This window comes from Musa acuminata, chromosome BXJ2-3, assembly GCF_036884655.1.
Source record: "Musa acuminata AAA Group cultivar baxijiao chromosome BXJ2-3, Cavendish_Baxijiao_AAA, whole genome shotgun sequence".
NCBI classification, from domain to species: Eukaryota; Viridiplantae; Streptophyta; class Magnoliopsida; order Zingiberales; family Musaceae; genus Musa; species Musa acuminata.
The window spans coordinates 38,294,574-38,399,234 of NC_088340.1; the positions used below are offsets into that span (position 1 = coordinate 38,294,574).

The 104,661-nt window shown below is 39.4% G+C and overlaps 14 protein-coding genes across 23 annotated transcripts; 8 read left to right on the forward strand and 6 right to left on the reverse strand.

Annotated features, from left to right (window-relative positions):
* The first annotated feature begins 595 nt into the window (after positions 1-595).
* On the forward strand, positions 596-5,200 carry LOC103979052 (uncharacterized). Its single transcript, XM_009395070.3, has 4 exons — positions 596-1,042; positions 3,541-3,682; positions 4,623-4,716; positions 4,787-5,200. The coding sequence occupies exons 1-4, from the start codon at positions 636-638 to the stop codon at positions 5,083-5,085; spliced, it is 942 nt and encodes a 313-aa protein (XP_009393345.2). The 5' UTR covers positions 596-635; the 3' UTR covers positions 5,086-5,200.
* A 135-nt stretch (positions 5,201-5,335) lies between these two features.
* On the forward strand, positions 5,336-29,228 carry LOC135585835 (calcium/calmodulin-regulated receptor-like kinase 1). Of its 3 annotated transcripts, none has more exons than XM_065100565.1 (9): positions 5,336-5,720; positions 16,826-16,887; positions 17,685-18,036; positions 18,395-18,548; positions 18,651-18,777; positions 26,755-26,840; positions 26,941-27,012; positions 28,009-28,212; positions 28,653-29,228. In XM_065100565.1, the coding sequence occupies exons 3-9, from the start codon at positions 17,741-17,743 to the stop codon at positions 28,986-28,988; spliced, it is 1,275 nt and encodes a 424-aa protein (XP_064956637.1). In that variant the 5' UTR covers positions 5,336-5,720; positions 16,826-16,887; positions 17,685-17,740; the 3' UTR covers positions 28,989-29,228. The 3 variants fall into 3 exon arrangements, with proteins under 3 accessions (XP_064956637.1, XP_064956638.1, XP_064956636.1); XM_065100566.1 differs by lacking the exon at positions 16,826-16,887 and having other exon boundaries at positions 17,685-17,857; positions 17,948-18,036; XM_065100564.1 differs by lacking the exon at positions 16,826-16,887.
* Positions 29,229-29,850: 622 nt separating this feature from the next.
* Positions 29,851-40,852, forward strand: LOC103979051 (formin-like protein 3). Its single transcript, XM_065100572.1, has 7 exons — positions 29,851-30,583; positions 33,013-33,631; positions 33,713-34,385; positions 34,468-34,670; positions 35,092-35,331; positions 38,586-39,450; positions 40,408-40,852. Exons 1-6 carry the CDS (start codon positions 30,428-30,430, stop codon positions 39,431-39,433), a joined length of 2,739 nt encoding a protein of 912 aa, XP_064956644.1. The 5' UTR covers positions 29,851-30,427; the 3' UTR covers positions 39,434-39,450; positions 40,408-40,852.
* A 2,001-nt stretch (positions 40,853-42,853) lies between these two features.
* LOC135608103 (probable histone H2A.2) lies at positions 42,854-43,993 on the reverse strand. Its single transcript, XM_065100574.1, has 2 exons — positions 43,717-43,993; positions 42,854-43,381 (listed from the first exon to the last, which is right to left on the reverse strand). The coding sequence occupies exons 1-2, from the start codon at positions 43,903-43,905 to the stop codon at positions 43,163-43,165; spliced, it is 408 nt and encodes a 135-aa protein (XP_064956646.1). The 5' UTR covers positions 43,906-43,993; the 3' UTR covers positions 42,854-43,162.
* Positions 43,994-45,230: 1,237 nt separating this feature from the next.
* On the reverse strand, positions 45,231-49,046 carry LOC135608104 (pentatricopeptide repeat-containing protein At5g50390, chloroplastic-like). Of its 3 annotated transcripts, none has more exons than XM_065100576.1 (3): positions 46,235-49,046; positions 46,028-46,162; positions 45,231-45,888 (listed from the first exon to the last, which is right to left on the reverse strand). In XM_065100576.1, the coding sequence occupies exon 1, from the start codon at positions 48,905-48,907 to the stop codon at positions 46,772-46,774; it is 2,136 nt and encodes a 711-aa protein (XP_064956648.1). In that variant the 5' UTR covers positions 48,908-49,046; the 3' UTR covers positions 45,231-45,888; positions 46,028-46,162; positions 46,235-46,771. The 3 variants fall into 3 exon arrangements, with proteins under 3 accessions (XP_064956648.1, XP_064956649.1, XP_064956647.1); XM_065100577.1 differs by having other exon boundaries at positions 45,231-45,684; positions 45,762-45,888; positions 46,028-49,046; XM_065100575.1 differs by having other exon boundaries at positions 46,028-49,046.
* Positions 49,047-50,657: 1,611 nt separating this feature from the next.
* On the forward strand, positions 50,658-57,309 carry LOC103979048 (kinesin-like protein KIN-14N). Of its 3 annotated transcripts, none has more exons than XM_018822967.2 (17): positions 50,658-50,830; positions 50,897-51,160; positions 51,261-51,405; positions 51,599-51,708; positions 51,786-51,905; positions 51,981-52,184; positions 53,833-54,042; positions 54,119-54,193; positions 54,366-54,512; positions 54,580-54,721; positions 54,835-54,947; positions 55,259-55,420; positions 55,494-55,702; positions 56,248-56,329; positions 56,405-56,509; positions 56,589-56,693; positions 56,788-57,309. In XM_018822967.2, the coding sequence occupies exons 1-17, from the start codon at positions 50,768-50,770 to the stop codon at positions 56,968-56,970; spliced, it is 2,439 nt and encodes an 812-aa protein (XP_018678512.2). In that variant the 5' UTR covers positions 50,658-50,767; the 3' UTR covers positions 56,971-57,309. The 3 variants fall into 3 exon arrangements, with proteins under 3 accessions (XP_018678512.2, XP_018678513.2, XP_009393338.2); XM_018822968.2 differs by having other exon boundaries at positions 50,659-50,830; positions 54,838-54,947; XM_009395063.3 differs by having other exon boundaries at positions 50,659-50,827.
* Positions 57,310-58,108: 799 nt separating this feature from the next.
* On the forward strand, positions 58,109-63,267 carry LOC135608105 (transcription factor ILR3-like). The gene is made up of 5 exons (XM_065100578.1): positions 58,109-58,358; positions 61,716-61,778; positions 61,886-61,963; positions 62,046-62,208; positions 62,786-63,267. The coding sequence occupies exons 1-5, from the start codon at positions 58,240-58,242 to the stop codon at positions 63,053-63,055; spliced, it is 693 nt and encodes a 230-aa protein (XP_064956650.1). The 5' UTR covers positions 58,109-58,239; the 3' UTR covers positions 63,056-63,267.
* A 279-nt stretch (positions 63,268-63,546) lies between these two features.
* LOC135606569 (uclacyanin-3-like) lies at positions 63,547-64,707 on the reverse strand. The gene is made up of 2 exons (XM_065097604.1): positions 64,516-64,707; positions 63,547-64,316 (listed from the first exon to the last, which is right to left on the reverse strand). Exons 1-2 carry the CDS (start codon positions 64,673-64,675, stop codon positions 63,904-63,906), a joined length of 573 nt encoding a protein of 190 aa, XP_064953676.1. The 5' UTR covers positions 64,676-64,707; the 3' UTR covers positions 63,547-63,903.
* Positions 64,708-65,575: 868 nt separating this feature from the next.
* On the forward strand, positions 65,576-73,984 carry LOC135608106 (phosphatidate cytidylyltransferase 1-like). Of its 2 annotated transcripts, none has more exons than XM_065100584.1 (7): positions 65,576-65,686; positions 68,831-68,971; positions 69,496-69,749; positions 70,107-70,258; positions 70,491-70,632; positions 72,584-72,740; positions 73,533-73,984. In XM_065100584.1, exons 2-7 carry the CDS (start codon positions 68,885-68,887, stop codon positions 73,563-73,565), a joined length of 825 nt encoding a protein of 274 aa, XP_064956656.1. In that variant the 5' UTR covers positions 65,576-65,686; positions 68,831-68,884; the 3' UTR covers positions 73,566-73,984. The 2 variants fall into 2 exon arrangements, with proteins under 2 accessions (XP_064956656.1, XP_064956655.1); XM_065100583.1 differs by having other exon boundaries at positions 73,546-73,983.
* A 5,036-nt stretch (positions 73,985-79,020) lies between these two features.
* On the reverse strand, positions 79,021-79,611 carry LOC135607599 (blue copper protein-like). Its single transcript, XM_065099551.1, has 2 exons — positions 79,444-79,611; positions 79,021-79,247 (listed from the first exon to the last, which is right to left on the reverse strand). Exons 1-2 carry the CDS (start codon positions 79,601-79,603, stop codon positions 79,021-79,023), a joined length of 387 nt encoding a protein of 128 aa, XP_064955623.1. The 5' UTR covers positions 79,604-79,611.
* An 826-nt stretch (positions 79,612-80,437) lies between these two features.
* Positions 80,438-91,359, forward strand: LOC103974626 (phosphatidate cytidylyltransferase 1-like). 3 transcript variants are annotated; one of them, XM_065100581.1, is made up of 13 exons: positions 80,466-80,591; positions 83,317-83,426; positions 83,737-83,877; positions 84,402-84,655; positions 85,014-85,165; positions 85,398-85,539; positions 87,485-87,641; positions 89,197-89,244; positions 89,369-89,443; positions 89,760-89,888; positions 89,967-90,023; positions 90,794-90,877; positions 90,954-91,359. In XM_065100581.1, the coding sequence occupies exons 3-13, from the start codon at positions 83,791-83,793 to the stop codon at positions 91,041-91,043; spliced, it is 1,275 nt and encodes a 424-aa protein (XP_064956653.1). In that variant the 5' UTR covers positions 80,466-80,591; positions 83,317-83,426; positions 83,737-83,790; the 3' UTR covers positions 91,044-91,359. The 3 variants fall into 3 exon arrangements, with proteins under 3 accessions (XP_064956652.1, XP_064956654.1, XP_064956653.1); XM_065100580.1 differs by lacking the exon at positions 83,317-83,426 and having other exon boundaries at positions 80,438-80,591; XM_065100582.1 differs by lacking the exon at positions 83,317-83,426 and having other exon boundaries at positions 80,438-80,591; positions 83,763-83,877.
* An 852-nt stretch (positions 91,360-92,211) lies between these two features.
* On the reverse strand, positions 92,212-93,826 carry LOC135608107 (polyubiquitin 11). The gene is made up of 2 exons (XM_065100585.1): positions 93,668-93,826; positions 92,212-93,120 (listed from the first exon to the last, which is right to left on the reverse strand). Exon 2 carries the CDS (start codon positions 93,118-93,120, stop codon positions 92,431-92,433), a length of 690 nt encoding a protein of 229 aa, XP_064956657.1. The 5' UTR covers positions 93,668-93,826; the 3' UTR covers positions 92,212-92,430.
* Positions 93,827-94,691: 865 nt separating this feature from the next.
* LOC135606570 (early nodulin-like protein 18) lies at positions 94,692-95,709 on the forward strand. The gene is made up of 2 exons (XM_065097605.1): positions 94,692-94,948; positions 95,042-95,709. Exons 1-2 carry the CDS (start codon positions 94,777-94,779, stop codon positions 95,473-95,475), a joined length of 606 nt encoding a protein of 201 aa, XP_064953677.1. The 5' UTR covers positions 94,692-94,776; the 3' UTR covers positions 95,476-95,709.
* Positions 95,710-96,676: 967 nt separating this feature from the next.
* Positions 96,677-97,568, reverse strand: LOC135606571 (uncharacterized). The gene is made up of 3 exons (XM_065097606.1): positions 97,191-97,568; positions 97,059-97,112; positions 96,677-96,972 (listed from the first exon to the last, which is right to left on the reverse strand). The coding sequence occupies exons 1-3, from the start codon at positions 97,425-97,427 to the stop codon at positions 96,823-96,825; spliced, it is 441 nt and encodes a 146-aa protein (XP_064953678.1). The 5' UTR covers positions 97,428-97,568; the 3' UTR covers positions 96,677-96,822.
* Positions 97,569-104,661: the final 7,093 nt, after the last annotated feature.

Genomic DNA, 104,661 nt, shown 5'->3' on the forward strand with positions numbered 1-104,661 from the left:
AGATTTGCATATAAAGTTAAAAAAATATTTTAATAAAATTAAAAATTAAAAGAGAGGATAGCTTCGTTGAAGCCACTATTTCACTTTCATAAATATAAAAAAATTAATATAATTTTTAAAAATATAACGATATAAATATTAAAAATAAATAATTATAAAAATAATATGTATTTAGTCTAATATCACCTTAAGTGAGAAAGAAATACTAAGATGACGTCGTTGCGTCAACACGAAGCAATATCGTGGCTTCTTTATTCGATTCCTCGAATCCAGTCTGAGATCGCATCCTACCCGCTCGACTTACCCTCTTTTCGCTTTCTTCTCCCAACGCAAGCCTTTCTAGGTAGGCCCCACACATCCCGGTGGTGACACGAACAGAAGGAGCCATCGGCGGGTAGTCTGTCGGTAACGCCAAACATTACTCTCCGTTTTTTCCCGACAACTTTATAGGATCCCGCTTCGCTTTCGTGTCCCGTCGCGAATCGGATCGCAACCATTTCACCTTCTCGATGAGCGCCACGCCACTTGTCGTCCGCTTGGTCGTATGGTAAGTCGTTGCCTGATGCGCTCCTCTGCTCGGCTTTAACCTCTGGGGATCACGCGGGTGAGAGACGCAGAGCGGCTGAGTGAACGAGATGAGTGGAGGAGCCATGAAAACCGCCGCGAAAGCCGCGACCCTCTGCGGCTACCGATTGGTCAGCCCGCTCGCCGGCCGTGCGTCGGCAATCGCGCGGTGGCCTTTCAAACCGGTCAACGTGACCGTCTCCGCAGCGGCACCGGCCGCCGAGGGAGGGCCGTCGATCTCCGTCTCCACGTCCGATAACGGTCTCCAAGATGCGGTTCCTGTCTCGGCGGTCCAGAGGCCGCCGTTGGAGACCCATGACCGGGAGACCAAAGACGAGAACTTCGATGGGTGGGCAGAGTACGAGCAGGGGATCACCTTAGATCCGGTGCAACCCGCCTCAAGGCTCGTGTTCGGGTCCATTCCGACACTGGAGGAGGCCAAGGAGGCCACTTCCGATCTGATAGATGCCTTTGACAAGTAAGCTTCGTCTTTGAACTCTCCTTTTCTTAAACGTTTGATGGAGTTTCTCTCTTTATCTAATAATCGGGAATACTTCCCCCAAATTCCGTGTTCTATGAGCGGAAATTTTGTGAAGGGCACAAGTTTAGTAGGATTGACATTAGTGGCTCAAGCTATTCATTTCCGTCGTCTTTAGTTATATTGTACGCGATATAAGAAAGTTACTTTTGCCTGTGCATCCAAATGAGGATTTTCTGGGGAAAAAGGTAAACATATTTGAGTTCTTGATTTCATTTTGAAGATTTTATTGGTCAATTTTAGTGATCGGAATCTTTTAGGTAAGATCACTACAGTTAAATCTCCAATTTGTGATATCTTATGATTAATAAAAATACCAAGCAAGTTTGATCTCAGTATTGAAATCATTCACATACTGGACATGAACTTACTGTAAATGATTACAAGCTTTAATGTGTTGGCTAATGCAAGATTGGCTAGGATATTGGGGATAATGGTGTAACATACTGGCTTTGCAGTGTTGGTGTTCGAGAGGAATATAGACAACTTGTTTAGAGTTTCTCCAGTAACAAATTTAAGGGCCAAAGATAATTTTTTTATTTATAAAGAAATTGAATTATGGTTTTTCTCCTCATATCGATTATTTAAAAAAATGACAAGAGCAGAAGCCAAACATAGAGAGGGCCAATGGACATCATTAAGTCTGATGGTAACATCAAATCAAATATTTTTTTTCGAATAACACATGATACATCATAAATTTGGACTGAGAATTTCACATAATGTAGAGAAATCATAATAACCCCTTAAACTACTTAGGGTTTGCATAAGATAAGTTACCAACCATATTAGGTTACTTAATTATGAAAATATTTTCTAAATTTATCTATATCATGGTTATTTGGAGCTTAAACCTTGATCCTCGATCAGATTTCTATCTTTGATTGGGATATCTCTTTGAACTATTTTTCACTCCTTTAATTCAGATTTTGACCTCATTTTGAAGAATATCTTCTTGTGTGTCTTGATCACATTATTTATCATGTGAATTGAATATATTTATCTTTTTATTCCTGTAAACTAATGAAATGTTGAAAATACTTAATACCACAAGCAATTCTTTAGTACCATTTATCTTAAGAGGTAAGTAAACAAACATGGGTATACCCATGGGAGTAATAGTACGACAAATACATTGATTCAAATAAATACTCCCTCTTAAAATAAGGAGTCCTCTATAGGGATAGCATCAACTGAGTGGACTGAGTGGAATATATCAAGATACATGTCTGGTCGATACCTGTTGTAATCAGATCTTGAGTTCATTTTGGACTCTTTAACTGAGGAGAGAAGGATGTTATGATAAACATAAATAACTATAACCAGCTAGATTTCTATAAGCAATGCCAATAAATAAATCCCTTGACAAACTCATTTAAGCTATAAATAGCAAATGTGATCAAAGCTGAAACATAATGTCCTTATCTCGGCTTCTAACCCAATTATGATGCCAAAATACATAAACAAAACAATAGAAGTCTAACAAATGTTTCTATTGAAATAATAGGAAAATAAAGTTTGACTAATTCTAGTACAACCAAGACAGTAAGCTAAATTAGTTTCAACTTTGCTCCAACATAGCATTAATTAACAAATATTGACAGGATTTAGTGCACAAGAAAATTTGATTTTGTTTTTAGATGTCATGAGGTGAAGGAAAAAAAACGAAAAGGACCTGGTTAGAAACAGTATGCAGGCACTTGATTACCCTTACCTATGTGTTTAAATTATGGGACATGGCCATGTACCTTGCCCTAATAGACTGTTAATAGGAGCTATGTTGCAGTGAATGTTTTTTTATTTTATTTTATTTTATTATAGGTTAATGTTCTATCAAGGTAGAATGACAAATAATGATTCTAGACAAGTGTTAGGTGTGAATAAGAGGTAGGATTCTTTGAAAGGAATCTAAGGAATTTAAAATCCAGCAAAGTCCTATGTTTTTTACCTTGGTGCATAAAACATCTCTTAGGATTCACATGTTCTCTTTCACTCTTTGAAATAATGTTGATGTCATAATCGGGAACATAGTTATACACAGAAGAGTAGGTTGAGCTGCATTCTAAATTTGTGTACATGTAATTACATGATGGATGAGATTCAAGGGCGCTGAACTGTTTCCTCCACCATTTGAGATTTATATAAGATATTGTATTGTACTTTCATCAAAGTTTTCTGATTCTTATGCAACAAAAAAAAGGAAAGAAAAAACACAAAGTTGACTTCATGGTACAAACTCATGCTTCATCTACGAAACAATTTCAACTTTTCTTTGTCGTCTGTGATGGTGGTCTGGGAGGGAGAGGCATAGTTTCTAATAGCACAACATGGTATTGAGTCTATTGACTAAAAGCAATTGTTAAGAGAAGCATACAAGTGGGTTGCCACTGCACATGTTGAAACTTAACACAGTGCACTAATTAGTGCCTTTGTTGCAGGGTGTATCCTCCAAGCCACAATGTTCCTGCCATAGAAGTTGCTCATAGGTCTGCCCACCATGAAGCTTCATCAATCATTCCATCAATGCCTAGGCATGTGGTTGAAACATTTTCACTGCTGCAACGAAGCCCTGAAGTTCAGGTTCAAAATAATACAGAAGTCTTGGGATCTCAAGATACACTTCTGCATGAATTTGGGCATGGATTTTGTTGTTCTTGAGCATACTTATGATTGCTAAAATTTTCTATTGCACATGATATTAGCGTTTCACACTAGCATAACCCTATGTCTCATATTCATGGTTAAGCATTTTTGTAGTGGTTTGTAATATTTTATACAAGATCTTGGTTGTGATGGACAATATACTGACTAGAAGGATTCAGGTGATGATTGCTAATCGTTCATTTTTTTTATTTTATGTACATATAGTTGCAGTTTTCCTTACAATTTTTATATTATTTTCTTCTTTCCTCTAATTACCAAATTATGTAGTTCACCTCCTCTTGTACATGATTGTCTTCCTGTCCAAACTTGCTATCGTATTTAAGGATCATTCAGAGTAATGCTTGTGTCTTGCCAGCAACTTATGTTTGTTAAGTTACTTTCGGCATTAACGGTCATCCACTTAAAATACTGCAGATTACATGGAAAGTCAAATGGTGGTACTGTTTGATGAGATCATGCTCTTCAGCATGAAATAACGGCACAAAGGACTCAATTATTGTCAGTAGCTATATGACTTGTCTAGTATCCACTTAGAATGTAATAATGACCCAAAGGACTCAACCACTGTCATTAGCAGAATTGTAACTTGTCTAGTATTTGCTTGTAGATCTGTAATATTGTTATACTGTTGAAAGTTTGGTGAAATTTGGTGACTCATTTACATAAATATGACAGCAGCCAGAATTTCCGTCATCTGCTCAGATGATATTTCTTTAGTAGAGAATCACTAGGATTTGAACACATTGTGGTACTTGGCTGATTCTTCTTCTTTTGTTTTTTATATCTTGGTTTAAACATAAAACATCTATGTAGATTCCCTGGGAATTGCAGTCTATTTCTGTGATTCTATGTGCAGACTGTGGTTGCTTCAATCGCTTCGGATGAGAATGTCTGGAACGCTGTGATGAAGAACGAAAAAGTGATGGAATTCTACAAAACTCACCTGTCAGGTAAGCATCTATTCACCTCTACAAACATCTGAGTTGTTACGAATGAGACTGATCTCAGTTTCTTCTGCAGTTGTTCATCCTGAACCAAATGTCACCACAGAGGTGCCTGTTGCTGAAAACGATCATGGATCTTCTTGTGCCAAAGCAAATAAAAGCTCAGCATTCTCAGACTTTCTGCATAATGTGAAGAATAAAGTGGTAGAAATCGCATGCAACATATCCAGCCTCCTTCAAGAACATTTCGGGAATTCATCAGGGACTTCCAGCCCAAAGACTACTGATGGACCATTTGCCCAGTTTCCTATGGGAGCATCCTTAATGACTCTGGCAATTACCGTAATCATGGTTGTATTGTTCAAAAGAGTATAGATTGAGATGCTGTCAGGACTAAATGCTTGTACTTTTGTGTGTTGGGATGCACTGAAAACTCTTCTGTTATCCATGTATCCATGTATCCATGTATGACTATTAATCTTCTTTCTTCTGTTTGTGTAGTTATTTGCCAGTAATATGTACATGTAGAGATGTTTACTGTCATTATTTGGGCGTTCATGTCTTTTGGAGTCTGACCACTCTGCTCGGGCTGGTTTGATCAGCATGGAAAAGTATCTGGCTGATTTCATCCGGGGAAGTTTACGGGGTGATGTGGTCCACCTGCGTGGCATTTTCCTTTCGCAGGAGTTTGAACGGGGTTGGTTTTGTAAATTGCTCTCGCTATATGGAGGGAGGGGATTGCGACTCCTCCAACCACGAGCGATGGCGGCGGTGCGAATGGGAATCCGGCGCATCTTCTCCATCTCCGCCTCCTGCTGCGGCCCCTCCATCGGCGGAGCCCTCCACCAATCTCTTCGTCTCAGGCGAGCCCCTGGTTCTTCCTTTCCTCTCCGCTTTCGCCTCTTTTCTGTCTTCTCTTCTCCTCTCTTTCTTGTTGTGTGTGTCTAGGGCGTCATCCGCGGTTGCTGATCATATTAACTGGAGAAAGGCACTACCTTTGATACCTATCGGTACTCAAGTTTCTTACAGTATTCAATGTCTTTCTTGTTGTGTGCTTGCTTGGTTATTCATTTGCTTTTCTTGAAAAAACCAGTCAAAGATTCTTCTTCACTTGTTTGCCGATTTTTCTGTGTGACGTTGATCTATGAAATATGCTTATCCCGAAGAGTCTGCTGATTCCAGGTGGAATTTATAACATGAAGGGTAGATTGTGGTTTCTTGATGTTATCCTTGTTGAGTCCGTTTGAAAGAACGAAATATTGTAGGACTGTTATGAAACCCTAAGTTTGCTTTAAGAAAATTGATAAAGTATGAGATTGTATAAGCCTAATCTTGCTTTTGAGAAAATAACAGTTAGCATTGATCCACATTCTTATGGTAATTCATCACGTATAGAAGATAATTATTGACTACATGAATGGTTGATGAGTTGCATAATGTCAATGTTATGCCCTGACATGACTTAACTCTAAATCGAAAAAAATGATATTGTGTAAACGTCACCTTAAAATTCCATAACTACAGAGTTAATTTTTTGTTTTCATGTTTCATTGTATTTTCTCAATCACTTATATACTCATGGGCGATTTTTCGGTAAAAGCTTTTAAGTTTTGGGTTTTTCTCGGATAGCATCCCCATTTCTATATTTCCCAATGAGATCTCATTCCCTTTCTAAAAACTAAAAAGATCAAAATACCCTTAAAATAATATTTTCCTATCAAAATCTAGTTTGAGCTAAACAGTAGTATTACAGTGTCGTTGAGAGCTGTCATGTTCTTGGTTGCTTTTGGTCTACAATATTTCTGAATAGAGTTATAATATTTTTATTTATAATGATTTTGATTTGAGTTATAGTTTTTTTTATTAATAACTCCACTGAAAAATAATATCTTATTGATTTTTATTATCATTTATTTATAATATATTATTATAAATACTATAAGGTTTTTTAAAATGTTTAGACTTAAATTTGAGACAAAGTGGAAAAGAATTAGAGCTTTTGGCATGACTTATTTTCAAATATGCCAAGACTTTCATAATTTTCACCCAAAATTATTTAAATTATTGTAATTATAATTCTAAAAATAAAAAGATCAAAATACCCTTAAAATAATATTTTCTTATCAAAATCTAGTTTGAGCTAAACAGATCTAGTATTACAGTGTCATGTAGAATTGTAATGTTTCTGGTTGCTTTTTGTCTACAATATTTCTGAATAGCGTTATTATATTTTTATTTATAATGATTTTGAATTGAGTTATAGTGTTTTTGATTAATAACTCCACTGAAAAATAATATCTCATTAATTTTTATTATCATTTCTTTATAATAAATTATTATAAATACTATAAGGTTTTTTAAAATGTTTAGACTTAAATTTAAGACAAAGTGGAAAAGAATTAGAGCTTTTGGCATGACTTATTTTCAAATATGCCAAGACTTTCATGATTTTCACCCAAAATTATTTAAATAATTATAATTATAATTTTATGATACCTCCAAACCTATTGTAAAGTTGATATTTAATGTTAGTGAAAATTTTAATTAATTGAAGCCAAGTTATAATGTTCTTTATTAGAGTTATAATGTCTTGATTCAGTGACAAAACCACTGTTTGTCTATTCAAAATACTCTAACTAAGATTTTTTTTATTAACGTCTTTTTGATAAATAAAATGTTAAAATATTTTTTAAAAATTCATGTTATGTAACAAAAATAAAGATTTGCTATCTTTTATTTTGAAATATGTCAAAATATTCTTAATTTTTATTCAAACTTATTTAAGAATTCTCAAATAAAATATAAAATGAAATCATAATACGTATAATAAGGTTAATAATTAATGCTTATGGCAATTTGAATTAATTAAGACTTAGTTACAATATTTTTAAATAAGATTACAATGTTTTTAAGTCAATAACCAAAAAAACTGTGACCCAATACAAAAATACTATAACTAGATTGGCTAAACCAAAAAAACTGTAATCCTATTCAAAAACATTGTAATGGGTTTGGTTCAGCGTTGAACTAGTTTATTTGGCTCGTTTAACATCAAACTAAGTCTAACTAGTTTGGTTTAACATCGAACCTTTTTAACTGGTTCAGTTTAACATCGAACTAGTTTAACTGGTTAGGTCTACTTGGGTTTTAGCGAAAACAAAAATTAAAGTTGTAAGCTGAGGTCATCTTTGTCATTTTAAACAGTAGAAGCTCCTTAGGCATTTTTGAAATGAGGGGTGTTATACGAGAAAATCCCAAAACTTGTGGCTTTTCTGAGAAATTACCCTATACTCATTACAAAATAAATTAATTCATTCATTTATGAGTAAAACAAAAATTCCTTGAAACATATTAACTATTAGTGCAAGATCATCATTCCCAACTTGATAACCTGGTTTCCTTTGTCTGAAAAAAATAATAAAATATGTAGCATTCATGTTGAATAGGGGTGTGATCCTCTTTATTATTTTCCTAATTTGAAAAGTTAAATGTGACATACATCTCATCCTTCATTTATTTATTTCTTAATATTTTATACCTTGATATATATCTCATCAATTATTATTTATTTTTATTTCACCTTATTATAACCTATATTTTTGGCCAATTAGAACTTGACATAGAGCTCGTCACGTTAGCATGAGTCAGAGGGGAAATATTCTTCAAAATATTATTGTTTCTAGGAATACTTTCTTTAACACTCTATAAATGTCTCTCACGTATTGTTCGGATTTAGAACTCCTTGCTTGACTCTTAGCTGAGACTTCTCATTGACCTAAGCATTGGAGTGATCGGAATCCCCCTTGGCTCTTCCTACATGAGCAACTCACCTTGAGGAATTCTATCTTGCATAATTGATTGAACCCGTGGATATTTGGTTCTTGTGACACTAACCTTCTGGAATTGGGCCAAGTCAATTTAGTTTCATAACGTGGATCGGTGACTAATTTTGACATTAACTGTTTGGCACAATCACATAAAATCTAGAATTAAGAAACCCTTTAAGAACTCGCAGGTGAGGAAACTCCTCATCCGGCCTTATGGACGATGATTAACCCTGGATCGGGCTCAATTCCTCGGGCCATGGGGACACTAGGACTGACTCTTGCTCCACCTTATTATCACCAAATCTTTAGTGATCCCTCAGTACCCTCGGCCTTAAGAAATCCAACTCAAGTCATCGTACCTGCTAAGCCCTTCTTCGAATTCACCTTGTAAGTCTAGGCCCTTACGAGAGAGATGTGGATAGTCATTCCATTCCTTCTGTAGTTAGCATAATTGGTGATTACACAAAACCTTATGCCTCATCAACCACAATCTAGGATTCCTTTGCGGCTCACATGCCCACCAAGACACTAAGGCTCAATCAACCAATATGGGTTATGTTGTCCAGGCTTAATTGTAAGAAATACTTCGCTCAAAGACTTGAGGTGCGAAATCCTATATGGAGAGGAAGTGGCATCAATTGACTATTATGGTATCCAATTTTTCGATGCTATACTTGGAGATATTCGACAAAAGCACCTACAACAACATTTAAGGTGGCCATGACCGTATATGCGCCTTGCACTAATATGTGGGTGGGTTGTTGCCCATCACCCTATAGGAAATACGAGAAAATAGTAATCATTGTAAAAAAGAAAAAGCATGATGGTCGTCCTCGTGATCCTCTGAGGGAAGGATGAGTTGTTGCCAAACTATATCTCAAGATTCAAAAGACAAATTAAGTAGTTGATGCTCACCCCTCAGTGCTTATCTATGCCCTTATATACATCCTATAATAATCTTTGGTCCACTTGTCGATGACCAAGAAATCCCCGAAAACATTCACTTAATTACTTCAAAAGGTGAATCAACACAGTTGTTGAATCTCTAGGGGAGAAGGATGACATCAGGAAATGGCCTAGAAGTGGATGACCTTCTTGACCTCAATGTCCATTATCCAATAAGCGAGAAGCCAAATCTGTCTTGCGGAGGTCATTGAATTATAAGCGAGTTGTGGCTCAACTCTAAGGTCCCAAAGTTTAAAGATTGGAGTTCTGGTTTTGTGGAAGGCTCAACTCTAAGGCTTCACTCGAGCTATGGCCAAGTTGTACCCATACTTGTATGAACTAACATTCATATGTTGAATCCTAATGACTCCTTGTAATGTGCAATCTCCTCGGCGAATCATGTCGGGTGAAGAACCATCTCGGCTTGAAGCTACTCGATCTGTCGTCAATGATCTTGCTCATCTCACCAACTTCACCCTGGAGATCCTTAGCGTGACTCTTTAAGTCAACATTTTCACCATGAAGCCTTTGATTCTCCACTCGAGTTTCATAGAGTTGTATGTGCAATTGATGTTTGGATTCCTTATGAGCTCTCTCCGTCTCGGGAATGGTTGCTTTGGCCTCTGTCAAATACTTCTCCATTTTTGCTAATTGGCCTTGAAGGTGAGTCAACTCTTTGGGCTCGATAGTGTGTCCTCTCCATATAACTTGTTTTTAAGATCGTCAATCTCCTTATTCATGTTAGTTATGAGGATCCCAGAGAACATGATCTATCAATGACATGACCGAATGGATGTGCTCTGTAATAGAGCAACAAGTTAAGATACATATTATCAACATTGAGACATTAATTAAGGATTACCTTCACCATGTCCTTTACAACATATGTGACCATTGCCTCAATGGGAGCGAAGTAAAGTTCCTTTGCCAACTCAGGATCAAGCTACCTCAAAGGTAATTAATCCCTTGATGGGCGTCCCTACAAGGTTGTGCATCTTTGGGTAGTACCCACCTAGCTTCAAGCTGATCGGAGGACTCAAGAGAGTTCATGATCCAATTCATTGCAAACCCAGTGCCATTATAATCGTAGGGTTCACTTAGGCGAGGCCCTTTTGATTGCCAAGGATGCTAGTTCTCGATCGCTTTGCCATTGGAGCCATGGTCTGTGGCTTGTGAGGAAGCCGAACACAAGAGAGGGGTGCCCTTGGAGCCCAATGCACCCCCAGTCATATGGGTCTTCTCAGTTTCAGCCCCTCGAGAGCGATCATTGTGGAAATGACTCAACACTTGAGTTGGATTAATTAAATCCTTCCTGGACTCAAACTCTCGTTCCTTGGCTCAATCGACAAGACTTCCCCAATGTGTCATGGAGATTGTTGAAATTCATGTTTGTGAAGAGGAAAATGTTATTAGAGACAATAGAAATTTAGAAACACAAAATCCTACAAGGTGATACTTGCCATGAGGAGCAAGACTAAGCATGATTTTGATAAGTCGGTTCACTTGTTTTCTCTCATCCATCCTGATGATGGCTAAAGACATGGGAAAGACACTCGCAAGTCAATTCACTTGCTTACTTTCGAATTATGCGAGATAATGCTGGGTTACCAATGCAATGTGCGGACCACTTGATGCTAGTGCATCCTTAACATTAAAACCCTCAATAGGTTGTGAGGGTAATGGTCAACATATCTCCTCGTAATCAACACGCTCGATATCTCCTCTATGGGGAAAGCCTCTCTCGCTCTCAACATGCATTGATCGGGCAAAGCATGCAATGGGACAAAGCATGTGAGATGCTCGATGTGGCTTTCCATCATCAATGTTCAACGCATGTGCCTTAAGCAAAAGTTCTAAAGGTACCTATAACTGATGTTTAATGCAGGATATTGGCATGTTCCTGAGGCATACATTGCACTTCGGCATGAGTAAGCATTCTAAAAGCTCAATGGGGGCAAATGATATGACCAATATTTCAGATTAACTAAAACTCGACATGTAAAGCCCAACTAGACAAACTCACCATGTATGGTCTGTGATCTGAAATAGGAGTCTCTTGGTGCTGAAAGGAATATTCCCTTCAACACTATAAATAGGAGTCTCTTGGGTATGGTTCGATATCTGAAATTGTCTCTTAACTCTCTCCTCAAACTTCTCATTGACTTGAACATGAGAGTGACCATGTCTAGAATACCCTTGGTGCTTGTTTGACATTTACGATGTGAAGGACTCACCTTAAAGGATTTGTCCCGAAGAATTGACTTAACCTCTTGGAAATAAATTCTCATGACATAATGACTTTCAGTAACTAGGTCAAGTCAACTTGGCTCTATGACAATCAATTCGATGATAACAATCCTAATAATAAATATTTTATTTAATTCTTATTTAAAGATAAAACTAATATGAAATAAATTTTCTCACAATAATGATACTCCCTCTTATCTCCTATATAAACTCGGGTAGACACCACTACTCTCCTATAAATCTATCTGAAGTCATGAATTTTCATGAATTGTTAATGAACTACAAGAAATAAAATTGAACAATAATTTTAATACTTGAAATAAAGATATGAAGAAATCTACTATCTCCTATGATGACCTTCGCCTACTCCCTCGTAGTCTAATCCTCCCAAACGAATGACAAGATGAAAATGGAGAGGGTGCTTGCTTGGGTTTATATAGAAAATGAGGGAGAATCTTAACTATTATATGAATTGAATAAATTTATTCTTTATTAATATATTTAAGTATAGGAAATAAATAATAATTGATGAGATGTGTTTCATATAACGGTATAAAAAATTTAAAAATAGATAATGATAGGTGAGATGTTTACCGTATCTGCCTTTTCCAATTAGGAAAATATAAAGAGGATTATAGTCAAGGTTGGCACTGATGACACCATGGCATCTTAAAATACTTACTGAATATACAATTGAGGGTGGGCATTGGTACAATGATAAGGTTGTTTCTTTGCAACCCGGGAGACCAGGGTTTGAGTCATAAAAATAGTCTCTTTAAATATTTAAAGGTAAGACTGCTTACATTGACCTCCTTAGATCCCATATTGGTAGGAACCTCGTGCATTGGATATGCCTTTTTTTATGTTTAAGTACCTTAAAAATGATGAACTGTAATACAAAAATAAGAAATGCTTCTTCGATTTAGACAAACAATAGAGTATAATTTTAACATTTTTGGGCGTGAATTTGCTACATAACATAACATTGTCGTTGGACACCTTTGATCAAAGAATTTGATAGTTACGAATACACACCATTTAGTTTGACATACAAAGATGTCATACAAACTATAATGCATGCATATAAACTAAATCTTGTTGCAAAATCAGATTTCACTTCAAAAAATTAGGATGCAATTGCTTGTGTTTGTTTTTAAATAAAGTGTGAGAGATCCTTTTTAAAATGAAAAAGGAAGACTTCGAGAAAATTTTTTAGCCTATATATTGAAACATATAGATAATGATAACATAATAATTTCAATGTATTTATTCACTTGCAAGTTCATACTCACCATTGCCAACGAGCTTTCCCACTCAATGTTCAATTTCAAGAGCAGGAAATCCCTCAGTGTTCAATGAGCTTGCCCATTCTTGCTTGACCATTCATGATCTCTCTTGTATCATTAATGGTAACACTTCTAGACCTTTCCACAGTTTTAGAGGAATTAGGGAAGGAGATCCTATCTCCCCTATATATTTGTCGTTGTCCAATAAACTTTCTCATGCTTGTTGATCTCCTATGTTTCTAGCTAGAAAATTACTCCCTTCGCACTAAAATCTCACATCTAATGTTTGAAGATGATGTCCTCATTGCCATCAGGGGTAACGAAAAACTTAGATTCTTTCGGGAAACTTACCTGCAACAAGAAGAAAAAACTGCTCAACTGGGATACCATTACTTCTCCTAAGGATCGGGGTGGTTTAGGCATAAGAGACCTCTCCACTGTGTGGAAAAGAATTGGGCCTATATAATTCTTACATATGCATACCAAAACTCTTACTGCTAAATATGGCAACCCCCCAACCCTTGGCAACCTACAAACAGAAAAGGTCTCTAGACATGGGAATCAGTTGTGCAAAATGCTGCATGATTTCAGTTGTGCAACATGATCTTCCATGGTTGGTCTTCTATGGGGAATCAGATAGGAGTGCGGCTCCATCGTTTGCGTATGAGTCTGTAGGATGTTGATGTGGATGTCTAAGTTACAAGTTGTATAAAACTTAATAGTCATTAAGATAAGTAATATGATGATTTAGCAATGTGCAAAGTAGAAATCCAGATACATTCATGACAACCCAATGCAGACGCAATTGGAAAGAACTTCATGTAATGAGCTTGATACAGTGCATGAATTTTATAGAATGTTCATGGTTGACATAAATACGTACCAAGGGAAATATTATTGGGGTTAGTGCATATTTTTGCTAGTCTCCTTGGTGGTCAGGAAACCCAAATGTGGAAATACTTTATGTGAGGAAAGAAACATCATGTATGTATGAGGAAACCCAGAGAAGAATAATTAATGTATAGCGTCTACATGGTGCCTTGGTAGTCAAAGGAAACAGATGTAGCAATGCTAGAGAGCATGACATGTAAAGGTTTTAGATTGAATGTTCTGCATGGGGGTCAATAAGGAGTAGTGTTTTGCACGGAGTAGTTGTGATGGTGGTCATTGACTTCTTGTGGAAAATTGAGTTGAAGCCAGGACTCAGAGAGGGGTGAAATGTGGCTCTGCTGAAGAGAGCTATTTTCCCTCAAAAATATAACATATTTTTTTATTCCGTTTCATGTTATGATCCCTTGTGTAATCATCGAGAATTTTAAATATTTTTTCTTTTGAAATATAAAATTATATGATTAGAGTTCTACTTGGATATGTTATTTTGTTTTTTTTTTCAAGTTGAAATCTAATTCCTAATTCATATGGGTAAATTGGTAATAAAATAACATAAAATAAAATTAATTATTAAATCTAAAAATCAATTATTGCTTTCCTTAGTGGGAAACTCTCCCTCTTCTCCTATTTAATAACGGGTAGATAATGCAATTGTTGACGGTCAACAAGGGGGATCGTGAGGGAGGAAGATTTAAGGGGTAGCTTCTTCAACTATCATTTGTCAATTATTTACATTTTCAGGATTTTAATAAATAATGTTGCTTGTTATGATTTTAAAGATTAAAAGTATGATATTGATTAAAAATTCCAATATTAAAATCCAATGATCTTTGCGATTAATTTTTTGTTATTTATGCATATTTTTAATATTTCATCTAGGTTGTTCATGTTATTTTTTAGATATTCATTCTTTAAATTTCAGAATTATGATATTATAAAATTTGAATTTTATTCTATGTTTAAATAAATTAGTAGATAAGAATCTAATTATTGATAACATGATTTTTATATTAAAACTTGTATTATCTACTAAATTTTTAAATCAATTGGTTTTAATTTTTCTATTCAAAGAAAGATAGAATTGATATTGGCATTCGGGTCTAACCATGATCGAATTTGACCTAAGCCTAGACCCATCGATCGGATCAAATCAGCCCATCTAGTCGATCGAACCAATCGTTGATGGAATGGGCCACACCCTACGGCCCGGCGACCCTTGCATAGTGAAATTAACAGGGCTCACCTAGGCGGTCAAGCAAGGCAAGTTTCAAGCACCTCATGACAATCCAAGTGAGGAGCTGTGCTTGGGCGCTTAAGTGTGTGCTTAGGTTTAGACGTTGGGCGCTCTAGGCACTCGCTTGGTCAGCCCAAGCACATTAAATCAAATCCCCTTAGTTTGATCTAATTTAATTGAGTCATCTGGTTTGGCTTAGTCAATTGTTTAGAGATTAAAACCCCCTCACCCTCTCAATTTCATCTAATCTGACTGAGCCATATGGTTTGGCTCAATCAATTGATAAAATATTAAAATCTCTCCAACCTGCGGCCCTCCTCCATTGATCCCTGTCACACTCACCTGACAGCCTTTTCTTTGACACCCAACATTTGTGATAGCACCCTTCCCCAATGTTGTGATAGCATCTTCCTTTGCTCCTCTCTACCTTTGGACTACACTGCCTTTGGAGTCAATCGGATTCTATTACTCTTCTCTGCCACTGCACCTCTCCTCTTGTCTCCTTTGCACTTTGCCGGTATACCTCGCTCTTGATTTTGATCTTGCCATTAATTCTTGTAAATAATAGTTGGGTCTTATTGATAATATTTAACTCCTGTTAATAACATATTATGAATTGTTAATAAGACCTCACATTTTATTTTAATAATTGCTTTTAACCCTAATGATTGTTTTGGAACCTTGGCACCTTTTAGCATCTAGGTTCTTTGACAACGCTTATAGTGGCGGCAATTGGCATGGCTCGACGGGTTGTCTCAATGTGGTCTATGGCTCAGCACAGCATCACCCAGCACCTATGTGATTTGCATCCTGGTTTGAGCCTAGTAGAAAGCCTCTTTGCAGAGAGGCTTGATCCATGGCCCCTTGTGGCTCGGTCGTTGGCATTGCACATTGGTTGAATCGGATCGGTTTGTCGGTTCAAGCTGGTCCAGGTTGATTCTGTCTGAGTCGATTCTGATTGGTTCAAGCTTGTTTAGCCTAAACTGAACCAATTCGTATTCAATTATTGCGGTTTAGGGTGATCCAAGTCAGCTTTATGTGAATTTAAAGTTGATTCAAGTGGGTTCTAGCGAAAACTATTCAAGTCAATTGGACCAATTCATCTAGACTTCAAGTCAATTAAGGGTTTTACTGGGATTGACACTTCATGATTTCGATGTTTAATGAATTCAAAAGATATATATGATGCATTTGTTGTGGATTTCAATTGAATTACTAGAATTTGAATTTGAAATTAGACTAATGCACGCCATGAGATGATACATGAGGACTATGTTTCCCTAATAAATTACTAATAGGATGATTCCCTTCGGAGTTTAGTGGGATGCTGGAAGTGGCAGCTAGATGATTGTTTCATCCACTGTTGACAAGAATGTGCCTCCACTTTAGTGGGTGAGAGGCATTGCTCCATCCATTATTAGGAGTGCATTATGGGTTCTCTCAATCCACTCTGTATAAAGTAAGAACACTTTATTCTCTATTGAGAGAGTGCACTATCAAGTGTCCAACCTATGCCACCATATGAGACGTGACTGGTGATGATCATGATATTGATATGCAACATGATTTGATTGACATTTGCTTTATGATTCAATTTATTTTGATATTTCTCATATGTCTAGAGAGGATGTTTATGAGGTTCCTTTCCAACGTGTTTGTTGATATATTGTGTTTTTATTTTTCAGTTTAACCTTGTAACAACATTATCTCTGATTCCTGCATAGAGAAGTCCTTCATTTACAGCTAGGTAACATTGCAATGAGTCTTAGCATTTTATGACTTTTAGCACAAGCTAATAGAGCTTGTTTTGCTACTTTTCAGAGAGCTGTTTATTTTGAAAAATAAAATTGAAATTTCTGTTTGAATAGATTAGTTTACTTTTATACTGCTTTGGAATGATGTATGTGGAAAGTTGATCAAGTTTTGCATTGTGAAAACCAAAAAGGGCATGATGTGACACCTTGTCTGATTATTCTTGTCATGCTTTTGTGCTTGCAATCTCAGTTTTATAGGCCAATTTTGTTTCAGTTTGATTTACACATAATTTGTGTTCTTCATGCAAGGGGGGAAAGGTTTGTTGTTTGGGTATGAATTGAAATTACACCATCCTTGCTCTTTCGTCAAAAGTGCAAACCTTTCTTCTTCTTTTTTATCTATGTCAATGTTGACTGGAGATAAAAAAAAGCAGGAGTTTTTCCCCCTCTATTGCATATAGAATGCTGATAGAAATAACTGACTTGAGATGACGCCAACTGTGGTTATTTTTCTGATCATCCACTTGACCTTAATAACTGGTGCTTCTTGTCTTAAATTACGTGATGTTGACCATGGAGCACTTGTGATTCGATCTAGATATCTCTGTGGCCACATTGATGTGCAAACATGTGGTTTTTCCCCAAGAAGTGCTTGTCTTAATTACTAGTGCTTCTTGGCCATATTGTCTTAAAACATTGTTCATTCATTCTGGGCAGACAAAGAGGAATTAGCTTGTGTTTTGCTCTTCTAATTGAATGGATTAGGATTAAACCAAGACTTTTGTTTCAGGATATTGCCTCAAGTGGATTGTGTCCAGCTGCTAGAACTGAAGGTGTATTGGCGAGATGAAAGGTGTTCTATCAGCGGAGCTGATTCTAGAGCTGACAATGGGGGTAGTGATTTGCATGCTTCTAGTTACAGGTGCTAAGCTCTGGATCTTGTCCCATAAGAAGCGCACTCAGGTAAGCCTCTCAAGGAGGGCATCAACTATTCCCATAAGTGCCAATGGTGTTGATGCTTTTTCCGTAGTCTCAGACTCTACCATGGAACAGGAGTCCCCCAGGCATTCTGATTCTGAAGCAGGTGGCCCCTTATGGATGAAAGGAACTAAGAGGAAAAAACTTCCAAAATACTCTTTCAAGTATGGGTGAAAACAAAAATCTGCTCAATTTTTAACTTAGTTAATGTACAAATATGCATGTTATCATCTTCTATACTTCATTAAGTATTTTCAATGATGAGTATGATATGGCACAAGAAATTGCACCACCACATAGTGGTTTGTTACTAAAGCCTCTTAAATTAAATTCCAATTACAGTTGTGGTCTCTACCTAAAGATTTTACAAAAATGGAATTCACTCATAAGCCAGAAAGCAATCTTTTTTATGCTTCTGTTTTCTAATTTCCTTGTGTTATTTTTAATATGGGAGCGCCCAGTATAACTTGGATCCATGTTTCTCTTTTGCCTGATAATGTAGCTTGTTATTCTTATTTACAGGGATCTGAAAAGGGCAACTCGTAATTTTGAAACATTGATTGGTCAGGGGGCATTTGGTCCTGTTTATAAATCTCAGATGCCCACTGGTGAGATAGTTGCTGTTAAAGTTCTTGCTACTAATTCTAAGCAAGGCAAGAAGGATTTTCAAACAGAGGTAACATCCATCGTTTTGATGCTATCTCCACTCACCCTTCACCCTTCAGTGGTATTTTAACTTAATCTGGTAGAGATTTTTGCTCTTTTCCTTTCTTTTCAGGTGGTACTTCTTGGGAGATTACACCATAGGAATATTGTTAATTTGGTTGGATATTGTGCTGAAGAAGGCCAGCATATGTTAATATATGATTACATGACCAATGGCAGCCTTGCGTCTCAATTGTACAGTATGTTTGGTCATTGCTCAATGCTTGTTACTTGTTTATATTATTTTCTCAAGTATGATGATGAGCAATGAATTATTATGGTCGTGTTCATGTATCTAATGCTATGCTTTTTTTATCAAACTATGTCTTTCATTTTTAATTTGCTCATTCTTAGAACTCTTGAAGGTTGGAACCAAGGTTTGTAATTTCGTACCGTACCGACGTTTCAAGCTCAACTCAGTATGATACGGTACGAGCGTATCGAGTGATACGCTTTGGTGTACCGTTCGGTATATATATATATATATATATATATATATATATATATATATATATAATAATAATAATAATAATAATAAAGTAAAAAAAATTAAAAAAAAGGTCGACGTTGTCGAGGCAACGTCACCTCGTTTCTTCTCCCTGTGCGAATGAGGAGAAGTCCCCGACGACGCCAATGCCTTGTTGCCGACGATGCCGAGGCCTCGTCGCCGACAGCGCCGAGGAGGCGACATCTCATATGCGGCGTCCGGTGACGGATCGGGATCGTCAAGGGAGAGCGGTGTCGGATCTCCAAGTTCTCCCTTTTTTGCTCCCTCTTCTTCCTTCTTCCTCAGATAATACCGCTTGGTAGCAGGTGGCGACAATCGAAATCGATCGTTACGGACTGATTTCGAGCAGTAACGGGGAGAAAACATCCCCAATTGACAATGCTGCCCGATAGCGGGTGGTCTGCTGTACCGATCTGCTAGCGAACCAGTATCTACCACTCGGTACGGGCGGTATCATTCGAAATTAAAATTCTTGGTTGGAACTTGGAACTATTACTTTATTCATGTTCAAGCTTATTTAACTGTATCAAGGTATTCATACACTCAAAATTTTGGAATTTTATAATCGTATGATAAATTTTCATTTTGTTTTGTCTCCTTATGAAGTGATAATGAATATTTTGAACTAGCCGTATTGTCACGACCTTAGCTGGAATTGCCTAAGGCGTGAGGCACCCTTGCGGCCAAAGACTCGAACTTAGCTTGCGTTGCCTAAGTCGCGAGTCACCCGTGTGGCAAAGACGCGAACTTAGCTTGCGTTGCCTAAGTCGCGCTTCGCCCTTGCGATCTTGCTCCGCAAGGATCAGCCACTTTGTAACCTCTCGCAGGTCCCGAAGGACCTGTAAAAGAGAAAGAAAGTTAGATCGAAAGAACGAGCAACGGACAAGTCCCGAAGTCTCGCGAAAAGGGAAGCTTTACAAGCAAATCGTCGAACACCTTGTGTGCACAAGAGAAAAGAGGGAGAGGGAGAAAAACAAGGCTTTCAAGGATGAACGAACAGCTGCAAGCCCACAAACAGCTGCTCACCTGGTCCCGGGCGCAAAACCAAGTTCCCGTAAAGGTCACGTGCGAACTTGCGAAAGAGTGTTCAACGCTCGGTATATAACCGAAGCCCCATCCAGCCATGTGCCACCCGGGGGGTTCCTGGGTGCTGAGATGGCTGACATTTTGGTGAGCGGAGGCAGCCCTCCGCTCACCTCCCGCGGCACGCGAAAACGGAGCCGTTTTGGGCTGTTTTGGGGCTGTTTTGCTCGGTTCGGTGAGCGATCGCTTTGCAACGCTGCAGCTTGTTCGAACTTACATATTTACAGCAAAATGACCCAAAACCATGAGAAAACATGCTGTCAAGCAGCTGTACATGCGGGTGTGAGCGACGAACGGTTCGTTGAACGGAGTTGTTGCGGGTGCGCGACGACCGTTCGTGACATTCTCCCCCACTTAAACTGTCGACGCCCTCGTCGACGCTTATTGGTAGTTGTTGATGACTTCTTCTTCATGTCGCAGGGCGTCTTCAGGCTCCCAACTGGCTTCAGTTCGGGGAAGCTTTCGCCACTTCACCAAGTACTCTGTCTGTTCCGCTCCGCTGGGTAGCTTTATCTTACGATCCGCCCGAATGGTTTCCACTCGCTTCTCGTAGGAGGCTGTGATGGGAGGAAGCCGAGTTGGAACACTTCGAGAAGCATCTTGCGGATCCGAATGGTAGGCCTTCAGGTTGCTGGCGTGAAGAACGTTGTGAATTTTGAACCACGCCGGCAGCTGCAACTTGTAAGAAACATTGCCTACTCTGCTGATAATTGGGAAGGGCCCTTCATACTTACGCACCAATCCTTTGTGAACTCTGTTCCTGAAGAATTGGAGTGATGCTGGTTGGAGCTTTACCAACACCAAATCGCCAACTTTGAACTCTTGTGGTCGCCTTCCCAAGTCTGCCCACTTCTTCATCCGTTTTGCCGCCTTCTCCAAGTAAGCTCGCGCAATATCGGCATTTCGATGCCACTCCTTTGCGAAATGATAGGCTGATGGACTACTCCCAGTATACCCAATTGCCATAGTGTGCGGAGTCGACGGTTGTTGTCCTGTGATAATTTCGAAGGGGCTCTTGTTGGATGCAGAGCTCCGCTGCAAGTTGTAGGAGAATTGGGCGATGTCCAACAGCTTCACCCAATCTCGTTGATTGGCACTCACGTAGTGCCGGAGATACTGCTCCAAGAGCGAATTTATTCTTTCAGTCTGGCCATCCGTCTGGGGGTGGAGGCTTGTAGAGAAGTATAACTTTGACCCCAACAATTTGAATAGCTCGGTCCAGAATCGTCCCAGGAACCGAGCATCACGATCACTAATGATATTGTGTGGGACTCCCCAATACTTCACTACACCCTTCATCATCAGTCTGGCCGCCTCTTCAGCTGAACAATGTAGGGGAGCAGCAATGAAAGTTGCATACTTTGAAAATCGATCGACCACCACGAGTATCGATCCAAGTCCCCCTACAGGTGGCAAGCTTGATATGAAGTCTAAGGAAATGCTCTCTCATGGCCTTTCTGGTACGGGCAACGGCTCCAAAAGTCCCACCGGCTTCCGCTGCTCCGCCTTGTCTTGTTGGCAAGTAAGGCATGTTCGAACATACTCCTCCACATCAATCCCCATCTTTGGCCAGTAGAAGGCCCTCTCCACGAGAGCCAATGTTCTGTGAATGCCGGGGTGTCCAGCCCAAAGGGAATCGTGACACTCTTTTAAGAGTTCACGCCTTAAATTGTCCACTCGGGGAACATAAACCCTATTCCCTTTTGTGTAAACAAGTCCCTCCTGGACCCAAAATCGTCGTGCCTTGCCTTCTTTGATGAGCTGCATCAGGATAACTGCTTGGGGATCACTATACAGTCCATCTCTGATTCGGGAAAGGAAGTTGGAGTGTTACTGACTTGCTTGGCCTCTGCCCTCCAGTTGTGCAGCATTCACGCATTCCACTTTCCGACTCAGCGCATCGGCCACGACATTCGCCTTCCCGGGCTTGTATTCCATTGCCATATCAAATTCAGCCAGGAAGTCCTGCCACCGTGCTTGCTTTGGGGAGAGCTTCTTCTGAGTTTGGAAATAACTCAGGACAATGTTGTCTGTCCTCAGCACAAATCGCGACCCGAGAAGGTAGTGTCGCCAAACTCGTAGACAGTGAATCACTGCTGTCATCTCCTTCTCATGCACTGGATACCGCCTCTCGGTCTCGTTGAGTTTGCGGCTCTCGTAGGCCACCGGATGACCTTCCTGCATGAGTACTCCTCCAATAGCGAAGTCCGAAGCATCTGTGTGGACTTCAAAGGGCTCTCCATAGTTTGGCAATTTGAGCACTGGTTCTTCTAGGACAGCAGCTTTCAGGTCTTGGAATGCTATCTCACATTTGTCCGACCACTTCCAAGGCTGCTCCTTCTTCAGCAACTCCGTCAGTGGGGTTGCCCGCTTCGAATACCCGGCAATGAAGCGTCGATAGTAGTTGACGAAACCAAGGAAGGATCTCAACTCTGGCACCTTCTTTGGAGTTCGCCATTCCGCAACTGCTTGCACCTTCGACTTGTCCATCCGAATGGAGCCATCACCGATTCGATGCCCCAAGAATAGGATCTCAGTTTGAGCAAAGTAGCATTTCTCCCTTTTTACGAACAACGTGTTCTCCCTGAGAACCTTGAAAATCGTCCGAAGGTGCTTGACATGCTCCTCGAGCGTTTGGCTGTAGACGACGATATCGTCCAAGTAGACGACCACGAACTTATCCAAATACTCCTTGAATAGCTGGTTCATGAGAGTACAGAATGTGGCCGGAGCGTTAGTTAAGCCAAAAGGCATCACCAAGAACTCAAACGCTCCATATCTGGTCACACAAGTAGTCTTTGCTTCGTCGCCTTCAGCAATGCGCACCTGCCAATATCCCGACCGAAGGTCGAGTTTTGAGAAATACTTCGCCTTGCCCAATTGATCGAACAAGTCCGCAATGAGCGGGATGGGATACTTGTTCTTCACTGTTACTTTGTTGAGGGCTCGGTAGTCGACGCATAATCGGAGGCTCCCATCTTGTTTCTTCTGGAAGAGAACTGGAGCTCCGAAAGGTGCTTTTGAGCTGCGGATGAGACCACCGCTTAGCAGTTCACCTAACTGCTTTCTGAGTTCTGCCAACTCTGGCGGGGGCATGCGGTAGGGTGGTCTCGCTGGAGGCTTCACTCCTGGCTCCAGCTCGATACTGTGATCCACGCCTCTGCGTGGTGGAAGAGTCTTCGGCAACTCGGGTGGCATAACGTCTTTGAACTCCTTCAGGACGTTCGCCACCACAACAGGTTCTTGAATGGCCTCTTCGTTGAGTGGCTCTAGCTTCATAGCAGCCACGAATGTCAGTTCGCCCTTTCGCACCCCTTTCTTCAATTGTAATGCCGAAATATGTTGGGGCTCCTTGGTTCCTCTCCGAGAGACGGGAACCACGCAGGGGTCATCGCCTCCCATCATACATAGGGAGTTCAAGAACGGCATCGGCACCAACTTCGCCGCGTGCATAAACTCCATTCCAAGAATCACTTGGAAGTCGTCCAGTGGCACGGCCATCATGTTGGTGTTTCCGCTCAAAGTCCCGATTTTGATAGGAACACCCTTCGCCAACCCGGAGATTCGCCTGGCCTCCGAGTTCACCGCTTTCATTCGGCTTGGGCTCTTCTCCAAGGTCAACCCAAGTCGCTGTGCTTCGCGATCGGCTATGAAGTTGTGGGTAGCGCCCGTATCCACCATTGCACGGGTCGTTTGGCCATTTAGCTTAATGTCCACATACATCAGCTCGCTACTTCCTGCTTTTTGTGCCTTCGTCTTCATGTTCTCCCCCACTTGACCCCGCATAGCGTTCAGCAAACGCATTGCTCCCATTCGGGGTCCTTGCGACTCCTCATCGTCGCTGCTGGATTCAGAACTGCTTGAGCTAAGGGCGACAGCTTTGCCCTTGTCCGATCGGGGAGGGTGGATGGAAGTCGTCAATGCATTGAGTGCTTGTTTTTGTGGGCACTCCCTTACCATGTGCGGTCCTCCGCACAAGAAGCATCCTCCAGGTTTTAAGGCCTTGCCTTTCGGGTTCGGCCCTTTGTGGGAGCTCTTCTTCTTCTGTTCGCCCCCGAGCTCCTTCCCTCGAGAATGTTTTGGAGGGCGATTGCCTGAAGATTGTTTCCTTCTCGCTGGGTCTTCAGAGGAAACAAAGTCGGTAAGCCTTTCTGCAGCTGCAATTGCCCCGACTACATCGGTAACATTCCTTCGATTCAACTCCTGTTGAGCCCATGGTTTCAAACCATCAAGGAAGCTGAACAACTTGTCCTTCTCGGACATGTCTTGTATGTCCAGCATTAGTGCAGAAAACTGCTTCACATAGTCTCGGATGGTGGTACTTTGGCGGAGTTGTCTCAACTTCCTTCTTGCGACGAACTCTGTGTTCTCCGGTAGGAACTGAGTTCTCAACTCCCGCTTCAAGTCTTCCCATGTGTCGACTCGACACCGACCTTGTTGGATTTCCTCCCAACGAGTTCGCCACCAAAGTTTCGCATCTCCATTCAGATACATTGTTGCTATAGAAACTTTGGTATCTTCAGAATCGGGCCTCGTAGCTCGGAAGTATTGCTCCATGTCGAACAGAAAGTTCTCGAGCTCCTTGGCATCTCTGGCCCCTCCATATCCATGGGGCTCAGATGCCCTCAAATTTTGTGGCGGTGCAGCGCGGGTGTTGCCTCCTCCCTCATTTAGCGTTCTTGTAAGCATGGCCACCTTTGCGGTGAGTTCCGCCACAACATCTTGTAAGTGCTGCACGGAGTCCTTGGTGTCATCAGACAGTCGGTCGACTAGGGCCTCGACCTTGTCGATCCTGGACTCCGCTTCCTCTTGCGAGCTCTCTACCCCAACAAGTCTTTGTTGGCCATGGTAGAGTTCCTCCATGCTCGCTTCCAGAACATCCAGGCGGGTTTCCGCCGTCGTGAGTCTCTCCTTATGACTCTTTTTCCCAGTTAGCGCACCATATTGCGCTTCCTCCGCTCGCGGAGAGTTGCCAACTTCTCGCTCATCCTGTTCGCTGCCGCGATCCTCGTGAGCGGCTCTAACAGCATGAGAGCGAGTGTGCACATGCAGCCCACCTGCGGCTGCTTGGGGCAAGGTTCCGGCTTGCCCCGTCTTGCTTGATTCGCCACGATGCTTTGCCATGGCGAAGTTGCGAAGTTCGTTCGCTGTTCGATCGAAGAGCTTGCCCGCTCTGAGACCACAATGTCACGACCTTAGCTGGAATTGCCTAAGGCGTGAGGCACCCTTGCGGCCAAAGACTCGAACTTAGCTTGCGTTGCCTAAGTCGCGAGTCACCCGTGTGGCAAAGACGCGAACTTAGCTTGCGTTGCCTAAGTCGCGCTTTGCCCTTGCGATCTTGCTCCGCAAGGATCAGCCACTTTGTAACCTCTCGTAGGTCCCGAAGGACCTGTAAAAGAGAAAGAAAGTTAGATCGAAAGAACGAGCAACGGACAAGTCCCGAAGTCTCGCGAAAAGGGAAGCTTTACAAGCAAATCGTCGAACACCTTGTGTGCACAAGAGAAAAGAGGGAGAGGGAGAAAAACAAGGCTTTCAAGGATGAACGAACAGCTGCAAGCCCACAAACAGTCGCTCACCTGGTCCCGGGCGCAAAACCAAGTTCCCGTAAAGGTCACGTGCGAACTTGCGAAAGAGTGTTCAACGCCCGGTATATAACCGAAGCCCCATCCAGCCATGTGTCACCCGGGGGGTTCTTGGGTGCTAAGATGACTAACATTTTGGTGAGCGGAGTCAGCACTCCGCTCACCTCCCGCGGCACGCGAAAACGGAGCCGTTTTGGGCTGTTTTGCTCAGTTCGGTGAGCGATCGCTTTGCAACGCTGCAGCTTGTTCGAACTTACATATTTACAGCAAAAAAACCATGAGAAAACATGCTGTCAAGCAGCTGTACATGCGGGTGTGAGCGACGAATGGTTCGTTGAACGGAGTTGTTGCGGGTGCGCGACGACCGTTCGTGACAGTATGGTCTGTGATATTTCTTTATCATGAAGGGATGCAGAGTTTCAAAACTTGAGCATTAAATGTTTGTTGATTTAAGTTGATGGTTATGTTATTCAACAATGAAATGCTACTCAGGCATACACAAAAATAGTTAGGTCTTACGGTTGGCTGAACCTGATAGTTAGGTCTACTGAATGTCCTTTTATTAATGTTTGCACCTTTACCTTAGGGCTTTCAAGCTTTTCTTGGTTTACTATAGAGTGCTTTACATCGTTCGTGGACTGATATAAGAAGGCATTAATCTTTTAATTAACATAGGAATTTTTAACTGACAGACAATCACTATTGATACGATTGTTCAAGAATTTCTTTTACAATGTAACCTTATTTTGTTAATCCGAGAAATTAGAAATGATAGACTACATAATGTTGTTTCTATAACTGCATGAAGGTCTGGCTAGCACCAGTTCTAATTTGACTTACTTTTCAACAGAAAAGCGTTCTGTGATCTTGTATAGAGTTCTTCAAATATGCAAAACACATGAACTCCATTAACTATCTTTGCTTATATTCAACACTATAATTTTGCATATAGCTTTCTGTTTTTCGCTTGTAGGATATTTATCAATATTTTTTATTAATTGCAGGTGAAAAGCATAATGTATTGAGTTGGGATTTGAGGGTTAATATAGCTCTAGATGTTGCGAGGGGCTTAGAGTATCTTCATGATGGTGTAAGATCACATACATTATTTTTGGCTGAGATGATGAACAGGTTCATGTATCTTTTTCTCTGTAAATTTAACAAGCACCTTGTGTCTTTTAATCTTGCAGGTTTTCCCACCTGTAGTGCATCATGACATCAAATCTTCAAACATATTGTTAGACAACTTCATGCGAGCTAGGGTATGCCAGAATATCACATGGACTTGAATGTTTGATAGGGGAAGAAAACAAAGAGAAGGGGGCTGTGTGTGTGTATCTGACTGCCCAGTATCATTCAATAAAATAATAGAAAACCAAGAATGAATAGTTAAACTTGTTGTTGTGTTTTGTTTCTTTCATCCAATAACTTGTGTGTGTGCATCTGACTGCCCAGTATCATCCAATAACTTGTTAGATTTGATCTAAGCTCTATGGGTTTTTCTAATCTTTTGTTTAATATAGTAAACTTGTTGTGTTTTGTTTCTATCAAGATTCTAAAAATTTTGCATACATTAATACTCCTACATCCCTGCCTTTGGGGAATCCTCATTAATTAGATCACCTTTTCTTTTACCAGGATCCTGGAATTTATATGTGACATAGAGACATTATCATATCTTGAATATTTTAGTTGCTTGTTTCTTATACGCTTGTCGGCAGAGGGTTACACTTGGATTTTTTATTTGTCAGAAATGACAAATTTCTTAAAGAAAAGAAATGATAAACTTCCATGTCATTACGTAATCATCAACACTAAGTCATCTAAGTGGTGATCATATTCTATGATTGACTAGTTCCTTTTATTTGTTTTTTAATGTTCCTCCAGTCTGTTTAAGGTTCTTCCTATTTATTAAGTTGAGCAGTACTTTTTTCTAGATTTAGCATACACCAGTTTTGCTTGTGACACACAATGATTTTAATTAATTGGTTAGAGAACTTTGATGATTGATAAGACAGAGTTGTCGATGAGTTGAAATTATGACAAGATGAGAGATTGTTGCACATGAAGACCTTACATTTTTTCATCATAGCAATCCTTTGCCATTAGCCAATTTATCAGAGAATGAAGTTGGATATACTTTTCCAATCAGTAGAGGACTTCTGTGTTGGAAGTTTCCATCCTGTTGCTATTCTCTTTCTTTACTACATAATTTGTGGAATTCAAGCACAAAATAAATAAAATGCTTTGTTGATCAGGTCGCTGACTTTGGGCTAGCGAGAGTAAAAATGGTTGGGTGCTGGACATCCAGTGTCAGAGGAACTTTTGGTTATCTTGATCCTGAGTACATATCTTCGAGGTCACTCACAAGGAAAAGTGATGTTTATAGCTTTGGGGTTCTGCTTTTCGAGTTGATCACAGGGCGGAATCCACAGCAGGGTCTTATGGAATATGTTAATTTTGTGAGTTCTCTATTCTTATTTCTTAAATAAAGCCTTGTAGTACATGCACACTCGATCTGAGTAGCTAAATTTCCAAGTAATTCATTGAAGTATAGCCAAGTCTGTCATTTACCACAAGAAAGGAAGAGTTGTCATATGAGTAAACTGTCACTTGATTTTTCTAGTAAACTGTCATATGAGTAAACTGTCACTTGTGAAATCAAGTATTCCATAATGGTGAGCAATTTTAGATCATATAAAAAAGGTCTAGATATGCAATTTGAGAAGGAAAAAAATGGTATATCTAATGCTCAAGGCAAGGAAATTTACTAATAATTCTAGTTGGCACTCGTTTTATCTGTGTCATGCCCTTGTACTACAGGTAGTTCATGTGACCTTCTGAGTTATAAAACATATCTATTCTGCATATATAGATGCTCACTATGTTTTTTTTTTTTCAGGCTACTTCAAATGCCACTGGAAGGTTTGGATGGGAGGAAATTTCAGATCCCCGGCTTGATGGGGCGTTCGACATAACAGAACTTAATGATGTAGCAGCTGTCGCATATAAATGCATCAATCAACTTTCTAGAAATCGGCCACCGATAAGAGATGTTGTCCAGACACTATACCACATTTCACAAGCCAGTTTCAGAAAGCATCATTGCTCGAGATCATCGCCCTTCACGGCAGAGGTAGAATCCTTGGACATAGGACCATCAAAATATCACAGGTCAATATCTGAACATCACAGAGTGGCATCGATCGGCACAGTGTTGGATCTGCCTGATGTTTGAAATTCTGTATATGTGTATTTCATTATCTTTCTTCATTCATTTACTAATCCATTCACAATGATAGCTTTGTATAGTATGCATGTTAGATTAACAAACACCGAAAAGATGTTATAATTTTGACTGTCATGGATTAGGGCTTGGAAGTGTCGCATAGTCTCTAATTCCTCTGTAACATGGACCTTTGTGCATCAGTATTTGGTTGTCAACATAGCAAATAAAAATCTATATTGGCTTTCTTGATGTCTTTTGGAATATCTTGTGTCCCCTTTGCTTCAGTTGGAGATGTGAAACTTCTGATATACGTTGTACCATTTCTATCCTTGACAATTAAATTTCTATACTTTGTACTATATATATATATATATATATATATATATATATATATATATAGCCTTTTTCTAAAAACAATTTTTATCAGAATTAGAACCTAATTCCCATGAACACTGAACATGTTTTTAAAGAACATTAACATGGAAACCATGTTAAGTTCTGGAATTCTTCAGTAAAAAAAAGAAACATATTAAAAGAAGGCACCACTAAGCTGATAGCCAATTAGTTTTTTGTTTTTGTTTTTGTTGTGCATGGAATTTTTAACTACTCATGAATTTTCTTTCATTCCTCACATCCTATTTTTCTTCAAAAAATTATAATAAAAAGAAAAATAATAGAAAAGGCTATAATAAGGCATTGTGAGCCATGAACTGCTGTTTTGCCAGCAATGCAAAGTCTTTTTGGTATATAATTAATAATAATAATAAGAAGAAGAAAGTCCAAATCCGGGTTTTCCGTTTTCTTAATTAAGTTAACTCCATTGGAGACAACCATTCTCTAACGCAAACTGAGTTGCAGAAGACAGTTACAATCACCACAAAAGAATCGACAGCTGTAGCGTCTGCTCCACGACTTGCAGGACGTCACAACAGCAAACGTATTGTAAAGGTGACGGTTTGCAATATGCTTGCAGCGAATCCTCTTGGATCAACCACCTGTCAGGAATCCCTTCCGCACGTCTGTTATTGTGTCGTCGGTTTCCGCTTTCCAACGCCGGCAGCGAAATTTGAACTACGACGGGAAAAATCCCCAATTTTTTGGCCTCCTCCGCCTTCCCCCTCGTTGCCTCTCGAAGAAAAAACCCTAGATCCCCACCCCGGCATCCCCCCCAAGGCGGAGGCGGACCAAAGCTGCGATCTTTTCTTCGAATTGTCCGGACATTGTCTCTGCGACCGACTATGATCGTTCAGGTTTCTTGCATTTGATTTGGCGGTTGAAGATACGATACCTTGGCTTGCCTGCGCGTTGGTTGATGTTGCGTCGCTCTTGATGGTGTTTTCTGGAGGGGACATTGTTTGTGTCGTGCTGCGAGCTGATTTGATGCGGAGGTTGAGCTGCAGATGCGATGAAAAGGGTAGATTGTGGGTGGAAGGTTGATCCAAGACACGATGGATACGAAAAGGATCGTGCTTTTCCTCTTTTGTCTGATTTTTTTCCCCGTTCTGGTGATGAAAGAATCAGCGGGGAGGCTGGGAGGGGAGGGATTGTCATTGGCTTTGGGAGATGCTAGGTTGATGAGTCCCCCCATGATGCACGAGGACACGGTATGAGATCTTTTTGTTGATTAGTTATTTTGTTTCTTTCACTTCTAATCAGCCATTCATCCTTTTTTTTATGTGGTTTTGCAATTCTTGTTATGAACTTGCGGACGAATTAGATTGCTCAAAGTTTCACCTGTGCTGACAATTTAGGGTCATGATAGTTGGAAATCTAATTGTGGTAATGCGCCATGGAGAAGGACCTAAATTGTTATAGGAACAGGATGGATACCAAATTGAAAAGGATAGTTTATCATCAGCTAATGCAATATGGATTCTTCCATGCATATGAGATAAATTCCCTGGCAAACAATCTAGGGTTTATCAAGTTATTATGGAGGGAGTAGGTTCTTGTTTGGTGATTACTAGTGCTCTTCTGATTTTATCCAATACAGCACATAAACTAGAAGAAACACCCATGAGGTTTTTTCAGTAGCCATCGTTGCTTGTTTTGTTCTCTTTGACATAGGAAAGTTAATATCCCTAGAATGATCTTAGCAATTACAACCATATAGAGAAGGCAATGGCGGCTTGGTTGTGCTTTCGGGTGAAAGGTTTGATCTTCCATTCTTGGCTAGTCAAGAAAGGCTATAAGAAGATGGTCTTTTAATCAACCATATTGCAAATGGGTTTCTTCGAGTCCGCAATAGCCTTCTCTTCACTCGCCTTGCCCATTGACACCATGCTACCTTCTTCATCACTAATCCCTGACTCAAGTTGCTCCATCCGGAAACTTTTAGGACCATCAGGAATATCTCTTGACGTAGAGCATAATCCAAACTTACTAGATGGAAGACCACTGAAATCTCTAATTGGACTTCGTGCAAAAGGCACAACATCCATACGACGACCAAATTCAAGAATAGCTTATGCAAATCAGAAATAGCACTAAATTCCTCACAGAAACCAACAGGTCTTGACGCAAGATCCCGAGTTTCATGTTTATGAAAAGCATTCGTTTCTTCATTTATGGTATTCTCCTGCACCTTAACACCTTTGGCTTCATTAAAACAAGTAGGCTCTATTGGGAAACCTGAGGCAGTATCACATGCGCAGCGAAAGAACAAAAAACAAAATCCTAGAATATCCCGCAGAAAAAGTTTTTCGTCGTCGTGCAAAGATTGGTGTACAAAAACCCGCAAAACCGAAAACTGCGCGTATATGAAAGATGTGTTACTCAGAGAGATCGTATATCCTTGAAAATCTATAGATTTGTGAGAGAGGATGAAGGAGGTCAACTGTCCTCCTCTCTAATGATGATCCACATGGCAGATGCGACGAAGACATTACTGTGTAGTGACAATTTAGTTGGCCTACCATTGGACCATCTCCTGTGTGCTTGACTGCACTTTATCATCTAGGATTCCTGCATTTTCAATGCTTCATCAAGTCTTTCCAAGCTCATCCAGATGACACTACTATGTCAATATGGCTGTTGACAATAACTTCTGTCCTGTTTTGGCTTACACCTTGTCCATTTTAATGGTCTTGCAAATATCATGACAGTAGATATCAGGAAGTAGTAGTTGTCTGCAGGCTAAAATGACAAGCAAAATAATGGCAGATTTTGTTTCCCTCAGCAGAGTCTGTTTTCTCCAAGGGAGCTAGGTCATCCAAAACCATCATGATGCAGAAGATTCACTCCCCAGCATTTTAGGGCAAAAGCTTATGCAGTTGCCGTTTCATTGTGCAACAAGTATGAACTGCTTCCAACTATTGGGTTAAAATCGACCTCTGTCTAGTATTTTACCTTTTTTGTGTGCTCATGGACCAGTTTCGTTGTGCGTCAAGTGTGAAATGCTTCCAACTGTTGGGATAAAATTAACCTCCATCTGGTATTATACCTTTTTCCTGTGCTTGCGGGCACAATGCTCTCTTTATCATCATCTGTCAAATCATTTATGGGGAATATGATCCTTTGTGCTATTCCTCACCCGAAATCATCACTACCTGTGCTTTAGCTGGACTACTGTGATCCTTTACAATAACGTGGGAGGCGATTAACTTTATTTAAATGCTTAATGGGGTCCCATGAGGTTGTTGCACATAAGAGAGTGGAACTTAGTTGTGACCTTTAAAAGTAAGTTGGAACTCATAACCCAGAAGGAATGTCAAATTGCAAATAATGTTGTTTTTCGAAAAATTTTCCTGTGTTTAGTAAAGTCAGTAAGATTTGTGCTGTCAAACTCAATGACTCTTCTTCATGTGGTCACCTTTAGCTTCTAAACTTTATCTTGGATCAACTAATGAATCAAGATATGTTGCCAAATCCTGGTTTGAAATCCACTTATCTGACTTAGGACTGTCATCATTTAGATCATTACAGGTGATGAGTTTCTTTTAAATGATTAAACTATTTTTGACAGTTATAGTTAGTAGTTACTTTGCAGTCTGAAGTTGATAGACATACAATAAAATGTTTTTTGTCTGTGCAGGGTGTGATGCGTGTTTCTAAAGTCATAAGATCTCTCTCACCAGACATAAAGCATGCAGTTTTCAAATGCCTAATTAGGAAAGGATTCCACTTTGATGTTTTTGAAGATGAGCATAAACTGAAAAATCTGTATATGGAATGCTTGGACTTCATACTTACTCTTCGTCCTGTTCCAAGAAGACATTTAGCAGATCAACCTCCAACTGCTGCACCTGCCTTGTCTCCAGCTGCAGGACCATCTCCTCCTCCAGCTCCATCACCCGACGCTAGAGCTGAACCACAAACACCTAGTCCTACTCCATCACAAGATTCTGATCTAGCATCTGCAAGCTCTTCATTCCCTAATGAGTCCTTCTCAGATTTGCCAAGTGACATCCCTCCACCAAAAGGTCCAAAACCATCCAAAAAGAAACGACATGCTGCTCCACATGCACCCAAGGAAGAGGAAAACAACCAAACAAAATTAGTTATCATCGCTGTAGTGATATCTTCAGCTGTGACATCTCTTCTTCTTGCATGTGTATTCTGTTGTTATCGGAAATGTTGTAGGGAAAGCAATGACTCATTTAGTGGAAGGGATGAGAGGCCCCTCTTGCATCTAAGCTTAAGTGATTTGTCTGGTATGAAATTGTTTCGTTTTCTTATTAACATAATTAATGGGACAATTGTTTAATTTGATTTTTTTTCTTCTCCAATCTCAGGTACGTCAAGTAAGTCATTTGGACCAATTGGTTCGAATCATAGTGATAATTTTGGAGGGTTGCCACTTAAAAATGGACCACTCCAAAATGGTCATGTATTTTCCTCAGATCTCAACTCAGACAATACCTTACTACCTGACAGACTATCAGGATATTCCCATACCTCAAGTATTCCATCGTTTGGACATAAAGACACTTCTGAAACAAAAGCATCACTTCCTCCTCCGCCTGGTAGGCCTACTCTTTCAACTGTTGTTCCACCTCCACCAGCTGCTATCCCTCCTCCACCTGCTGCTATCCCTCCTCCACCTGCTGCCATCCCTCCTTCACCTGCTGCCGTCCCTCCTCCACCTGCTGCTCCTCCTCCTCCTCCACCTGCTATGCCTCCTAGTAAGGCGGCTCCTCCACCTCCTGCTCCACGACCACCATTGTCTAACCAAAAGCCCGGTGCTGGGCTTCCACCACCACCACCGAAAGCTGCACTTCCTCCTCGTCAATCTCAAGGAAGTTCAAGAACCATACGACCACCAATTGCACCCAATCCAGGAAGCCTTGGTGCAGCTGGTAATGGCAATAGTTCTAAAACAAAGCTGAAGCCATTCTTTTGGGATAAAGTTCTTGCAAACCCAGATCAGTCCAATGTCTGGAATCAGATTAGATCAGGATCTTTCCAGTAAGTTATTTATTCAATTACTTTTAACTATTATTATCAGTGTATAACTTGGCTTTGATGATGATCTAGTGAAATTTTGCAGGTTCGATGAAGAGATGATAGAAACACTATTTGGCTACAATGCTGCTGGTAAAACCAGAGTTGAAATAAAGAAGCAATCAACCACTGGTGATCCTCCTATACAGTACATTCAGCTTCTTGACCCCAAGAAATCACAGAATTTGGCAATATCATTAAAGGCTCTGAGTGTCAAAAAACAAGAAGTCCATGAAGCACTCATGGAAGGTAAGTCTATCTTGTGTTTGGTAGACATGGAGATTAGGTGATGCGGTATTTTCTGTATTTGATTCAGTTGTCAGGATAGCAATAAAGTATATCATAGTTTTTCCCAGCCAGTCAGCCACAAGTTTACCGTTTCTTCTCCTTGTGTTTGATTTTTCATTTACCAATACTCGATAATCAGTGTAGCTGCTTTATCCATTCATGTAGATAATTCCAGATTTGATTTTCCATCCTGCACAAGCATAAAACCTGATCTTTTTCCAGTTTATATTTGTAACACACCTTATGCTTAACTTTCATGCATCTCAAAAAAATTTTCAACAACAATTATGGACAAACAATTTTTATGTGCATGAATGAAAATTTTTCAATATGAATCATTTTTAATGTACTGCATCTATTTTGTTTATCTTCTTCAAAACAGGAAATGAGCTTCCTAGTGCTCTTCTGCAAACATTGTTGAGAATGCAACCAACCACCGACGAAGAGTTGAAACTTCGGCTGTATAATGGTGATTTGTCCCTACTGGGGCCAGCAGAACAATTCCTAAGGGACTTGGTTGATATTCCTTTTGCCTATAAAAGGATGGATGTCTTGCTATTTATGTCTTCTCTACATGAAGATGTCTCAAGCATAAAGGATTCATTTGTGACTCTTGAGGCAAGTCTTGAAATCTCAGACAACTCAAATGCTATCTTTGCTTTTTCTGTGTCCTATTCAATAATTAGATACCAGATTTTTGGTGAGTTTTCTCCATGTTGCCACTCGGTAGGTAGTTGATGTCAGCTTGAGAATAATTAGCCAAAATCCTTTTTTAAGTTATAATAGAACTCTGCTCATGTTTTTCTTGTTAGATGGAAATATGTATATCCATTTAGGCATATTAATAAATCTTTGAATTTGTATTCTTCTGTTTGCAAATTACTGCACTTATTCATATAGGCTCATGTTTTCACTTTTTCCATTTGTGTGCCTACTGTAGATCTTGCTTATTATCAGTATCTTGATGAGTCACAGAGGTTGGCTATTCACGATGGCATTCCACACCTCTGCCGAGTTTACAAATAGCACAAAAGCCATATCATAGATGTAAAATATAAATGTTTTTAAACCTTAAACCAAATTATCAGAAACTTTTGTTGCAATGCAAGACATATTTTTACTGTTCATTCTTTTAAGGGGATGGAATGTAAACCAGTGCATGGTTTAATCTAATTACTGACAGCACATTATGATATAGAGTCAAGTTGCATAATAATCAGGAAAAACCACCATAAAGTCCCTAGTTTGTCTCAAACTGACCAACAATCTCCATTGTATTTAAAAGTTTTCATATATGTGAATCCATTTAGCAAATATCTCCAATATACTAATCTTGAAGATTGGCACCACCATATTCCACGCTCCACTGAGCCTAGGCCTCTTGGATTTGTTATAATTATTCGATACTTGCATGGTATTAAACAATTCTTGCATTTTACATACCTCGGGGAACCTTGGTGTCCTGTTGATATTATGTTTTATGTGTACTCCAGAGGCCTAGATGTTTTACGTCAACCACACATTAATTTCCATCATCCAACACATCCAAATCTTCCAGAACAACTAATATACTCTGCAAATAAGTTTGGAACATAAAAATTATCATTTGTACTTTTGCATTTCAATCAACCCAATAAGAGATCCTGAAATCAATCACAAACCCAGTTACTAGCATATGCATGAGTATGACAAAAGTAACTACATTATTAGCATAAAAATTTGAACCCTTCTTTTTTCTGCACAAAGAACTGAAAAGTTAGGATCCTTTTCTTAATAATCATATTCTGGGTTTGTTCATTTATCAGACTGGTAAGCTGTTTGGACCAACCTCAAACCCTAGAATGGCAGTGTTTAATATGCATGATTAATTTAGAAAACAGGAGCACTGTTTTGTGCTCATGAGTAATGAATGTTAAATGGTTGCAACAAGAATGTTAACCATACTAACCAGCACTATCATCAACTGACAAATACCCCGCATGTGCAAAATATGGTCATTTCAGTAAAATAAAAATGTCGTCTCCATCAAGAGTGTAACAGTTTAAGATTCATGGGAAACATTAACTATGGAAAAGACACAATGAGGTATTGTTAATTATGATCATGCAATTTGGAAATAAGTAAGTTGTACTACATGAATCTAATAGCTAACCCACAATTTAAATAACTCAACAATCTAAATCTGTCTATACTCTTGTCTGAATCACCTCCACAGATGCATCTACAAACTTGGTCTTCAATATCAATTGTCCAAACCCAAACCTAATTCATTTAAAAATGCAGCTTCCGGTGAAGGGATGGATTAAGCCTGAACCAACATAAAATGCAATTCTCTCATTAGTACATTCATATAGATGTTGTAAATAATTTAGTAATACACAGAGAAAAAAGGAAGCAATTTTCAATCACAATGCAACACAAAGAACTCTTCCTCTCACAACATTCAAGAACATTTTTCCATAAAATAGTGAACACAAGAGTGATCTACAGTTGGCCAAGTCCTTCCCAATTTCTTAATCAAATTTTATCATATCACAGGCACAAATCAAAATTTCAATTTTCGACTCTTAGTGTACAACCTCTGTGTGCAGTTTCCTTTTCTACCTCATACCCATGATTTTGTTCAAATAGCAAAAGTTACTAATATTAGTCAATTTACACGAGATATGGTGCAGATTCAAATTGCATAGAGCCAAGATCTACCAGTGCCCACAATCTTTAGAGTCCCCTGCTCAATGCCTCTACAAATACTCCCATGTTGTCACCAGTCTAAGCCACCTTCAACTTTCTCGGGCTTTTCATGACCTTTCCATACATGATAAGAATTTCTGATAAGTAGGCTTCACCTGTTCTTACTAGTTTTTCAACTTATATGCAGTGCATCTACAAACACAACTTCCATGTGATATGATAGTCTCAAACTGTGTACCATCTGCATGTTATGTAGCAGCAAAATTCCATTTGGGACTGAAGGCCCCCATTGCATTCCCTCGAGCGAACCAACAAATGGATTCTCAAGAACTTCTGAATTTATCATGGATAAGAATGTTAAAACACACAAGGTTTATAAGCTAAATTAAAATGCACAAGGTTTACAAGCTAAACATTCTGGAGCTAATGTCTTTTGTCTGATAAAAACAACCTATGACCAAGTTCAGCCTTTAATGTAGTCCAATTATTGATGGTGAAATTCTTTATATTGAAGAGAAGTTTTCTAATTGCTTTCATGAGATTTCTCCCAAAGATTCTTAAGATTCATTCAGTATTTGTCTGGAATTATGAATTGATTGAATAAACAATACTTCAATTTCTATGTATTTGATGTTTCTTTCATGTATTTCTTATGATGGCCTTTGAATATTTTGACTGCTACTACATTCTTTGTCAAAACATAGTAATATCCGGATCATTTAATCAGAATCACTCAACTAAACATGCCAAGTTACATGTCTCCATGCCAATTAGACAGCAACCAGAATGTATCTCTAGCACATAATCCACAAAAAGCTAATCCCATATGTAAGTACAACTCTGCTTCAACCAGGGCAATCTCTGAAATATTTGTTCTTGTTTTGATTTTAGTTTCTCATATGAATAAGCAACTTGAATTATTTACTATGGTCAAATTGTTGCTACTTATTAATGTTAAATATGTCAGTCTCAGTATTCCAAACAGGAGTGGGATAGCTTGCCTCACTGATATTTGTTATATATGCTTTTGGTTGATACTCTCTGCTAGCTGAACATGTATCTTGTTATCTTTGTACTTGGATCATGTCATGGGTAGTGGAGACTAAAGCTATAAATAAATATTTTGTTTCTAACATTTAATATTCTGGTGAAAATAAGCTACGAGTAATATTTTGTAATAGGTAGCTTGCACAGAACTCAGAAGCAATCGTCTGTTCTTAAAGCTATTAGAAGCTGTTCTTAAAACTGGCAACCGCATGAATGATGGCACCTACCGTGGAGGTGCTCAGGCATTTAAGCTTGACACGCTCTTGAAGTTGTCAGATGTTAAGGGTGCTGATGGGAAGACCACTCTGTTGCATTTTGTTGTCAAAGAGATGATTCGCTATGAAGGTATACGTGCTGCACGTGTGGCAAGACAAAGTGGTAGCATGTCCAGCCTGACAAATTACAGCTTTTTCACTGATGATGTATCTGAAGATTCGCTTAAAGAATCTGGAGACGAATTGCGTAATCTTGGCCTTAAGGTTGTTTGTGGTCTTAGCGGTGAGCTTGAGAATGTCAAGAAGGCAGCTGGATTGGATGCTGATGCCATAACAGGTACAGTGGCAAGCTTTGGTCGCAGGTTGATAGAGATCAAGCAGTTTCTGAACACAGACATGAGAAATCTGGAAGAGGTTAGTGGGTTTCACGATACCCTCAAGTATTTCGTAGAGCATGCTGAGGCTGCCATAACTTTCTTGTTGGAAGAAGAAAGGAGAATAAGATCCTTGGTGCAGAGCACCACAGATTATTTTCATGGGAGTGCAGCAAAAGATGAAGGTTTACGGCTATTTGTTATCGTGCGAGATTTTCTTGGCATGATAGATAAGACATGCAAAGAAGTAAGGGAATCATCTAAGAAAGTTTCAAAGGCACCAAAAGCTAAGGACAGTGCAACTGCAAATCCTACTCCTGATCCCCGACAGCGACTATTTCCTGCAATTACGGATCGGCGGGTAGACAGTTCCAGTTCAGATGAAGAGGGGCCCTAAAATTTGGTCAGAAAAAGGTAACAACTGATCTCATATTGTTGGAAATAGCCTTCTATTCAGTACTGATGGGTAATCATGAACAGAAATTTAGTGTTCTTCTTTCTTCCATACGTAATGATCTGGCAGGGATCTTCTTCTGCTCCTATGAACAACCAGAGAAATTTTTTGTTGATAGTGTGATGGTCATGAAACACCCGCATGGTACTAGTTTCCAATTACATATTCTGATTAATATTATGGTCACGAGGAACACTAGGAACTTGCTGGTTGAACCAGTTAAGTCAAACAACAAGGCACGGCTTCATTTGCTGCAGTTAAGTCAATATCAGAAAAAGAGGTGTGCCATTTAAAATGCCAATAGACAAGTAATTGTCAGCGACCAAGCCTTCCCCCAATTCTTCTGATTTTAAATCCTACCTTATGTTGCATTCCTGTTAAGCTGGTGATTTCACAAATGTTTTTGATACGATGTAGATTGCTAGTACATCTTCTTTACTGCTCTGATCTTTCACTAGAGCTCAAAATTTGGATTTTTCATCATGTCACCATGGTGGTTCTGTGTCTCCCCTGTCCTCTAGCTGGTGTGGTCCTACAAGGTCCTCCCATTACTTATCATTTCTTTTCTATAATACATTACATGTTGCTGCTTGTTCACTGTTATATGTTAACCTCACACCCATCCCATCATTTAGTTACCCCACATTAATCTTAGTTTTTAGCCTCCAGACCTTGGACATGCTCTTCATCTGTATCTTTCCTACAGGATAAGCCACTAAATTACCTATGCTCTCAGTATAGCTTTGTTATTTATTGTGTAAGAACCGATAAGACAGTTGCATATGAGCTTTAAAATGTTGTTAATACATTGAGCTTAATCTGTTGCTATTCATCATTGAAATTTTGCTTCTTTGGATCCCTCTCTTAAGACCATAATTTGGTAAAACCAATGCTAACTTTAGTTCATTTTTATTCAGGTGGAATCTGAAGCTTATCATGTTATCAGCTACCTGGGATATTCTGGCCATAAGCTTCTGTCTGGATTATGCAAGACCAAACAAACTATGACTTGTTGAACCTGATCCCTCTGCCAGTTCCAGCACATAGATCACAGGAAGAATCAAGAAAGGTTCGAACAAGAACGATATGGTATTCGACCCGAGGGGGGTGGGGAGCACTCAAAGCACCATGATATGAAGGATATGTAGAGCCCTCAGCTGTTACCAAAATTTCTGGTCTAACCAGCTAATCCATGGGAGCACATGTATTCTATTTTTGTAAGTAATGATAGGAATATAAAGAAAACAATTAGGTTGTTTTTTAGCCCTGGTTTTGGACATAGCTTCAACTCATATAGAATCTTCATTAGGTGCTCTTTCTTTTCTTGTACAACAGTGCTAAAATTTCTGGGTGTAATATATGATTTTTTTTTCCAAACAAAAAAGATAATATATTACTTCAAAATCAATACCTCCCTTCTCATCCAGGTAGATCAGCTTACAAGAAAAGAGGATGTCAGTCCTCCGTCCGAATCTGCTCAGATTTGGACCTTTTGGCAAATAATAAGAGTCAAATGAGCACACCGATTGTTCTCTCTAAAGGTATGAATCAAATTTCACTCGACAAATAAGTTGAGTAGAGCAAAAGAGAGTTAAGGAAGAACTAAGGAGGAGGGGGTTCCTCCTTGCTCAAAACATTTACGATCCATTCCGCATCAAATTCAATCAGCAATTTAGCAATTCTCAGTTGGATTGCAACAAGATTACCCTCCTTTGCAGTCAAAAATTTATTGGACCACGGGCTAATTCACCGTTGATGAATTTGCAACGCAGTGAGCATCACTGTTCCGTAAAAGAAAACCTATATCATTGTAATTTAACCAATAGAAGTCTCAGATCCTTAAGGAGAATGGACAATTAAAGAAAGTATATTATTGGTTATCAAGTCCAGCATTAGCATAAGAAGCAATCATGAGGATTACAAATATTGAATCTGGCCAATCTCTCTGTGTTTTGTAGTTTTTTTTTTTTTGTAGAACTTTTCAACATGAGAGTAGGGTTCGGGGTAAGACTAAGATTTTTCATTAAACGCTCTAGAGGATAAGAAGATTAAAATTAAGACCGAAAAAGAATTAGATTAACCTAAGATTTTTCATTAAGCGCTCTAGAGGATAAGAAGATTAAAATTAAGACCGAAAAAGAATTAGATTAACCTATGCATCAACTTAGTTAATGATTGCCCTATAAATCAATTTAATATGTGATTGGTGACCGATCTCATTGATTCATTATGTGACATTGAGTCGAATCCGAAAGTGAGGGACGATCATATGAGAGTAGGTTACGATTATGGAGGGAGGGACTAGTAGCACTCGCTCAAGGTCTTGCGAGTTGAGTCAGAGGGCGACTCGATGGCGGGTTTGTGAGAACTAACTCGATCATCGCCAAGGGCGATGCCTACTACATCATGGACATCAATATTGTCGAAGAATTCGAGATCGCAAGACTGATCATCAACTATATGATGCTCCTCTACATCCTTCTAATTGTGTTCGTCGATAATCGAGACTTGCTTAAGCATGTCATGAAGTTGATGTGCGCCGCTACATCGGAGTCATCGAAGGCACGAGCATGCACGTGCCATTGTGAAAGGAAAGGATATATATGCGAGCAAAATGAGTTGGGGAAAATTGGTAATAACACACGAGCTACAAAATTATTTTTTAACCCTGTTTTAAAATCATTTTTTGACGCAACAATACCTCTGATATTTTCATAAGAAAATTAAAGATAAAAATTAAATATTTTACTTTAATAAGTATAAATAAGTATAAGAATCCAATATAGCTTTTGAAAATGTAAAAATCCTAAACATAACTCGAAGATGAAAATTAAATATTTTACTTTTGTATAGGAATCCAATATAGCTTTTGAAAATATAAAAAACCTAAACATAACTCACAGATAATCTATAATTAGCTCAAACTAATGATATCGATTAAAAAAAAACCTAAACATAACTCACAGATAATCTATAATTAGCTCAAACTAATGATATCAATCACCCATGGACCAAAGCCTATTGCCCAACCATATAATCTTTCAACTTTGTTGCAACACACACACATGGAAATCAAAACTTTACATGTTGAACCATCAAACTGTTAAGATCAGATGTCCTTCTGGAATTACACCAGCTAACATTATAATCAGAATAACACAAAACCAAGGACAAGTGATTCAGCACCATATCTTACAACACATAGATTGGCATCGATCCGACTTACCTTATTGCTTCAGCTGAGCAATTCCAAGTAAGACAAAAGCTGAAGCTAGAAATCATACCAGCATTCATACAAGTTATCATTGTAATTAGCATAACACAGCCAAGGGCAAGTGATTCAGCAACATATACAACAACACAGAGAATAATCCCACTCTCTCGTTACTTGAGCTTAGCAATTCCAAGTGACACAAAGCTGAAGCTAGAAATTATACCAGCATTCCTACAAGCTATCTCTGTAGCGAGCATAACAAAGCCAAGGACAAGGATATCAGCAACATATACTACAACACATTAGCATTAATCCCACTTTCTCATTACTTAGATCCCAAGTGAGACAAAGGTGAAGCTAGAAACTTAAAGAGAGAGGGGGAAAAAATCAACCGTGCACCTAAAAAGTTTACAGTCCATACTAATCTGCCAAGAGGGGAAGAGAAAAGATCTCATCTTTCAGTCGTCATCTCCAGGGGCCGCCTTGGAGGAGCCAGATCCGGCTTTCTTGGGGAGAAGGAGGTTGTGGATGTTGGGCATCACTCCGCCGCTGGCAATGGTGACCTCTCCCAACAGCTTGGAGAGCTCCTCGTCGTTCCTCACTGCAAGCTGAATGTGCCTGGGGACAATCCTGGTCTTCTTGTTGTCCCTCGCTGCGTTCCCAGCAAGCTCCAAGACCTGTCCACAAAGAAAGCAACGGAGTGAGCCATTTGGAGATCCGAAGGAAGTATATCACAAGAAAGCCAATGGGGCAAATCCCAGCAATTTATGACGAATCGACGGAAATGCAATCAAAACCACAAACATATGGCAAGCCACAAGAACACAAGATCGATTATTGATACAACCAGGAGGCCAGAAACCACGCAGATAGAACGGCTAAAACTCTAGATTTAGCAATAAAATATTGGAAAACAAAGGATTCGCTCACGAATCAAGAAAAAGACCCCAAATTGGCGGAGAGCCAGTACCATCAGGGTAAATAATAAAGCAGAGAGAGGGTAGAAACGCACCTCGGCGGCGAGGTACTCGAGGACAGCGGCGAGGTACACGGGGGCGCCAGCACCGACGCGCTCGGCGTACTTGCCGGCCTTGAGGAAACGGGCGATCCTGCCGACGGGGAACTGGAGACCGGCCTTGCTGCTCCTCGACATGGACTTTTTCGCTGCTGCGGAGCCGATCGCCTTCCCTCTTCCAGCCATGGCGGCGACAGACGACTTAGGGTTTGGGTATCGAAGGCGAAGAAGAAAGACACGGGGTTTTGGTCTTTGGGGTCGAAGGCTTTCTCGCGGCGATTTTGATGGAGATGCTTTCCTTCTAATTTATAGCATCGAAGAGACAAGGGAATCAACCAATGCGATGGGAGCACGCGGATTGATATTACTGACCGTCAGATGGACTTGTCGTGATTTCCCATCCGACGGCTAATTCTCGTTCGCATAATTGGTACATATCAGATATGTTGTCCTCCAAAACGTAACGGATCAATGTAACACTTGCCGTTATAAAAAACCGTTATGTGTATAGATTTTAGCTTCTTAATTTTAACCATAATATAACATTAATGAAAAGGAATATTTATATGAGGTTAACTTAATGCCTTCACAAAATAAAAAAATTATTGCCTAATTTTTTTATCCTAATGAAAATAAATAAAATACCGATCAAATCGATATCTATTTTTTTAAGTTTGCCTATCATGCTTAAGAATTAGGTCATAAATAAAAATTAAATTATGGTGAACATTCAACCTAAAATAAATAAATAAGTCTATCGTAAAATATCACATCACCAATCAGTGAATCATCATATTAAAATGTTATAGTAGGACAATGAGTTTAATAAAAGTATATTATTTCTATACAAGGTGATAGGGATAAAAACAGATTTGATGTAACACACCGGATTTGATGTAATTCACCACGACGTCAGCAACCCCTGGACGGCACACTGCCCCAGGGGGCAAGCATTAACACCAGCATAATGTGCACCCTCACTCGTCGTACTCAGACGATCTCATCATCTAACCCCGCACGATCGGCCGAGGCAAGGGAAGGCGTTGACTAAGGCTCACCATACCCTGTGGCAGCTCGGCCTTCCACGCAACGCCCACGACGACGATAGGCGCCACCGGAGGTACGGCCCTGCCCCGACAGGATGGCACATCAGGTAACATCAAACTCACCTATAAATACTCCCGGACTCCAAACGAATGGGGCAAGCACACAGAAGCACGACTTCACCCAAAAACTCATCTCCCAATCACTGACTTGATCGTCGGAAGGGTCGAGCCGAACCGCCGACCCGACCTGTGTGCAGGTACTCGACCGAAGCCGACCCAACCCGGCGTCGCAAAGCATTCCAGTCGGGCCCCCCGTAATCGACCGGCACAAGATCCCGAGAGGAGTCACGCCTGATCCCAACCGTTCGGACCCCTGAACCAGCCGCGTCGACCCCAAGGTCACGACTAAAAAGTTACTTACCATAACACAAGGAGTCTTTGGTTCACATATTATGTATGCTAAAGTAAGCTTAAACTTTTGGATAAATGGTAACAAAACTAACAATATAGTCACCATAATAACATATCCTTCATCCTTGACAAGATCAGGAAAACAAACAGTAAGTCATAGATTGCAAGACTAGACAACATTGTTGCATTAGAATCATTATTATTTGCAGACAACGAAAAGTTTTTAGGGATCATCCGGCATCAGCGGCAACATCCCCCATCGCCTTCCTTGCAACTTCCGATGATGTGACGGGCGTAGAACACACCATGAATGAGGTGCAAGATTCCCCCGATGGATTGCAAATACTTCAACTTCCGACAATGTGGCAGTCACAGTGACAGTATGCAGCACAGAACACACCATGGTTGAAGCGCAAGATTCCCCCGAAAGACAACAAATCTTTCAGCTTCCAACAATGTGGACAGAGTATGCAGCACAGAACACACCATGAATGAAGCACAAGATACCCTGATGGACAACAAATCTTTCAGCAGCTTCCAACAACATGGCAATCACAGCAACAGAGCATGCAGCACAGAACACACCATGAATGAAGCACAAGATTCCTTCCATGAATATATGGTAGTGAGAAAAGCCCGCAAGAGGCATTTTGACTTGGAATTAGCCATCGCTCCGGTGATCAGCATTATGAATCCAGCAGCTAGAATTGCCCTAATCAATTCAACGAATCTTTCTAAATTAGTGAGAGATGTTAGTCATGCCAACATATCTACATAGAAAGTTTAGAAACTACCATGTAGGTTTCTTCAAGAATTTTATCAAGTAAAAGGAGTTAGAAAGCTATACTAACCATTAAGCAAAGTGACCATCTGCATCAGCTACAAACAGTTGCACGAAACCATCAGGAAGCTCACAGATTTCCTGAAGAACTCTTAACAGCCAGTGCACTTAGTAAAATTGGGCATAAAATTGGATCATTAATGTCCTGAAAGATATGTACAACTTGATAGTCATCAAAGCATTTCAAATTCTCGAAAACAGAACCAGTGATGTTTACCTGTTCCAAACAATGCTACGTATCCACTTCAGAATTTGAGTAAGCACCAAAGAATTGGCCTTTAAGGAATAAGCTCCGTCCAATCACATGAATGTATACAGAAATATTGCAATTGAGGCAGAAGGTGAAGAATAAAAAGATTTAAGACTGACTTTTCACAACAAGTAACCTCACTATAAGGAGGGAAAAGACCAAACTGTATGTGCACATCAACTGGTTTGACATGCAAACTATAAAATATCAATACCGAAGGCCCATCCATGAGTAATGGTACTCTCATCAGAACCAGAAAAATAAACACGTTAATGCAGTCAAGGTTAATATAACTAAGATACACTGGAATTTATTAGATGGGAAATTTGAGATTCTTCAATTGGTCAATGTACAACATTATTTAGGCTGTGGTTCAAAAAATATGAATGGCAAATCATGTGAAGCACAAGGAGAACTACTGTCTTCAGCCCTAATCGGCAGAACATAAATAAGATGTCTACATCCCTCGCATCGTACCTGTTTTCTAAGACAGAATAAGTACAGTTACCAATAATCCCCGCATGAACAACTCCCACATCTGAAATGGTGAAATCGGCTTGCATCTCTCACAATAATTTCCCTTTTTGTAATCAATGTCAGAAACTTAATGACGGTATGGCAATCACTGCAGATCCTATGGCCTTGGACGACTTGGAGGGGTGTAAAATCTGGTGTACTGATGATCCCAAAAGCAATCGCCAACTTCTCACTGTGGTATGTTAGCATCTTTTGTTCATGGTCTGCAACATCAGGAAGCAGAGATTTCCAATCAGGAACATAACCACGTTCTACAATCTCACTCGTCAGGGAATCTAGTTTCTCATAAATTTTGAGGCTTTGTGGGTGAGATTTATCTCCAAAAAGGAACTTGTGTGGCTGTTTTTTAATCTCAATCCAACTGCAAGCTGGAAGAAGTCTAATGCCCCTTCTTTTTAAGGCTTCCACAACCTTGGCAGCTTCATCCACCCTCCCAGAACTATTGTAAATATTGAGAAGAACAATGTAATTACTTAATTTTTCAGGTCCCAAACCAAAAAGTTGTTCTGCTGCAAATTTTCCAAGCTCCAAGTTCTTGTGGATCCTACAAGCCGTCAGCAAAGCCGCCCACATGTTCTTCGTGGGCCTGAAAGGAGCATTCTTTATCAAAGCATAAGCTTCATCCAATAGTCCTTCTCGACCAAACAATTCGATCATACAAGCATAGTGCATTGCTCGTGGTTTTGTGCTTGGATTTCGACTCATCATCTCAAAAATCTCCCTCCCCTTGTCTAACAAGCCAGAATAATTACATGCACCTAAGACGGCAAGAAAGGTTACATGGTCTGGGACCATCCCTTCCTCCCGCATCTTCTCATACATCTTGACAGCCTCAATTCCCATGCCATGGTTGCCATATCCACCTATCAGAGCATTCCAAGATAGAAGATTCCTGCGAGGCATCTTCTCAAAAACATTCCTGGCATCTTCCATTCTGCCCCATTTACAGTACAAGTCAACGAGAGCAGTGTTTGCTACTATATCCAACCCGAACCCATTGCGGACTAGACCTGCATGTGCTTGCTTTGCATGTTCCAGAGACCCTAATCTAGCACATATTCTGAAAAAAATGGAGTAAGTAAAATGGTCCATCTGAACATTAGCACTGCACATCTCATAGTACATATCCAAAGCTTTCTCACTGTACCCATGAAGAGCATACCCTGCTATGATAGTGTTCCATCCTACAACCGTCTTCTCAGGCATCTCATCAAAGACCCACTGAGCTTCTTCAATGCATCCACATTTACTATACATATCAATGAGAGCACAAGAAATGAAGATATTTTTATAAAATCCCATCTTAATAACACATGAATGGAACTGCCTACCAGCAAGAATGAAGCCTAAACCAGCAGTTGCCCGGATAATAGTTGCAAACATGCGTGGACTGGCATCCGATACCTCTTCCCACATAAAAAAAAACAGATTAAATGCCTCTTCATAGGAACCCACCTCTACCAGCCCTGATATCATAATACTCCATGACACGATGTTCCTTTCAGGCATATCGTCAAACAGGTGCCTTGCATCCACCATCATACCGCATTTCAAATGCATCCCGAGGACTCGATTCCTCATATACTGATCAAACTTAAACCCAGTCTCAATCATATGCTGAAATACCGTCTTCACCTCCCTTACCGAGCCGACACCGATGCACGCACTGACGAGAGAATCGTAGGTGCTAGCCCGGACGGCGACGAGGTTTCCCCCCGACCGCAAAATTTCAAACAATTCAAGAGCCTCCTCATACCTCTTGAAGAAGACCAACTTCTCTATGTGGTCGAAGAAGGCAGAAGAATCTGGGCTCGCAGAGTAGGTGTCGTCCAAATTCGAGCCACGGTCGACGTGCTCAACAATCGGCTTCGGTTTTGGCCGCGGTTTCGGCCTCAGACAATTCTCCTGAGAGGACGAACACCTGACGACGACACAAGATCGGACGTTTCTCGTGGCGAACAGATCAAGACAGCAAAAAGATTCGATCTTTATGCGTTTTCCGGTCTTGGCACCGATCGAGGAGCAGGAAAAACCTGGCCAATTGCTCTTCCGAATTCTGTGATTTGAGGTCAGGTTGCAGAAGAGAGCAACGTTGATTTCCATTGCCGATAGGGGATCTGGAGAGAAGACGTTGTTAACAATGGAAATGGCGTATGCTCCCTACTCATTTGAGGTTTTCTTCTTCCGAGTACCGAGAGATTCCGGAGTCTTCCGAGAACATAGAGATGTCCGTCGTTTGCTGTCGAGGATCTGAGGGTTACAACTGCGTTTTAAACGTTACATTCGAAGTAACTGACGTTACAATCATTTATCGGAGTCCAATCCGATAAATCGAACCTAACTCGACCTGATTCCCAACTCGAGTCTCCACATCCGAGTCAACCCGACCGCAAATATTTGAACTCGGAATCAGAGTCTAAATGTGAGATAGATATAGTAACAACTTCGATTTTTTTCTGTTTTTGGATATTCGGATCTAATCAAACTACCTAAACTAGATTTGGGTACATTTTAACCAGGTTTTGAACAGGTAATCCAGTACGGAATAGGTACTTGAGAATCTGATTCCTCCAAGTTGAAATATGTCGAATAGCTAAGTTCCACGTGGATGTGAAGGTGATTGTTTGGTAACTACAACACCTAGGAATATTACGTATAAAAATAATGATGTAAGGGATAGTTTTATTTTTTTTATTAAAAATTCATCAAAATAAGAAAAAAAAAATAAAAAATCGACATAAATTTTAATATGACTCGATAACTTTATATTAAAAAAATTAAATTCTTCAATATATAATATTAATTATAAGACTCTTATCCCCGCTAAGGTATAATCTCATTTGTACATATCTCATGTAAAAATAGAAAGTATAAATCATAAAGATTACTCTCAAGAGTGTCTTATCTTTCATTTTCACCAAAATTTTGAAATTTAAGATGTATTTATATGAATAAATCTTAATTAACTGATGAGTTTTAATTTAATGATGACTCAACCAACTAATTTAAATATAAATATTATCTTATAAAAATATTTACCAATCATAATAATCGTCATGTTGGTGAGTATTTTATCATTGTATATCTCATATAGTAATTCGCTAAAGAGTTTCATATGTCTCTAATTTGAATATAATTAATATTAATAAAAATATTTACCAACCATTAAAAAAAAAGTCATTGATCTTAACATCATCATTAGCTAATATGATTTTATTATTAAAAAAAGAGAGAATGCTTTTATATGAACATTAATACAAAAAACTATATGAAATTACATAAGCATGAAAATAAAATATATTAAACATCATAATACTACTACTACTACTAATAATACCAGACTGACTTCATGTTCTTAGAGTGTTACAAAGGAAGTTAAGAATCTAAAGTTTTATTACATCCCTAGGAAATAGCTCATAAGGTTGCTAGTTTGGAAGAATAAAACATATTTTCTGATAGGATTGTTAGTGTTTGGACAGCCCACTATTGAATTTTAGCTAATGTAAATTTGATTTATTTCAAAATATATAGATTGTAAAAAAAAAGAAAGATAATTGGCATATGAACATTAAATACAAAAAATACAAAATCATATAAAAAGAATATAATAATAATAATAATAACATGACTGCAAGGGTATACTTTGGAAAAAGAAAAATGAAGATATATTTTTGCAATATGTCATTATGCTTTTTGGCATCTCATCTGCCTAACAATGAATAATATAAACTCTTTAGAAGGGCATATATGAAAAAAGCAATTTGAGATCGAAGGGTAAAATTGAAATTTTGTCCACGAAAATTTTCGTGTTAAGCCCGCCCCCAAACCATTTCAAATTTCTCCAAACCCTCTCTCCCTCCCCCCATTTCGACATCGACCGAGTTGGAGAAGGAAGAAAGGGAGCAAACCCGATCCTTCCCCACTCTCCCGGCCGGCTTGGAACCCTCAACCCCTCTCTAATTCATGTCGTCCCGAGTCCCCTGCAAGCCCCCTCTCCCGCCTCGGAGCCCCACGCGTGCCAAGGTCGTCTCTGCTCCGGCTCCCGCCTGGATGTAGGGTTCCTGAATGATTCCCCTTCTTTGGTTCTTGCAGAGAAAGGAGAATGTGGATGAGGCGTCCCTCGACAAGCGGCGTCGGGTCGTGGCGGGCAAGACGGGGGCGTCCCCTAACGACCGCGGGCGGCAGGTGCTCTCCGCCGTCAACGCCGGCCCTGATCCTGTCGGGAACCGTGATCAAGTCGCCCCTGCTGAAGGGTCCGACGGCGGTAACGTCGCCGCGATTGAGTTCGAGTCGAGGGAGGATGTGGAGAGGCTGCTGGGTGAGAAGATGAAGGGGAAGAACAAGAATGATTATAAGGTGAACGACCTAGTCTTGACTCACTGGGGACCAATTTTATGTTCTCAATTACATGGAGCTTTTGTGCTTATTGTTTGGGACGTGTTTCATCGATTTGCAGGGGAAAAGTGAGCAGATGATGGAGTACATTAAAAAGCTTAGGGTTTGCATTAGATGGTACATGGATCTTGAAGATAAGTACTTGGCTGAGCAGGAAAATCTCAGAAATTTGATGGCAGCTGAAGAGAACAGACACAGTGATATTGGTAATTTCTTTGTTTTGCTGTTTACATGGGTAAAAAAGAACTGACATCATTGATGTAACCGAGAATTATGGTCATTAGGATCAAACATGTATGGACTTTGTCTTTAGATTGACTGAAAAATTTGCTTCTCTGTTGAAATGTTTGAGCGATTACGCTGTTTCCAGCTCAAGACTTGGGACTATCTTGTCTGCAGAGAACCAGATGAGGGCAAAAGTAACTGAGCTGGAGGCAACAATCGAGGAGTTAAAGAGAGAGTGTGAATCATTGCAGGAGAGATTTAAAAAGGAAGCAGCAGATAAACTGGTGGGAGCTTTTGGAAGTATAATCCTAATATTTGATTATTGCCCGTTTGCCTGATTGGATCTTCTGTAACAATGCAGGCTGCCATTAAAACTTATGAGGATGAAAGGGATGCGCGAATTGCTATTGAAAGTTCACGTGCAGCTCTGTCTCAAGACCTTGAAAGAGTCAGCCAAGAGACTGGTCGGCTTAATGATCAGGTAGTTAATCACTCAAGTTGGACCTGCAATACTTTTCATGAAGATCCATTTTAACAATTATTGTTTCCATGCCAGTTAAAAATTGTCCAAGACAACAATAAGAGATTGCAGGAATACAATGCCAGTTTGCAGCTGTACAACAGCAATCTTCAAGCTGATGCTTTGCAAAATGGTGAGACCATCTCAAGGTTGCAGAATGAGAAGAGTGCTATAATGGAAAACTTATCTGGTCTAAGGGATCACATAAATTCACTCAAAAGTCAGTTGGATTCTTCTAGGGTGAGTCTTATTATTGTTTTCTTGTTTTGTCATGCATTTGATGTGGAATTTTATATTTGTGGTTCAAATGAATTTAGGTGATTGTTTGCTTGGTTGTATCATACTGTTGGCTGCTACCTCATGCTTGCATGCATGTGTGCATGTGTGTGTGTCCTTTGGAATACGTATGGGTTCTCTTTCAAGTCAATTCTCAATCTAGTCGTTTTATGGGCGAAGCATGATGCACCATATTTGATTAAAATTTTCATTTTAATGTTTTACTTCAACACATACTCATCATGTAGGCATGTTGTTATGGCAGAAGGGGTTATTTCTTTTTTCTTCAATTGCAAATCCTTTGCATTGGACCAGCCTTAAAGATCAAAGATTATACAGAATATATGAAAGTAGCTATTTGTTTTTTAGTATGTGCCTTCATGTGTATCAGCCTTTATACGTTTGACATGCATTATATAGTCCTATTAATTTCACTAGTAGTTGGGTTGCTTTGTTATTATTATATTTTTTTTTCTGAAATGAAGCCAAAAAAATAATCTTAGTTTTGTACTTTTGGTTTACAAGTTTTTATGTTGTTTATTTAGTCAATTTTTAATAAAATAAAGTTACTTTTGGTTTTTGTCTCCCATTTATTTGCTATTTCATCGAGCTTTCTTATGCAATGTAATATGAATGATCCAACTTAATGAGAACTGTTTCATTAACTTTTTAGGCCTAGGATCATGTGGTCCAAAATGCTTAATTTAATTGGCTTATAAGTTTAAATGGCTTGATAGGTCTAGTGTCATCGAGTATTATCTAAATCGAGGTGTTATATTTCTCCAATTAAGACTTGATGTCTTGGTCTGAATCAAACACTAGTCTGGTGCACTTCATGCTGTGATATATCATGTCATATCCACATGTATGCCTTTCTCACTAATATCTCTCACCATGCTCAATAGTCTATTATTGATATCACTTGTCATGATCCATGATGATTGGATAACTGATATCTAAACTTGATAAGCAAGAACCACATGACTTAAATGTTTAAGTCCAAATTAATTATTGTAGACCCACACTAATCCTATAAACAAATGAATCAGTCTCTCATATCTGATCTGAGACTAAACTGGGGTATCACCGCAATACTTGTGCTTTATTATAATATTAATCGATTCCAATTTCTTCAATTTGAATGATCTATTGTAACTTAATGTCTTACCCACATATCAAACTCATCATTTTTAACATTAAATTTTCATTAGCGGCAGGATCCTAATATGATCTTTGCTACATCTTAGAGAGGCCTACTAGAGTGCTATGCTAACATTTTTTTTCCTTAATTCCATGAGGTGAACACACACTAGATGTCTTAAATACTTGAAATTGAGATACACAATGCCACCTCTTTGGTAGAGACGCTGACCCGTGGGACACTATGGGTTTGATCTGCCTTGGTTGCAATTTATCCATTTTGCTGGATAAACATCCAGCTGTTCTTGGGTCTAGGGTTTTTCTCGTGAGATAATAGTATTAATTAGAATTTAGAAACTTGATTACATAGATTTTTTTCACCCAACTTATTTGACAAGCTTGAGTATTTTGCATATTTTTCTCTTAGTGCCATCTCTCCTTACATGACACAGTTACTTGGTTGTTGTGCCAGTCTTCTCAACAAGTGGCAGTTAAACAGAAAGAGGATTTAATGAAAGAAATAAGTTGCCTGAGAAGTGAATTGCAGCAAGTAAGGGATGATCGTGAACATTCACTAGAACAAGTCCAGAGTTTGACTCAAGAAGTTGCTAAGTTTAAAGAAATTACTGGGAAGTCCTCGAAAGATTTGGATATGATAACTACAAAAACAATTGCACTAGAGGTTTGTTTGCACCTTAGCCATAATAAATCTTTTGTTACTTGTGTACAACACTTATTTTGTTCATAACGATATGTAGGAGACCTGTGCTTCCCAAAGGGATCAAATACGGCTATTGCAGCACCAGCTTGCTGCTTCAAATGAGAAATTGAAGGTTGGTAGTAGTCACTCATTCAGTCATCTGGCTTATGCCTTTCTTTGACATTGTTTTAGTGCATTTCTGTTTGAAAAAGGGAGTAGTTCTTTTCTACACAAAATTTGTTTCTCTTCACTCTGTAATGCTGCAAATATCCAGTCTTGACTTTTTTTTAATTATTTTTTTGTAGCAAGCTGATATGACAGCCACTGAAACAATGTCTGAATATGAAGAACAAAAGAAAACTGTAAATGACTTGCAAAATCGTCTTGTGGAAGCTGAGTTTCAAATTCTGGAAGCCGAGAAATTGCGAAAAAAACTGCATAATACTATACTGGTACTTTTAGTTTTCTTATATCGAATTTGCTAAGTGTTTTGGATGCTAAGACCATATGCTGTTGCAGGAACTTAAGGGAAATATTCGAGTCTTCTGTAGAGTTCGCCCAGTTTTACCTGACAATGATTCTAGTGGCACAGATGGAGCCGTGGTTTCTTATCCAACCTCAATGGAAACTGCAGGCCGGGGCATCGACTTGATGCATAGTAGTATGGATATGTTTCTGTATCAGTCTTTTAAGATACTATATTTAGATTATGCCTGTTGTTTTATAGCTATTTCTAGTGTCATGAGACACTGACCATGTCAATTATCTTGTTAGCAGCTCAGAAATACTCTTTCACTTTTGATAAAGTATTCAATCATGAAGCTTCACAAGAAGATGTGTTTTTTGAAATCTCACAGCTGGTGCAGAGTGCACTCGATGGGTACAAGGTGGTTTAACGAATCATTTGATCTTGTTTTTTTTATGTTCATAACTGAAAATGACACCTTTTCTTGCTGCATCACCCCCAATTCAGTGTTGTCAAGAGTAATCTTTTGCTCTCTATTAATTGTCTGTTGACATACTGTTTAACTAAACTTTCTTTGTATTCTGTTTCAATTATTTGGCTAGCTAATGCTTGTAAGAATTAAATCACCTAACTCTTGTGAGTTTATTGTATGTTTGGGACAGGTATTATTAGATCTTGCCATTTTTTTGGGTTGTTCGTTTATCTAAAAATACTTACTATCACAAATGGCAGGTTTGCATTTTTGCTTATGGGCAAACTGGTTCTGGTAAAACATTCACTATGATGGGGAACCCAGAAATTCAAGAACAGAAAGGGCTTATACCCCGTTCTTTGGAGCAGGTGTTTGAAACTAGCCAATCATTACAATGTCAAGGTTGGAAGTACAAAATGCAGGTAAACTTCTGTTCTTAATAGTTTGCCTTATCATATAACATTTGGTTTGCTTATTCCCCATCCATTTTTGCAGGCTTCCATGCTGGAGATTTACAATGAGGCAATTCGTGACTTGTTATCACCAGGTCGGCCAAGCAGCCTAGAGGCAAATGCTGCTGTTAACAAACAATATTCAATCAAACATGATTCTGGTGGAAATACAATTGTATCTGACCTTACCATCGTAGATGTATGCAGTATCAAGGAGGTGTCTTTTCTCCTACAACAGGCTGCACAGAGCAGGTAACCATTAGTCATTTTTCTGTCCAGTTTTTTTTTTCAGCAGTGATTTAATGGACTCGATAGCTTAGACTTTTTTCAATATTATTTGGTGAATATCTGCACAGAACTATTTACTGTTCATATTAGGCTTGATCTTTTCACACAAGATATACTTGTCCGGAGTAGCTAGATCGAAGTACTTTGTATCAGTCATGAAAAGAAACTTTCTTAGCTTTGGAAGTAGCGGTGAATCTCATATTGTCTAGCAAATCTGAGGATAACTAACTTTGAACATTGGAGGTTAACCAATCTCTATGTGGTGTTAGTTTTTGGTTTATAATTAAATGCAAACGTATTTTAAGCTACAAAATAAAGACTGCTGCATCAAACTTTATCAACCATATCAGAACTATCAAAGAAAAGTGATACTGGAAGCATGGGATTATCTGTCTTCCTTATTGGCTTGTGTTCACTAACATCAATATGGATCTCTGTCTGTTTTGTCTTATCTATTTCAATGAAATAATTTGCCGGCATACTAATAGACTGTTGAATTCCTTGGCCAGATCTGTGGGTAGGACACACATGAACGAACAGTCCTCGAGAAGTCATTTTGTCTTCACCTTGCGTATATTTGGTGTCAATGAGGTGATCAACCGATTGATATTAATATTGTTGAATTTGTTTTGCCATCCGACATAAATTCTTGTGATTTCATTCCAGAGCACAGAACAACAGGTTCAAGGTGTCCTAAACTTAATAGATCTCGCTGGAAGCGAGCGCCTAGCAAGAAGTGGTGCCACCGGAGATCGCCTAAAAGAAACACAGGTAGTATTACTCCAATTAAACAATGGTGTGTGATTTGTGAAACTGTTCATTGAATTGCTTTTCCCCACTTTTAACGTAGGCAATCAATAAAAGTTTATCTGCCTTGAGTGATGTAATCGCTGCGATCGCTAAGAAAGAAGACCATGTGCCATTTAGGAACTCCAAGCTAACGTATCTTCTGCAGGTATGCAATGTTCCTCCGGGTTTGCATGTCCTTATTACAAACCTTTCCATCTTTTATGCCTGTTAACTATCAAATTGCTTTCTGTGTAATATAGCCTTGTCTTGGTGGAGACTCGAAGACACTAATGTTCGTCAATATCTCGCCGGAATCATCCTCAGCCGGGGAGTCCATCTGCTCACTTCGTTTCGCCGCCAGGGTTAACTCATGCGAAATTGGCATTCCCCGACGACAGACCCAGTCGCGGCCTCTTTTGGATTCTCGATTGAGCTACGGCTGAGGCCTGTGATCGTCTTCGATAACCCCTCATTATCGTGATTATTTAATGATCAATACGGATCTGACATTGTCGCTGTAAGTCTGTACACTAAGGGATTGCAATTGATCATCTGGTGTGGGTTGGGTTTGTAGCATGTGAAGTTGAGGTTGTACGCAGATTGGAGTGTCTACGTGTGTTTGCTAACAACGACTATTAATACTCGAGATATTGTTTTCAACCATGTTTTGGTCTACAAGATTGACTATTATTGTTCTGTTAAAGTCATCTTATGTGGCCCAAAAGTAGAAAGAATTGTTATAGGATGTCAGCAATTGTTCCCTCATTTGATGATCGTTTGGTTTATAACTCTACATGATGGAATCGTAGATGGCAATTATTGCTGTATTCTTTGTAATCGTGATGTCATTCATTCTGTCAACGTCATCTTTTTGCCCAAAAGTAGAAAGATTTGTCATAAAGCAAGTGAATGGCAAAAGATTTTCAAATCAATTTTTTGATTTTTTTTAGAATTATTTTTCAAAAACTGTTCGTAGTATTTTTTTTGGGGTCCAAATCCAAAATATTTTCCTGTTATTATATAAAATTTTCTGTCCAAATCCAAAAAAGCTGTATATTTTTTTAAAAAAATTCTATATAATATTTTTGTTTCAAAAATACTGTGACATCAAAAACATTATTAAAAATAAATTATTGCATTATATTTAAAAAAAATATTATATAGTGTTTTTAGAATACTATACAATGTTTTGTGGATAAAAACCAATCCACAAAATACTATTAAAGTTAATGGAAAAAAAATTAGATTTAGGAAAAAATGGCAACATTTTTAATAAGTATTTTAGAATATTAAAAATAGGAGATAATGGTTTAAATATTTTAAAAAGCTGTATCATCCCGAAAAATTTAAAAAAATTATTTTTCTGCACAATCTACAATTATTATCTCGTTTGGTAATATTTATTTGCCACCACGAAAAAAAAGTCGATTCCATTTGGTTGATTATTCCAAGGCATGTGGTGGGCGGTGGGCCCAGAAATCCTATTGGATAGGGTTCCGCGCAACGCCGTCGGCCACGTAATCCCCCACCCAATCCTCGCTCTAAACGAGCCCTAAATAAAGAAAACAGCCTGGTTTTTACGTTCTTCTCAGACCACAAGACGACGACGAAGAAAAGGGGCCGCGAATAATTTGCCCGACGGCGGATCGATATCGAAATTCTCCCACGGCTCCCGGCCGGAGAAGTTTAGGTTGCCGGCGACGGTTTGGAGAATGGGCTCCACCGAAAACCCTAATTGGTTCTTGGATTGCTCCTTGATCGATGACATCCCCGATGCCGGGGCCGATTTCGGTTGGAACCCTCAGGGCTTCGACCCAGCCTCCAGTGTCAGGTAATTTGAAGCGGATTCTAGGGATTCTTTTTGTCCACCCGTTGCTCGATCTCTTCGCGTGTTGGGTCCCCTCCTTTTTAGCTTCGAAAAATCTGAAATTTCTTTTTCTTGTTTGGTCGAATGGGGATTTCTTTAATTTTGTGCTTGATGCTGCTGCTGAGGCGTCCTGACTCTACTTCGAATGGTCATTCTTGATCCTTTGTAGTAGTTTGTCTCTGTTAGTTGCATGTTTTCGGATTATAGACTCACTCGTGCATAAATTGTGAATAATTTGGACATATGTATTATGAGAACCTTTAGGTTTTGTGGGGAAATCATTTGTAGTTGCTTGCTAGAATTTATTGTGGTCTGAAAGAAGACTAATCAATTTACCAAACGATCATGCATGGTCTGAGCTGCTTCATCATTCAGATCGATCTTTCACTGTGTTTTTACTTGATTGCAAACAAATTTGTTGGTATGGTACTGGTTATAACCTAGGTTTCTTACTGTGGTCTAGGATAATACGCTGTTCTAGAACCTTTTTGTTTGTCCTTGTCATCTAAATATGCTGGTGCTAAGCAAGATGTGTTTTGGTAGTAATGATATCAATTTGCAGTGTACTTGTTATTATGTAAGGCGTAGTAGACTGACCATAATATTTGATCTTTAATGGTGTAGGATGAGGTAATTTATCCATTGAAAATTCTTTCTTGGTGCTTTTCATGAGTTCCAAATTTATGTTAGTATGGTTAGAGAAAATATTTCCTATTTGTGATTATGTGCTGTGATTTTTCTCACTATAATTCTTTTCCTCCATTTTATGTTCCTAACTAGGATCAAGGGAGTGACCATGGTATGTCTGAACGAATATGATTGTCCTAGTATATAGCACACTGAAGAGGAGTTTTGGACATGATTAAATGTCTCAAATGTAATTTCAATCCAACTGATAACTTCCCTCTGATGATGAAAATAAAATTTTTGTATGAACGGAAAGTCCTTGCACGAAAACTCATATTGGAACTCCAAAGCACATATTTAGTCAGAATAATTATATATTCATCTGGAGAAAAGAATAAACATGGCATTTAATCAAACAGAGATGAGTTTTGGTTTTACATCTTTAATTGTCGATCCAATTGGAATCCAACCCACATGGTTAAGGCTCAGTATCTGGTGACATCGAGCAAAGATATACTCTCAATCTTTTGAAGCTGTGATCCATGCCAAACCTGGCTTGGATTCCATTTTCTGTTTAATAGACAGTGGCTAGGTGCTGGAGAGTGTCAAGCTTAACTATGTGAGAACTTTATATGATTCTATGGTAACATAGCTTAATTATCAAAAACAAAGCCTTTAATTGGATGGCAATCTTATTCCTTGGGGCAAATATTTTTTGCAAAACTGAAAATATAATAATATTGTTAATAATCTTAAATAACAAATGGTCAAATTTGTTTATTTTTTGTTTCACCTTTCATCTCAGACTAAATTGTACCAAGATTTTTCGTTTCTGTTGGTACATAATTATCTAAAGCTCAAGATCTGTTACCAGGAGACATATTGGAAAGAAGCAGTTCATGTTCTAAGGTTAAGTTTGCCGAGTGGGCTTCCATTGGTTGTTTGAAACACATTTATCTTTGCATATCCTTACTGAGGCATTGTTGGTGAATTTCTTCTTCTTAATTATTTTGACATCCTGCTTTGATATCTTTTCTTAGTCATATTTGTAGCAGTTAACTATGTTCTTGGCATGGAGTACCTTGAGGCTTCAATTGGGTGCTCCATTCATGAATCTTGAAATATCAAAACCCTTTTAGGGATCTGCAATCTGTATAGTATGTCATTTCTCAGCATTGGAATGTTATTGAAAAACTTAGTTTACATCACTTGCAACAAAAGAAATAAGGTATACTTTTAATCTTTTGAAGCTCTGACCTATGCCAAAGCTTACTCGTATCTCTGTTTCTGATTAATAGAAAGCGACTAAGTGCTTGAGAGCGACAAGCTTAACTATGTGAAATCTTTATATGAGTTTATGGTGACATAGCATAGCCTTCAAGAAGGAAGTTTTCAATTGGATGGTTATCTTATTCCTTGGGGCAAATATTCTTGCAGAATTATCTACAATGAGTTATGTTGATGCATCGGCTAAAGTGTGGACAAAATGGTCTATCTTGCCTCGTAGTAATGTTAATTTTCTTAAATAAACAAAAGGTCAACATTTTTTCTTTTCCCTTCAGCTTTCATCCCAGACTAAACTGTACCACTTTTTTGGTTTTATTCAGACATAGTTATCTAAAGCTCAAGATATGGCAGTAGGTGACATATTGGAAATAATCAGTTCATGTTCTAAGGTTAAGTTTATCAAGTGGTCTTCTAGTGGTTATTTGAAACACCTTTTATGTTTGCGTATCCCTACTGAAATATTGTTGGAGAACTCTTTTTTCTTTAATATTTTGACTTCTTGTTTTGATATCTTTTCTTTTTCTTATTTGTTGCGATTAACTACATTCTTGGCATGGAGATCCTTGTGGCTTCAATTAGGTGCAAAATGCATTTAGACAACTGTCTAAATACATTTATATCACGATGAGTGAATGGGGAGGATGACCAATATTTTGGGATGAAACTAATGTCAAAATTTCCATTGTTGTATTCAAGAAAAAGAAAACCTCTCTGATGTTGAGAAAGAACCATCAAAATCTCTGATTTTCCCACACCATATGAACAGCTCATCTCTTCCATATTTTTGTGACCTTTTTCCGCTTTTCCTGGTCCCTGTAATGTGATCCTACATCCATTATGCAATAAATGAATTCTTTCATCTTAAAGGCCAATCCATCTAGCATCTGATTCAGCATTCAGGCATGATGATTCTTTTTTGATGTTTGGATATTATTTGCTTTTTATTAGGATAACTGACTCGTTGGTGTGGTTCTTTTATCAGTGATTTATATGATGATTCCTTAGGTTCATACTTTTTATTAATGCATTGATCAAGGGCAAAAATCTGCTAAATCATTTAATCATGGCTTTGATTTTATGACTGAAGATTAATTTGGTCACTTCTTCTAAATCATTTAATTTGATCCAAACATTATTTAGGACATTTAAAAGTTTTGCAATATGATAACCTTCTCATTCTTTATGCTAAAACCCATATGACCAACATTTGCGTTTGCTATTACATGCCTATGATGTGTGTTAATATGTACCAGCTATTATCTCGGACTGAAATTTGCATTTGTACTGATTTTCATTGTTTCACCTAGCTTCGTTAGATATATTTTTCTTTTAATTATGTTGTATCTTCTTCTTTATGTTATCTTCTTTTTTTTTCACAGCTTCTTACATGAATCTTTCTTTTGCCAGTGTGGAAATTGATAGCTCCTTTGTAAATTCTGATGGTCTGAAAGAACCAGGCTCTGCAAAGCGGTTTGAGTCCTTGTGCTTAAAGATCAAGATTTAGGATCCTTATAGTATTACTTTATATACAGAATTGTGTGTCACTTTTGTAAGTTTGAATCATTCATGGGTTGCAGTTCCAGATCAGAATCCTGCAGTAATCCAGCCTCCAAAGCCTGTAGGGAGAAGATGAGAAGGGAAAGGTTAAATGATAGGTAAATTTTCCTTATTTGTACATGCTTAGTACTTATATTATGTTTTATCCTCCTTCATAGTTTCAATCTTTTGCAATGAAAGGTTCTTGGAACTGAACTCTCTTCTTGATCCTGGGAACCCACCAAAGATGGACAAGGCAGCTATTTTAAGCGATGCTGCTCGTTTGGTGACTCAACTGCGCAATGAAGCACAGAAGCTAAAAGAATCAAATGAAAGTCTCCAGGAGAAAATAAAAGAATTGAAGGTATGTCTTTCTTTCATTTTACACTTAGCTCTATGCTTGTGTGTGCTGTCAATACTAAGATATCTGTACCTGTAGATTGTGAAATCTAATTAGTATTCAACTATAGTTTGTTAGTTGCCTCTTTCTTTTCTTTTCACTTAAATTCCTTAATTTCAACAAGGTTGAGATGAGTGTATATCCAAATTCTTTGGATGATATGCTGTTGATATTTACGAATGGGATCTAGTGTATGAAGTTCCCACCAATGTGGACAAGAAAGAATAAAACGCTCAAGAAAGAAGAAAGACCATAGCTGTTTTTAATAACATACGCTGTTTCGATGGTAATGAAAAATAGAAGAAAAGAAGTTAGTTTCTGACTTCCAACATGTAACATGGTATGGTCTTCTTAAGATTAACATATTAGTGGATTCACTACAAAATCTTAATAAAAAAAGGAGTCTTGCATGAAATTACCTGTCACAATTTTCTCCAGTTGAAATATTCTTTCTAAAATGTGTTTTCTTAGAACAAAAGGCTACATCTTCTAGTTAATTCCTTCGTTGCCATCTCATTAATGGGAGTGTGCTGCTCTGCAGGCTGAGAAGAATGAGCTTCGTGATGAGAAGCAGAAGCTAAAGGCCGAGAGGGGGAGTCTGGAGCAGCAAGTAAAGCTCTTGAATGCCAGATCAAGCTATGTGCCTCAGCCACCTTTAGTACCAACCCCTTATGGAGCCCAAGGGCAAGCTGCCGGACACAAGCTCATGGTCCCGATCATCGGCTTCCCTGGGTTCCCGATGTGGCAATATATGCCGCCTTCTGATGTCGATACATCACAGGATGCAGATAAATGTTCACCTGTTGCTTAAGCAACCGGGAGATCAAGCTGAGTGGCTTATTGTAGCTGATGCTATATGAGTTATATTTGGTTTCATGTTGAATCATTGATGTGGAGGCTTATCTGATTTGGAGACTTTTTTTTGCCAGAACACAATTCTATTTGTCATTGATGTGCTACCTATATCTTGTCTTGATTCCCCATTCTAATGTGGAAAAAAGATTGAGAAACTTCCTTGATGCATTTTGGGATTATACTTAAGCTGCTGATGTTTTTGTTTGATCTGTGATTGTTTTGTATGCATCTACACAAGTCAAACTACTGAGTTCTTCTTTCATTGTCTACTTTGAAGTCATTACAGTGAATCATGTTCTTCACTTTAATGAATGCTATTTGATCTTTTCATTATTTTTGACAAAAAATAATGACAAATAACTCTTTAGATTACTCTTGATTTTTCTATCAAATAAATATTAGAAGAGTACGAAGCTTATCATGCAATGATGTGCGCTTGTTTTGATGCGTCAACAAATATATATGCGAAGAACGTGCCATGAACATGCAACCCTACATCGAGGATATGAGTTGGGCAATTCATATCCATGTGATGAGCATATTTTGATTTCAATCCACGAGGTGCTATCATGCTTGTAGTAATATACTGACACTAAGCTTTGAGTTGACTTAAGAGTTGGTCAACTCATGGGAAGAAAGCTAACTCTACAAGTCTGATTCCAATTCAAAGAAAAGAGAAGCCAAGCTGTAATCTGTGAATACGTTTCATCCCGAGATCAGAACAAATGTAGAAAGCAATCAAATGAATCCAAAACCAGTAGAATGGCGTCTATTTCTCTCTCTCTCCATCTTTCTCCACAGAGCTCAAAGCGCCGCCGCCACCACCACCATCGCCATCATCATCGAGATCCCGATCCCGAGATCTGCAGCAACCTTGGCATGCACGCAGGCCCCGCCCGCCGCTCCCATCGGAGCCGGCGGCGAAAGAGACAAGGGCGGAAACGGCAGCGACGGCGGATCGGCGGGTCCGTCGGGCGGGAAGTCCGGTAGCGGGGAGGGCGGCGGCGAGCCCGACGAAGCTACGCGGACGGCCATCTTCATCCCGCTCCTGCAGTGTCCCGCCGTCCCGCAGATGAAGTACCGCGTCCCTGCGGCCTTCAGCGCGACGGTGGTGTTCCCGCTTTTGTCCGACGATATCGGATTGCTTGGCGTCCCGCACGAGCCGTAGGCGACGCTCGTCACCTCCAACACGTCGTGGCTCGATCCATACAGGAAGGCTGCATGCCAAGAAGAAGAACACAGGCGAAGTTATTGCAGTTGCAATGCACGTACTGCATTTACTTGTACGTGATATCTTTCTTCATATATATATATGAATATAATGAATGCAACGCATGATGAACTGACACCTTACAAAGAAGAGGAGATGGAGAACAAGAAAAGATGAAGAGAAAGGGAAACAGAAGAGGGACTTACTCAATGTATCACCAGGTTGGAATGTCTTGGTTGAAGCCCAAAGAGTGTAGTTAGTGCGTAGATCCCATCCACCTGTTGGAGCTCCTACAACATAGTTCCTCCCCCTTGCAAATCCAGCCATTGCTGCCATTATGGCAACAGCCATTAGAGCCCTCAGCATGGCTCCCCAGAGAGAGAGAGAGAGAGAGAATGTATTGGTGTGTGGAAGATGGGAAAGCATGTAGATCTTATACACACGGATGGAGGTAGGAATGATTGCTGACAGATTGGCAATGCCCCCATAAAAAACACAGTAGCGAAGACTTTTGAGTTCTCACTCCACGAAACAAAATATTAAGTATTGGATTGAGATCACTTGTGAGATTCACAGAGATGCTGTATGACCTTCTTGTTCATGGAAGTCACATCCTCAAGTATAAGCACAATGATACATTGACTGGGAATCAACATATTTGTATTCATGTTATCCTATTTGATCGGATTGTGATAAATGATATTAGATTTTTTAAAAATTAAAAATAATAGTTAAATCTGCAAATACAATTTTATTAGGCAATCAACTTATTATTATTATTATTATTGTTGCTAAAAAAATGGTATATGACTTATAATTTATCAAAGAAAATTCATTATTTTTAGGATTCTACAATAATTATTTCCTTCAATTAATAACAATAATAATATATATTACTATTATATACGAAGATAAATAAAAATAATTGTAATAAAACGGTTTATTCCTCCTCGCTGCATGAAACTTCGTGATCGTTTTCTTGATGCGATCAAGGCCGTGAATTCCACTCTGCTTCACCGCACCTCGTCTCTTGATGCGATCAACAGCCGTTGGTTCCGCCCAACTACCCCCTCCCCACCCTTTCACCGCCCTCCTCCCTCCTTGAATCCCTCCGCGATCGTGGAGGGGCCCCTCCGTTCCGACTACTCCCCCCATCTCGTTTTCTTGATGCGATCGTGGCCGTGGGATCAAGAACCCGTTGTTCAATGTACGGACCTCTCGCACCGCTCTGCTTCGCCGTATAACCACCGGTCTCCTCATCGATTCCTTCTCTCTCTCTCTCTCTCTCTCTCTCTCTCTCCAATCTTTTCGAGCCCTCTCGATATGGTGTCGCCGTAATCCTCTCCGCCGCTGCCGCCGCGTAACAAGGCGCACGAGGTACACCAACTTATTCTCCAATCTATCTTGGTTTCTGCTTCCGCTTCTACGATGCGATTGATCCAACTCGAATCCGAGGTATCCAGGTTGAGATTTAAGCTTCTACGACCAAAAATATGTGCGTGTTCTGCCGCCAAGAATTGTAGGCTTATATTGGCTGCAAGAATTTGGATTTGTGCTTCTCTGGATGTTGGGTTAGCTAAAAACAGCAAGCCTATACAATAAATTCTTCCGACGCACATTACGTTCTTAGGGTTTGCCATCTTGTTTCTCGTCACGTAGTACCTCGGACATTCAGTGCTTTCCTTGTACTGTCGAGGAGTCTTACCTGATCTTTTTCTGATGCGGAATGTGCATCTAGATTCTGTTTCTGAAAAATGTAGGATAACGAACAGAACAAGAGTGTTTTCTTTTTGAGGGAAAGCTTTTTTCCCCATTAATTATGAGAAATAAGATCTGAAGGTTATCGCTGTTACTTTTCATTGACATAGGAAACCTTTATAGTAGTATTTATGAGGTATTATGCGGTGGGTTTTGGAAGAGGAAAGAATATCTAGTAGTTATATTGATATGATAACACATTTGCTTGATAGAGTTGTTACTTGCTTGAATAGTGGGTGGCTTTTCACTATCTAAGAGTTCCTGACAATGGATGAACTTGATCGACATTTCCAGGATAAACTTCCATTGTTTGCTAATAGTATTAATTGATTGAAAATAATGTGGTCAATTTTGAACTAAACTTGAGTTAGGAAGACAAATATTAAAGTAATGACTGGACTAAGTAGGAATAAAACCATGTTCAAGTTCCAAAGAAAATGGAAAGAGAAAATTGAGAGGAAAGATAAAATAAATGGACAAGATGTTTCAGAAATTCAAAGATTTAGAAATCTTGGATTTACCATTCATAATGAGGGAAGATTGTTGAAAACATTATATATGGAGATACATTGGGATAGTTAAAGTACAGCATCAAGAGTATTGTTTAATTGCCATGTGCCTTTTGGATTAAAAAGAAAATTAAGTTGCAAGTACAGTTACATTTCACGAATTAAGCTTATTAATATTTTACTAGGTAAGGAAACAATACTTAAAGTTAGTGTGCTAAGTTAAGGAGGCTGATATGGATGACTTGGTTATGAAAAAAAAGTTAATTAAGAAATAGTTCCATTCATTACCAATTAAAGTTATTGTAATTGTCTAAAATGAGCAAGAACTGTTTAAGCTGGTATGCAATTGCTTAAAGCAGATCTGTGTATGGACTGGTTAGACGAATCAAATATTTAAGATCAATAGTGTAAGGAGAAGCAGAGGAACATATTGGAAATATTGAAAGAGATCTGTTGGTTTGCATTTTTGACATTTGATATTATTTCAACATAAACTATTGGTTAGAGAAGATCCATGTTATCAAATCCAAATAGTTTGAACCTTACATCATATTGTTATTGTTTTCGTTGTCACTGATGTTTTTCGGTTGGCGTGATTTTGATAACATCTTGGTCTTGATGGTCATGCTTAAATTTATCTGATGTAGTTTCTTCTCCCTAACGCTGTTTTGCTTCCATTCATGCCACATAATGGCCCTCATTTTCCTACGACATTACTTCAGTTTTCACTTTTCATTATGAATTTTGTTATCCATACTTTATTTCAAGTGCTTCAAAGACATTGTGAAATAAATTATGCGCATAACCTTTGCCCTGACCAAATGACTGCATGCTGCTTGCACTTTTTAATTACTGGCTTCTTTGTCAACCATGTAACATGGAACTGCATCTGCGAATGGATAGAATAGTGAGTGCTTTCCATATTTTTTCTAGTTTTGATTAGATGCTTGAAGTCCTATGGCTTTTCAATTCATATTAAGCTAATATCTCCGTGTGGTGCCAAGGATTGTTGATTCTGTGAAGAAAACAAAAACTGTGAATTTTGTAATTTGGGATTCAATCATAATCTTTTGGATGGTTACAAACTCACAGTTTCTGATATCAGTGTCATAATGTTTGCAGGTTTTTCGATGTCTTTACTCTTAAGGTAGGCCGTCTCTTGAAAATCTGTTATGAACAGGAATGTTAAGTTGTTGTTTAGTTGGATGCACTGAGCATCTGTATTCAACTAGACTTGTATGCATACATGAATGCCTAATCCCCATAAATACTGGGTTCACTTGCCCCATGTCAGTGACCTCTAGTGCAAGGTTTGCAATACTGCCTAGTATGGTACGATACAAGCAGTATTTACTGCTGATTCCATAGGTTACCGGTACATGGACCAGTGTAAACCAGGTGGTACACCTGGACCTGTACGGGGTGGTACAAGCCCTGTGCCGCTTGGTACAGGGTTGGTACCACCTGGTACAGGGTGGTATGGGCTCTGAACCAAGAAGTTTCTGTTTTATTTTTTCAGACTTTTTTAGGCTTTTTTTGAGACTTGGAATGTTTCGGTTCGAGTCCTAGTTGGTATGTACTTTGCTCTAGTGTCTTAAAATTTCAGTGGATAGATTAGTTTAATTTGAGGTCCAAATACTACCTGCTACTGAACTGCATTGTGTTACCCTAATCTTGGATCTTCATTTATTGCACTTTAAAATCTGTGTTATTCCAATATCTTTCTTTCTTATCTTTTGGGGGGTATTCTCATTATATTATTGGATCTCCATCACATTCTTTCTCAATAAAGTAATGTAGTTTTTGATGTTATTTTTTTCCTTTTGCTTGTCAGTGCACTTTTTTATTGATCAATAAAATGCACGGGCCTAGTGCATGCGGCTCCCACCAAAGTTAAGTTTGATGAGGCTCAATTTATGTAGTCTTATCCCTACCAATAGAAAGGTAGTTTCCTTGACTCAAAGGCTGGTCATTCAGATTGTAAGGAGCAGTTTTACTATTGTACTAAGGCAAAGTACATCTTTCGAAAACAAGTAATACATTGTTTGCAATTGTTGCTATCTCGGATTTTTTTTGGAAATGACATTTAGTTAGAGATTGTTTATTGGTTATTATGCTGTTGTTGATGTGACTGCAGAGAGAGGCTTCTGAAATATTTTCTATATGTTGTTTTTAATTTTTATTTCTTTATTGTGTTGATGAGGCAGACAATTGCTTCTCTTTTATTGATTATGCAAAACAACTTTTTGACCAGGTACTTCATCAACCTGATTTCTGCAGTTTTGGGTATGATAAAACATAGAAGATCATGGCAAACATGCAGAGAGAGAACACCATGAACATAATTCAACGAAATCATTCAGACAGGGTTCGACATCGTAGGCATTCAACAGAGGTTTGTTACTTAAAGTACTAACAACCAGTCGGTGTCAGTTTGTCATTACCAGCTCACTATTTCAGAGTTGCGAAACTTTTTTAGTTTACTGGAGTGGTTGATTCTCTAATTGTCACTTGACATTTCAGGAATCAGCACTGTGAGTCATCTTTATAATACAATTTTAGCATATACAATAAATGAGTTAATCTAAAATTTAGTTTGCAAAAGCTACTGGCTCAATATCTTTGGTTTGAAAACTTTGTTCTTCAAATCATTTTTCTATCGTCTTGCCTTGGGGAGAAGGTAATAGGCAGTGTTCTAGTATTCTTGGGTGAAACTTAGAGATCTATTCTTTTAAACTCTTTTCTACGAAAATGAATCAGTCACAGTGCTCGGTCTTAATGCAAGTATGCAACTGTTAAGTGTTTCTATCTGCTTCGTACCTTTCTTTTCATATTAGGATAATGATGCTTCTGTGATTTGACATCCTCTTTCACCAGGAGATCTGGTCAGTATTATTTCTTTTTCTTTTTGTTTTACAGGCTACTCCTGATATCAATGGTCCTGGTGGTGCTAATTTACTTGTCAATGATCAAAACAAGTATAAATCAATGTTTGTTCGGGCACGTTCATCTTTGTGGATGCTGCTTGGGTTTTCGTTGGTTGTCTATATGGGACATCTTTATATTTGTGGTTTAATTGTGGGAATCCAAATTTTCATGGCACGGGAATTGTTCAACTTACGGAAACAAGCTAATGAAGATAGACAACTGCCGGGGTTCAGACTTTTGAATTGGTATGTGCCTAATATTTTGTGAGAGATAATGTTGGAACTTATGGTCAAAGTTTGAATTTCAAACCTGTACTGGTTTCGATAATCTATGAGACCAATACATATTATCAGTATATCAGGTGATATACTGATCTGTAACAACTGAAAAGCAACAAAAAACAAAAACCCTGACTGGTACTAGACCATATGTCTGATATAGGTCCTTTATCGGACTGATTAACACCGATCTGTATGTGCTGTACCAACCAGGTATTCAAAATATTTGTTAAGATGGCATGTTTTCTTGTCATCATCAAGAATTGTTTCGTATATTTCCTTTTGGCTTATGAGTCAACCTTATTCATGGATGTATGGGTGCAGGTATTTTTTCTTCACTGCAATGTTGTTTGCTTATGGACGTTTTGTTAGCCAACAGCTTGTGAACACAGTAGCTTCAGATAAACCGTTATATCAGGTCGTCAATGGGCTTATCAAATATCAGATGTTTATATGCTACTTCCTATATATAGCAGGTTGGTTAATTTTGTATATCATATGTTCAAATTATGTATGGGAGAGTGACCTTTTAATTTAATAGACAGAAAAATTGCATTTTCTCTTTAAAAACCCTATGTTGCTATCATTCTTGTATGGTAAATTTAGAATAGTTGTTTTCCTAAAGTTTATCATTTATATGTGATTATCTGAGAGTCAATAATATTATGTTAAGTTTGAACTCACGTAGTGTTTTTATATTTTTCTTAGGTTTTATGTGGTTCATTCTTACATTAAAGAAGAGGAGATACAAGTATCAATTTGGCCAATATGCATGGACTCACATGATACTTCTTCTAGTGTTTGCACAATCCTCCTTCACAGTTGCAAATATTTTTGAAGGAATTTTCTGGTAACATGCACAATTAATAATCACATTTTTTTGACTGTGTTTGAATTTTAATTACTTAAGTTGTTTTTGTATATTTGAAGTATATCAATACTTGGTACTAATAACTTTCACAATGACACTCTTTTATTTATTATCTAAGTGAAATTTCCAATAACAATGGCTTCAACGTTATGTTGGATGCACTAATGATACTGTTAAGTTTGGATGCATTAATGATACTGTTAGTTTACTTTGGATTAACGTGCACCTAATTTTATTGTTCTTAAGATTATTACATTAAAATCTCTTAGCTTTCTCCCGGGAGAAAGAAAAGGTATTTCTATTGTACTTAAGGTTGTATAAATCTATGCTCATTTGTCAGGTCCACATAATTTTTCTTTTTTTTTATTCAGTGATAAGTCACAACCAGTTGTTCATTTTTATGTGATAATTGGCAATGTCTGATGATGCAGGATACACTTGTAGAATTTGGTGATAAGGCTCAGAAAGCAAATATAAGAAGTAGCAGATAGCATCTAGAAATTTTTACGCTAACTCATTTTTTAATTTCATTGAAATTCATGAAGTGACGTATAACTCCATAATTAGTTTCATCACTTAAAGTCAGTGTTGAAATTATCATGCAGCTGTTGTGTAGTAGTATAGGGCTTTCATGCTGGGTACCAGATCACAAGCATGAGACATAGAGATGATATATGACAATATGTCCTCAACTTCCATGATTGTACACAGTAGATCAATTATTTTATGATGGTATAACTATAATAAACTACATGCACTCTTCAATATTAAATAAATCATGGGCTTCTCGTTTTGTTAGCCATTAAGATTAATAACTTGATCTACCAAATGAAATTTGAGCTAACATTTGTATCGGTGCTTACAACTATTGGACTGATAGGACATCTTTAATGCCTGGTACATGCATATTATTATTGAAATTGCGTGGCACTTTGACTCTAAATTTTAAGAAAAGATTGATCATCTCTTGTTGGATCTATATAAGTTTTAACCAGACAACTCAAGTTATTTTCAGGCTTACAGTTACATATGTTTACTACATGAGAACTACTTATTGTAGACTAATACAAAATATTGACTTATTTTGATACTTATCCATGAAGAAATGAAAGTTTCATATACCCATGAATTTGAGATAACATTTTGAAGATGCTTACAATTATTGGATTGATAGAACATCTTTAAAGCATAGACGGACAAACTCAATACACCAGGGTTTCACTAATTCAGGCTCTAGAGAGGATTAATGTACACAGCCTTAACCTCTGGAAAATGAGGGAGAGTTTGTGTAACTCGAGTTCTTGTCTTACAGGTCGTGAAGAGCCCTTTCTGTATACGAAGGCTCGTCATCTAACATCTCCAAAGTATGACCAATTCATATTATTTACAAAGTTGTGTATTAGCATTTCTTGTGTCTCTAAATTTTAAGGAATTTATTCAAGTTCTATCATGGCTTTGAATTATATATGTTTACAACTTGTAAATGACTTACTATAGTCACTAAGCACAATTTTAAACATCAAGAACTCTTTTGTCAGATCAAATAGGAGGGTGAGCAGTTGTCTTATGGACCAAGTCATTTAAGCCCACTGTTGAAACCATTAATTTAACCACTTGTGGAAGGATTCTGGATAATTTATGCTTGAAAGAGCAAATTGTACTTGTTGTTTGCATAAGGTTATACTAAGGAACAAACTTTGTGATTAATCAGTCGAAAGTCATCATTGGAACTTGGTCTATATATTAAGTGACAATCGATGGCATCTACTGCATGAGCATGAATAGCAGCTTAGCATGTGCCCTTTTTATTTGTTTCTTTTTTTTTTCGGTTTAGGGAGCACAAGAATTTTCTTTGATTTTTTTTCTCCTTCTTGTTTAAGTAATTTAGTTGGTTGATTTCCATTTTGTGGCTGATTTTGGACGAATACAGGTTGCTGTTACCTGCTTCTCTTATTGTTGTCAATGATGTTGCTGCATACTTCTTTGGTTTCTTTTTTGGGAGAACACCATTGATCAAACTGTCTCCAAAGAAAACATGGGAAGGTTTCATTGGTGCATCTTTTGCAACTATACTTTCTGCATTTATGGTAAGTCTGCTTCTTAAACTTTTCTTGAGATAGATTCAGTTTCTCATTTGGGTAAGCTTTTTTATTATGGAATATGGAGTTGGTTATCCTGTTTATGCTGCTGGTATATAGCAGAAATATAAAATATATATTCATTTATTTCTTGGCTGGTCATATTACAATGAAGAATTTAGTTTCACAGTGAACTTAGCTTTGGTATTTACTGATTCATGTCTCTCACTTGTTGAAAATATCTCTTTTGCATTTGTTACTACAGATGTAAGATAATTTGTGCTTCGTCAATAGCTCCCATTATCACTTAATAAATCCATTTTTGTTTGTAACAGAAAGTGCACTTTATTTTTTGAATTTATCTGGATTAGGTAAAATTTTCTCTTCATGGATTAGAATATGGATGGAAATTGCAAATGGATGATATGGTCTTTGCTGAAATATCAGCTTTATCAAGTGGTCTCTTGTTATTAGATGCTGAATTTGCTTTGAAACACTTCATCTCCTTTCACATTAATGGATCATCTTGCTCCTTGATTTTATGAACTATGTTTGATGCAATTTTACTAAAGTGAAGTTGGTATTAGTTTCTAGAGACAATTGAGAGGAATGAAATGCGTAGCTTGATATGGGTGAATCGTTATGAGATTCAAAACATTGATCGATATCTTTTGTCATAGGATTAAAACTTGTGCATAATTAGAAGAATAACTAGTTCAGCTGCCAATTATTTTTGAATTCATCGTCAATTATATTAGATTTTGCATGTGAATGTTTCAATTTATTAACCAGTTTCCTTAGTGTGATGCTTTAGGTGGGAGAGTCGACTCCTAGCTGTTTCGCGGCGAAGATTAGCCTTTGCTGGATCCCCTCGTCTTGAATCTTTGCTTTCACGTTGTCTATAGTGTCCCAGCTCTCAACCTCCAGAGTAATGGTCTTCCCCGTGAGGGTCTTCACGAAGATCTGCATGCCACCGCGGAGACGGAGGACGAGGTGGAGAGTCGACTCCTTCTGGATGTTGTAGTCCGCAAGCGTACGGCCGTCCTCGAGGTGCTTGCCTGCGGAGATGAGCCTTTGCTGCGAAGATGAGCCTTTGCTGGTCCGGGGGGATCCCCTCCTTGTCTTGGATCATACCTCCACGACATTATTCTTGGAGTGTAAACAAATAAAGCATCACACTAAGGAAACTGGTTAATAAATTGAAACATTCACATGCAAAATCTAATATAATTGATGATGAATTCAAAAATAATTGGCAGCTGAACTAGTTATTCTTCTAATTATGCACAAGTTTTAATCCTATGACAAAAGATATCGATCAATGTTTTGAATCTCATAACGATTCACCCATGTCAAGCTACGCATTTCATTCCTCTCAATTGTCTCTAGAAACTAATACCAACTTCACTTTAGTAAAATTGCATCAAACATAGTTCATAAAATCAAGGAGCAAGATGATCCATTAATGTGAAAGGAGACTTACCATCTTAACAAAGATCTGCATCTGTAATGGTTCATCTCCGCAGGCAGGCAAGCAGCTCGAGGATGGCCGTACGCTTGCGGACTACAACATCCAGAAGGAGTCGACTCTCCACCTCGTCCTCCGTCTCCGCGGTGGCATGCAGATCTTCGTGAAGACCGGACCCTCACGGGGAAGACCATTACTCTGGAGGTTGAGAGCTCGGACACTATAGACAACGTGAAAGCAAAGATTCAAGACGAGGGGATCCCGCCGGACCAGCAAAGGCTAATCTTCGCCGGGAAACAGCTAGGAGTCGACTCTCCCACCTAGTGCTCCGCCTCCGTGGCGGGCAGTGAACTCTGCCTATATGCCGTCGTTTGTTACCCTCCCGTGTCGTGGTGTTCGTGAATTGTGTGTCCGTGCTGTTAGTGCCTTCATCATCTAGTGGGTCTATCCGTTGTGCTACGTCTCATCCTGCGTGTGATGGGAGTGTGTTTGTTACTCACCACCACGTTAGACCGACTCTTTCTGTTGCTCTGCTCGTCGAAGTAGGAAAACACGAACTCGTTCATCGACAAGCGCGACGACGGCAACACCGTCTTCACCTTGAACCGGTCGGGTCCCTTCTACTTCATCAGCGGTGTGGAAGCCAACTGCATGAGGAACGAGTCGGTGGTGATCGTTGTCATGGCGGATCGGACCAATCGGAGCTCCTCCTCCTCGAGCCCGCCGCCTTCTCCTTCGGCAGCCTCTTCGCCGCCGCCTCCTCCCGAATCAGCTGAGGCAACACCGGCACCGGCACCAGCTCCGGCCGAGGAGGAGCCCGACTCTTCTCCACCTCCTCCAAACGCGGCTTCTTCGAGGGTGGTGGGCTTCATGGGCTCGGTGGGGTGCTTCATTGGATCAATCATCCTCGTTTTGTGAAGTGTGGCTTGAAGGCATCTCTTTGCTGTGCGTTTTTGGTTCTATTGCCCTGATCCGAGTGCGAATTGCTGGGAATAAGCTGTTTCAGTGCAGCAGCTATTGGATTGATACAAATTAACTATATAAATATATATATATGTAATCTCTTTCTTATTTGTGATATGCTCACTGATGCATTGTAAATTTATATTCCATCCAAAGATTGACACAAGAAAATGGTATAAATTACGTGAATCTTTGCTTGTTTCGTATTTAGATTCATGTTTCAAGCTCATTAATCCTTCATTTATCTTACACATGATGAGATGTTCTGTTCTGATGGAATTCGGCATGATCGAGCCTACAATTGATAGTGAGTCGATTCACGGCTGAAAAAGTTACTTACCGTAACAGATTGACGCTAGAAGGAGGGCCGCATCCAAATGTCAAGCGATCAGCGAATCCACTTCGGCGGACCCTCGACTACTGGGCTCCCCGCCTCGGGGGAACACCCCCTACATAACGAAACCCACAACGAACGCCCCGCGACGGTGTCAGAACGCTACTGGCAACTGTTCAATGACCCAGGCTTGTCACCTCCCGGCGATACACTCGCCGGCCCGTCGCAAGTGTCACCCGAGGCCTTTCATGACCTCGCCCACCAGGTCCGAGCCCTGACAAGCGTGGTGTAGACTATCGTCCCGATCGTCTCCCAGCGAGCCCCTCCGAATGCGACCCAACCTTCGCAGCAACGGGAGCCCCCTGTCCGGACTCACGCATCGCTTCCAGAGCTTCCTGTCTCGCCTCGAAACCCCACAACTCGGCCCGGGAGCCGGGAAGCGGAGGACACGGTGAGCCGCCCCGAGCCCAAGGCTCCGACCGCCGACTCGACGAATGCCTTGCGAGCTCAGCTGCGCCTCATCAGTCAAAAACTGGACGAGGTACAACAGGAAGTTCGCATATCGAAAGGAGAGCTCGGGGCGGACGGACACCAAGGATCCTCGTTCACCCCTGAGATACAAGAGCAGGCGATCCCGCCACACTTCCGCCTCCCCTCGCTGGACGCGTATGACGGCGCCGTTGACCCAGCGGACCACGTGGCCACTTTCCGCGCCCAGATGGCGCTGTACGGAACTTCTGACGCTTTAATGTGCAGGGCATTCCCGACGACTCTGCGGGGGCCAGCCCGCGCATGGTACAGTGGCCTGAAGCTCGGGACCGTCGCCTCCTTCGATCAGCTCGGCAAGGATTTCGAGCTTAACTTCTTGGCCTACGCCCGACCGAAGCCGTCCATGGCACTGCTCCTCGGGCTCAACTAGAAGGAGGACGAGCCCCTCTCCCATTTTGTGAACCGCTTTACGACGCAGATCCGCGGATTATCGGATGCTCACCCCTCTCTCTTAATGCAGGCATTCATGACAGGCCTGCGGCCCTCCAGGTTCTTCTGGTCGCTCGTAGAGCGGCCCCCCGCCGCGGTCCCCGAAATGCTCCAGCGTGCCAGTCAATTCGTCACCGCGGAGTCTTGGATAGCTGGGAAGTGGGAGGATCACAAAAAGGTCAAATCAGAGCCATCCCGACAGCTACAACCCGCCACCTCCCGGCGGAGGACAGACAGACCCGAATCAAGGTCTCCTCTTCCCGCCTTGAATTCATCCCGAACCGAAATATTCCTGCACGAGAAGGGGAAGGGGCTGCTCAAAGACCCTCACCCGATGAGGAACCCACGGGAGCTCGCAGACCGTTCAAGGTATTGCCGGTTTCACCGACAGCACGGGCACGACACAGAGCAGTGCTACGAGTTGAAGAAGCAAATCGAGGAGCTTATCCTCAGAGGACACCTCGGCCAGTATCTCCGGCCGAACAAGGAGCAGTCACCTCGACCGGAGGGCCCCGTCGAGCGACGCATCGATGTGATAGCCGGGGGCCCTGCATCAGGGGGAGGCTCCATGTCGGGCAGAAAGGCGTATACCCGAGCCGCTCCTGACGAAGCCTCGGGACACGGGCCCGAGCCCGAGATTACCTTCCCAACCGGAGCTTCCGAGCGCCCCGACCACGACGACGCCTTAGTGATATCGGCCAGGGTAGCCAACGCGCAAGTGAGGAGAATCATGGTCGACACAGGGAGCTCGGCCGATATACTTTACTTCGACGCCTTCCAGAAGCTGGGCTTGGCCAGGGAAAATCTGAGCCCGATATGCTCGACACTCACCGGTTTCACGGGAGATTCGATATCCCCCCTGGGAGCCGTTACTTTGCCCTTGACTCTGGGGACCCCGTCGAGGTCGAAAACGGTGATGACCACTTTCTTGGTGGTCGACCTACCCACTGCCTACAATGCCATACTCGGCCGGCCGACCCTCAACAAGGTCAGAGCCGTCGTCTCAACCTACTACCAGACCATCAAGTTCCCAACTCGTGCTGGAGTCGGGGAAGTCACGGGAAGCCCCCGAGAGTCTAGGCGGTGCTACTTTACCGCCGTCTCATTGGGAAAGAGAGCCAGGACCAAGGCGCCCCTGGAAGACCCACGAGAAACAAAAAAACTGGCCCCTCATCCCGAGCCGAGGGGATCCACTGTTGACGTACCCTTGCGAGAAGCTCGGCCAGACCAGGCGATCAAGATCGGATCGGAGCTACCCAAGCAGGAGCAGGAACGACTCGTCGGGCTCCTACGGGAAAATGCCGACATCTTTGCCTGGTCCCCATCAGACATGACGGGTGTCGACCCGGAGGTCGCGGAGCATCATCTCAATATCCCGCCCGACGCTCGCCCAGTGAAGCAAAAGCCCCGGTGCCAGGCCCCTGACCGACAACGAGCCATACAAGAAGAGGTGGACCGGCTCCTAGCAGCAGGCTTCATAGAAGAAGCCAAATATCCTCAATGGTTGTCCAATGTAGTCCTCGTGAAAAAACACAATGGAAGCTGGAGGATGTGCGTTGACTACACCAGCCTTAACAGTGCGTGCCCTAAAGACTGCTACCCCCTCCCGAAGATCGACCAGCTGGTCGACGCAACAGTTGGGCACGCGCGCCTATCTTTCATGGACGCCTATTCAGGGTACAATCAGGTCAGAATGGCGCCCGAAGACAGAGAACATACGGCTTTCCTTACCGATCAAGGGGTATACTTCTACAAGGTCATGTCGTTCGAGTTAAAAAATGCTGGGGCTACGTACCAGAGAACGGTGAACAAGATGTTCGCCCATCAGATCGGGAGGAACATGGAGGTCTACGTGGACGATATGATCGTGAAAAGCCAAGAAGCCGAAACGCACCTTGCCTACCTGGCCGAGGCATTCGCCACACTGCGCAAGTTCGGCATGCGACTCAACCCCACAAAGTGTGCTTTCGGCGTCACCTCTGGGAAATTCCTCGGGTTCATCGTACACGAGAGAGGAATTGACGCCAACCCAGAGAAGGTTCAAGCAATAATCAACAAGCAGTCCCCCCGGACGATTAAAGACCTGCAGCAACTTAACGGAAGGCTTGTTGCCCTGTCTCGCTTCCTCGCCCGGTCGGGCGATCGCTGCCTCCCGTTCTTCAAGGCGCTCAAAAACCCGAGGAACTTCCAATGGACATCGGAATGCGAGGAGGCCTTCAAACAAATGAAGCAGCACCTGGCCAGCCTCCCCCGCCTGGCCTCTGTCTCTCCTGGCGAGAAGCTAGGCCTCTATTTAGCGGCCTCCCCGCATGCAGTCAGCTCTGTCCTGATTAAGGAAAGCTCCGGCCAACAACTCCCGATCTACTATGTCAGCCACGTCCTGGGTGGAACTGAGGAGCGTTACCCGCCAATAGAAAAACTTGCGCTCGCCCTGGTGCTCTCGGCTCGGAAGCTGTGTCCCTACTTCCAAGCGCACCCGGTGGAGGTCATCACCGGCCAACCTCTTCGGCAGGTCTTAACAAAATTTGATGTTGCAGCTCGGCTCCTCAAATGGGCGGCGGCGAGCCCGACGAAGCTACACCGACGGCCATCTTCATCCCGCCCCTGCAGTGCCCCGCCGTCCCGCAGATGAAGTACCGCGTCCCTGCGGCCTTCAGCGCGACGGTGGTGTTCCCGCTTTTGTCCGACGATATCGGATTGCTTGGCGTCCCGCACGAGCCGTAGGCGACGCTCGTCACCTCCAACACGTCGTGGCTCGATCCATACAGGAAGGCTGCATGCCAAGAAGAAGAACACTGGCGAAGTTATTGCAGTTGCAATTCACGTACTGCATTTACTTATACGTGATATCTTTCTTCATATATATATGAATATAATGAATGTAACGCATGATGAACTGACACCTTACAAAGAAGAGGAGATGGAGAACAAGAAAAGATGAAGAGAAAGGGAAACAGAAGAGGACTTACTCAATGTATCACCAGGGTAGAATGTCTTGGTTGAAGCCCAAAGAGTGTAGTTAGTGCGTAGATCCCATCCACCTGTTGGAGCTCCTACAACATAGTTCCTCCCCCTTGCAAATCCAGCCATTGCTGCCATTATGGCAACAGCCATTAGAGCCCTCAGCATGGCTCCCCAGAGAGAGAGAGAGAGAATGTCTTGGTGTGTGGAAGATGGGAAAGCATGTAGAACTTATACACACGGATGGAGGTAGGAATGATTCCTGACAGATTGGCAATGCCCCCAAAAAAAACACAGTAGCGAAGACTTTTGAGTTCTCACTCCACGAAACAAAATATTAAGTACTTGATTGAGATCACTTGTGAGATTCACAGAGATGCTGTATGACCTTCTTGTTCATGGAAGTCACATCCTCAAGTATAAGCACAATGATACATTGACTGGGAATCAACATATTTGTATTCATGTTATCCTATTTGATCGGATTGTGATAAATGATATTAGATTTTTTAAAAATTAAAAATAATAGTTAAATCTGCAAATAAAATTTTATTAGGCAATCAACTAATTATTATTATTGTTGCTAAAAAAATGGTATATGACTTATAATTTATCAAAGAAAATTCATTATTTTTAGGATTCTACAATAATTATTTCCTTCAATTAATAACAATAATAATATATATTACTATTATATACGAAGATAAATAAAAATAATTGTAATAAAACGGTTTATTCCTCCTCGCTGCATGAAACTTCGTGATCGTTTTCTTGATGCGATCAAGGCCGTGAATTCCACTCTGCTTCACCGCACCTCGTCTCTTGATGCGATCAACAGCCGTTGGTTCCGCCCAACTACCCGCTCCCCACCCTTTCACCGCCCTCCTCCCTCCTTGAATCCCTCCGCGATCGTGGAGGGGCCCCTCCGTTCCGACTACTCCCCCATCTCGTTTTCTTGATGCGATCGTGGCCGTGGGATCAAGAACCCGTTGTTCAATGTACGGACCTCTCGCACCGCTCTGCTTCGCCGTATAACCACTGGTCTCCTCATCGATTCCTTCTCTCTCTCTCTCTCTCTCCAATCTTTTCGAGCCCTCTTGATATGGTGTCGCCGTAATCCTCTCCGCCGCTGCCGCCGCGTAACAAGGCGCACGAGGTACACCAACTTATTCTCCAATCTATCTTGGTTTCTGCTTCCGCTTCTACGGTGCGATCGATCCAACTCGAATCCGAGGTATCCAGGTTGAGATTTAAGCTTCTACGACCAAAAATATGTGCGTGTTCTGCCGCCAAGAATTGTAGGCTTATATTGGCTGCAAGAATTTGGATTTGTGCTTCTCTGGATGTTGGGTTAGCTAAAAACAGCAAGCCTATACAATAAATTCTTCCGACGCACATTACGTTCTTAGGGTTTGCCATCTTGTTTCTCGTCACGTAGTACCTCGGACATTCAGTGCTTTCCTTGTACTGTCGAGGAGTCTTACCTGATCTTTTTCTGATGCGGAATGTGCATCTAGATTCTGTTTCTGAAAAATGTAGGATAACGAACAGAACAAGAGTGTTTTCTTTTTGAGGGAAAGCTTTTTTCCCCATTAATTATGAGAAATAAGATCTGAAGGTTATCGCTGTTACTTTTCATTGACATAGGAAACCTTTATAGTAGTATTTATGAGGTATTATGCGGTGGGTTTTGGAAGAGGAAAGAATATCTAGTAGTTATATTGATATGATAACACATTTGCTTGATAGAGTTGTTACTAGCTTGAATAGTGGGTGGCTTTTCACTATCTAAGAGTTCCTGACAATGGATGAACTTGATCGACATTTCCAGGATAAACTTCCATTGTTTGCTAATAGTATTAATTGATTGAAAATAATGTGGTCAATTTTGAACTAAACTTGAGTTAGGAAGACAAATATTAAAGTAATGACTGGACTAAGTAGGAATAAAACCATGTTCAAGTTCCAAAGAAAATGGAAAGAGAAAATTGAGAGGAAAGATAAAATAAATGGACAAGATGTTTCAGAAATTCAAAGATTTAGAAATCTTGGATTTACCATTCATAATGAGGGAAGATTGTTGAAAACATTATATATGGAGATACATTGGGATAGTTAAAGTACAGCATCAAGAGTATTGTTTAATTGCCATGTGCCTTTTGGATTAAAAAGAAAATTAAGTTGCAAGTACAGTTACATTTCACGAATTAAGCTTATTAATATTTTACTAGGTAAGGAAACAATACTTAAAGTTAGTGTGCTAAGTTAAGGAGGCTGATATGGATGACTTGGTTATGAAAAAAAAGTTAATTAAGAAATAGTTCCATTCATTACCAATTAAAGTTATTGTAATTGTCTAAAATGAGCAAGAACTGTTTAAGCTGGTATGCAATTGCTTAAAGCAGATCTGTGTATGGACTGGTTAGACGAATCAAATATTTAAGATCAATAGTGTAAGGAGAAGCAGAGGAACATATTGGAAATATTGAAAGAGATCTGTTGGTTTGCATTTTTGACATTTGATATTATTTCAACATAAACTATTGGTTAGAGAAGATCCATGTTATCAAATCCAAATAGTTTGAACCTTACATCATATTGTTATTGTTTTCGTTGTCACTGATGTTTTTAGGTTGGCGTGATTTTGATAACATCTTGGTCTTGATGGTCATGCTTAAATTTATCTGATGTAGTTTCTTCTCCCTAACGCTGTTTTGCTTCCATTCATGCCACATAATGGCCCTCATTTTCCTACGACATTGCTTCAGTTTTCACTTTTCATTATGAATTTTGTTATCCATACTTTATTTCAAGTGCTTCAAAGACATTGTGAAATAAATTATGCGCATAACCTTTGCCCTGACCAAATGACTGCATGCTGCTTGCACTTTTTAATTACTGGCTTCTTTGTCAACCATGTAACATGGAACTGCATCTGCGAATGGATAGAATAGTGAGTGCTTTCCATATTTTTTCTAGTTTTGATTAGATGCTTGAAGTCCTATGGCTTTTCAATTCATATTAAGCTAATATCTCCGTGTGGTGCCAAGGATTGTTGATTCTGTGAAGAAAACAAAAACTGTGAATTTTGTAATTTGGGATTCAATCATAATCTTTTGGATGGTTACAAACTCACAGTTTCTGATATCAGTGTCATAATGTTTGCAGGTTTTTCAATGTCTTTACTCTTGAGGTAGGCCGTCTCTTGAAAATCTGTTATGAACAGGAATGTTAAGTTGTTGTTTAGTTGGATGCACTGAGCATCTGTATTCAACTAGACTTGTATGCATACATGAATGCCTAATCCCCATAAATACTGGGTTCACTTGCCCCATGTCAGTGACCTCTAGTGCAAGGTTTGCAATACTGCCTAGTATGGTGCGATACAAGCAGTATTTACTGCTGATTCCATAGGTTACCGGTACATGGACCAGTGTAAACCAGGTGGTACACCTGGACCTGTACGGGGTGGTACAAGCCCTGTGCCGCTTGGTACAGGGTTGGTACCACCTGGTACAGGGTGGTATGGGCTCTGTACCAAGAAGTTTCTGTTTTCTTTTTTCAGACTTTTTTAGGCTTTTTTTGAGACTTGGAATGTTTCGGTTCGAGTCCTAGTTGGTACGTACTTTGCTCTAGTGTCTTAAAATTTCAGTGGATAGATTAGTTTAATTTGAGGTCCAAATACTACCTGCTACTGAACTGCATTGTGTTACCCTAATCTTGGATCTTCATTTATTGCACTTTAAAATCTGTGTTATTCCAATATCTTTCTTTCTTATCTTTTGGGGGGTATTCTCATTATATTATTGGATCTCCATCACATTCTTTCTCGATTAAGCAATGTAGTTATTGATGTTATTTTTTTTCCTTTTGCTTGTCAGTGCACTTTTTTATTGATCAATAAAATGCACGGGCCTAGTGCATGTGGCTCCCACCAAAGTTAAGTTTGATGAGGCTCAATTTATGTAGTCTTATCCCTACCAATAGAAAGGTAGTTTCCTTGACTCAAAGTCTGGTCATTCAGATTGTAAGGAGCAGTTTTACTATTGTACTAAGGCAAAGTACATCTTTCGAAAACAAGTAATACATTGTTTGCAATTGTTGCTATCTCGGATTTTTTTTGGAAATGACATTTAGTTAGAGATTGTTTATTGGTTATTATGCTGTTGTTGATGTGACTGCAGAGAGAGGCTTCTGAAATATTTTCTATATGTTGTTTTTAATTTTTATTTCTTTATTGTGTTGATGAGGCAGACAATTGCTTCTCTTTTATTGATTATGCAAAACAACTTTTTGACCAGGTACTTCATCAACCTGATTTCTGCAGTTTTGGGTATGAGAATACATAGAAGATCATGGCAAACATGCAGAGAGAGAACACCATGAACATACTTCAACGAAATCATTCAGGCAGGGTTCGACATCGTAGGCATTCAACAGAGGTTTGTTACTTAAAGTACTAACAACCAGTCGGTGTCAGTTTGTTATTACCAGCTCACTATTTCAGAGTTGCAAAACTTTTTTAGTTTACTGGAGTGGTTGATTCTCTAATTGTCACTTGACATTTCAGGAATCAGCACTGTGAGTCATCTTTATAATACAATTTTAGCATATACAATAAATGAGTTAATCTAAAATTTAGTTTGCAAAAGCTACTGGCTCAATATCTTTGGTTTGAAAACTTTGTTCTTCAAATCATTTTTCTATCGTCTTGCCTTGGGGAGAAGGTAATAGGCAGTGTTCTAGTATTCTTGGGTGAAACTTAGAGATCTATTCTTTTAAACTCTTTTCTACGAAAATGAATCAGTCACAGTGCTCGGTCTTAATGCAAGTATGCAACTGTTAAGTGTTTCTATCTGCTTCGTACCTTTCTTTTCATATTAGGATAATGATGCTTCTGTGATTTGACATCCTCTTTCACCAGGAGATCTGGTCAGTATTATTTCTTTTTCTTTTTGTTTTACAGGCTACTCCTGATATCAATGGTCCTGGTGGTGCTAATTTACTTGTCAATGATCAAAACAAGTATAAATCAATGTTTGTTCGGGCACGTTCATCTTTGTGGATGCTGCTTGGGTTTTCGTTGGTTGTCTATATGGGACATCTTTATATTTGTGGTTTAATTGTGGGAATCCAAATTTTCATGGCACGGGAATTGTTCAACTTACGGAAACAAGCTAATGAAGATAGACAACTGCCGGGGTTCAGACTTTTGAATTGGTATGTGCCTAATATTTTGTGAGAGATAATGTTGGAACTTATGGTCAAAGTTTGAATTTCAAACCTGTACTGGTTTCGATAATCTATGAGACCAATACATATTATCAGTATATCAGGTGGTATACTGATCTGTAACAACTGAAAAGCAACAGAAAACAAAAACCCTGACTGGTACTAGACCATATGGTCTGGTATTGGTCCTTTATCGGACTGATTAACACCGATCTGTATGTGCTGTACCAACCAGGTATTCAAAATATTTCTTAAGATGGCATGTTTTCTTGTCATCATCAAGAATTGTTTCATATCTTTCCTTTTGGCTTATGAGTCAAACTTATTCATGGATGTATGGGTGCAGGTATTTTTTCTTCACTGCAATGTTGTTTGCTTATGGACGTTTTGTTAGCCAACAGCTTGTGAACACAGTAGCTTCAGATAAACCGTTATATCAGGTCGTCAATGGGCTTATCAAATATCAGATGTTTATATGCTATTTCCTATATATAGCAGGTTGGTTAATTTTGTATATCATATGTTCAAATTATGTATGGGAGAGTGACCTTTTAATTCAATAGACGGAAAAATTGCATTTTCTCTTTAAAAACCCTATGTTGCTATCATTCTTGTATGGTAAATTTAGAATAGTTGTTTTCCTAAAGTTTATCATTTATATGTGATTATCTGAGAGTCAATAACATTATGTTAAGTTTGAACTCATGTAGTGTTTTTATATTTTTCTTAGGTTTTATGTGGTTCATTCTTACATTAAAGAAGAGGAGATACAAGTATCAATTTGGCCAATATGCATGGACTCACATGATACTTCTTCTAGTGTTTGCACAATCCTCCTTCACAGTTGCAAATATTTTTGAAGGAATTTTCTGGTAACATGCAATTAATAATCGCATTTTGTTGACTGTGTTTGAATTTTAATTACTTAAGTTGTTTTTGTATATTTGAAGTATATCAATACTTGGTACTAATAACTTTCACAATGACACTCTTTTATTTATTATCTAAGTGAAATTTCCAATAACAATGGCTTCAACGTTATGTTGGATGCACTAATGATACTGTTAAGTTTGGATGCATTAATGATACTGTTAGTTTACTTGGATTAACGTGCACCTAATTTTATTGTTCTTGAGATTATTGCATTAAAATCTGTTAGCTTTCTCCTGGGAGAAAGAAAAGATATTTCTATTGTACTTAAGGTTGTATAAATCTATGTTCATTTGTCAGGTCCACATAATTTTTCTTTTTTTTTATTCAGTGATAAGTCACAACCAGTTGTTCATTTTTATGTGATAATTGGCAATGTCTGATGATGCAGGAAACACTTGGAGAATTTGGTGATAAGGCTCAGAAAGCAAATATAAGAAGTAGCAGATAGCATCTAGAAATTTTTACGCTAACTCATTTTTTAATGTCATTGAAATTCATGAAGTGACGTATAACTCCATAATTAGTTTCATCACTTAAAGTCAGTGTTGAAATTATCATGCAGCTGTTGTGTAGTAGTATAGGGCTTTCATGCTGGGTACCAGATCACAAGCATGAGACACAGAGATGATATATGACAATATGTCCTCAACTTCCATGATTGTACACAGTAGATCAATTATTTTATGATGGTATAACTATAATAAACTACATGCACTCTTCAATATTAAATAAATCATGGGCTTCTCGTTTTGTTAGCCATTAAGATTAATAACTTGATCTACCAAATGAAATTTGAGCTAACATTTGTATCGGTGCTTCCAACTATTGGACTGATAGGACGTCTTTAATGCCTGGTACATGCATATTATTATTGAAATTGTGTGGCACTTTGACTCTAAATTTTAAGAAAAGATTGATCATCTCTTATTGGATCTATATAAGTTTTAACCAGACAACTCAAGTTATTTTCAGGCTTACAGTTACATATGTTTACTACATGAGAACTACTTATTGTAGACTAATACAAAATATTGACTTATTTTGATACTTATCCATGAAGAAATGAAAGTTTCATATACCCATGAATTTGAGATAACATTTTGAAGATGCTTACAATTATTGGATTGATAGAACATCTTTAAAGCATAGACGGATGAACTCAATACACCAGGGTTTCACTAATTCAGGCTTTAGAGAGGATTAATGTACACAGCCTTAACCTCTAGAAAAAGAGGGAGAGTTTGTGTAACTCGAGTTCTTGTCTTACAGGTCGTGAAGAGCCCTTTCTGTATACGAAGGCTCGTCATCTAACATCCCCAAAGTATGACCAATTCATATTATTTACAAAGTTGTGTATTAGCATTTCTTGTGTCTCTAATTTTAAGGAATTTATTCAAGTTCTATCATGGCTTTGAATTATATATGTTTACAACTTGTAAATGACTTACTATAGTCACTAAGCACAATTTTAAACATCAAGAACTCTTTTGTCAGATCAAATAGGAGGGTGAGCAGTTGTCTTATGGACCAAGTCATTTAAGCCCACTGTTGAAACCATTAATTTAACCACTTGTGGAAGGATTCTGGATAATTTATGCTTGAAAGAGCAAATTGTACTTGTTGTTTGCATAGGGTTATACTAAGGAACAAACTTTGTGATTAATCAGTCGAAAGTCATCATTGTAACTTGGTCTATATATTAAGTGACAATCGATGGCATCTAATGCATGAGCATGAATAGCAGCTTAGCATGTGCCCTTTTTATTTGTTTCTTTTTTTTTGGTTTAGGGAGCACAAGAATTTTCTTTGATTTTTTTTCTCCTTCTTGTTTAAGTAATTTAGTTGGTTGATTTCCATTTTGTGGCTGATTTTGGAAGAATACAGGTTTCTGTTGCCTGCTTCTCTTATTGTTGTCAATGATGTTGCTGCATACTTCTTTGGTTTCTTTTTTGGGAGAACACCATTGATCAAACTGTCTCCAAAGAAAACATGGGAAGGTTTCATTGGTGCATCTTTTGCAACTATACTTTCTGCATTTATGGTAAGTCTGCTTCTTAAACTTTTTTTGAGATAGATTCAGTTTCTCATTTGGGTAAGCTTTTTTATTATGGAATATGGAGTTGGTTATCCTGTTTATGCTGCTGGTATATAGCAGAAATATAAAATATATATTCATTTATTTCTGGGCTGGTCATATTACAATGAAGAATTTAGTTTCACAGTGAACTTAGCTTTGGAGCTGTGGAAATATTTACTGATTCATGTCTCTCACTTGCTGAAAATATCTCTTTTGCATTTGTTACTACAGATGTAAGATAATTTGTGCTTCGTCAATAGCTCCCATTATCACTTAATAAATCCATTTTTGTTTGTAACAGAAAGTGCACTTTATTTTTTGAATTTATCTGGATTAGGTAAAATTTTCTCTTCATGGATTAGAATATGGATGGAAAATTGCAAATGGATGATATGGTCTTTGCTGAAATCAGCTTTATCAAGTGGTCTCTTGTTATTAGATGTTGAATTTGCTTTGAAACACTTCATCTCCTTTCACATTAATGGATCATCTTGCTCCTTGATTTTATGAACTATGTTTGATGCAATTTTACTAAAGTGAAGTTGGTATTAGTTTCTAGAGACAATTGAGAGGAATGAAATTCGTAGCTTGATATGGGTGAATCGTTATGAGATTCAAAACATTGATTGATATCTTTTGTCATAGGATTAAAACTTCTGCATAATTAGAAGAATAACTAGTTCAGCTGCCAATTATTTTTGAATTCATCATCAATTATATTATATTTTGCATGTGAATGTTTCAATTTATTAACCAGTTTCCTTAGCATGATGCTTTATTTGTTTACACTCCAAGAATAATGTCGTGGAGGTATGGACTTAAATAAAAATCAAATAGTTGTCAAATACACTTCAATGAAGTTCTGAGGTCCTCAAAGCATTTTTCATGTTAATTGTCAACCATTTATAATTGCCCAAGCATACCCGAAATCCCTTTTGGGAGTGTTGTAACCTCTCTTATGATTCTATATTACAGTTATATATATTTATCTATTTTTTATTTTATGCCATTATTAGAACCCTTTTTATTTGTGATAAACTAGTATACACTTGATGTCCCACAAGTTTAAAAGAACATTTTTTTAATCTTTAGACAACACTCTTGATGTTCTTGCCTCTGAGCATCCATGCTGTCAGTTATTCACAATGCTTTTGTGGTGGCAATTTCTTCCACAGGACAAAAGGAAAACCATATTGATATAACGAGTTAAATGATTACACTTCTACATGAGCAGCCTATATATTGTAGAATGTGTATTTATAGATGAAATTGTGCATTCATTATCAAGTTATTGCTTATTATTATTTTTTGTGTATTCTGATGGTGTTCTGAATTACTCATTATTAATTTTGGCTTCATTACATGGATATAGCCTTCAGTCAAAATGGATGAGCTATGATCCCATAATTTTTTTTGTTAATTATCATAAATGAGAATTAAGACATTTTTGTCTAACTATATTATTTTGTCATGATTTATATATTTGATGGATTTACTTTATATTTCTTTTTTGGTTTAGTTAGCAAATATCTTGGGGAGTTTCCAGTGGCTAACATGTCCAAGAAAGGTATTATAGTTTAATTTAACACATCTAAAAAATAATACAGTTCAGTAATTCAAATATGTGCTTTTGAAGGATCTCAATTGTGTATATATTTCTTCGGTTATTTGAACTATGTATTCACTTATAGGATCTGTCTACTGGATGGCTTCACTGTGATCCCGGTCCACTGTTCAAGCCAAAAAGTTACCCTTTACCTGGATGGGTATGCACTAATTAGACAAATAAGTTTATTTTTTGTGTTCAACTGTCTGCTGGAGGAATAGTTAATTGAAATGGTGTCTGTAGCACAATTTTCATTTTATTAGTAAAAAAGGTCATGCCAAAGCATGTTACCTCATGATTAAGAAATATTTGGTCACAGCTGAAACCTTAATCAGTCAATGGCCATTCCTACATAACTTGTCTTTCTCACTATGTTGCTTTATTTGAAAATATCTGATTCACAGGATGCAAATTGTAAAAAGCTTATGAAGTAGTTGACAACAGATAATGCATGTTCTTCTTTTCATTTTCTCCAGTTCTCATGGAAAGAATTTTCAGTTATGCCTGTTCAGTGGCATGCTTTAGCGCTTGGACTATTTGCATCAATCATAGCACCTTTTGGGGGTTTTTTCGCAAGTGGTCTGAAACGAGCTTTCAAGATTAAGGTTCTTCCTCACTCTATATGCTTATTACTTGGATAAGTAGTATAACACAACATAATTACATTTCTATTCTTTATGTAGGATTTTGGTGACACTATTCCTGGACATGGTGGGTTTACTGATAGAATGGATTGCCAGGTATGTTGCTAAACACACTAGTATTAAATATGCATGTTCTTATTTTGTGATGCATATGAACTTTACCAATCAGAGATTTTGACAGCAAAGACTGTCGTAGTATTTCTTATACAATGAAACAATCTGTTTGTCTGTAATTCATGGATGATCTTGCTTACCAGATATAACAGTGATTTTTTAAGATAGGTGACTGCATCATTTCCAGTTTGCCCTCATGATAAAAATTATGAATCAGGCAATGCTATCTGGAAAGTTGAAGGTGCAATCAAGTAATTAAAATATCTAAAATTTAAAATCTGTTGTGCTTGGAAATAAAAGTGCAATGTAGTTGCCCTTGGATAACTAAACCTGAAATAGTTCTTTTCAACTTTGATGTCATTTAGAGATTAGGAGTTCTAGTTTTCCGTAATGAGTTTAAGAAAATTAGTGTTCCTTGGAACATAGATATCATACTTTGTTAACAAGGAGAGAAGACACCAACATTAGCTTCATTGATATAATATGGATGATTTTTGTTTCATGAACTAACAAAGCCTTCCATAAGCCACAATTTTTAGATACTCTAGTTAATTAGTATCTTCTCTCCTGTTACGAGTGTTTTGCACTTAAAACATTTTTGGAGGAAACATAGATATCGTACCAGTGACAATGTCACATCACGATTGTCGGATGCACTAATTTGAATCTTATAACAAAAAAATGAGTATCTTTCTGCAATCATTGTTACCTACTACTTTGATGCTTTAAAGATCCTGTTTTCTTTGTATCAGATGATGATGGCTGTGTTTGCATACATCTACCATCAATCGTTTGTGGTGTCTCAGGGTTTTCCAGTAGAGATGATTCTTGACCAGGTATTGCTTCTTCTCTCTATACCCTTACGTGGTTGTGTTCATCTCATGGATGACAAACTTATGCACTTTGAATCAGATATTAAACCACCTGACTGATGAAGAGCAGCATGATCTACACTTTCTGCTAGGGAGGATTCTCCATGAGAGGCAATTAGAACAACAGTGAAATCAGGCTTAATCGCGGTTTGTCTGGTCGAGAGTCTGTACTTTCCCGGTTCGCTTTCAAAACATGGAATTGAGATATGGCCTGTTCTTTTCTAAACCATAAATATGTGGAATGGAGGGGCTTTTTCTGTTTTTATTTTGAGTTTCTGTTTTGTTATATTTCCTTGTTTCAATATGGTCCCTTTGTAGTTGTCCTATGATGGATGGTGTGGGAAAATGTCGGAGAGCTTTTCCAGTAAATGATGACTTCCTTTGTAGTTGTCTTGTATGGTTTTTCTTCCTCTTAATCGTATTGAAAGTTCTAATCCGATTTACAATTAAGTGTCTTAATGGTATTTTACACATCACTCCTTTGCTAAGAAGGTACACTACTTGTTTTCCTACTTCGACGAGCAGAGCAACTGAAAGAGTAGGTCTAAGGTGGTGGTGAGTAACAAAAACACTCCTATTCACCGCATGCATGCATGCAAAGCATGCATGCACGCAAAACTTTGCATCCCTGCTTCCAATGCATTGCATCGCCATGAGTGAGTGGTATCACCCACCAACATTGCCGGATGCTGCTCAGGAAACATTCTTTCATTGCCGGAAAAATGCATGCATGCATGCATGCAAAACTTTGCATCCCTGCTTCCAATGCATTGCATCGCCATGAGTTTGCATGCTTTGCATCCCTGCTTCCAATGCATTGCATCGCCATGAGTGAGTGCTATAAAGCATGCATGCATGCATGCAAAACTTTGCATCCCTGCTTCCAATTCATTGCATCGCCATGAGTTTGCATGCTTTGCATGCATGCAAAACATGCATGCATGCAAAACTTTGCATCCCTGCTTCCAATGCATTGCATCGCCATGAGTTTGCATGCATGCATTTGCATCCCTGCTTCCAATGCATTGCATCGCCATGAGTGAGTGCTATCACCCACCAACATTGCCGGATGCTGCTCAGGAAACATTCTTTCATTGCCGGAATACCTCAGTAGATCCCCTCCTCGCTTGGCAACACGGCACTGGTATCAACTCTTATCAATCGTTGCAATTCTTAATATTTAATTCTACCGCGGTTGGATTAGGCCATCGGTCACCGTGGATGAGCTTCGACCATCGGTATTGTGTTCAGCAACACTCAAATCCACGCTACACCAGAAAAAGCAAGGCAAACAAAGGTAAAACCAATACGACCAACATTGCCCTCTCTCAGAGAAACCTTACTTATTACCAAGTAGACATACGTGTTGAGAATCCCATCCACATTCCCATCACACGCTGGATGAGACATAGCACAACGGATAGACCCACTAGATGATGAAGGCACTAACAGCATGGACACACAATTCACGAACACCACGACACGGGAAGGCAACAAACGACGGCATCAGGCAGAGTTCACTGCCCGCCACGGAGGCGGAGCACTAGGTGGAGAGTCGATTCCTTCTGTATGTTGTAGTCCGCAAGCGTACGGCCGTCCTCCAGCTGTTTCCCGGCGAAGATTAGCCTTTGCTGGTCCGGCGGGATCCCCTCCTTGTCTTGAATCTTTGCTTTCACGTTGTCTATGGTGTCCGAGCTCTCCACCTCCAAGGTTATGGTCTTCCCCGTGAGGGTCTTCACGAAGATCTGCATGCCACCGCGGAGACGGAGGACGAGGTGGAGAGTCGACTCTTTCTGGATGTTGTAGTCCGCAAGCGTACGGCCGTCCTCGAGCTGCTTGCCAGCGAAGATGAGCCTTTGCTGGTCCGGGGGGATCCCCTCCTTGTCTTGGATCTTAGCTTTCACGTTGTCTATGGTGTCCGAGCTCTCCACCTCCAAGGTTATGGTCTTCCCCGTGAGGGTCTTCACGAAGATCTGCATGCCACCGCGGAGACGGAGGACGAGGTGGAGAGTCGACTCTTTCTGGATGTTGTAGTCCGCAAGCGTACGGCCATCCTCGAGCTGCTTGCCCGCGAAGATGAGCCTTTGCTGGTCGGGAGGGATGCCCTCTTTGTCCTGGATCTTAGCTTTGACGTTGTCGATGGTGTCGGAGCTTTCGACCTCGAGGGTGATGGTTTTTCCAGTGAGCGTCTTAACAAAGATCTGCATCTGTATCAGAGAAGACAAGGAATTGGCATCAAGTATTAGCAGAGCACTTGACGCAAGATGACCGAACAATTCGAGAAACGGGAATCGAATCGCATCAACATGTAACCACCCACGGAAATCAAGAAAAGAATCGAGATCCGATACGCGAGGGATTCATCAACAACAACAGGAAGCGATCATCAGTAAAATCGTCACATAACCCTAGTCAGATCCGGAAAGGACCATAAACAAGAACCACATCCAATCCCCCCTCCTCCCCCCCAAAAAAAAATCCAACAGCATCGAATCAAGAAGACGAACAAGCCGATCTACAAGGGCTTAATACAAACAAGAACCAGGATCCAATCGGAAATAATCAGCGCAATAGATCAGATGTTCTCAAAAAGTCCCTCATCTCATCAAATCAATATCAACAGACAACCCTTATAGATCTATTATTCCACTACGCAAAGATCAGCAGACGATAATCGACATAATTTCAAGAAGAAAACAGAGAATAATCGACATCAAAAGCGCAAAAGAAGAGAAAGGGTAGAAAAATTGATACCTTGCAAGGCGGCGAAAAGTAAAGCTTTCTTTTTTGGGGAGATTGGAAAAGAAGGAGAGAGGGAGGAGACGTATTAATAGCAGGCGGAGCCGGTGACCCGACTCCCTCCCCTAAGACTTACCACTCGCCGCCCAGGGTTTCCGCGTAATTTAGACCGCACGCGTGGTGGTTACCTTATCTAACGCCGAACGGGTGACGCGGCGATAACGGTGGAAGTCTCCGCAACGGTGACGGGACACTCCGGAATCCGAGACGAGCCCGAGGTAAGTCTCCGTTTCCTGACGCCGTTAAAGATAGCGGCAACAATAAAAGAGTCCGTCTACCCACACGGTCTACCCCATAGCGTGCGCACGCCTCAAGTGGGACCGACCAGTGGGCCGAGGTTATCTCCAATGGCGACGACAAGCACCAGTGGAGGGGAAGCTGAACGTGACGGGACTAATACGCTCGCGGCGTTGCGGTAATCTGGAAGTCTTGGCTAAGGGATGATCAGGACCGTCGATTCTATCACCAGCGTCAAGATAGCCGGACACGCACTTATATATACGGATTAACCTATATGTATATTTTATATATATATATATATATATATATATATATATATATATATATATATATATGTCTCATGTTATTGATAGCTAAATCCAACTGATATATTCTACTCTGATTACATTCAGATGGAAGATAAGCACCTGATGCTTCCTTGCAACTATTTGCAGTGATCTTTTGGTGAAGGAATCACACTTGCTTGTATGCTGTATCGACTTTTATAGGAAAATTATTATTTCTTTGGTCCATCAAAGATCAACATGATAATGGATATTATGCATATATATGTATGTACATATATATATTGCATGGCTAGCTAAACATGTCAAGATTCAATAACCCAACACGTACCAAGGAACAAGCAATGCATATTCTCAAAACATCAAAGCAAAGCAAACTCTACAGAAACTGAATGCTTTTGCACCTCCAACCCCATCACATCACATCCCATCCTTGGGCACAAGGCAACCATATGCTTTGCACCAGTAGCCAACACATCCACCACTACAAGTACTCCCGTTCACCCCCTCACTGCATGCAACACCACCGCCGTGGCCGTCATGGGGAACTCAGAGGGATTGCTGCTCATCTGCCTCGCTCTCCTCTCAGCCATGGCCGGTGCAACCCAGTTCAGAGTCGGAGGCTCCAAGGGCTGGTCTGTGCCTGACCCTGATGCGGTCTCCTACAACCAGTGGGCTGAGAAGAACAGGTTCCAAGTGGGAGACTCTCTGTGTAAGTTGGCATACGTACATAGCCTCGTGTCATCTGTGAACGACCGAGATGCATGAGCTCTTCTTACAGTCCTCGTTGGTCCATCCTTGACAGCGTTCGTCTACCCTCCCGTCGAAGACTCCGTCCTTCTCGTCGACAAGGACGCCTACGACGCCTGCAACACGAACTCGTTCATCGACAAGCGCGACGACGGCAACACCGTCTTCACCTTGAACCGGTCGGGTCCCTTCTACTTCATCAGCGGTGTGGAAGCCAACTGCATGAGGAACGAGTCGGTGGTGATCGTTGTCATGGCGGATCGGACCAATCGGAGCTCCTCCTCCTCGAGCCCGCCGCCTTCTCCTTCGACAGCCTCTTCGCCGCCGCCTCCTCCCGAATCAGCTGAGGCAACACCGGCACCGGCACCAGCTCCGGCCGAGGAGGAGCCCAACTCTTCTCCACCTCCACCAAACGCGGCTTCTTCGAGGGTGGTGGGCTTCATGGGCTCGGTGTGGTGCTTCATTGGATCAATCATCCTCGTTTTGTGAAGTGTGGCTTGAAGGCATCTCTTTGCTGTGCGTTTTTGGTTCTATTGCCCTGATCCGAGTGCGAATTGCTGGGAATAAGCTGTTTCAGTGCAGCAGCTATTGGATTGATACAAATTAACTATATAAATATATATATATGTAATCTCTTTCTTATTTGTGATATGCTCACTGATGCATTGTAAATTTATATTCCATCCAAAGATTGACACAAGAAAATGGTATAAATTACGTGAATCTTTCCTTGTTTCGTATTTAGATTCATGTTTCAAGCTCATTAATCCTTCATTTATCTTACACATGATGAGATGTTCTGTTCTGATGGAATTCGGCATGATCGAGCCTACAATTGATAGTGAGTCAATTCAGAGGATGGATCAGATCATTAAGCACACCTACAGATGAGCATCACATGGAAGGTGAAACAGCTGCCTCATATGAATCTTCGAATCAAATGATGTTAAGCTTCTTCTATTCTTTTTGGTGTCATAGGCTTTTAGTCTTATCATCACACACAACTGCTGTTTATTGGCAGAACAAATAACAATTTCCTGGATTCAATAGATTATTGTGAGACGAGATTCTGATGTTTCCTTGCAATTGTGCTTCTGTTCTTTCTGCTAAGAAGGAATGGCAGTGGGACTGCGCATCGGTTTACATCCTCCGAGTCTGATGCTCTGCTAACCTGTCTTCCATGGACTCCATGGATTGTTTAAGCATCAAAGAATAGGATGCGAGGCTGTGTGTATTAATCAAGCAACGCCATTAAAGAAAAGAACGATGGATGGATGCAGAAGAAACAGACCAATATGTTGATGTTCTTGTCCAAAGCAGAGCCAACTTGTGGGTGGATTTCTTTGGAATGTCAATTACAAACAGCACAGAGTCTTCCTCCATATTGCAAGTTGCTTAAAATTAATGGTGATGACCGGTGAATTTAGCATCAACCTACCATTTTAAATAGATATGCAAGATTCATCAAAGCTGATAAACAACTTGTTTTTGGTAGGTTGGTGTTATTTTCTGCAAGTAGTAGCTTTGGTGAGCTCACCATTGTTCCTCCTCTGTGATTGGCTTTGCTCTCATATTAAACTGTGTGTATTAGCTAACCAACGATATGATCTATTACCTACCAAATAAAGACCAAATAAACATATACCAGACAGACAGACAGAGAGAGAGAGAGAGAGAGAGAGAGAGTCTTTCATGCTGAAATTGGAATTTTCTTTTGGTGAGCTAACTTAATTTACAAGCTACACATCACTCACATTATGGAGTCTCTGAGAGAGAGAGAGAGAGATTAATGCTGAAATGGGATTTTCCTTTTGGTGAGCTAACTTTGTGTACAAGCTACTCGAGATAGTGCATCACCATGGACAAAGGGACCAAGCAGAGGCCCTTCTTCCTCAGATTTGTACGCCCACATGAACTCCTAGCCGAGTTCACGTCATCAGCGTCCTTGCTCAGTTCTTCAGACCTCACAAAGCCGACATCATCGACCTGCAGAACGAACAGGAAGAAGAGGGTGCCCTCATCATGCAGAACCAAACAATCTAACAGTCACAGGGAACAGAGAAGCCACCCACCTCGGTCTGCTTCCTCTTCCCTGGCTTCATGTGCGACTGGTCGGAGACACCGACCTACCAACAAGCAAACAGCTTCAGTTTCCAATTTAAGCGAAGAAGAAAGAAAGCCGCAAACATTGGTATCGTGCGTACTCTACGAGTTTTGACAGGAGACGTTGCAGTGTCCTCCAAGGGGTCGTCGTCTTCCGCGGCTGTCTTCCTCCTCTTAGTGCTAAGCTTCTTGGAAGCCCGCATGGATTCTTCCGCCTGCTGCGTTGCGACGAAGTCGGCGATGTAAGAGGCCCAACTGCTCTCTTCCGTGGTAGCCGTCGACGAGTTACTTGGCTTCTCCATCGGAGCTGGCCTTGTCCTGCGGAGAGCTCTCGTCATATCCCACAGCTATAAATACATGAATTGCATATAGAAGATTGAAAAGGTAGGAGGAGAGGGAGCAATGGGTGTGGATTAGGTGGCACTTGACATCTCAACTATTTGGAAACCTTCTATAGAGATTGATTGGTATTCACAACTCCTCCCCTCCCTCCTTTCTCTCTCTCTCTCTCTCTCTCTCTCTCTCTCTCTCTCTCTCTCTTTCTATTCTATTGACAACCCTTTATTTTATATAATTATTTTACAAATCATAAAATATAAAATTATTAAATATAACTCATTAATTATCAATCCTACCATTATTTCTCACAACTTTTTAATTATTATTATGAGTGTTTAAAGATGGTCGAATTGAATCGAACTAAATGAGAAAAAAAAAAAGATTCGATTCATCGAGATACTCATTTATAATCTTTAAAACTAAATCAATTTAATTTGAATATTTCTATCAATTATCATTATTTTATATAATTGATATCATCTATCGATTGATCATCATCTTTATGAATATTCGTTTTATATGATTGATGAAAATCATCGTCACGAGTATTCATTTTAAAAGATAAAAAGAAGAAGGAGGAAAAGAAGAACACAAATTATAAAAGAGACTGCGAATACAAATCTCAACTGTAGCCAAAGGAAATGTGTTGGTAGACTGTTTTAGAACAAGTAATACTTTGATCTCTTGTATGCCCATTCATATCTCTACTTGAAGAACAATGAGAGCAAAGTACACACCTCATGGGCTTAAGGAAATCTAAGCAAAGCTGATGAAGGCGAGAGTTGGATGACAACGACAGATGACTGAACACCTCCACCAAACTTGGATTCGTCAAGACATAAATTAAGCAGTGTAATAGAAGCAACAACGAGAGGTTGACGCAGCCACAGCACAAACAGCAGCGGATAATTTTTAGGGGTTCTGCACAAAGCTTACATCATTGATCTCAGGTATGGAGTCATCCGCATGACGTAGACGCAGTCTGATGGCTTTGGTGCTGTCAGATATAATTGGATCTGCAGCAAGAACATGAAAAGCCAGAATTATTAACCCAAAAAAGACAGCAAGGCAGAAAGAGAGAGAGAGAGAGAGAGAGAGAGAGAGAGAAATTCCAACCATATGATGGTTCAGAAGAGACAACGTTGCTATTATCTCCACAACACTATGTAATGAACCAAACAAAATTTTGATTGAGAAGGAAAAGAAAAGAAAAGGTATTGCATAAGGGGCCATCTTGCTCTTTGTGGCCTCTCAATTCCAATATCAGAGGAGCTTGCCAAACTTTCATGCACCGTATGATGGCAAATAATTGTTCGTTGAGCAAATAACAAGATTATTGATATTGGAAATATGTGATAGATACAGATGGATTTTTCATACCAAAAACCAAAATCGAACTGGATTAATAGTTCGGTGGTTTCGAATTTGATAAGAGACCATTTGATGAGGAAGCCAAAGACTCGTAACGGCTCGAGAGCGAGTTTGCTCGGTTGAAGTGCAGGCCTCGAGTCCGACTTCTAACGTTAATTTTTTAGAGTACGTGAGCTCAAAAAAAAAAAATTTAAATATAAGAAAGACATGACAGACTTATGAATCCTTGGTTCCCATACTCCTTAATCAAAATATAGGACTAAATGACTCTATCAAAATCAAATCGGAGTCGAAGGCCATATGATTCGATTTTATTTCTTAGAAATTAAAATGGAAATCGGTTAATAAAAAAAACATAAATAAGTCTGCTAAATTCTTTAAGTTTTGGATCAGATGCCATTCATTACAGAAAATTGGTTAACCAAAGATTTGATATTAAAGAATTACTAAAAGATGCCTCTCCTTTTCCAACAAGCAGAGGAATCACTAACTATTAAGCAATGGTCATTCCTTGTTGGAAAGGCCAAGAAAATTCTCTATCATTCAAAAAAAAAAAAAAAAAAATTTTGATTCTCCTGAAGCCATGATATATCCTTTTGCCTTTATTTGAGAAAGAGGTATGATGGCATCACAAGAGATTTCACCAAACCAGATTAGCATAAGATGTACATTTAGTCGACAAAAGTGAAGTTCCTATCTATTAGCATAAGATTTCCATACTCTAATTGCTGCCCAAATCTACAGTGGGTTCCATCAAATGAATGTGCAGGACATAGGAACATGTTATAGTCAATTTATGTCCTATAATGAATTGAAGATTTGAAGCAAGATTGAACATATAAAACAATGTTCCATAAATCACTTAATGTACTTTAGATCAAAGACATACTACATTACAAAGAACATCCACCTAAACAATTCAGGATTTTGATATCAACAACAGAGTGAACAAGAAAGTTGTTCCTTAATAAAAGATAAAATACTTTTGATTTTTTTTTTTAAAGTAGATAGATAATTAGCTTCGTAGCGAAATTTAGACTTAAAATCACTTCTAGGAACTCTTTTTTCTTTAATGATTATTGGTATGACCTCTTTGAGTCATAAAAATAAATGGTGGGCACTTTGCAGATAATTCCACAATGGCATTTGTGAGGACTACAGCCTGTGTTCTAGTCTTATATTTAGGCATCAAGTTAACCTTTTCATTGATTCCTTGTGTAGCACATTCTCCAAACACTGCTATGTTAGCCTAACATACCATCAAGAATCCAAGGAAGGATGTTGAGAGACATGATTGCACAGCTTAGTACTGAAACTTAAAGCTTGTCTTTGATCCATGGAAACCCTGCTGCTTTGCATGTGGCAGTCCAACTGCTTCAGAGCTGCAGTGGCCCAATGTGAGAGACGCTGATCACACTAGTACTGCAACTCTCTTCAGCAGGTGGTGATGCTGCTTGAGCTGTTACCTGCTTGATTCATGAGTGTTGCATGGACCTACACAGATTGAATCAACAGTGGTAGGTCTGAGTGGGGCAGCAACTCAATCAATACAGCCGGCCACAGGAGAAGTTATTGGCAGTCTCAGGCTTGATGTGCCCACAGAATCTGCACTGTGTTGTGATTAGCTAATCACCAGAACCTTCACTAAATGTAGAATACATGTATTCCAATCATCTGCAGATTGTATGGAATCCTGGAACGTGTTGCTTCCTGTGGTGGTGGAGTCTTCTTGTTCATGTCTTTCCTCAACTCAATTTGCATCTGCTGCATTGCTTATTTTGTCTGCCCAAAGAGAGAGGCTATTGAATTTGATTAAGTTCATTATTTTGGATCATCGAGACTCAGTCCAATCAATCTTCATAGGACATATCATATTAGCTTCGAGGTTGTATCGGTACGGCACCACCGAAAAGAAATATTCCCTCATTAAATCGATGATCACAAAAACTAGTATTATATAAAGTAAGTTTTTCGGATATATTTTTAACCTATAATCAGAAAACCAAAACTGATTTTATTGTCTGAATAGATCATGTCGAACATATCTTCGGCATAGTCTTTCATAAAAAAAAATTGAAGAAAATCGAGTGATGAGATTTTCGATCCACGAACACAATATATATCAATACCGAGTGTTTTTCGTTAAAGTAGAATGAATATAGGATATATGATATCAATATTTTTTATTATTAAATAAAATTCTCTCTCAATCGGACTTCTTTCTTTTATTTCAAATATGATAATATTCGAAAAACACATCATATCTAATCAATTTTATCATGTTAGATTAATGATAAAAAATGACTAGATCATAAATGTATATATAGTCTTACAAACACCACATAATATTTAGGTCCCAAAAGAACAATTATACCATGACACAAAAACTTGGACCCTCAAGTAGTTTCTTCTCGGACGACTCGGATCCATTGGATTCTGATCGAGTGTCTTCCTCGGAAGGGGAAACTGTCCTGATCAACCACTGTAACATGAGGGTGTTGGCCTGAGTACTGGCTGTAGGTGGAGGTACTCAGAAAACCTTTAAATGCTGCTGTTTTGCAACAGCTGGAAGCTAGCAGCAGCTGCTGGCCCAATTCATTTGCCTACCTACTTCACTACCAGCTGGAACTCGTCTTACAGAAGTCCTGATACTGAGAACAATTTGGAGTCTGGCTTTTGCTGGCCTGCAGCTAGCAATGGTGTGAGTGGGTCAGGTGTGAATGGCAATAGCTTCTGATGTAACACAGTATCATCCATTGAAGCAGAACATCCACTGACTAATTCTCTATCGACTCATCATTGTCCTAAGAAGGCAACAGCAGCTTTGATCCATCAAACAACATAGATTTAACAGAACTATAATATATATATATATATATAATCAAGTTATTTGTTTCTCTTTTTTGATACTTCATTGTAGTTCTTTCAACATGTCGAGGTGCTAAATCATGCTTCTTATTTCATAAATGGATTTGCCAGAGATCAAAGAAGTATAATTGCTAGGAACACTGGAAAAAGGTAGCCTCTCATACTCATATCTGATGCCAAAAGCTGTTTGTTGTCATTTAAACTTTCCTCTTCTCTTTCAGAGACAAGAAATAGAGATCCAACTCTTAATAAATGCTTGCTAAAACAATTTGCAAGTGTAGCAAGAAGACCATCTATTTACTTATCACTGTCTTATATGTTGCATAGAAGATCTGATCTCTCTAATATCAAGTTATTTCCTGATCCTTTTGAGGATAATTTGATTTTTCTTTTGATAGTTGCTTGTGATTGTTGCCTGGAATACTGGAAATAATGGTCTCACATACTCACATCTGATATCAAAAGCTGTTTGTTGGCATTTAAATTATCCTGTCCTGTTTGAAAGACAATAAAAAACAAGGATCTATGTTCGATCCTAAGGAATAGAGATCCAAGCTTTAATAAATGGCATCTAATGCATCTAATCAAACCATAGGAGGCTGATGCCTACATCATATATAGAAGATCCTCCATTACTCCGGCAGCAAAAGGAGAAACTATAAAAGGCCCTGTCATCAATTAAATTCATTTCAAAGCGGATGAGGTGAAGCACAAGTTTAATTTAGTGAAGCATGAGTCATGGAGAAAGGGGTTTGGTGTGAGAGGCAAAATAAGGAGGAGCAAGGCATGGGCAGCTTCCTGTTACTCAACCTCTTATTTCTCTAGGTAATAATTGCAGGTGGCATTAACGTTCAGATCCAAGCTTTCCTCAAGGAGAGGATGTGTTGCAGAAATGGAGGGAGGGTTTCCCCATCAGTGAGTATAATGATGCAAAACATGTAGCTCTTCAATTTTCAGCTTCCATGTCAGTATCAAACTGCCATTGTTGATACCCCCTAATGCTTTTTTTTTTGTTTTTTTATTATGGATCACTTTGTGCATCTTCTGCAATCAAGTAGCTTATTTGAGATGAACAGTAGATATTTGATTATCATGTATGTACGATAATATTTGATGGTTGACACTATCCATTGCATACATTCGAATAACGCCTAATGTTTCGATAAAACTATTTACAATAAGATAACTATCTACTAAACGTAAATGATTATATACTCTGAATATAATATATCTTTAAGATACGTCTAACTTAGTCTCTCGAGTGAAATACTCAATATACTTTTTAATTGAGACGATCCATTGCATACATTCGAATAACACCTAATGTTTCGATAAAACTATTCACAATAAGATAACTATCGACTAAATGCAAATGATTATATACTTTGAATATAATGTTTTTAAGATACGTCTAACTTAGTCTCTCGAGTGAAATACTCAATATACTTTTTAATTTACCTAAGCATAGTATATCTTTAAGATACGTTGATTTAATCTCTCGAGTAAAGTACTTAATATACTTTTTAATTTATATACGTATAGCATATCTTTAAGATACGTCAAATATAAGTAATTATCATAATATGTCTTTGATCTAAGTTTTATAGATCAACAAGTGACCGCTCACTCATTCTCGATGCCTCTCTTAGTTAGGAAGATTGGCTCTATCCACATCAGCCAAAGTGGCAGACGACCAAATCACACGTTAACAATGCTAACGAATCATCATCATCTTCTTCCATTCTTGATGGGTTAGGTTTGGGTCGTGCTTTGGTCCTTAAATGTTTAGTGCAGGCCAATGAAGAAGACAAGAACACTCACATCTGATGCAGCAATAGAATCTGCACTCGGAAAGCTCCATCAATCTCAAAGCTGGCTCATGCAAGGTTAGATGGCTTGCGGAAGGGTTGCACTGCGACGTGTAGAGGCTGAAAGAGGCAGCATTTGGGTGATCCATATTTCACAGGAAGCACATGGCGAAAGCACTGCCAACCCAACATGCTATTTCTTAATGAGTGCATTGATTGTCCTTTTATCAAAGGAAAGAGATGTGTGTGTTAGAGCTAGCCCCAGAAAATTTATCACAAGGTAATTTTAGTAACACAATAAAAACAATAAAGTGAAAAGATAAAAGTGACAAGAACACCAGATTTATGTGATTCGGTCAATTAACTTTGACCTACATTCACGAACGAAAGATGAGCAAATCACTACTATGAAAAGGGACAATTACAAATGCCTTAGGAAGATGTTCCTAGGTCATAAAACACCCGAAAATACTAAACAAGAAAAATCCAAAGTATAAGTCCAAATCATGTCTTTTGGTATTTTGCTAAATGGTCAACAGAATGTTAGACAAAATTATATGAACAAGTCAAGTGTTTTTTTTTTTTTTTTGGTGTTTTTCACAAAAAAAACACCAAAAACTAAGCTTTATTTAGAATATATAATTGTTTGGTTTAATACTTATTAATGTGAAATTATTCTAAGTCTATCTCTATAGTCTTCACCTCACACATATGTGATCTTAATGTAAGAGTCAATTAGGATTAATATGCATCATACCAATTCAATTGTGAAGTTATGTCATCTGATTCTTTCAATAATTTTTTATGATCGTTTCTTTTTCGGTCTTTACTTGGCACATGAATATTCTATCTCGATACGACGAAGTCAATTTGTGGAGAAAATTTTAAGTTTAGAAACATGTTTAGGAGATGAAATTTATTTCAAATAACATTTGTATTTGGCAACAATAGAATCAAAAAGGGCCATTCTTTACATCGAAATATATATATTTATATATCTAAGCACATCAGCATCATATGGTTGAAAGTTGAAGGGTGCTTTGCACCTTCTCTTTAATGAGAATTGGCATGTGTGGCCTACTTGTGATGTAGCCACAGATTCATGATGGCTTGGCACTAATTGTCTTAGGTATAGCTGATGAGCATTAACTATACCTTACTTGTGGATTGAGTGGGAAAGAGGTCT

Coding starts and splice junctions, on each gene's coding strand:
- LOC135608106 (XM_065100583.1), top strand. CDS start 68,885: ATGGCAAACATGCAGAGAGAGAACACCATGAACATAATTCAACGAAAT. Junction 70,633..72,583: donor ATTTTTGAAGGAATTTTCTG/GTAACATGCACA, acceptor GGACGAATACAG/GTTGCTGTTACCTGCTTCTC. Junction 72,741..73,545: donor CTATACTTTCTGCATTTATG/GTAAGTCTGCTT, acceptor GTGATGCTTTAG/GTGGGAGAGTCGACTCCTAG.
- LOC103979048 (XM_018822967.2), top strand. CDS start 50,768: ATGTCGTCCCGAGTCCCCTGCAAGCCCCCTCTCCCGCCTCGGAGCCCC. Junction 54,043..54,118: donor CAAAAACAATTGCACTAGAG/GTTTGTTTGCAC, acceptor AACGATATGTAG/GAGACCTGTGCTTCCCAAAG. Junction 56,330..56,404: donor GTATATTTGGTGTCAATGAG/GTGATCAACCGA, acceptor ATTTCATTCCAG/AGCACAGAACAACAGGTTCA.
- LOC103979051 (XM_065100572.1), top strand. CDS start 30,428: ATGGATACGAAAAGGATCGTGCTTTTCCTCTTTTGTCTGATTTTTTTC. Junction 30,584..33,012: donor CCATGATGCACGAGGACACG/GTATGAGATCTT, acceptor TTGTCTGTGCAG/GGTGTGATGCGTGTTTCTAA. Junction 34,386..34,467: donor ATTAGATCAGGATCTTTCCA/GTAAGTTATTTA, acceptor GAAATTTTGCAG/GTTCGATGAAGAGATGATAG.
- LOC135608104 (XM_065100576.1), bottom strand. CDS start 48,907: ATGGAAATCAACGTTGCTCTCTTCTGCAACCTGACCTCAAATCACAGA.
- LOC135606571 (XM_065097606.1), bottom strand. CDS start 97,427: ATGACGAGAGCTCTCCGCAGGACAAGGCCAGCTCCGATGGAGAAGCCA. Junction 97,113..97,190: donor CTCCTGTCAAAACTCGTAGA/GTACGCACGATA, acceptor GCTTGTTGGTAG/GTCGGTGTCTCCGACCAGTC. Junction 96,973..97,058: donor GGAAGAGGAAGCAGACCGAG/GTGGGTGGCTTC, acceptor TTCGTTCTGCAG/GTCGATGATGTCGGCTTTGT.
- LOC135606570 (XM_065097605.1), top strand. CDS start 94,777: ATGGGGAACTCAGAGGGATTGCTGCTCATCTGCCTCGCTCTCCTCTCA. Junction 94,949..95,041: donor CCAAGTGGGAGACTCTCTGT/GTAAGTTGGCAT, acceptor CATCCTTGACAG/CGTTCGTCTACCCTCCCGTC.
- LOC103979052 (XM_009395070.3), top strand. CDS start 636: ATGAGTGGAGGAGCCATGAAAACCGCCGCGAAAGCCGCGACCCTCTGC. Junction 1,043..3,540: donor CTGATAGATGCCTTTGACAA/GTAAGCTTCGTC, acceptor CCTTTGTTGCAG/GGTGTATCCTCCAAGCCACA. Junction 3,683..4,622: donor AACGAAGCCCTGAAGTTCAG/GTTCAAAATAAT, acceptor TTCTATGTGCAG/ACTGTGGTTGCTTCAATCGC.
- LOC135608103 (XM_065100574.1), bottom strand. CDS start 43,905: ATGGCTGGAAGAGGGAAGGCGATCGGCTCCGCAGCAGCGAAAAAGTCC. Junction 43,382..43,716: donor TCGAGTACCTCGCCGCCGAG/GTGCGTTTCTAC, acceptor CTTTGTGGACAG/GTCTTGGAGCTTGCTGGGAA.
- LOC135608105 (XM_065100578.1), top strand. CDS start 58,240: ATGGGCTCCACCGAAAACCCTAATTGGTTCTTGGATTGCTCCTTGATC. Junction 58,359..61,715: donor GACCCAGCCTCCAGTGTCAG/GTAATTTGAAGC, acceptor TTCTTTTGCCAG/TGTGGAAATTGATAGCTCCT. Junction 61,964..62,045: donor AGGGAAAGGTTAAATGATAG/GTAAATTTTCCT, acceptor TTGCAATGAAAG/GTTCTTGGAACTGAACTCTC.
- LOC135607599 (XM_065099551.1), bottom strand. CDS start 79,603: ATGCTGAGGGCTCTAATGGCTGTTGCCATAATGGCAGCAATGGCTGGA. Junction 79,248..79,443: donor CTACCCTGGTGATACATTGA/GTAAGTCCTCTT, acceptor CTTGGCATGCAG/CCTTCCTGTATGGATCGAGC.
- LOC135585835 (XM_065100565.1), top strand. CDS start 17,741: ATGAAAGGTGTTCTATCAGCGGAGCTGATTCTAGAGCTGACAATGGGG. Junction 18,778..26,754: donor CCTTGCGTCTCAATTGTACA/GTATGTTTGGTC, acceptor TATTAATTGCAG/GTGAAAAGCATAATGTATTG. Junction 27,013..28,008: donor ACAACTTCATGCGAGCTAGG/GTATGCCAGAAT, acceptor TTTGTTGATCAG/GTCGCTGACTTTGGGCTAGC.
- LOC103974626 (XM_065100580.1), top strand. CDS start 83,791: ATGGCAAACATGCAGAGAGAGAACACCATGAACATACTTCAACGAAAT. Junction 84,656..85,013: donor GGGTTCAGACTTTTGAATTG/GTATGTGCCTAA, acceptor GTATGGGTGCAG/GTATTTTTTCTTCACTGCAA. Junction 90,024..90,793: donor CTGATAGAATGGATTGCCAG/GTATGTTGCTAA, acceptor TCTTTGTATCAG/ATGATGATGGCTGTGTTTGC.
- LOC135606569 (XM_065097604.1), bottom strand. CDS start 64,675: ATGCTGAGGGCTCTAATGGCTGTTGCCATAATGGCAGCAATGGCTGGA. Junction 64,317..64,515: donor CCAACCTGGTGATACATTGA/GTAAGTCCCTCT, acceptor CTTGGCATGCAG/CCTTCCTGTATGGATCGAGC.
- LOC135608107 (XM_065100585.1), bottom strand. CDS start 93,120: ATGCAGATCTTTGTTAAGACGCTCACTGGAAAAACCATCACCCTCGAG.